Raw genomic sequence first — 110,053 nt, forward strand, 5'->3', positions numbered from 1 at the left:
GGTGCTCACTGACCACACTGTTTCTGATTCTGCTTTGCCAGTAATACCACACCTGTGAATTCCACTGAATTCCACCCGTGAACTCCACTAAATAAAGCTTCGCAATGATAAATTCCACCCATTGTCTTCAAGTGAGTCCCAAACAGAATCACATGTGTATGTGCGCGTGTGAAATTGCATAATACTATAATTCATCAAAAATTTCATTCCAGCTTTTGTTTTTGTCAAATTTGTTTACCTGTAGGAGTATCACAACATATTTTTTCATGCAGTGAACTAACAGTATGCTGCATACAAAATTAAATGTCAGTCATTGTTTGAGAGAGGCAGCTGCTATGTTTTCACGAGACAATACCATGCACACAATTTCTGTAAATGGAAAAATGTCAAATGACTTGTCCAGCTGTTATTTTAGCAGCTGATCTGTTGAGTATACATTAAGTAAAAACCCAGTTAATCTTTCCTAAATATGTATGTAGGGCTAGCTCCAGATTTAAGAGTGTAATCCTTTGTCTACTCAGAAGTAAGTTCTGTCAAATTCAGAGGTTTACTGTCAGGTAGGTGGAGTCAGGAATGCAGCTTAAGCCACACTTTAAAGGTAAAGGGACCCCTGACCATTAAGTCCAGTCGCAGACGACTCGGGGGTTGTGGCGCTCATCTTGCTTTACTGGCCGAGCGAGCCGGCGTTTGTCCGCAGGCAGCTTCCAGGTCATGTGGTTAACATGACTAAGCCGCTTCTGGCAAAACCAGAGCAGCGCATGGAAACGGCGTTTACCTTCCCGCCGGAGCGGTACCTATTTATCTACTGGCACTTTGATGTGCTTTCAAACTGCTAGGTGGGCAGGAGCTGGGACCGAACGACGGGAGCTCACCCCGTCGCAGGGATTCAAACCGCCAACCTTCTGATCAGCAAGCCCTAGGCTCTGTGGTTGCACAATTTACTATTACCTCTTTATATCCCACTGAAATCATTGAAACTTCAGTTATTCGTGACTAAATGTTTCACTTCCTTTTCAATGGAGCATAAGTGTAACTAACTTAGTCCTACATCTAACCCATTTCTTCTGATGAAAGTTATATTGAAAGTATAAAAGTGAATTTCAGTAAATTGTATAAAATTGCAGGGTTGGTCCATTTAAAATTAGAATTTATACATCAGTAGTAGAAGAATTGTACCTATTGATTCATTTAATAAGTAGCCACTATGCTCCCAGAAATCTTACGTTCTTGCTTTGACTCCAGCAGTAGCTACTTCATCATTCTTGAATGATATGAAAAGTACACTCAGCCTGGCTAAGCACACATACTAGATCACTGACATTTTGGGATGTGATCCTGCTTTTATTTTAAATCAGTGGACATTTTCCCATTGCTTAAAGGGTATGTTAATAAATGAAAGTGACTTTCTATTTGTATCTAGCAGATATTTCATAGGAATTTGTTTTCATAGGCATATGCACTGGCCTGATTTTTCTGAAACAATCTTTTAAATGAATTCAATGATTCAGTTATGAATGGCTGTCGTAGTTCCACCTGCTGGCTTCCAACTTTTCCCATCAGGCTTGAGCATTTTAAAGACCTGCTTCATAGTGACTGCCTTGGTCCTAATTCTGTACCTTTGCTGACTGCGGGTGCTAACTATATTCTGCAAGTAATCTTGGTGATTCAGTGTGTGTAACCAAGTAAAAGTGGTTCCCTAGTGACTAAAAGCAACAGTTGCTTCTTTCGACCCATGACAGCTGCAAGCTCCACTCTTCTTTCCACACCATCCACCCTAAATTCCAGCTTGTGAAAGTCTGTACCTATATTTAGCTGGCGAGATTAAATTACAGAAGCTTCAGGCCGGGCAGAGCACATTGATCTGCCTTTTTCAGGCAGACCTAGGTACCAGCAAGAGGGCTCTCACTCCTACCTCCTTGCCTAGTCGTTCCACAAAATGGATTCCCGAAGAGAACTTGCGGAAGAGCTTCGGCTTTATCAATCCACTCTTCTTCAAGATGGCCTTAGGGAACTTTTGGAAGAGAAAAAGTTTGTTGATTGTTCCCTAAAAGCTGGGGATAAAAGTCTCCCTTGCCACAGACTGATTCTGTCAGCCTGTAGCCCTTATTTCCGTGAGTACTTCTTATCGGAGCAAAGCGAGGAGAAAAAGAAAGAGGTGGTCCTGGACAATGTGGATCCTGTCATCCTAGATATGATTCTTAAGTACCTTTATTCTGCAAGCATTGACCTCAACGATTCTAACGTGCAAGATATTTTTGCTTTGGCAAGCCGCTTTCAAATCCCTTCCGTTTTCACTGTCTGTGTTTCTTACCTCCAGAAGAGACTTGCTGTTGGCAATTGCCTAGCCATCCTGAGATTAGGTCTCCTCCTCGACTGCCCGAGACTTGCCCTGTCCGCCCGTGATTTTGTGTCAGACCACTTTGTGAAGATTTGCAAGGAAGAGGACTTCAGGCAGCTCGCCTATCACGAATTGATCTCTGTGATTTCGCCAGACAGCTTGAACATCGAAAAGGAGGAAGTGGTTTTTGAGGCTGTGATGAGATGGGTGCAAGCGGATAAAGAGAATCGAGCAAAGAACCTCGGAGAAGTGTTTGACTGCATCCGCTTTCGCCTGATGGACGAGAAATATTTCAAGGAGCATGTTGAGAAGGATGAAATTATCAAAAGCAACCCAGATCTTTCAAAAAAGATTAAGGTTATTAAAGATGCCTTTGCTGGGAAACTGCCTGAGCCAACCAAAGGTGCAGGGAAATCGGGCAAAGGAGAGGTTAATGGTGACGTGGGGGACGAAGATTTGCTTCCTGGTTACCTAAATGATATTCCGAGGCATGGAATGTTTACTAAAGACCTTATTCTTCTCATAAACGATACTGCTTCTGTGGCGTATGACCCCACAGAGAATGAATGTTACCTGGCAGCGCTGTCGGAACAGATTCCCAGAAATCATTCCAGCATAGTCACTAAACAGAAGCAGGTTTATGTAGTGGGAGGACTGTATGTGGACGAAGAGAACAAGGAGCAGCCTTTCCAGTCATACTTTTTCCAGGTATAAATCTCTGGTTTGTTTGGTAAGGGAAAAAATAATTGAACTCCACATGCTAAAAACATAGCTTTGGTGTGGCTCCTTTGGGGTGCAACTTTTTTTTGGTGTATCATCTATCTGTCTCTAGGAACTGTACATCCTGTATTGTCTTTCTAGTCCAAGGTCATAAGAGTTTAGAAATCCAAAGGTGCATAAATAATTTATCCTGTAATTTTACCATTGATCCATTAATTTCACCACTCTTTCCAGATTACCCTCGATCCTCTTTCGCTTTCTAAACTGTCTAATTTCCTCTATAATATTAGAATATTCTCCTCTAAAAGCTTCTTTTTTTAACATTTGACAACAGCACTAACTGTGTTGGTCTACAAAATGTTATTGACGTGAAACTGAAATTGTATAATAGAACCTGTGGCACCATGCGTTCTCTGACTCAGAATCACAGCTCTATCCTGGTGAAATGTCTGAAGGAACCTACTCACATGCAGTTCATAATTGCATAAATGTGAGCAGAGAGTGGGGGCAGAGTCAGCAGGAACAGGCGCAATCCCACTCCCCTTGCATGTCTGCTCAGATGAACATCTGAACATGTGTAAAGTGGGTTTTTAATGTGGGCCTCAGCGTCTCGTCCATATTTATACGTTTTCTAGTTTGCTTTTGTTTCTTCCCTGTTTTATGTCATATACATTTTAAAAACCATACATTTAAAGTCTATTTAAAGCACATGGCTTCTCCCAAAGAATCCTGGGAACTGTATTTTCTCCCTCACAAAGCTACAATTCCCAGCATCCTTCACAAACCACAGCCCCCAGGATTGTTTGGGGGATCTGCCCAAAGTTAGACATTCTAATACAGTGAGTCCACACACACGAGAGAGAGAGAGAGAGAGAGAGAGAGAGAGAGAGAGAGAGAGAGAGAGATGGAGTTTCATCGCTTCCAAGGGCCTCCCCATTCATTTCAGCAGCAGCACTTCATATTTATGGACATTGCTTCTGCAGGCTGTGTGCATTCTGGGTACATGTAGGCTTCTAGGTCAAAACATGCTACATTGCTCACCTCGTTGCTGTTCTTTATTAAGTTCATCACAGTGTAAACTTTCCCCTGTCAATACAAAGCCCAAATATCTTAAGCCATTGATGGAGTGAGCAAGATGGCTCATTTTGTCTGCGGTACTAAACTATAGCTTTGCGTTACCTGCACAAGCAGCAGCTAGACCCCACATACTTTACCTTCCCATCTCTTCTGCCACAGCTGCAAAGAAGAGATTAGAAGCATCTGGGTTCACTTTTAAACCAACTGGAGTTCCTTGTTGCATCGGAACACTGATTAGTTTAAGCAATTGTTAACCTGTATTTTCTAGCAAGCCAAAATCGTAAGCCTGTTAGAACAGGCCATAGTTTAAAATATCTATAGTGTTTCCACAAGTTCAGGCATAACATGCAACTGATAAATGGAGGGTTCTATTTGCCCTGCAACATGATATTAGAAGGTAGTTTGTATGTTTCGAGCCGCCGTCCTACAATAATCCACAGGACGTGATGCCATCCAAAGGGTTTCCCTGATGACCTGGGTGGTTGGACAGGCTTCTACAGAAGGTGGTGGTCATTCAGGTAACTGCCATGTTTGGTCTTTATTAGTCCAGCTATCTGCTTTTCTTCTATTTCTATTTACTCTTTATTCCTTCTACTTTTTATTTTTTCAGTCCCCCATCGTACCCTCAGTATAGCCTCCGAGTGACTGGGGCATATTGTAAAGGTAAAGGTACCCCTGACCATTAGGTCCAGGTGTGGATGACTGGGGTTGCGGCGCTCATCCCATTCTATATAACAAGGGAGCCAGTGTTTGTCCACAGACAGCTTCTGGGTCATGTGGCCAGCATGACTAAGCCGCTTCTGGCGAACCAGAGCAGCACACGGAAATGCCGTTTACCTTCCCTCCTGAAGTGGTTCCTATTTATCTACTTGCACTTGGACGTGCTTTCGAACCGCTAGGTGGGCAGGAGCTGGGACCAAACAACGGGAGCTAACCCCGTCACGGGGATTCAAATCGCCGACCTTTTGATTGGCAAGCCCTAGGCTCAGTGGTTTAGACCACAGCACCACCTGTGTCCCTGGGGCATATTGTAGCTGCTCACTTAGCCAAGGCTCTGTCTTGGCCCATCTTTACACAAGCTATATTTAAATTTAAATACTCATCCATTCACCCCACCTGCCTTTTTCACATTTCTTTCTCTCCTGCTCTCACTCAACAGCCAAATAATTCAGTTCTGGTCGCTTTAAAGGTAGCGTACATTTTCATCCCCGTTCATGTTCACCACAAATGATTGCCATAATAATGGACCTCCTTTTTGCAATTGGCAAAACATTTTGCAAAAAAAAAAAGAAGAGCCCCCTGTTTAGCTCATCCCAGGGTGAGGTGCTACAATCCAGAGATAAATTCCCCACCTCTGTGAAAAACATGTCCAGGTAAGTAGAGGAATTGGTGGGTGGGCGGGCGGGGGAGATAAAATAGTTCTTGGAAAGTTTGAATGTGAAACAGTCATAAAGAAGGAAGAAAAATGTATAGCCATAAAAACATAGCAAGCATTATTAGGGCAGGGCATAGTTTATTAATTTTCAAAAGGTGCATTGGGCCTCGCAAGTTTGGTACAGAGGTCTGGTGGGGTGGAGGACGGTATAATCAAGATACAAGTTGGGAAAGCTTGTGGGATGGGACTAAAGAAGACACACAATGAATAAAGGTTTTTAAAACGGGGAGGAGGGGAATGCTGTCATGGATCAGATCTGCTTATTTGTAATCTCTATACAAGCCTACAGATGGTATCTCTGCTAGCAGAGTCCCATATGGGAAACATTGAAAGATAGGCTAGAGTTTTGGTAGGTTAGCCCTCCCCCAGATCATGTGCACACACCCAAAGGGTGTAGCTCCCACCTTCTGAGTTCTCTTTCCAGAAGTACATTCAGAGTCTTCACTGTGTGTGGTTAAAAGTCAGGATGGGAGGAATGGATTCTGTACTGTTTCTTTTCTTCACTTGCTTAATCTACCTTTTATCTTACAATGTTCCCAACCCCTTTTCAGTTTTCCTTCCTTCCTTTGCACAGTTTACTATTACCTCTTTGAGCACTCTTGTTTTACCATCTTTCAGGCCTATGTACTCTTTTGTATGTCTTCTTTTTGTATGTCTTCGCTAATACTTCTTATTTTGAATTTTGGAAAAAAATATATAGTTGGATACCATCACTTCTGAATGGGTTGGTCTTCCACCGCTGCCATCAGCCAGGTGCCTGTTTGGATTAGGTGAACTGGAGAACAAAATCTATGTAATTGCAGGCAAAGACCTCCAAACTGAGGAGTCTCTGGATTCAGTACTGTGCTATGATCCCACGTAGGTGCCTTCATATTGTGTTTATTGGAGCTTCTCGTTGAATTTTCTGTTGCCTTACTGGGTCCTCTTCCATTCCAGATCACTCAAATGGAATGAGGTCAAAAAGCTCCCCCTCAAAGTCTATGGCCATGCTACTACTTCACACAATGGAGTTGTATATTGTCTTGGAGGAAAGACTGATGATAAGTGAGTACCTCAAAAGTGTCCCAATGGTGGTGGGGGGGGGCATGGTAAAATGTTTCTACTTGTGCCCTGTTTCAACCCCTGATTAACCTTGATTAAAGTTGGTGCCCATGTAACCATAACTTAAGTTAAAGGCAGTGGGGAAACTGCTGCAGAGAGGAAAAGGGCTGGAGCCCAGGATCCTATGAATTAGGATTGATTGATTGATTGATTGAAAATATATACCACCTTATACCCACAGGTCTCAGGGAGGTTCACAATTGCATGTCCCATTGCATGTGTCCAGTGTCACCATACTGGAGGGGTGAAACATCAGCCTATAGTTTTAGAAATATCCAGCATTGGTTTTTGGCTGTGTGTATATTATGCAACATTCTGGAAGAATATGTTGATTTGCTCTTGAACTACAGGTATACTGTAGCAACAAATTGGCTGAGGATGGCAGAATTAATAGGAAACTTGTAACATATACAGAAGAGACCATGGCAAGTTAATGGAATGAGCCACTGCTTAAAAGAAGAATGGGTATTCCATTAGTTAAATACCATGGAAGCTGAACATCATCCTCTTTGTATGCCGTCTTTCCATAGTTAAAACCGTGCTCAAGGCAGCTTATCACATAAAAAGATTTGCATAAATGTAGTCAAAAAGAATAAAAAGGATGTCAAAATGTACATGACCAAACAGAACAATTTTCATTTAAATCATAAGTTCTAAATTTAAAGATACAAAAAATTAGTATCAACAACAGCAACAAAAACCCATAAACAGTACCCAACCCAAGAGTGTTCAGCAGCCTCAACATTTGTAGCTGGAGTCAGTCCGGGCCCTGCCCTCCCATGCCAGGTGGGAAGAGGACTGCAATGCAGGGAGCAGGTTTCTATCCCAAGATGCTGTGAGATGTTTTCTCTGGGGACATTTGATCCAGACCACATAAGCCAAGGCAGCAATTCTAAGAAAGGATAGAGAAAAATATTAGGAAGTTGACATCTGCAGTATAAATAAAAGAAAGAACTAAGGACACAAATTAATGCATATCTTGCCATTTAAAGTCATGGGATGTTAAGGTGTTTGGCATATCTATCTAGAAGTTCTTTCTTGGTCCCAATGTGTTACGCTTGGATTGGATTTGAAACTATTTTGTTGTCTTCGAAGTGGAAATGTCTTGCAAGATGTTCACACCTTTTCGTTGTGATCGACGGCCAAGTTGTGATTTCTGAGAACAATTCATGTTGTTTCTTTCTCTCCACAGAAAATGCACTAACAGAGTGTTTTCATACAATTCCAAGAGGGGAGACTGGCGTGATCTTCCCCCCATGAAAGTGGCTCGCTCTATGTTTGGCATCGCTGTCCATAAAGGCAAAATTGTGATTGCAGGGGGGGTTACCGAAGAGGGCCTCTCAGCTTCCGTTGAAGCATTTGATCTCACCACTAACAAGTGAGTGTGATATCTAGTCTCATTCTCATTGGCCACACCCATGCTGGAGGTTTCCCTGCTACAGATATGCAGAAACCTACTACCAAATTTACACGATCTTTCTTGAAAGGGGGTGATTGTGTTTAGAATGACAGTACCATATGTCTCCCATTAGCAGAGGCAGCCAATGCAGCAGTGATTTAGGGGTGGGCAGTTGAAGGAGTGGCAATATCTTAACAGTGGCATTGCGCTCATCGAGATGGGATGAGGTGACATGGCAAGGCTGGTAGAGCTCTGGGTTAGCAGCAATGGTCCAATAGATGCGTGTACACCTGCAAGGTGACCGCCACCCAGTGTTAGAAACTGGGATAGAAAAACTAGGAGCCAAATGGCTTCTGGGACCTGGATTGTGGGTGCCAAAACAAAATGTCTAGTTGCCACCAGGGTGGGTGGGTCGGCAACACTTTTTATTTATTATTTAAATAAGCATGAATTCACATAAGTGACACATTTGTTAATACATGTTTAATTTGGTGTTAGCAATTAAAATATTGGTACCGTACTTCAGTTTTCAAAATGTTCTACTCTTAATTGTTAAACTCCTTATTGTCCGTCGTTAGCGTATACTTCAAGGCTTCAAAGCACATACATTTCAGAAATCCTCAAGTGCCAGCCAGGCACAAAAAAGGCACCCAGACTTTTTGAGGTGCTTGCAAATAGAGAATCTTTAGGTGCAAAAGGTGTCTGGCGCCCTGATAATTTCGAGTCCTGCTGCCACCCCAGAATTTCCCCCAGCGGAAACAATAGGATACAATATATCCCCCACTGTTATACCAAAGTTATGTTTTAAAACTGAGCGTTATCTAATATTTGTTAAATTACAGATGGGAGGTTATGCCAGAGTTTCCACAAGAGAGAAGCTCCATCTCTTTAGTTGAACTGTCTGGCTCCTTGTATGCCATTGGGGGCTTTGCTATGATTCAGCTTGAAACGAAGGAATTTGCACCTAATGAGGTGAACGATATCTGGAAGTAAGTTGTGTTTGAATATTACTCTTTTTGCTAATCAAAGACGGTAACTGCGTACATGTTGGCCGGCACTCCCGCTGAACTTAATGGGATCTGCTTCTGAGTAGACATGTATAGGATTGCTGTATGAGAGACTTAAAATATTTCGTATTCATACTGTGCAAGGTCATCTCCAGAGTCCAGTGAAGAACTGCTGCTTTTGTAAATGTTCTAATGTTAGCTTATTTTTTATTGTCAATCTTTTGTCATAGTATATTAGCCCCTCATCTGAAGCCTGTTAATTCCACCTTTTTTTTTTTTTTTGCTACGTAATATTATTCACTTCAGAGCACTAAATAATCTTAACTTCAGGGTAATAAAAAAATTGTCAAAATGCTTTACAGATCTGAGGAGTAACCTCTTTACCCACAAACAGGCCAGATTCTTTGCTTGAGTACTGTGTAGGTGTTTGCGGAGACAGGTCTGTACCAAGGAGTGGTGGATGGATTTGTCTTTTATGCAAGGATTTATGATAGACTGCCTTTCAAAGGTGGTGTTTGGCTACAGTTTTGCGCTGGCGCAAGGGATTTTCTCTCCACACGTGCCCCACACTGTCCCTGTATCTGCTCTGTGGGAAAAAACATATTTAGGGACCGCATGGGCAGAGAAGGGGACATCATTCCAAAATGATCTGCATAGCGCGGTGTTGAAAGTACCCCTATGATTTTTGGCTTTACATGTTCAAAATAAAAATATACCATATAAACTGATGCAGATAACTGATTCAGTTAAGAGTTGACAGTATTACTTGAGTCGTGAAATTTTAAAGCAAGGATCAGGAACCACCGGCCTCCCTGGGTCATTGGATTCCTACTCCCTCCCATCGTCCCCTTTCAGCATGGCCAACGGTCACGGATAATAGGAGTTGCCCAGTAACAGCTGGAGGACCACAAGGAAAAAGAACAAACAGTTCCAGAGCTGTGAAATGAGTCACTAAATCAATGATGTACTATGGGGAATAAAGCCTTATCGTCTTAACTGGCCTTTCATGTTGGGATCCTAATGCATGGTTGGTATTTGTAAACATAGAAAGGGATTCATTGCTCAATGATCTCAGGTGCCTACTTATAGCAACTTTTGTCCATGCAGGTATGACGACGAGAAGAAGGAGTGGTGTGGGATGCTGAAAGAAATTCGCTATGCTTCTGGTGCCTCTTGCCTTTCTGTTGGCCTGAATCTCTTTAAGCTCTCAAAGCTGTAAAGTGAAAGGAAGATTGACTAATGATGATTTTTTATTTTTTATTGGCCCCCTCTGGTTTTGTTGTGCAAGCTTACCCTGTACAGAGATTGAGAACTACCTTTATTCATTAAAGTGTTAATGTATCCGTCTTATACGTATTAACTTCTGTAGGTGCCCAATGCCCCCCATCCTCAGTTTTTACTAACAGTTTGAATTTGAAGTAAATTCTGCTGTAACACTGAATAAAATTGAATTTGACTAAAAATGAGTCTGGGAGATTTCACCTAGAAGTGGTTTCTACCCGTGCAATTTTTGCTGTAGATTCGTATACAAAATACGCTTATTGCCCCAATCTTCCAGGCTGCTTTGCTGGCTGAAGCACCTTGAATTGTTATACATTTCAAAACTATTTTTCACATAAAATGGACTTGGAGCTTCTGCAACAGGATATGGCTCAGGGAGTTGCAATAGGAAGGGACAATTGCTAAAAAAAATCAGGGAAACTCCCCTCTCCTGCATAAGCAGAAATTTCCTCTGCCTGGTATTCATTTAACTGTATAGCTGTAAGGTCCTTGGATGGTTGCTCATGAGAAACCAGGATAACTCCAGCTGTTTCTTTAGTAGTTTTATTGTGCATACTATGTACAGTGCAGAGCTAAAAAGTTCATGTCTGTATCAACCATCTGCAGAATCTGGGAGTGGCCCCTTCCGGTTCTGACCCCAACATAAGAGTTTCGGTATACGAAATCTCCGCCTCCCCTTTTCGTTTCACCCCTGTGTACTTGGGGTGACGGAAATAGCGAAATAGCATGTCGCCCGCTGAGCTAGAGGAGTGCAGGGTCTCTCCAACATCCCCAGAGCCTCGGCTCTCCAGCTCCTGAGCTGCCTGCCCCTCCCCACTGGAGACTTCGCTGCTCCCTCCGCTGGACGAGGAGGTGCTACTGGTCAGGTGGAGCTGAGGCTCTCTGTAGCATCCCCAGAGCCCTTCCACCACCCTGTGCTGAGCCAGGGACAGTTCCCTGACAATAGCCAATTCCTGTGCTTGCATTCTGAGAATCAGTTTATGGAAGCCACCTCCATTTTTTAAAGATCAGCTTGGCTTCCCCTTAAAATGTGGGGCTGATATTTGCTGAGTTCTGCAGGTTTAAAGCATGGGCCAGCCCTGAAATAGGAGGGGGACATCATGAAAGAAATTCCAACTATTTGGAGGAGTGGTTTTGCCTCTCTGCAACGGACAAGCAACCTGTGGTTGTCACTCAAAATGCCTGGCAGACTTAAGCGCTTGTGCTATTGTTGTATGTCTCCTGTTCCTTCAATGGCTGCGGCAGCAGACCCAAGGGGAGATTCACACTGGGAAGGAAACATTACTACAATTCACCAGCTCTTAGCAGAGGAAGATAGTTTTTAAATAGCAACATGACAAATTTACTAGCTGGAACCAATTCAAAAATCACAGAGTGTGGTAGCTTTCTAGTTCACCAGGCTAGAAGTAGCTCTGCAGGAGGAAGAAGCAGGTATAAAGGTATCATAAACTGAGAGGAACTGGTAAGTGTGGTTTACTTTCGCTTACTTTGACCTAAAGTGAAATTTCAAGGTGCAGAGATACATTCCATCCTTATGACTTCCAGTAGGCTTTTTGTTCCATCGTCTTTTATTGCCCATTTGTATGCATATGAGAAACACAAATGTGTCAGAGCTAAGATTCTGAGAGGTCAGTGTATGTATGATTGCAGGCGGTGGGCCTGATATTTTCCTATGGGTGGAAGAGGCAGCTCTTTGTGCCTCAAGGGGAGCAGCTCTGAAAGATCTCCAACCCTCCGAGGGGGGCATGTTCAGAAAGGAGGGTTACAGATGGGGAAATGCATTCTCATCTGCATTGGAAGAATTATCCAGCCATTTCAAAGAGATCTAGCGGAGCATCAAAATCCAGGTCCAAATGTAAATCCAGAGGGCACATCAGCATAGGCAGCAGGTGTGTAAACCTGCTTCTGCATGTGGGTCACCCTTGTGGAACTAGAGCCTAGTGTGCGTTTTGATGATTTCATTTTTAAAAAGGGATTTCAGTAAAGCCACCATCAGGCTGAAAATATTTAATGTTCCATAGTCTATATAAAATAACTTCATGATTGTGTGTCTTCTTCACATGGTCGTATCAAACCTTTTCATATATTTTATTCTTTAGATACTCTATCCATGCCTCCTTTGATGACAGCTCCATGGAATTCCATTCAAAATGAGGGATCTGAAATAAAATAAAGTTTACTGTAGAAATATAGCAAGGGAAACCTATCAAGATACTTGTTTTCAACAAGAATCTCTGTTGTATTGGCATAGTTACATGGCTACTTCTAGATTTGGTTGTAAACTGATTTGGAGGGGAACATGGTAAGTGAAAACATTTTCAGACATAACACTCGTCATACTTGGTTTCCTGTTACAGAGCAATTGGTCACCTAAGTTTAGAAAACTGGACAGTATTCCATCTGCACTGAGGCTAAAGGATAAGATCATCCCAATAAGGTGACTGCTTTCAATGGGAAGATGCATATTCACTCAAAAGGAAGTTCTACTTACTCATTGAGTAAGCTGACACAGCACTGCAGCCTTGGTCATAGCTAACTATATCAATACTAAGGTGTTGCTAGGAAGATACCCATCTCTCCAGACCTCAATTGAATTCATACAGAGCAGGAAGTTATTTAAATGTCTGCCCATGTTTTGCATATCCCTAAAGCCAGAAGGGGGAGCACCATTGCGCAAACAGAAGTCCTTGTGATAGGGAACTCATCTGAAAAAGGTGCCTCCCTTTCTTTTTGGCTACAATAGGCTGTAAATACTATACTATAAAGAATATTGGTAAATGTGGTAAGATATGAAAACAAAGTAGGTTGCTGCCAGGCAGATGCTCTCATTCGTCCACTTAACGTAAGGAAAGATTATTCATATTGGGTAGGAAAAACATATTGAAAAGAATACTTTGACAGTTTCAGCAGGTATGAAATGGTATTCACTATAGCAGCCTTGGTCCCCAGATGTTGTTGGAAGCCCTAGGCAGCTTAGCCAAAGAGGAAGGATGATATGAATTGCTGTAGAAAAACATATGGAGGTCCACAGGTTGTGAGATGAACTTGATGACACATCTTCCAACTGTGTAATTATTTTCAATGTTGTTTTTTAAAACTCATTGTAACTTCTCTACTTTTTATTCAATTGTATAAGTTTAAATAACCTCTCTTACTTCCCTCAAACCAAAGCCCATCTTTTTGCCGTAGCCTTTGGAATAACTGGCATCTTCTTCCTCTTTTTATTCCTGCCTCTGTTTCCATCTTTTCCCCTTTGCTGTCTCTCCCCCCCCCGCCTGTTTTTAGAGTGTAAGGCCATTTGGGAAGGGGTGGTGGTGGAAATAATAATATTCAGCTGAGAACAACTTGAGAAGAAGAGAAAGCAACCTTTGGAAGAAGGGTAGAGGATTGAATCCAACTAACTTTCAATGGGTCTACCCTGAGTAAAAGTTAGCGGAACACAGCCCTGAATATTTATGATAAAAAGCTTTCAGACAAAGAATATTGACATATTGTCAGATAACTCTGCAATTATGTGCAATATTGGTACAAAATACAAAGGATAACATACCTGAACAACGTGGTATCCTAGAATCTCCAAATGTCGCTTTTTCATAGCAGCTTCTCCTTTCAGGTGATTCAAGTTCTTACAAAAGGCTTTTGAATCCAGAAAATCCACTGCAATTCTGAATACAATACAATCATACATGCATGATTATAGGTTCAACAATCTGAAAACAGAATCTATTCAGAATCGAAAGTGAGCCATTTAGATAACAGGGGCAGAAAACTCCTGAAACTGTATGCATGTCTCACTACAGAAGTGAAAAGAGCCAAGGTTTTTTCAGTGGTTTTTTCATATTAAAACATGTATTGCAATGTTAAACTGCAAATGCATCAGTCTCTTCTGAGCAAGGGGCCTCTGAAGGCTGATATCTCCAGTTTCCCTGCCAAGGAGAACTTTCCTAGTTCCTTTCAGTAGAGGGAGACAACCTATGTTTATTCCTTTGCACACTTATTATACCTCGCTCCACTGAAATGGAATGGTTAACCCTGCACAAGAGATATCTGTCACATCTCAATGTGCATCAGACTCTGCAAATATGTGGCATATGTGCAGAACAACAATAAAATCTAACATGGTTTCTTCAGAGCAATTAAAGTTCAAGGAATACTGAATCGGACGCTCTTTAACAACACAGCCAGCTAGAAATTAACTTTCCATTGAGCAAATATAGGTTGCCCTATCAATAAGGAAGGGAGTTTCTACATTAGGAATGGTGTAGACTCAATGAAGGTGTCTACCCAGAATAAATTGCAGTAAATTAATGGAGGAAATGAAATATCCTTCTGAATGCCCTTTTTTATTTCAACTCAGCTTGCCTTGGTCCGAGAACCCTAAGGGCTTTGTAATAAAGCTTAGTGCATTTCACAATGTAGCATTTTATTCCAAGTAAAAAAATATTCACGGCTGAAGAGCACACGCAGATGCGAAGACATGCTTCCCAGTTTAAATGGCAGCAGAAGTTGGCACTCACGTTCAGGCCAAAGGAAGAAGCAACTTACTTTAAATGCTGTTATTTTAAATGTTGTTGTTAGCGACTAAAGCTGTAAGTGCAACTTGCCTCTCACTTACTCTTTAGGAGCAAGTGGAGTCAGAAACATACAGTGGGACAGATCAGCCTTCCCTGAATTTGTACTTGGCATGCAACAGTATGAAGGAAGATGGACTATTGACCATAGAAGCACACAGAAAATATGTAACCACCTCTGAGCTCCGGGCGGCAGCCCTTTCCTTCCCAACAACAGGCCATCTTGCTCCCAGTGCAATCCCTTCAAGTCAGCCATGACAACAATCTGTTCGGTATGTGGAAGGGGCTTCTTGCTTTTGTCAAGAATACACTCAAAGTCTGAAATAAAAATTATCATCTCAGGACTTGTCACAATAGGAAGTTAATGTCTACAGTGGGGCGTGACTCCTCCCACCAGTGTAATATTGCAAACCACAATGTTACTCAAGCACTACTACTGTATATTCAGACACATGTATATGCTTAAGAGCTGTATACTTAAGAGCAGGCTCTTAAGTAAAGCATGGAACAGCTTACATGGGGCTCCAGCGATCTACAATCCAGGCACTCACCAGGCTCATACTTGGCTTCAACAATACTATAGCTCCCAGGGCACTCACTCACTATTTAAGGTTAGGGTAATAGTTACACAGGCCACCACTTACAAGAAAAGAAAAGAAAACCTATAAGCAAAACTTCTCTGTTTCACACTGGCTGACTATTTACTGCTTATGTCACTCCAGTCCCACTGATTTCAGTAGTACAACTTTTCACACCAAGATCCTGAGCACAATCCTACTTGGAAGGACGTGCTACTGGTTTCAATTAAATATGCTCGTCACTGGGGCTTATTATCCAGAAGACGCAAAGCATCACCCAACCGCATTTTTTTTCCATGGCCCAACAGTTTCTACAAGTTTCATGCAAATGCAGTAGCTATTTTAGAAGGAAAGTTAGGGCGTAGCCTAGTTGTGAGGAATTCTGCTGGGGGGGGGGGGAATCAGGGGAGGAATTTTCATAGCTGCACTCAAACGGCTGAGGTGAAGTACAATTTAAACTTTAAAACAACATGAAATGCTACGGAGGTGGGTGGGGAGCACAGTTGTCAAGACTCTCATACTACCACATTGCATCCAGCAACTGCAAGAGCCTGGCCACTGTATCCTGTACATTGGTAACTCAAGAGGCTGGATTAATGCAATGCGCTCTATGTAGCTGTATTGTGTGATTTTAAGTAGAATTGCTGTAAACTGCTGTTTTGTTTTTTGAATAGCATATAAATAAAAGTATATAAGTACTACTACTACTACTACTACTACTACTAATAAATTTATCATTTATACCCCACTCATCTGGCTGGGTTGCCCCAGCACAAGAACTGGCCCTGATGGCATCCTTCTTTGGTATCCCTGCATCAAACCACTCGCATGGGCCCCCCTTTGGGCCAGTGGATCAGGACATGCCTTCAGTAAGGAAAAACAAATAACGCTGCATTCCGATAACTATAAATAGATTGTCTGGAAAGCCTTTGGGATAGCCAGGACTTGCTTTGAATAGCCAGGACTTGCTTCTGTACATTTGAGAAATGTTTTGAGAGAGTTTCTCATGAAATGCTGAACCACAGAGGATTTCCCATTAATTAAACACCCACCGATTCCATAGTAGTATGGGGTGAGAACAGACACCATGGCAAAGTGGCTTCCTCCCAAAATTTGTCCCAGCAGTCTGTGAATCTGCTGTTGCAACGCGCTAAGGCTACCACTGCCTGTGGGTGGAAACAAAAACAAAGCATGAAAACCAGTTCAGAAGCAAAGGGAAGACAGAACAAAATATCACGTATCACTTTACAAGAACGACGCGTGTTACATTATCGGAAGGTGGAATCCAGGTGATGCTCCTTGAGCTTTTGCTCCAGCAGAGGCATCTGCTAAAGGAAGAAGGGAGGCGATCTTTGTCAAGTTGTCTCCCCGCCCCATGCCATCTCCCAACCCATCCTGGAAATGATTCCCCAACCCTCCAGAGCAGATTTTCAGGGGGTGCTATGGGCTTCAGTGGGGAGAGGAAAGAGGAAATGGGGGGGGGGAATCACCTCCTGCATTCTTCCATTAGCAGATACGTTATGCAAGGGTACCAAATGGATATTACCCTGAGACTGTCAGCATCTTTTCTGCTTTTTTGTTTTTTTAAAAGAACTTCATATAGCACTTCAAAGCAGGCTGACAAGGACATAACTGAACTATAAGCCATTTTTTAAATGTTCTGAGTTTTAATAAATATGACTCTGTAAAGGTTTTTTTTTTTTAATGGACTGAGGCACCCATAATGCAACCGTATTCACCTTTTCGCTGTAGATGCTGAAAGTAGCGCTCATGAAACCACGGAATTTGAAGCTCTGGGCACTCCAGACAGACCGCTCGGTTCAGTTCCATCAGCCGTAAGCGGACCTTCCGGTTTAAGGAACTTGGTAGCGCTATTAAAAAAAAACAAAAAAAAAACGGAGGGAAAATACCATTTTTACATGTGGAGGATATGGTCACGCCCGCATATCCCATTAAACAATATTCTAGGCAAGCCTCAGGCTCAACCATGGTTTGCTGTTTCTCAACTGGCAAACCGTGGTTTGTTGAAAACAACCTAACTCAAACATAGGAATATTATTCCAAGGTAGATTATTGGAAACCAAGAAGACAGTAGTATCAAAAAATGCAGTTGGCTATTCCTGTTCTGAGCAAAAGAAAACACATACACACAATCTCTTACAAAATGCAAGAGTCTTGTTAAAATTTGTAATTATTTCTTACTTTCAAGCTGGGCATCTAGTTTGGCCAGAAATTCGATGTTAAATATAGCCTTTATCACATTCTCTGGAAAATACTCAGCAACAGCCAAAGCAAAACCAAGCAGCACAAGGAGATGCGGTTCAAAACTACCTGTATAAAACAAATATATTAGTGTATCCTTTAACTGACAGTATCTCTGAAGAAGTGGAGAAACAGATAGGAAACTAGAACTCTCCACACCCATACAATCACACAGAGCCCCTTCCTCGCCACAGGAACTTATCATGGGTGGGGATAAAAGTGCATCCCTGTTTCTTGGTCTACAGCTACACCCGACACACAAGTGACACATGAACAAGGCTAAAATTGTTGAGTGTTTTTACATACATTTGCTTATTTATTCTGCTTCTGGAAACTGAGGTTCGGATTTTGTAATGGTCCGGAGGAACAGAAGGAGAAGGTGTATAGAGAATGGGAACAGGGCGGGTGGAAAACAGTTGGGAAACCATCACAGAAGGAAGAACGTGATGGCAAATGCCACAGTCCTAAAAACGACCCGATTAACTGTACACTGATAGAGCTTGTTTTCATGCTGTTGGCCTTGACGTTAACTTGGATAGAATAATAGATCCCTCGCCCACGTCCTCTCCAGCATGGTTTATGTAAGAAAATCACTGCTAGTACTCCCACACTTGTATTCACCCAGCCCTTGTCTGCCAGCCCCTTCTCCATACATTGCTGGGCCTGCTAGGGCTGTGTAACTTGGTCCTCCCACATTGCGAGAGGCACATTTGCAGCAGCAGCTTCAGAAGCACCCTTTACGGGAAATAACCAAATGAATCTTTGTCTTAAAATCTGTGGGGGGATTTGTGTAACAGCAAGCACAAATCGCTTAAAATGTGCTCCTGCTTAGTGCTGTGGTCATTTTGAAAGATGCTAAAAAGAAGAGCTGCCACATCACTGCTCACCAATTTAAATTCATTCCACCTACAGATGTTTAGAATAGTTAACACACCATCAATGTCCCCCCCCCCAAAAAACAACAACAGAAGGTTCTGAATTGTATCAGTTTTCTTTGTTTCAAAAAGAGATTTTATTTGGCCTTGTGCGCTCATCACACTGCTGATTGGCACCTTGGGGAAAATGTCACCCGGCTAGCATTCCTCTCTGATGAACTTACCCAAGCAAGAGCTCAAGCGCTGAAGGCAAGCCTCAAAAAACTTTTCACTCTGGGGAGGATCGTAATTTAGAGTAGTAAAGGGAAGGAGAAGAGAGTAAATCCCAGAACTGTGAACCTAGAAAAGAAAGCAGGAGGTGGGGGAGAAAAGGACAATTAGCATTTACCATGTATGTCTGCCAGATTTTAATAATTCCTCCAGTATACATGAAGCAGTGTCTCCACCCCCATTGTTCACCCCGGACACTGAGGTCCAGCTCTGAGGGCCTTCTGGTGGTTCCCTCACTGCGAGAAGTGAGGTAATGGGGAACCAGGCAGAGGGCCTTCTCGGTAGTAGCACCCTCCCACCAGATGTCAAGGAAATAAACAACTATCTCCGCAAAAAAGAGAAAAGCGCCCCGACACCCGCGCCAAGGAGGCATTTCGTCGGAAGCAAAGCCGCTTTACTCGAAAGTAAGCCCCTCTCTGCGTTTCAGCAAGCGGCAGCTTCTGCTCGCCTCACTGCCTCCTTCGGTGCGAGGAAAGCCTCTGCCGGGCTGCCTGGCACTGTCATTGGCGTTCTCGCCGCCACCGCATCCCCTCAGGCGGCGGGGCGGGAAAGGTGCCGCTGCATCCTGACTGGGCTCAGGCTCCGTCTCCAGCCTGGGAAGGGGGAGCAGGAGGGAGGGAGGGAGGGAAGGGTGGCAGAGCTGTGCCTGAGGGAGCAGCGCCTGGCCACACCGCCGCCGGCGGCGGCAGCAGCAGCAGCAGCAGCAACTCCCAGCTCCGCAAAAAAGAGAAAAGCACCCTGACATCTGTGCCAAGGACTGAGCGAGGCATTTCGTCGGAAGCAAAGCCGCTTTACTCGAAAGTAAGCCCCTCTCTGCGTTTCAGCAAGCGGCAGCTTCTGCTCGCCTCACTGCCTCCTTCGGCGCGAGGAAAGCCTCCTCAGCTGCCGCCGCTGCATCCCCTCAGGCCGCATCCCCTCAGGCTCCCTCCGAGAGCCGCGCTTCGGCTTACAGTGGTACTGCACAAGACGAATGCCTCATTTTGCGAGTCACGGCCATAGAAATTTTCGTTTTGCGAGTCATCTAAAAAATTGCAAAACCCTTTCGTCTAGCGAGTTTTTCGTCTTGCGAGGTACCACTGTACATGTTCCCGGAGTAGCAATCAATCAAATCACTCAGTGTAGTGTGCAATGCAGACCCAATACATTGGGGGGGGGGGAATAGCTCTAATAAACTATGTCCAAATAAGAATACACATGAAACGTAACACTGCATGCTGTTTGTACTATCACTTTCAAGGGAGATGAAATGATCATGTATCGTTAGTACCTTATCTATATGCTGAATGGTAAAGGCAGCTATTCTATCAAGTAATGGAACGCAGAGATAGGAAGTTCTGACCAAAAAAGATGAAACCTCTGTCACATTTGTCCATGTAATCTGGTCCGCCAAGCGCTGAAGAGCAACCATGGTTTCCTCAAGGAGCATTTCATCAAACCAGTCTCCATGTATGTATTTCAGTTCGTCTAACAGAAGATCCAGATCACTGGCTTTCTGTAGTCTCTCAAGTGCACAGTTATTGACTTTTTGCAAAAGTTTTCCGTACTGCACCGAAGGGCTTTGCTGATGGGGCTGATCGCGTCGAATCCATTTCGTAACAGCTGTGGCGAAGGAACTCAAATCACTCAGGCTGCACTGAGGCATCACAGCCTCCATTCGAGTGACTATGAATTCATCCATGTAGGAATTAGGAAGCAAGGAAATAACACGAATGAGCATGGAAATATCTGTCGGTACGACATTAGTGTGTAAACAGCTGGAATGCAAAACAGATATATACATCTGTCAGTGATGAAGAGTAACAATCGGCGGGCCACAAATATTTTTTAGTGCATTTTACACCGTCAATTGCATATTTGCTTGAAAAGAAATCCGACCGATCAGGAGCGAGCAGCGGGTATGGGAGGCAGTGGCATCGTTGTGGCTTACCAGAAGGAAGATGTGGAGCAGTGTGGCCAGCTCCTGCTGGTGTGGCCAGCACCAAGCTCCCTGCCACCTCACCCCCAACCCTGGTAAGCTACGGTGACACCAGTGCTGGGAGGCAACCCCCCTCCCCACACCAGCTGCTCTTGCCACAGATATCATTGCAAGCTACTTAAATCCCTAGTCCCACACTCTAAAAATGTGGAAATAGGAACAAATACAGCAAACTAGGTCAGACTGAGCTTATTCCCTGATTTAACTCACTTATAATTCCTTAGCAAGAAGTTTAACTACTCCACTGTATCAAATCTTAAAAGGGTATGAAAATTAGGGAAGTACCCTGATCAAAGACATTTTCAATTGATGAATATATCAATTAAATGGAGATTTGCACAAAAATGATACTTCTAAAGCCAGGAGTGTGCTTCGTTTAGAAGCGAGACATTCTTCCCATGCACAAGAGGAAGAATGCCTTCTTAAGATGATCATTGCCAACCGCAATTTTGATAAGTACTTCCTTGAATTCTGCTAAGGAAGAAGGGAAGGATTCAAATGTAACAAATTAATAAAGAAAGCAATCATCAGAATACATTTGCTGATAAAATGTGCTTTCTTACCTGGTGAGCAATCTCTGTAATTTGGAATAAATATCAGGATTGGAGCAATGAAATAGGAGGAGGGCGTAGGTCAATTTGGCCAACTCTACTGGTTTGTAGAGATCCATATGTTTGTAAAGCAGAGACACAATCCTGAAAACCAAAAGCAGATGAGGCTAAATTTCAGGGTGAAATTAAAATCCTTTCAAATATCAGTGAAGATGTCTTTTACAAACTGTCCTGGCCCTGAGATGTACACACATTAAATTACAAGACGGATCATAAATCTTTTTTGAATGGAGTATCTGTAACAACGGCACAGCAGCAAAACCAGGCTGCTTGGGATCTGGCAATGCATTATGATGGTGTTGTTATGCCAGGGGTCACCACCATGATGTCGGTGGGTGCCATTGTGCCTGCCAGTACCTCTTTGCAGTGCCCACGAAAAGTCACGGCAAATGTCCCTTCAAAAATCCACAATGCATGATAGAATGTTTACTCTTCCTGCTCTGCTTCTGTCTGCAGTGGCTCAGCTTATTTTACAATGAGCTCACGCCCTTAAACATGCCCACATTTCACTAGATCCCAGAATTGTACATTTTGTATTATGCCACATCCTCCATGGCAGCTATTTTGCAGCTGGTACCCTGTGGCACTCCCTCAAATTCCAGAAGTGACCATCCCTTTGCTCTGAAAGGCTGGCGATCACTGGGTTATACCCAGAAACTTGAACAAAGTTGGGATACCCATACACTGCTGCAAATAGATATATTGTCTTATTCCAGTGATAAAATGGTATAATCTGAAAATCATGTCAATATTGGCCTTGCCTTCACTGGCAGAAATCTGGACTCCTGTCCTTAATTAAAGAACACAGTTAATAAATAGATGATTGGATCCAATGGTGCCCTTCCATTTGTGGATGTTTCTTTGGAGTAGAGGCTAATATTAATGGAAATGGGGAAGCAATTTGTATTTATCCCCCTTTCTCCTGCAGCCCCTTGCAACCTGAAATGTCTGCTCTGGAGGCAGAGGATTTGACCAAAACAAGTCAAACACGCATGTTGTTTACCTAAGTGCCAGCTGAATAACAGAGCCTTCTGTGAATGGAAGGAGTCAAGCTGGGTATACCATAGAATTCTATAAACTAAATTAACTTTTTCAGAGAGGAAGGGAAGAAAGTGTTACCTGCTTTCCAAGACAGTGGACCCTATCCAACACACACAAACAATGTATGAGTGAAAAGCACATCTACTCATATATGGCAGGAGGAGGCCCTCATAATTTAAGGGAGTCTAAAAGTTTATGCTGGTCTTCATCCTGGTCACTGTATTTGCAGCAATTTCAGGGCACCATATAGAGAAAGAGAAAACACCAAGTAGATGCAGGAGGGGGGTTGTCTCTCTGCTCTTAAATTTTCACTCCAACCCACCCTAACAGGGAAACAAGATGGGATGTTAAATACCTTCCTATATTTAATATGCCTCCTTAAAATTGTAAACAGCTGCTGTGAGAGGGATCTGAAATTAGGAATGCAACAGGTGGGTGGGATTTAAGCATTTTCTCTCCTGCTGCCATTCTGACGAAAACCTCTTCCCTAAAGCTGCTTATTTGCATTGTAAGAAAACCTCCTCTTGGCACTATGGGATTCTTTCTTGCCATGCAAGAAGCAGTTTCAGGGGAGAGATTTCCCCTTTTAAAAGCAGGTACATTAAGTGTAAAGATGCATTTAATGTTTTGCCTAGTTTGGCCTCAGGCACAAAGTGAGACAAAATAACTTCGCTGCTTTTGTTCACCTGCTTCTTTGAGGTTTACTAACACCCATTGTGTCAGGACATGTGCACATTCCAGCATACATTTCCACAAAAAAAACTCTTAAAAGTCAAATGACCTTAATGTCAACCAAACAGTGATGAGTTACACCATAATCCTAGGCACGCTTACCTGGATGCAAGTTCTGCTAAAATCAATGGGACTTGCTTCCAATAGATGTGTTTAGGACTGTGGTGTAAGGCAAGTCAACAGCATATCATATAGTGCAAGCATATTCCGCGTTCTGTATCAGCCATTCTTAAACTAAATGGAAGTTACAGATTTTTCACTTGCTGCATTCTGAACAGTCAGAAAAGGGGAGTTACAGAAACTGAGAACATTTTGAGTTGCCATTTTGTACTGAAGGTTTACTTTTGAATCAGTTGCGGCTGTCTGAACTCTGTTTCTTGCATACTGTCCGCCACTGCTAATGTTTGCTGATGGTCAAATTCATCTGCCATTAGTAGAGCAGTTTCAGTTAACCTAAAAATAAACATACAAAATATTACATCTTTCCAGCAGTTTAAGAGGTCACAGAGTTGTGTATATCACTCTTATTTCGAGAAGGGAAAGAGGCGTGCTTGGGGAAATGGAAACAGACTCCACAAAGTGAAGCTTTTAATGTATCTTGAAAGAAAGATAACCTTAAAACACACACAGCTCCAGTAAATGTTTAGGATTAGAGGTTCCCCATAAGGGAACATTTTAACTTAGGGTCACATTGAATGAGTAATATCTTCAGGAGCAGGAGAATGGTGTGGTTCCTTTACTGATAACTATACAGCTACAAATACAGTGGTACCTCTAGATGCGAATGGGATCCGTTCCGGAGCCCCATTCGCATCCTGAGCAGTCCACAACCCGCAGCGCCGCTTCTGCGCACGCGTGGGTCACGATTTGGCGCGTTTGCGCATGCACGTGATGTCATTTGACGCATCTGTGCGACCCGCTGAACCCGGAAGTAACCCGTTCCGTTACTTCCGGTCTGGTGCGTTCGTAACCAGTGCCGTTCGCAACCTGCAGTGAACACAACATGAGGTACAACTGTACAGCATGTTTCCTAAGTCCCAGATTCAGTAATATGCTCTTCCACCATCACAAGGGCTACATATGAGACAATGCAGGAAAAGCATGTGGCTGATCCAAGGCAAATAAATACAGTGGCACCTCGGGTTAAGAACTTAATTCGTTTTGGAGGTCCGTTCTGAATGTGAAACTGTTCGTAACCTGAGGTACCACTTTAGCTAATGGGGCCTCCCGCTGCCGCACAATTTCTGTTCACATCCTAAAGCAAAGTTCTTAACCCGAGGTACTATTTCTGGGTTAGCGGAGTCTGTAACCTGAAGCGTCTGTACCCAAGGCACCACTGTAATACACTCTTGGTTCTGGATTGGTGAAGGGTGAAATTTGGAGCCTTAGCTTCTGTTCTTTCTTTCTGTAGGGAACAGTGACCTCAGCCCCCTCATCTCTTGTGCCATTGTGAGCAAAGAAAAACGGCAACACAAAACACATGATTTTGTATGGAAACACTTTTGGAACAAGCAATTATTGTTGGCTATTGGTATCAATATTGAGATGAAAGAGCAGTCCAAATAATGAACATGCAACAAAATGCCAAAACTGTTCAAATGGACCAAGAGAATAGAGAGTGCTCTGTTCTAGTTCTATGCTATTGGTGGTACCCATGGAACTTCAAATTTCTGAAGACATTTTCAGGGTAACAGGGACTCTGTGCACATCTCTTTGGATTTGGGCCTGTGACTAATTCTGCAATCTCCATTACTCTTGAGGAAGGAGTTAAGTGTGCTTAACAAGGCCATTGTTGTGTTGCCTTTCCTCAGCACAACATGAGAATTTGTCACAGATTGAGCGAAAAAGAACACAACGGCAAGATGTGTGTGTGCATATATGCAACCTGAAATCTATTTTGTCAATTTGGGTCAACAATAGTAACAAAGCAAGTCCACAGAAGGGTGTTTCACCATTAACAGCATAAGCCGAGCACAACTCCATTACATTTGTAGTTTCCCTTTGTTGAACTGCAGCCTATTCAATGGTCTTCAGATAAAGCATGGAAAAATTCACTACCTTTTCTAAGGAAAAATGTATTCACATGCACACCAAGTAAGCCAGAAGTGAAACTTACCGTTCTCTGACCTCTGGTCCTGCCATGGGTGCAAGGGCAACAAACAGTCGAGGAAACCTTGAAGGATTATTGCAGTCATCCATTGCTTCCATCAGTTTCTGTTTAGCAACTAATTTTAACTCAAAGTTGTTGAATTGTAAAGCCTGGTAAAGTCCAAGGATGATAACCACACCGTCAACACCTAGCTTGTTCACATTCTGAAGAAAAACTTTGTTACACTTGTCCAGCAATGGTCGATGTGGTAGTCTGACATTCCGGAGAAACTGTACATATCGCCTGGCATTATTCAAGGGGGCAGATCCCGGGTTTTCCAGAAGAAACTCTGCCTTCTGTATTAACCGATCTCTAAAATGCTGTGAGATAACACCAGATATGCCGACCATCAAAATTGACAAGACCCTAAAAACATTCCAAAAAACAGTATGCAGTGATTGAACGAACCCAACAATATTTAAGAACATTACATTAAAAATGGAAAGGACTGGAGGAGGAGGGGGTAAGGTTTGGAGGCAGAATGAGACTGGGTATCTTTTCTTTTTTTAAAAAAAACAAACCTCTATTTGAAAGAGGGAAAAATTAAAGGAAAAAGCATTTTGCTTTCAAGGCAAAGCTGTTCTTGAGTCTTTTCTTAATGCTATGCAAACTGGAGTGTTTTCAAGCAAAATAATGGAAATATTTCCATATCAGAAGGGCAGATCTTTCTCTGCCAATGAAGAGAGATCTGGAATATCCTAGGGTCCCTGCAATGCCATCCTAGGGACTGTAGGATTGCAGCAGAAGAGGATTTAAATCCACAGGCACAATAAAACAGTAAAAATGATATCCACAATGAACCTACCCACATATGGGGTGTCCTAACAGTTCCACCTTCATTAGAATTGTGTTCAGCTAACTTAAACAACAAGAGAGGCCTAAACAGGTATGCTATAGTAGTGCTGTATATGCATGAGAACGATAACAAAAATACTCTCAATTATTCTGACACATTTATTAAATTAAGATTACCTTCCATCTTGTATGGAATCCAAGTTCCTATTCACAATATCAGCTATATCACCAGTGAGAGGACTATAGTACATTTGTTGGTCATGTAGGCACATTGAAAATTTAGATAGCAGAGGCATGCTGAGTCTGTGAGGATATAAAAGGAAAAGCCTGCTTTACAAAAGCTTTAAAACATTTACCTATATACAAAATTTAAGAGATTCTTGAAAAGCAGTTCACTGCTTACTTACATTATTGATTTAAAAATAACAAACAAACCTGCAACTGTCCCTAATAAAGCTTAGATATTAGCCCAGATTCTTAAGTTTATTGTTCTGGTACACGTTAACTTCCTCAGGGAAGGGCAGAGTGGAGCAGAGGTTATTTTCTCCCATAAATCTTTATAGACTCTTCTATAAACTGGTTTAAAACCAAGTGTTCCACTGCTTTCATTTAGGAATCTTAACAGTGCAATCTTATACCGAAATAAATCCCACTGAGCTCAGTTGGCCTTACTCAGTTGGACATAGCTATCAAATTTAAGCCTAAAGTCACCTTTCAAAATCTATACAGGAGTGTTACATTCTTAAATCTGTAGCTGCCTTTATTGGTGTAATGGTCCTCAGTGCAAATTTATCTTAACCCACAACTACTTCAGCTTTGAAGAGAAAGGGGCCTACCATACCTTTAATAAATTAAGGTTGCCAGTACTAACCTTGCGATGGTTTTTATAAGCATGAGCTCTCAAGCTTTCAATTTATAGGATTTTAATTTTAATGTGTACTTGCCCATTTAATCTTCTCCAGCATTCTATGACAAGCTCTTCAATCAGCGAATCATGAGCCTCAATTCCAAACCTTCACAAGGACCAAAAGACAAGTCAAATGCTCTGCATAGATATTTTAACAGAGAGATGGGGGGAAAACCTGTGCGATTTTATATGTATTACAAATAGCAGGTTGCTAGAGTTTTGTACTTACCGAACGCTTTCCCTGCACATTCTGGGAAACCTCTTACAACTGTGAACAGATCAGTGCTTGGAACTGTGCAGCTAGGATGCCACCTCTTTTCCCTTTAAACCCCACATTTTCTTCAAGGCCTTTTACTTAACCACTTAAATCCCTGGGCCAGGTTCAGCTTACTAGTTCCACTAGTAGGAGCCAGTTCAAGGGCTCCCGCTGGCGCAATGGGGTCTCCCCCCACCTCCCATTGCACCCCCAAACAGGCAGTTCCACTGTAGTAGGAGAGGGGAGGTTGTTATGTCAGGCAGGCAGAAAGGCTTGCGCCGATGGAACATTTTACGGAGAGGCTGAATTTCCTCCCATCTCCACTGCAACCAACCATAAATATGCATAACTGCATTTGCTCACATTCAGCCCTTAACACTTGGCTCTCCTTCTGTTGGCTTCTCTATTGCTCTGCCTGCTTGGGTCAGAAAGTCAGCCACAGCTGGAACTTTGTATTTTGCTTTTCAAACTTTTTGGATTCTAACTCCTATCAACCCCAGTCTGCATTGGCCAATGACCATGGGTGATGAAAGCTGTGGTCCAACAACATCTGGAGGGCAACAGATTCCCCATCCCTGCAGTAACCAATAGTGAGAACCCTCTGGTAGTTGTTGTCACCTCCGCAATGATTGTCTAGTTTCCCTTTGAGCTGCCTAACTAATGGCAGAAAATACTGGCAGCCAAGCTACCTTTGCTTTGGCTTGATTGTGCCTGTAACTGTCAGTCCCTACACTGCCTTTTACAGCTAACATTTGCTACATGAGAGTAATCTTATATATTTTTATGGAGGTCAGACACAGGTATTGTCACTCATTAGATCATACATTGTTTAGATAGATAGATAGATAGATAGATGATAGAGAAATATGAGCAAATTTTAAATGGGCATTGTACCAGTGAGCTGTGCTTTTGCAGGAATCAGGATGCTTCAGTTTAAGCATATATTCTTTTTAAAAACACAATTACGTTTTTATCACAGATTAAATTTACCCCCATTACATTTCGGCATCATACTATATGGCTTACCTGAGTAAACTATACAGAATATCCACTAATGCTTCATTATCCATCTGTTCAATCTTGTTTTCTGCTAAAATGCGAAGTATAAGAAACTGGGAGTGATTTTTTACATAATCAGTAAGCCTCAGAGGCTCAGGCTTCTTTTTTTGAAAACCCCAAAGTATATTAATTGCCTTTCCCACATGTTTCTCAGAAAGTTTGGTTTTGTTCTTTCCAACAAGGTCAAACACTTGATCTTCATTTATGCAGTTATTTAGCTGGCTTAACAAGGGATCACTACTCCAAGTTTGACACTGGCGGCATCTCAGTGCAAATAAATAAAAACGTCTTACAGACAGCATTTTTGTGATTTTTTTGTTTTTCGAAACATGTCCAGAATGAGGCTACTCTTCTTCACTTCCAATCAGATGCAAACCACAAGCTAGCAGAAAGGTAAAGCATTTAGATATATAATATTGCTTTTCCCTTATTCTTTGTAGTTATTGTTGAAGAAGCGGAAATAATTCTGAAGAACCTGCAAAAGCAGCATTAAAAATAATTAGTCTTGCAAATAAGTTATTAAACCACAAAATTTGATTGTGCTGTCTGCCTGTGCATGCCTGTATCAATATTGTAGCCTATCAATAGTCCAAACAATATTTGGCATTCAAACTTCACACAAAATCATGGTTTAGTGTTACATGATGAATTGCAGTGAGTCTTAGGTTCAATACTCCTCCCCTCCTCCGGTGTGGCTGTAGAGGAATTTGGAAGCTCTCACTTCCGTTTTCGTTTCAGCTTCCATTTTTTATTTTGCTGCTCACCGGGAAAACTGAACTCAAACAAAGCGTAGATCATCTTAACAATGATTTGTTGAAACTTGCCAACTTCAAAGCACAGGTTTTATGAAGTTAGCTTGTTTCAACAAACCATACTTGAGAAATCTGTCCACATAGCACTAAGCTGTAATATAGCAATATGTGTGAATCAAGCCACTGCATCCAAACTAGGTTTCTGTATTGTCAAGTGTGTTAGGTTTTGCAGGTTAATGGAACTAGTGTATAATAAAGAGGGTTGATGTATGGGCATAGCTGGGGGGGTGCAGTTCCCCCCCATCAAGTAAATGAATAGAAATATTTAACTAACTGACCAATTACAGTATGTCGCAGATAACTTGGTTCTGCCTCCCCCTGGGATAAGTGGATTTCCTGAATCAGCGGAGGGCTGAACTAAATCACATTTAAGGTTCCACCCAACTCTAGGATTATATGCACATGTATTCCCACAGGTGTTCTGAGGTAATAAGGATATTGTACTTCCTTCCTGATTTCAAGATGGATCTGAACCAAAACCTTTCCAACAAATCCAAACTCACTATCTTGTCTATTTTTTATTTTTAAAAACAATGTGTCTTGACATCCACTCATTTTCATACAGAAAGGTGAAGCTCCTTCTCAATTTTTTTTTAAAAACAAAACAAAACAAAACAAAACCCCCACACCTCTGTAGAAGCCACGTGAGAATAAGTCCACCCCTGTACACATAAACCTAGTACAACCTCTAACGTATCGACGTTATCACCTTTCTGCAGCTGTGAAGGTCACAGTTTGAACCCCCGTGAACAGCCTGGATCCTTGCGTCCCTTGCGCTGCTTAGGAAGTCTCAGTCCATCTCTTTCACCAGGAGCATGTCGCACGCAGGAAAGGGTGACTTCCTATAGATCACACGACCATGCTGCCTATTGGCAAAGCAGGCTCCTCCTAGAATCCACATGGCGGGAGATCACCACCTCTGCTCCAGCAGCAAAATCCCCGCAGAGAGACGACTGGATAACATGAAATCAATGTCCATACCGGCCGCAAAAAATACATACTTACCAGCTACTCTGCAGCTTCTGTCCTATATAGTACAACAATCGGGTCTGAGTCTTGGTTGAAGAATCTGCTACTACATTTCCCAGCATGCTCCACCGATAGCCTCCTTGCCTGTCGGGAGTTGTAGTCTTTCCATTGTGCAACATTGCTTGTGGCGAATCTAGGCTGCAACTATTTGGTGACGTGAAGAAGTGTGATGGCAAGCTGCTTTAAAAAGTGTACTCCCAAGACGACTCCTACCAGCCTTAAGCTGATTTATTAGACATTGCCTCTCCCTAGGAATCTGCGAATTTATTTTTGGCCAAGGGTTACTGATAATACATGCAAGATCGCGAATAGTTTAATCCCAACCTTGGGGGCCCCAGATGTTGACTACAACCCCCATCATCTCCACCCACCATGGTCAGTACTGTAAGTTGTAGCCCAACATCTGGAGACCCAGGGTTGGGAAGGGATGCAACCTTACCAGACCCTTTTGTTTCATTTTCTAACACATTACAAATTAAAGTCTGCGCTATGTTGGAGAAAATTAAGACCCTTCCAGGCAATAGCTATTCCTGGAAAAATATATGCCACCAGTGATTCCCCCCCCCCCTTTTGGACAGTAGTAAACCCTAAGAAAGGTTAAACGCAGCAAAAGTGCACGTTTAACACAAAAGTAGACTCCCTCCTAGAAAATGTAGCCTTGCAGCCTGAACCCCTCGACAACATTTAGAACCATTTCCCCTCCTTCAGTTTGCGGTGTGGGAAGATGATGCTCCCCTCTCCCGAAGCAGGGGGCCTGACCTTCCTGCAAGTTTACTTTAAAAATTTCCCCCCAATAAATAATAATAAATACACGTACAAATACATTATGTATGTATGTCAAATACAACGTGCCCCTACCAATGTGTGCGGCATGCGTTTGTCTACCACCCTTAAGCGCTTCCTGGATCGCAAAGCGGTGCAGCCGAAGTACAATGACGCGGCGCGCCAGCGATGCTGCGCGAGAGGCGTCAAGAGGACTGGAAACTTGAATCCCAGGGCGTTTTGAGGAAAGAGAGTGCAAGCAAGCCTAAAACCTAAGGGCATCGTTTGGGTTGAGGTGCGACGGCTGGAAACACACACACACACCCCTCTCCGTTTGGTTGCCTCTTCCCTTCCTTCTCTATATCCCCAGAGAAGAGGGGCAGGCGCTGGAGCTCCGGCCTGGACGCTGGAGGGGAATTGGGCGTGCGCGCCAAAAGGGGCGGCGAGTCGGACAGATCTGATCTTCCTCCCATCTTCGCCCCCCCCCTCTGTTTCTGGAGAGGCCGAGAGAGGGCCGTGGCGCCCGAGGGCTCCCCTCCAGCCCGCTCTCCTCGGCAGACATCCTCGCTCGCTCGAGCCCCGTCCCGCCCTCGCCGCTCCAGGCTTCCCCGCTTCCCTCCCCTCCTCCACTGACGCAGTCCGTGCTGCACCAGATCCTAACATGGCGGCGGCGAGGTGGTGAAGAGCGCGGCGGCGGCGAGAGGAGACTCCGGGCCGAGCGGGCGAGCGCGGCTGCGGGCGGGCGGGTGAGTGAGTGGCTTGAGCGGGGCTCCCCTCCGCCCGAGGGGCCGCGGCGTCGCCGCCGGCGAATATTTAAGGGCCTCGTGTGTGAGGGGGGAAAGGGGAGCAATGGCGCGGGAGGCGAGAGGGCTCGGTCCTCTCTCTCCATTTGAATCTGCCTCGCGAGGGGCGGGCAGGCGGTCGGGCTCCCTCACGGCCGACTCCGCAGAGGGCTCGGCCTGCCCGAGTGTCATCCCCTCAACAAGTCCCCGGGTGGGCCTTTGGGGAAGGCGGGGGGAAGTGGGGAGGCGAGAGGTAGTTTCTCGGCGGGGAATGACTTGAGGGAGAAGCGCGAGGCCTTGAATGTGGAGGGTCCTTTTCCCGCGATTCAATCTCCGGGAGATGCGGAACGGGTTCGGGTGGGAAAACTTGGCAGGCCGCGCGGGAGGCGGTTTCGAGAACCGTTGCAAATAGTAATGAATGAAAGCGGGCGCTCACGTCCCTGTAATTAAGGGGAGGGGGGGCGGAAAGGAAGGTGGCCTGGCCGTTGGCTTTAAAAATAATACCTTAACTAGGGGCAAGAAGTCGCGGGATAAACGTGCACAGGAGCGGGGAGGGATAGGCGAGTAAACTCATGGCCCAAAGGAAGCATTTTGTACACTCCGAAGTGTGATAGAAAGCTACGTAATATTGTTGTACCTGTACTGATTTCTCCCCGCCCCCGCCCCAAAATGTTGTATTCAGGTTGATAGCAGACGGGCTCCAGTAGAAAGCACAAAGTTTAAAAACGAAAAGCAAAAACACCATATGCTATTTGTTGGTGTAGGGGGTCTTTTATTCGAGAACTGTATCACTTTGCTCGTCTGTGTTTGGAAAGAAGTTATGTGCAGCATGACATGTATGCAATGGTAAAATAAAGGAGCAGATTAATGTGCTTTGCTTTCTGAAACTGCATTATGAGATGTTAGGGGAATGGGTCTTTCCAGAAACATCTGTAAGGCTTGCTTTCTCACCAAGTTCCTTTATCAATGGAAGGAAGAAGTGCCCCCCCCCAAATCTTTGTTTGGACTGATGCATTTCAAGTCATTTAAAAGGATCCACAGCCAAGTTTGCAGGTGACTCCCAAATTATAGGATGGTGAAGGCCACAGTAGACTCTCCATATGTGGTGAAGGGGCAGCAAAATGGCAAATGAGTTTCAATGTAAGTGTAAAATCATGCACACTGAGGCAAAAAGGCCTTACTTGAGATATAAGCTGGTGGATGGGATCTTACCGGTAAATGGTTGTGACTAACTGCTATAAGAGATCTTGGGGTAGTGGTGGACAGCTCACTGTAACAGGAAGCAGTGAAAAAAGGTAGGCTGTTGGACATTGTTAGGAAAGGGACTAAAAAATAAAATTTTGTTGCCATAGTGCAGGGGTCGGCAACCTAAGGCCCATGGGCCACAAGCAGCCCACGGGGGTCGTTTAACCGGCCCACGAACTGCCCACTTGGCGAGTCCCGGCACGCTGCGCTAAACTAGCATGGCGCAGGGACTTGCTTCTGCGGTGCCGAAAATCGTGTCTGCACAGATGCCGGAAAATGCACTTGTGCGCGATCCAGCCCACGGAGGGATCTCCGCTGGAGTGAACCGGCCCAGGCAAGGTAAACCTTGCCGACCCCTGCCATAGTGCATATTCCAGCCATAACTGGCATACCATATGCAGTTCTGATTGTACTGTCTCAAAAAGGATGCAATAGCACTGGAACAGATAAAAAAGAGCCATTAAAGGGTCAGAGCATATTCCAATGAGGAAAGGTGTATTTGCACTTTGTTTTTAAGCAACTAAGGGACTGCGATTATATGTCAGTGTCATGCCTTGAAATATTTGGAAGTATTTTAATTGAAATAATTTTCAAGTATAGCTATGCTTTTGTTTGAATAGAAAATATAAGCCTCACTAAATGCATGTTATTTATCTCCCTCCCAGTAAATATTTCAGTTCAACTATTTTTAGCTATTAGAAAAACCTTTCAGATATTTATATCACATGTAAAGTTATCATGACACACTTTTACAATTGTCAACTAACCATGTTAAATCAAGTTTCTCTCAATTTATGGCAATGGAAAACTTTTCAGGAAATTTCTAGGAATATTGTCCAATTCAAAATTTTCTACGAAAACCACATGTCTGCTTGTATAGCTCTGAATATTATGTGCTAAAGATACCTTTCTCCCTTTTTATGCCATATTTCTTGGCTTTCCAGAAGCATCTAGCTGACCACTGTTAAAATCTAGATGGGCTCTCAGTCTGATTCAACAGAGCACTTCTTAAATATTGAAAAATGATGGCTAGCTGCTGAGATTGCCATAGCTCAACAGTAGAAGACTAAAAAATTTCCACCTAACCTAATGATAAAAGAACTTATAGAACTTGGCCATAGCGGGAAAAATAACACAAAATTTGTGTCTTTAAAGATGCAGAGAATCGAGAAAAAAACGCAGCATGCTGGGAGCTTATATCCTATACCTCCAACTCGGATGTACAAAAAGAGATTTGGTTATCCTTATATTTTTGTTTTTAAACAATTATACTGTAACTTACTGGTGATGTTCTGCTCTTGTGTTGTTTGAGGAGCTATTGTTTATTGTGTTACATTGATTACACACACACACACACATATATATATATATGGTGACCTGTGGGAAATCCATTGTTTACAAACTTACCTATCCAAGCCATGTTTACTAGGGAAAGAATCCCACTGATTGCACTGAATACACACTTAGCAACTTAACAACCCAGTCCTATGCATATTCCCTTCTGTGATGTAAGGTAGATTTTGAATGAATACTTTCCTCTCCCCATACTCTTTTCTATAAGCTTATTGACAGGTTCAGTTACAGGTGGGTAGCCGTGTTGGTCTGCCATAGTCAAAACAAAATAAAAAATTATTTCCAGTAGCACCTTAGAGACCAACTAAGTTTGTTCTTGGTATGAGCTTTCGTGTGCATGCACACGAAAGCTCATACCAAGAACAAACTTAGTTGGTCTCTAAGGTGCTACTGGAAATAATTTCTTATTGACAGGTGTGGCACAACTGAAGTCCATGCTGTGAGATGGTGTGATTTATAATACAAACTCCTCTCCCCAGCCCAACAGGATTTATGGAGTGGTGAGGCTACTGCTAAATCAGAGCTTTCCATGTTGGCGACACACTTGTTAGACATGCATCATTTCGCAACTATAATTCAGTTTTACTAGCAAACCAGAGGTTAAACAAACCCCTTTCCAGCCCTGGGAGCGCAGGGTTCATTCACGCGACACACTGCAGCCAACACACTAACATGCTGTCACACACACTTTGGAAAGTTCTGTGCTAAATGTACAGCCCAACAACTACAATGACCAGGGCACAAGGTGGATTGGACAAGCAGATTCCTGGGCCAGATTAGAGCTGGTGCAGTGATTGGTCTCAGTGTGGGACTTTCCTCTAGTTGCTGTTTCAGGGCTTTCCACCTGCTGTCAGTGGCACTGCACACTTGGTGGACAAAGGGGGAGCTCTATGCCTCTGGTGGGCAGCAGGGGGCTGACAGAGGGGCACCTCTGCCCAGTCCAAACCTCCCCACCACCACCACCACTCAGCACAGCTCTGCCTTGATAAGGTTTTCCATTTCACCTCTAGGGAAAAGGTAGGAGTGCCACATGCTGCAACTCCTTGCTGCTGATCATCCTATAGGCTTCTCAGAGATGGGAGTGTTAGTCCGAAAGACAAAACAGTTTGTTGAAGCAACATCTGCCTTGTGCTTTCAAATGGTTGTTAAAGTAGTAGACATATTTCTGCAAGAACATCCTTTCGTCTAAGTTCCTTCCATCTGTCACTCTTAGCAAAGTTGCTAGCAATGCTTAGGTTAGTATTTCTGAATGGGGAACTCATAGTCATGACTGCTTTTCTTTATTGTGAAGAACACTGAGAACATCTGGAATCCCTTGCAGAATTTGACTTCTCAGCATGTTGGATCCATTTATGCAAACACAAATATGCAAACATGAATAATAAATTACAGCTATCATGAGATTGGTGCGTTTTGTTTCCCACAGTGAACAATCAACTACCAAGGGGCGTTAGTTCGTATTTGTTCCCTTATCTACAATAAAACATTGAGACAACAATCCCTAATAGCAAAGTCATAACATCTTCCATATAATAGTCTCATAAAACAAAAACTCACTGTATGAAAACCAGTCCATGGCTTTCAGTTTCAAAGGAACAAACTTTCTAGCACTCCTGGCTAAGGGATAAATTTTGAAAATGTAGTATCTAATTGTTTGGCTCTAATCAATCCTTTGGTAATCAGAGAGGAAGAGATATGAGTGTTCTACACACTTCTCTGTCCTCCCCTGGCTTATACTGTCCCTTGTCTGCTCAGTACCACAATTTACAAAAAAGAAATTTCAGTGTGGCAGTTGGATTCAGTTGTGTATATCAAGTAAATTGTCTGAAAATGTCAGTTGCAAAATTTATTCTAGACCTTGGATTTCCTTCATACAATATTTGTGTATTTCATGGAGAGGGCTCCTAGGTTCAAGGTTTTTAGAGAAATCTAAATTTGAACATTAATCCTTTAAAAAGCAACAACACTGAGCAGTGTTTTCAGAGAATGCTTGTATCTTAAGATCATGTAGTTAACTGTAATTGTCTAGAAATTACTGTATTGTTAAAGAAGGGTCACAGTTTTCCCTATGTCTTGGAGGAACTTTGAGGGTACTATGCTACTAGGGCTTAGTAAGGCGGTGTAAGTGGTGATTTTTCTAATGCTAGTTGTATACACACCAAAGCAGAAAAAAGTGGTTTGTAATTCTGAGATAAAGTGGAGAGCCTGCAAAGTTGGCATTGTGCAACTGCCATGTGATCAGCCTAGGAAGTGAGAGAAAGAGGAACAAGGAATGTAGATGGCATGAACCACTGCACTCTGGCAGTAATATAATTCTTAAGAGACTGCCATTTTCCTTATTCTGGCAACCCTTGTATTATTTGTCCTGTGTATCGTTTATTAAATTTGTATACTGCCCTATAAGCGTAGTTCTCAGCAGTTCACAACATAAAATTACAATATAAGAAACACAAAATACATAATAAAAATAAGAACAGAAACAAACCAATAATCCCCCCTTCGACAACACATTTAAAAGGGCATTGGATATCAATCAGCCAAAGGCCTGGTTAAAGAGGAATGTTTTCGCCTGGTGCCTATAGGTGTATAATGAAGGTGTCAGTTGAATGTTCCTAGGGAGAGCATTCCACAAATGGGAAGCCACTGCAGAAAAGGCCCATGCTCGTTTTGCTACCCTCTGGACCATCTCTGTCATGCATTTTAGTAGTGGAAAGTGGCTGGTATACCTACTCTTAGATGCTTCTATCAAGGTGTCAAGACCAATTTTTCTCCTAATTTCTGGTTTCCTTGCATTATAACTTTAAAAAGTAAAAATCTTCAGGAAGTGTAAATTGATGAACGGACTAATGAAAAACCAAAATAAAATGTAAGAAGGGCACATTTGTGTTCATGGTCTGTAGCTAGTTTGTATTTCAAATTCCCGTACAGTAACCTGCTTTTAAAAACTTTTCCTGTTTTGCATTTTCCAAAGGACATATAAGCATCAATGTTCAGCCAGTATCAAGTTACTTGTCCACACTGGAAATTCCTTAGCTTCTGTGTTCTTCTGCCCTCAGATATTTTGGCAAATAATACTATGCCAAATAGAGCTTGTCATGCCATATGGTGACATAAAAACAGTTAAAGGAGGGGCATGACACCTATATTGGGCAGGTAATCTTTGGTCTTTTCATATTTAAGTGTCCTGAGAAACTGGGTTTGCAAACCAGGATGTGCTCTCTAACACCAGTTAAATGAGGGAGGAGGAGCATTCAAGCCTGTTGCTTGTTCCTGTTCCAGAAAAACCTATAATTTGTAGGACCAGAACCACTGACATCTGAACCAGCCCATAGTTTTATAGACCTTAATTTAAGTAAGGTCTTTGTGCTTAATACTGTTTAATAAGATGGCTGACATCATCATGATATGACATGTTATATTGTTTTATGTTCCATTATCAGTTTCCCTTTTGCATTATACCTGAGTTAAGTAGTAAATAACTTTCTGAACATTACTGTGAGTCTGCAGTATGAAGCCTATGCTGGACCCACCTCTGCAAGGATGGACCCTTCCAAATAGCATAGGCAAGCTAGGAAGTTTGGTAGGGTCTCAGTCTTTGTGGCTGGATTCTGAATCATAGATCCTAATGCCTTCTCCTGCACCTGCTTTGCATTGCATAATTTTATCAACTCTTGAGAGCTATGAATGCAGGCAAGAGAAAGAAGGGAAGACCAAATTACGGGAGATCACGGGCTATGAGGCTGGCCTTGTAGCATCTATCGCTAGTTTAATAACTATAGTTAAAACTTTGTAGTTGCTCCAGTGGTTTGAAGGTGCAGCTGTTCACATTGGGTGTAGACTCGGATTGTATTGATAATGATGTGGGGTAGAAGTTTCAAATGTTATATTGATTTAAAAACTATCCTCTATTTATGAAAGTGCATTGTTTCATAACAGTAATTACCGTAGTATGATAAAGAACAGCCAAATTGGGCGTTTTCAACACAGTATTGCAATTTTTCAGATGTATATACATATATAATAAAGCACTTTAACATGCTTTATTGAATCCCCCCCAAACAAAATATTTCCAATAAACCGGAAAACATTGGTATATTTATACAGCATGTAAAACTTAAGATGGTTTACTAATATTTTTTGTTTACTAAGTAAACATACAAACATAGTAACTCAGATCCCAGTCAGTTCAGGCTATTGGAAACATTTAATGGAAAATCAAATTGCTAGAAACAGATGGCTACTCTCTCTCATTCTGTCTCCCATCTATTAGAATACTGTATCTGCCATGCAGTGTTTCTGATCGCATTGGTGCTGGCTTGGTGGAGAGGGATACATTTCTGCAATAAGTAGCTAAGAATGACTTGGAGGAGACAAGGAGGCACCAAGTGTTTATTTGCTGCCCCATCCCTACTCTTTTCCTTCATCCTTCTACTTGTAAATTATCCCCAGCATGAACTTTGGAGTTGAGAGCCACTTGGTTTCAGCTTGCCCTATGTTGTCATGTCTGCCATATTCCGTAGCCTACCATTCCAAAGTCCTTGAGAGCAATCACAGTACATATACTTGTGTTCATCACTGTCATTGTTTGCATAGCTTTATCTCTACATGGAAAAGGGAGGGGACTACTTTCTTCCCTATTTTTTTTATCGTTGGTTAGAGTTTCATATTTGAAGTTTTTGTTTTAAAAGTCTTCAAATTTAATAAAACTCGCTTCTTTGTTAACAGTCTTCAAAATTTGAAGCCATGGGAGTGAAAAGCCAGAGACCTCGTTGCTTTTTTGACATAGCCATCAACAACACACCTGGTAAGTGAGATGCTTCTGGCCTAAACCCTATAACACACAGCTATGTCCAGTTGAAACAAGTGTGTCTTAAGCACAATGACATTACTTTATTGATGACTTATTCATTCATTCTTTCTTTTTCTTTTAGCTGGCTGAGTTGTCTTTGAGCTGTTTTCAGATGTTTGCCCAAAGACATGTGAGAACTTTCGCTGCCTTTGTACAGGTTTGTATATTTCCTCACTTGAATAATTTGTTATGTAGCCCAAATTGAATTGTTATTGGTTCCTCCAAATGGTATACCAAGAAAATCCTGGTTAAAAAATATGACATGAATGACTTTGATGTTCGTCTCTTTGTGTACTAAAAAGGAAGATACATTTTCATACACAATTTTGTATATTTTGGTATAAATTCATATATGCAGAATTAATTAATCCATCATAGTTCTACAAATTTTGGCTGGCTTTCATAGCCAGCCCAAATTTATGATCACTACTGACTTGGCTCATAATCATGCACTGAGCTTTGGAGGCACTGAAAAATCAGTGAAACTTCCCAGTGCTTTCTAAGTGCTTCTCAAGCTTAGTGCCAGGATAGGGAGAATTGCTGCCTTCTTCCAAGCCTAAAGATGGGCAGGGGTTATATGTGTCAGTCTTCACTTTATGATTTATTGACTCTTGCCATCCATGAACTTGAGTGTAAAGTAACACAGCCTGACATAGTACATTGATGAGGATGGTGAAGTTGGAATTGAAGACTGTTTTCTACCTTTGGGGGTTTGAACTGCTGCACTGGACACACAAGTAGATCATACTCAAGGTACCACCAGATACAGAAATGGACAGGGCTCCTATAGCTTCAGCAGTTGTATAGAAGAGGGGATTTTGTCAGGTGTGGTTTATGCAAGGATGCAAAAAAGTACCTACCACAATTCCCCACATTGCACAGTCGTTAAAGCTTGTGAGGAGCAGGTGGAAGTCCTGTTGCAAAAGCAGACATCCTTATGCTGACAGGACCATGACATAGTGCTACTTTGGATGCAACCCATAGTATTTATTTTCAGTGTCCTTATGATTTGAGTTAAATGTAGTAAATAAGGGGGTTCCTGTTTGTTGGTACTATATTGCAACATTTTTTTCTTTTATACTCTTCAACAAGTAGAAAGTCCAAGTCAGATAGATCAAGAGCTGATTTCCAGTTGTACTTCTGTTGTACCTGAGGGGTTCTCCATTAAAAGCTAATCGGTTAACTTTCCTCCCCCCCCCCCCCCCCGCAGGTGAAAAAGGTACAGGAAAATCAACTCAGAAGCCATTACATTACAAGAGTTGTTTGTTTCACAGAGTTGTAAAAGATTTTATGATCCAAGGAGGTGACTTCAGTGAAGGTATGGCATTGGCTAAATGATATCAAATAGTAGTTTGCTGAGTATACAAATGTGTATGAAGTTATTATTTGAATGGTCATGCTCTCTTCCTCCTGAATAAAACACTTGATATTGCAGCTTCTGTGTCAGGAAAGAATCTGGTTTGCATGTCACTTAGCTTGTCTTCAGCTATGATTTAATGGTTAATGTGTCCTATCTCCCCTGCTGGCACATGGCCCCCTCCCCCATGTTTCGTCCAGGCTGTGGTTTGTGTTTTTCAGATGAACCACAGTCTGTGTTCAGATGACACAGCAATACTTAGCATGACTTGTTTGATTTATTTGGATGTCATACATAGGTTGGGTATGGGGAGGAAGAAGCCACAAGAGGGCCACATTCACGAATAAATCATGGTTTTAAGATAAGCTGTGGCTGTCAGTGAGATGCACATGCATCTGACAGGACTATTAAATGGAAATGTGTTTTCCATTCACATTTTCGTAATTTCTTGAATCCAAGTGCTTTTATAATGAACATGACTAAAATAATAATGCGAATTCATTTTCTTAAAAACAACTACATTTACTAACAGAAATATAAAGAAAATGTGGAATAGCCTCATTCTGCTTCATGAAAGTCTAAAGATATGTGTAGCTCCATCAAAATTTAGGTTCCCTTTAGTAACAATTTTTTTCCTGTGATAGCTTTAACTTTGAACTTATATGATATGCAATTGTTATTTTTCTGATTGGCTCTGGAGCCAGTCACAGACCTACCCTATACCTGTGATGAATCTGTTTTAACTGTTTCTTAATTCTGAATTTTAAATGGTTATAACCCACCCTGGAACCTGATGGGTCTTGTAGGACAGGTAGTTGTTGATATTGTTGTTATTAAATTTAAAGGAAACTCAAGACACACTTGAAATGGGAGAAGATAGTATGCAAATTTGCAATAGAGTTTTCTTGTCTCAACTAGTAGGATATGATGTAACCCTCTTTGACTGGCTCCAATCACTCATCAGTAAAGAATCCCTAATGGTAAGATCCCATCGTCCCATTCTCATTTGTAATAACATTTTTCTTTTAATACAAGGAAATGGGAGAGGAGGAGAATCAATTTATGGTGGCTTTTTTGAAGGTAAGCATAGTCTTTTATCAGGTTAGCCTGCAACTCCCAGTCATAATCATTGGTTTAAGATATGTATATTGGGCAAATTACATTTTTTGGCCCCAAAACTGCTGGCAAATTTATTTATTACAGGTCACAGAGTGCCCTATCCTAGGGATTCAGAGTGCTGTTGTAACATTTTCAGGAATTATAATTATTATTACAATTCCCTGTCTTACATCTCCTCTTCTACCCAAATTGATCTCCTCTTATTTCTATTGAGGTGGTAGTTCTCTTATTAAGAAGCTTGATAACTCTGTATCTCATATTCATCTAATTTCTCTTCCCCTTTACCCACCCTTCACCATCTCATTGATGGTGACTAATGAAAACAAACCTCCGTTCAATCTTACTTACACTTCATTATCCTAAAAGAGAAAATAGAACATCATCCCAGTCATCAGACTGATCTTTAAGATGACTGGACAGTCTGGCTGAGAGATTAATGCTAAGTAGCAGTTGGCCCAAGCAGGCTAGTGAATGGGGTCTTACACTTTGCCTTTGCAAGGTAGCTGTTTGTTGATGCTTACTGGCCAACCAGTTCAATTTATGATTTAGAAAACTTGAATTGTGTGGACAATGAAAATACTTTTATTTCAAGTTTTCACGAGGATCAAGCTATTATGGTTCAGAGCTCTTATAAGCAAGTCTATTGCACAAGACTGCATTTGCACAAATAAATAGAATTTCTGTGACGTTTAGTTTTTAATTTCAAAATTGCCCACCTTGTACATAGGTGTTTTTAAGTTTGTTTTTGTCTGTTTATTACAAGCTTTCTTTCCCCACATTGTTGCTGTCACTTTTTACACTTTTATAAATGACATGCAGTCAGCTCTTTTGCACAATAACACACTGGTTTGCTGGTGCTAATTGGAATGAATTTAAAATGCACTGGTCTTACTAAGCAGCTGTACTGAATATCAAGAGACAGCTTCACTTATACATTTATATCTTATATAATGGTATTGACTCGACATATAGTTGAGTCTAAATGTAAATAGTATTTACATTTTTGTGCATTAGACTGAGAATTATACTGTATACCTCTGTCTTTATTTTTATCTATTTGAATGCTGTTTGGCACTACAATGATGCATTTGTGCAGTTTGACAATCCTAATTTAAAATTCTAAAGAAATGCCAATGCAAGGTCATACTTGGAATTTTGAAGTAATTGGAACGCTTTCTCTAGATGAAAGCTTTGCTGTAAAGCACAACAAAGAATTTCTCCTTTCAATGGCCAACAGAGGGAAAGATACAAATGGTTCACAGTTTTTTATGTAAGTATCATGCAGCTCCACTGTGTTTCTTCAGCATTGGGATGATAGTCCTTACAGTTTACATTTCAGAACTTGGAACAGGTGAAACAGCCAACTCCTTTTCCATTTAGAAAGCATGACTACTTTTTAAAGATATCAAACTTAACTTGCTCTTAAATGTTTATTGGAGATAGCAAATAAAAGATTATATGGGATAACTTTGACTATTTAGCCCTGCTATGTTTAGAATCAGGATTAACTTGGGAGTAGTTATCACTATCTCCTAACATATGGGAACACCTGGTACTTTACCAATATATAAGCTAAGAGGTGTGGGCCTAATCATTGCCTGGATGGTAGACTATTGGCAGTTGGAATGTACTCTGCCGTGTGCTTTCTTGATGAAAAGCCGAACATGAGTTTATAGTCATGACTTCTGTATGTATCCAGTGGCTGTTGCAGAATATATGTAGGCTGTAAGTGGTAGTATTTGTTTAGTACGAGGTTTTTAAATCTGTCAGAGCAAGCTATGTTTTAGTTACACCAAGCCTTACTGAAGAGTAATAAAGGGCCAGTTCATATGCTACTCTTAACACCAAGGTGCTGTATGTGGTTGAATAAGAAACAGGCTTGTGATTTGTATGCTCTATTCTCTGCCTCTCTGTGTGGATAGAAGGTAGCATATCCCTGATTTACACATCAGTGTCTGCCCATAGTGTGGAGGAAGGAAGGGTGCATGTAGACTTGAGCCCTACACTCTCCTCAGTCCAGGAGTGAAATAGTTTCTGCACAGAATTGCTCAGACAGCAGAAAGAGACAAGTCTTTGCAGTGAAAATATTAAATATTTTTTTCTTCGATAAACTTCCATCAGAGTCAACCTCGGGTTTACCAGATTCAGTTAAATGGAGTTGTAGGTAGGGTGACATATTGGGGACTGTACCTTCAGAAATGTTGTCTTTCTCTGCCCTCCTCTGCCTGCCTGCAGTTCCTTGTTTTTCCTTTTTGCCTTGTCATCCTTTTTCTGTGCCACCTTATTTGGCCAGATACTTGCTTTTAGAGGAATAGTTATAAACATTGACTTATTAGTATAGTTCTTATAAACTAAGTTACCTTTACTGAAATAAATGTATACTCAAAACATTCATTTGTTTGATCATAAATAAAATTTATGTATTAGGGGTATAATTTCAACAACACACCTGGAGGATCATACTTCTGAAGGTTGGCAGCATGTCCTCTCGGGGTTGTTGTTGTTTTGGTGGGAGGAGGCTAAATTTTAAGCAAGGTGATGAACTTGTGTGTAAACTGTATGACTTCTGGCTACAAGTGAGGGCTCACATCACTGGATGTTTCTCCTTGCAAAATATTCCTTTCAAAAAGAAAACTAGATGATAAACAAAAGGGTTCTAGTTAGCTATTTTCCTGACATATAATTTTGTATGTGGGGAGATTTGTTTTTTATGCAGGAACATCTGGGCATATTTTTGTTTTGTTTTTTATTTCACAACATTTATATACTGCTCGTTTGTAATAAAACCTCAGTGTTCCCATCTTTGGTATCACACTACAGTGGTATCTTGATTTACAACCTTAATCCGTTCCGGAAGTCCAGTCTTAAACCAAAGCATGCTTTCCCATAGAAAGTAATGGAAAATGGATTAATCCGTTCCAGACGATGAAAAGCAACCTCTAAAATAGCAATTTCGCATGAATTTTACTATCTAACGAGACCATTGATCCATAAAATGAAACAATAATCAATGTACTGTACTAGACAGTATTGTAGATGATAAAAATGAAAAATAAATTTTTTTCTTACCTGCACTGACGGTAGTCATTGTTTGGATGAGGGGCTTTTATCCATTTCCTCAGTCAAGTCAATCAATCAATCAATCATACAACGAGAAACAATCCACAGACACAAAAATGAAAAAGCCACACAAAGAAAAACGCAAAAAATAGCAAAAACAAAAGCACCAAGTATCACCTCAAAACACTGCAATCGGAAACGGAAAGCTTTAATTACCATGGGGGGGGGGCTCAGATAAGAGGTGCAAGGGCAGAAGTGGGAGGAGAAAGGCTTAAATTACAATCGGGGGACTCAGATGAACGGCAAAAGGGAAGACGTGGGAGGAAAAAAGGCCTGATCCGGGCAGCGCCAGCAGTGAGGCCTAGCCCCGCAGTATGGCGCCGCTTAGAGAGGCAGCCTCCCGCAGCCGGGACCCGTCGTATACCAAAAGAAAAAAAATTGCAACCCAGAGCACTCATTTCCGGGATGTAATTGGTCGTAATCCAAAATGGTTGTATACTAGGCTGTTCGTAAACCGAGGTACCACTGTAGTGAGAATTGGCCGAAACATGAAGTGAAAGTTTGCAACTTCGTAATGCATCGATATTTGAACTACAGTTTAATGCCTCCTGAATCTGCTTATATCTTCTCATATATGGCTTAATACAACAAGTTTACCTCCATAATACTAATACTATATTTTGTCATTCTTTCCCTTGATGTAATCAAAAGAACAACCAAACCTACCCCTCATCTCGATGGGTAAGTGCCCTTGTATCTTACTTGTATTTGGAAAAGTTAATTGGATAGCTACTTATAAATTTCAGTGTGACATAGATCTCAGTCAGCTTTTAAAATTAAGCTTTAATCATTTAGGCTTCATGTTGTGTTTGGACAAGTAATCTCGGGTCAAGATGTTGTAAGAGAAATAGAAAACCAGAAAACAGATGCATCTAGTAAACCTTATGCTGAAGTACGAATACTAAGTTGTGGTGAATTAATCCAAAAATCCAAAGGTAAGAGTGAAATGTTTTTAAAGATTGTCTCTTTTTTATGTAAGATCTAACTCATATGATTGGTAAATGAAAATCTCAGTTCTGTAAATTGTTGTCATTGAAGTAGTAGTAACAAAGAGCATATTAAATAAATAACAAGTGGAGCTTGAAGCAAAATGTTGCAGTCGGCCTCCATGCCCAAAGATGCATGTTCTTCATCAGAGCTGCATATAACAAGCTATGCCCTCTTTCAGAATGCTTAGGTTGTTAAAAACTAAAGAAGGCGAAACATTCCCCCCCCCTTTCCCAAGCATTCGGAATTCTGCGGCTCCTGGAGATCACTGAACATGTTAGGAGCTTTTTTTCTTTGCTTTTTATGTGAATTTGCTAACATCTATATATTTCTGAACACCTACAGAGCCCCTTCTGTACGTAGAAGCCACCATCATCTGTGTGCAGCTCTGGTTTGCTTCAAAACTGATAGGCACCTATTTTGCTGTTGGAGGGAGCAAATGGGACCTGCAACAAAATTTGTCTCCCCATGAAGGAAAAAATGCCTTCCCAGGGGATTATAGCTCTGATTTCCTCTTGAGAGTTAGAAGGTTTTCTTAGGAGATCTTCCTTATTGTCTTCTTCCCTCGTCCACGCCTCTCACTTGGCTCTCACTTCTCCATCATTGGCTTTTCACCACTTGTTCTCTTGCCCAGCTCCATTACAGAGTAGAAGTTTGGTTTTCTGTGGCCAACTCTGTTCCATCCTTACAGAGATTTATGCACATTAGGAAATAGGGGCCTTGAAATCACCTATCCAAACAACGGGATGGTTATTTGTGCCCTCCTTACGTATGTGTTCTCTTGCTCCAATTCCTCTATCTTCCTCCTTCCCCTACTGTGCTCCTTTCCCACTCTTAGCAAGTCACTTCTGATGCTTTCAGGCTGATAGATGACATTTTGAAGCCTTCAGCCTGCTTCTTTCAATATATCCAGCCAACTCTATTCTCTTTTCCCTTGCTTTTCCAACCATGGCGCCTGAGTAGGCTTAGTCCTCATTTGGCTGGTTTGTTTACTCAGCAGAATTGGAGGAGTTCCTCCAAGCATTCAGATAGCTCCCTCTTTTTCCGCTGTGATAATTGTGAGCTGAGCGAGTTCCTGCTCCTCACCCAGCTTCTATGCTTTAGTGGGCCTCTTGCTTGGTGACCCCAGGGAAGACCAAGAACAAAGACCAAAAAATGTTGCCTGAATAAAGTTGGGGAGACTCTTCTCACTGTGCCACCTGCGAGTGTAGCTCATTCTGTAACAACATGGGATAGTCCCTTCTTTATAATGGTACCCCAGCTGTGGCCTTCCCTCCTGCTGGATGTGTGGGTAGTCACAACATAAATGGAATTCTAACCCACAGTGAAAACATACCTGTTCTCCTAAGCTTTTGAAGGTTTTGTTTGGTAACTGCTTGTGTATTGCTTTAATTTAAAGCCAAGAAAGAAGAGAAGAAAAGACGCAAGTCATCATCCTCATCCAGCGATTCTGAAAGTTCAAGTGATTCAAAATCTTCTTCTGATTCATCATCTGACTCTGAAAGTGCTTCTGGGGAAAAAACAAAGAAAAAGAAAAAGAAGCACAAAAAAAATTCCAAGAAGCATAAGAAAGAGAAAAAGAAGAAGAAGAAGAGCAAGAAGAGGTACATGCAGGCGGGTTTGGGGGAGAGATTTATTTTTGAGACTTGAAAAAACAACAACACCTACCTTCCTATGCTACAGTTAGATGAAAATGGCTCAGAAGAATCAGTAGTGCATTCTTCCATGTCATTTTCATGTCTTACAAAAATAATATAGTTCTTTGTTAATCTCCAGCATGCTCTCCATCAAAATAAAAATTCTTGCATATCTGTACAGGTGCAGTTTAGAATGAAATCTGAAATAATTTAGTTTTAATGGGTTTATGAATTTTTTTACAGTGGAACGAATCTGCCCAACATTAGCTCACCCCATACGATGTTTGTTGACACAACATTGGATTACAAACAACAGGCAACCAGGATGTTTTATTTTGTTCGTTTATTCTTTTCGAGAACTTTAACTTTTTATTGTTTATATAGTCCTGTCAAAAATACTTATACATTTATCCAGCACTTCCTTTAGAAAGCTCAGAGCCTATCTTGCCTACAGTTTCATGTGCTCTCTAATCCAGGCACTAATATCCATGTTTCCTTAGCTTCATCATTGCTACAGAATTAAGTATTTCCAGGAAACAATAATCTTTTCCCTTTGTAAGCAGTTTTTTCCCTTTGGTGGTGGGGTATTTTTTCTATCTGGCATGCCAGATTCTTACCTCTGCACCATGTTTTTAATAATACTAATAATTTATTATTTATACCCCACCCATCTTGCTGGGTTTCCCCAACCACTCTGGGAGGCTTCCAACAAAGTATTAAAAATACAATAAAACAAGCCTTTAGCCTGCTTCTTTCAATATAGGTGGTGTTGTGCTATGAAGCCCTGACTGAGGAATTCAAAGAGCAGCACGAGGCTGTTTGAAAGCCCTTTTGCAAACAACCCCACACTGCTATTTATACCTCCGATTTTTGGAGATTTAAAGCAGGGCAGGACTGTTTGCAAAAGGGCTTGTAGGGAACAACTGGTGAACAGAGAGCACAGTCTTGCTGGCTGCAGGGGTATGCTCTGGGAGCACAGAGAACATGTTGGCAAAACAGATCCCAGCAGGATTGAATCCCACCCATCACCTGACAGAACCTATTCATGTCAGCTGATGGACAGGTGGACATGGTTTGAGGAAGCTAGCTTTGTGGGCCAACCTCCTGGGGGGGGGGGGGTCAGACTTGGCCTGTAGGCCAGAGGTTCCCTACCTCTGCTGTAGCTTAGGTTCAACCATGCAGGCATGGCTAGATGGGTGAGGTGCTGCCACAGAGTCAGTCTCCTGACTGTGACATTTCCTTTTCTTTGTTTTGCTACAGGTATTTGGGGAAGGGATTTAGCTTAAAGAAGCGATATATTTTGAATATAAACCTGGTGCAAAAAGATTTTTGCCTTTGAAGTCTCAACTTTATTTTATTTTGGCAAAACACATATTAAAATATTAAATATCTTTGTTTCATCTTCCAACAATAGTTTCTTAAAAATAGTGCATTTGAAGTTCCTGTTTTGGCATGTGCGAATTACAAAAGAAACATATGTAACATTTAAAATAGATGCATATAATTTTTGTTATCTTGTCAATGAAGCTCAGCCAGTGAAAGTGAAACAGAAAATCCTGAATCACAGCCACTTTCCACAGTCCGTCCTGAAGAGATTCCTCCTGTACCAGAAAACAGATTCCTTATGAGAAAAAGTCCTCCTAAAGTGGATGAAAAGGAAAAAGAGACCAAGAGCAGAGAGAAGGAAAGGGAGAGGTAAAGTTGTACTTGATCATAACTGCAGACTTATGAGTAAGCCCCAAGCTGTGGTCCATGTGAATTACCTTGATGTTGACTTCGGTTATTTACTACGTGCTGGCACTTTTACACATGCTTAACTGCAATGGGATGTATTACTGGGTAAATGAATTCTGCAAGAAAAAAAGACAGTAATCTTCCCAGGCCTACTACCAATGATTTCGGTGAGATTTCCTTAGGATGGAGGTGTTTTGAAATAATTATTGGTAAGGTTTGGGTGGTGCAGGAAGAGTAATCTGTTACACCATGTCTCTTCAATTGGTAGATTACCTCAGTTGGCTTTTACCCACTGTCTTCAAAATCCTCACTGTTGAGCCTTTGAATCTTTTGGCATGAAGCAAATATTTAGCAGACTGTTTGTGCAAACGTACAGTTTGATAGAGCTTCAGAAATACACAATAATAGGAGAAATGATGAATCATCTTTAGAACCATCCCAGAACTACAGTGAAGTCTTTTTCCTCCTTTCTAGTAACCCATCAAACTGTCAATCAACATATCAGAGAAGGCTATTAGTGACTAGATCTGGACGAAAAATTAAAGGAAGAGGACCACGGGTATGTCCTTTGTTGTGATTTATTCTGTGCATTTTGACAGCTTTTACCCTGTAATACAGTGATCTTGTTCCATAATAACATTTGAGTAACTGTTCCTTTTTATGGATGCACTGAAGAGGTTTTGGAGAGAGTCATTTCGGGGGTGAATGGCAGAGTTGTGTAGGATATCTATCACTATGTCTCCCACAAACACTAGATTCTACCAACCCTGAATGCTGCTACTAGTTATTTAATGAAAGAGTGAGTTTTTGCAAGCTTTTGTTTTGAATTCCAGTCAGCTGCCCACCAGCTCAACAGCATTTTAAGACGAGCAGGTCTTAGACACATAGAGTACAGTGTCTTTTGTCAGTTTTGACTTAGATATATTACTTAAGGGCTCCTCTGCTTTCTTTTATCTGAAAGAATTACTCTTGCATTCCTTTGCTCCTCTCTATGCAGTATTCATTTTCTGAGGTTATTTGCACCTATGTGGGTAACAGCAGATCTGTTCCACTGAATAGTGTAGGCTATTCTAGTAAGCACAGGCCTAAATTTGCTCCAGGCCTGGCTTAAGAACATTTACAATCTCATGATTTATTGTTGGGATTGAATGATAGAAGCCTGGTGTAGCCAAAATTATGTAATTCTCAGAGTGACTGTTTTGCTTTTAGATATTTAAACTTTTTCTTTTGGTAAAGTAATTTGTTTTTAGCATACCGGTACACATTTTTTATCTAATTTTTTTCTGTTTTTAAAGCGCTACCGAACACCTTCAAGATCCAGGTCACGAGATCGTTTTAGGCGCAGTGAGACTCCACCACACTGGAGACAAGAAATGCAAAGAGCTCAAAGAATGAGAATATCAAGCGGAGAAAGATGGATAAAGGGAGATAAGTAAGAAGTAGTCATAGAATTTGCATTACTTTTTTACTTTTACATACATCTTTTCCAGTTTCAGTGTGTATACAATAGAGCATATACTAAGTACAAGCCACTCCCTGTTTATTCAGGGGTTGTGCTCCAAGGCATGCGAGTGGGACATGCATAAGCCCGCCCATTCCGCCCCACCCCTTTTTGTTGCCGAAAACGGTAATGGACATGCATGACTTGAACATGCACAAATTACAGTAAGTTACTTTTTCACCTTGAATTTCCTTCAGTTTGTAGCCAGCAGATATATGTGCAACAACTATAAAGAATAATTGTGTTTGTAACGCAGATTCAGCTTCAGTCACTGATTTGGCATTTCCTCCTTTTACTTTTCTAGTTCTCACCTTTTCATATCAAAATGCAGAAATATATTTGGTATGTTTTCCCTAGGGGTGAAGTTAATGAGAACAAGAAGGATGCTGCAAATCAGAAAAGCCCAGGAAGAGGAAAAGAAAGGAAAGCATCTGACCACAGGCAAATTTCTGAGAGCCCTAATAGGAGGGGAGGAAAAGAAAAGAAACCAAAAGACCACAAATCTAGTAGTAAAGACAGAGAGACAAGGAGGAATTCTGAGGAGGACAAAGACAAGCATAACAAAAGCAAAGCCAAAAAAAGGGCTCGATCCAAAAGTCAGAGCAAAAGCAAAGAGGTGTCAAAAAGTAAGGAGAGGGACTCAAAACACAGCAAACATGAAGAAAAGAAAGTGAAGTCAGGAAGCAAAGAGAGGGAGTATGAGAAAGAGAAAGACAAAGAGAAAGAGAAATCCAATGATTTTCGAGGAAGAGAAAGGAGCAGAAGTAAAGATAAAAATAAAAGGGGTGGGTCTAAAACTAATGGTCAGAATCATACTAAAAGTAAAGATACGGAAAAGCATACAAGGTCAAAGAGCAGAGAACGTGAACCATCTAAAAGCAAACGCAGCTCAAATAGTAAGACCAGAGAGCGAAGCAAAAGTGGAGACAGAGGGAAAAGAACCAGGTCCCGAAGTAAAGAACGGGACCGCAGCAGAAGTAAAGATTATTCAAAACACAAAGATAGAGAAGTAAAAAGAAGGGGAAGATCAAGAAGTAGAGACAGAAAAGGCACACCAGAAAGATCTAAAGGCAAAGAAAACAAAAGGAGGAAGGAGTCGCAGAGCTCTGAAAGGGAGAAAAGTCGAAGTAAGGACCGGCATAGGAATCAAGAGCACAGAAGTTCTCACAAAAAAGATGGTGCTGAAAAAAGAAGGCGTTCTAAAAGCCGTGACAGTAGTAGCTCAGAGACCAATAAGAGCAAAAAGTCCAGTAGAGATCAGGATAGGAGTCCTGATTCAAAGAAAAGACGAAGCAGCAAGGACAGGGAATCGAAAAGATCATCTTCGCGCAGGAGTAAGGAAAAGGAAAAAGACAGGTCCCGGTCCTCAAAAGAAAAAGAGGTCAACCAAAAATCTAAGAATCAGGAGCGAGATCGTGCCCGTGGTAAAGATAAAAAATCTGATCATGAATCAAGTGCTGGGACTGATGAAGACAGACATGGATAATTTGATGAACTTGATGTTTCCATTCTGCCTCCAGGTTCTAGAGACATGTTGGGGAACATTTTTTTTTTTTTAATGTGGACTTCTGTTTGGTCTTTTGATAATCCACAGCCTGGATCATTTGTACTGCTAAAGTTTTAATAAACTTGAAATGGAAAAACAAGTTTTATGTGTAATATGGTGTGCTGTGTTTTAATATTTCAGAGTTTATGTATCCTGCTTCTGTGTTATCAGAAGGAAACATTGTATTGCATTTACATTTTAATTTAGATGACTCACTACAAAGAAACTGGTTGGGCTGAAAATAAATTAAATTTATTTTAACCAGTAGAAATCTGCCTACTCATGTCTCAGAGAATTGCTGTTACGTTCATGTTAATAAATAATATTATGTTAACATTACAGGACTATAATAAGGAGACAGCTAGTGTATAATAGAGATGTGGAAGGAGGAAGGATATTCTGCAATTTGAAATGAAGGTATTGGTTTGCCCAAAATGTTATATTGCTGTTGCCATTAAGAAAAAACCCCACCATAAATCCCTTTGGTCTTTGGAACAACCATTTATTATGGATGAAATATTTTCAGCAGAAGCAGTTCTTTCCGAAATGGTAATCTTTATATGCTTCTGGGTAACCTTCATTTACTTCTGATTCAGACTTCCCTGTAGCAGTGCATTTTGTATGCTGTGTTACTGTATTATGTCTCTTGTAGAAGATTGAATTCTGCATGCTTTGTCTGAAGGGGAAAACATTCTTCTAGATAGGAAGTCACGAGTGCAACTGTATTTATAAGTACGATTCCCAGTTTTCTAACTCTCCAGTAGCCATTTTGTCCTGTTAATGATAGTTTGTTGGGACCCAGCATTTGTTCTGGACGTTGTGTATAGTACATCCTCAGTAGCTTGGATGTGTAAGTTTAAAATGTGCACTGTATGTCTTAACTTTTCTTCTGCCTGAAGAAATGAAAATGATGAGGGGGAAGCTGTCCTTTTCCTACAGCTTGTGCTGCAACTGCTGTTTCTGCTTCCATTTTTCTAGCAGATGTTGAAAAGTGCAACAAAGAGTAGAGAAGATGGGGCTGAAGGTAGCGAGGGATGCAGTAATCAGATTCAGGCATCTGTCAGAGAAACTTAGGTCTACAATGATTCATAAAAGATTTAAGACTGGGTCTCCACTCAGTCTTGGGATAGGACCATCAGCTTGTCATCTACTTGAGAAATGAAGGGCACATGGGAATACATACACAGCACACATGCATAACATCACCATTAAAAACAAGCAAAGAACAAATGCACATCCAATGTAATGAAGTTGTGAGTGTAAGGAATTAAATTTTGTTCGTCATTTCTCCGCAGTACATCTATACTGGGCAATCATTTCAGTTATTTTAAGTTTAAACACTATGCAAGCTATTAGACTATTCTGTAAGTTTAGAAAGTTCCCTCTGGATCCATGGGAAAATTAGTGCTTAGGGTAAAATACTTTCAATTGTTGCTTAAGTAAAATGGAAGAGGAATGTATTATAGTTTACTGTGTTCTTCCTTTAAGAAATTAAAAACTTCAGGCTATAAAGCATGGATGCATACAGAATTATTTTTTGTCTGCTATGTCATCAAACTGCAGTTAATTTTGATGACAGAATTTTTTTTCACTTGCTAAATTTGTTTCCCATAATACCAGGATTGCTGTGAATCAGTTAAACCTGAGTTTGGTGGCATTTTGAAAAGCTTTTGGGATCAGGCATATTTGGTGACCTCAATGGCAGTGTGAAAACCTGACTTTTAGTCACAGAAATAGAAAGCTGACACACATTAAAAGGTAATTAGCATCCAAAGTACATGATGTATGCCACAAATACTTTTGTCATGTGTCTTTGTCCATATTATTCCACATTATGATGAAATTACGATAAATCAAAAGCACCTTAAAGATTAACGTATTTGTTAATTTGTTAAGAAATTGCTACTATGTCACAGACCATAGGGTATGTGAAATGTAATCTTCAATAAGTCTGCCAATTAAGGGACACTTCGTACACATAATGAATTGGACTATGGTCCACAAAAACATACACAATGTTTCTTCATTGTTTTTTACTGCAACAAACCAACATAGCTGCCCTTCTGAAAATTATGATAACTCAAGTAGTAATACTTAGCATTTACCGTTAAGAGTGTGATATGCTGTTGTGGGTTAAAGAACATGGCAGATGGTAACAGCCACATAGTTGTGTCCCACTTAGGAAAGTCCTGACATTCCCTTTAGTATATTGTAGCCTCATTAACTGTTTTAGTTGTTCCATACTGGGCCTGAAGAAAGTGTGTTGGTGCACTGATAACAAATGGTTATCTTGAGTTCCTGTCTCCACTGTTGTGAAACCCTAATTCTGTGAGCTGCTTCATTAAAGTATAAACCCACAACTTTGATCTTTTAGGGATTTGATACTATGTCATTTCGTAAAGAGCCTTGAACCTGCAATATACCCTTCTTTAGTGTTCTTTAGTTCTTGAAATTAAAGTATGTTTGAATCACTCTTCCTTAAAGTATTTAATACAGGAAGAGGAATAGTATGTGATACTACAGCTCCATTATAAGTTGTAATGAAAAACTATACCTGTTAATAATACAGTAAAATCTTTAGGATGTACGACAAAACTCTTATACTGTACTATTACCTTTCTAGATTGTCCCATGCTTTGTATATTTTTGGAAGAGTGTGATGTTTCAAGAGGGAGATTCGTTCTGTGTTTTGGTTTTTTGTTTTGCATGCATCAAATTATTGATTGATCTGTTTTTCAGGAAACTAACTAGCAAAAGAAGCAAACTTTTTTTGTAATTCCCAAAGTCATTTTAGATGTGGATATTTAAATGTATTCACTAGTCCTGTGCAAATATTAAATCTGGATCCATGATGAGGAACTGGGATTACACTGGTGTGACCTAGCCCTTTTGGGATACCTGCCCTATCTCTTCCTGACAATTGCATGTTGAATGTTTGCATAGCGACTCACATTCCTAGACTCAGTGCATATAAGACAATCCATATGATCTGCACACCTCAAAATAAAGGTGCCAGGGTTGCAAAGATCAGCTCTGCACATTGGCCTCTGTGTGCAATGTGCAAAGATCAGGTGGGAGCATGGGTGGGACATTGTAATCCTGATCCTCCTCTTGTATATATGGACTTTATATCTATCCAGGGATACTGGAATATTTTGAGTATGATGTGATAATTTAGTCTTTAATTTGTGAATTGCCATGGCCTCAATCCAAAGAAAGTTGATCAATGTGAAATGTTGGTGATGAAAGCCCATTGATTTCCACTGAACCTAACTGACTAAGGCTGTAATTCTGGGAGTAAATCCCATTAAAGTCTGAGGCTTACGTCCATGTAGGATTTTACTGTAACTTGTCCTGAACTGAGTCCTATGTGTGCTTGGAAAGCATGCTACCCAGGTAAGTCAGTTTGGTATTCTCTTGTACGTGGGACTACACAGAAACAACAGAGATTGCTTACCTGTACTGTTTTTCTTGGAGTTGCCATCTGCAGTCTTCTTTCTTGCTGCAGGTGCTGTTGTTGGCCTGCCCTTGCTCTGGTGCTTCCCTATACAGTATAGCCACTTTGGTTATTCTGTGGAACTGAGCAGAAAAGTGGGAACCATGTCCCTTTTTGCATACTGAGGGTTGGGAATAGGCTTCCCAGCAAAACCTAACTCTAAAATGTTCTGAATGTTGCTCTGTGGAGTTGGCAGAACCCGTATGTATAACTGCACAGATAACCATTCAAATTATCACAGTTCCAGGCAAGCAACCCATCTTTCACCTCATCAGATAATGGGAAACACATGGTTAATTAACAGGGAATTTTGGGCCACAGCACACATAAAATGGAGGAAAGGGTAGCAGATGAAATGTGTTGGCACAAAGCTCATATGTATCTTGGATTAATAAACTGATACATTTATCCAAACCAATGAGAACCTGATTTGGAGGTGGATTTTTTTTTTTTTTGGGCATATAATTACCGGTAATTGAGCCAGTGAAAAAAGGTAAGCCCCTCTGCTGTATCTCATAAAATAATTCCTACCTCCAGCTCAAGCAAATAGAGTGTCAAATTGTATGTTAAGATTATTCCATTGGAAGGCAAGCAGCCTGATGACACGAATCTGGTTGCTCTATCTTCTCCAGTCTGTTTATTTACACTCCAAAAACTGAGAGATGGCCACTGGAACCGGTGGTTGGTTGCAGCATTGGCTCTTCAGATACGCCATGTCTATGTGTGTCTGTATCTCACAGTATAAAATGTTTTGTGTTAATCAGCGTTCTAAAAATACATAAAACATGCTGTCCTAAACCTTTGCACTAATATATTGCAATAGTTGAGAAAAGAATTGCTCAGTTTAAAATTTTGCAACATTCAGAGCATGTTTGTAGCAGAACTTGGAATGGTTTTCAGTTAGTATATATAGCCCCTTTTGCATATACCTCTGTAAAGTTGTATAGAAAAGGAAATATATGTTCATTTTGGTATGTTCTCTTAAATGTATTTTTAAAAATATGATTAACTTACAGCAGCCTTTACTGACTCTTGTGTCTTCCACATGTTTTGGACTACAGCTCCCATTAGCTCCACCAGTGTGACGGTGCTGCTTGGGGTTGGTGGGAGTTGCAAGTCCAAAATAACTGGAGGGCTCCAGGTTGGCATAGACTAACAAACAGTATCCTGAATTGGAGTACCTGGTCAATATTGTAATGACTGTTAACCTTCATAGGGTTACATAGTCACTGATGTGTTGAAACAGATGGATTTGGGGGTAACAAAATAGCTCTGTGTTGCCTGAAGTGAGCATTGAAAACTCATTGTTTTGGAAATTTTTGTAGTTTGTAATTCTCACCTAGGAAGGACACATGGAAATGTGAGTGCTTGGTATGGAACATGCAACTTGTATATTAAAAGTATTTTGAGAAGCTAAATGCTGTTTTCATATTTTATTAAGTGACTGTTTCACTGTTGTCATATTACATTACTTAATGTCTTTAATATTCTTGAAGACAAAGCTAGAATTACATATTTGGCCAGGCAGTGAGCTTTTATATGTAATGTGGCACATAATATGTGGATCCGGCCTTGCCTTCATGTACAATTCAACTATCCTCTCCAGCTTTGATGCGCGTTTCTTTCCATCCACTCTGTAAAAGAGTTGGCATTTCTGTGCTTTTGATTCCTTGTTCTCAAGTGTGGTTTTCCCTGTCAATATCTGATGCCTTGCAAAATGCAGCTATAATATAATAACCATTTACCTGGGAACAGGTCCAATTGAACTCATTGAAACTTATTGTAGGCATGCATAAGATTGATATTCTGGGTGCCTCCTGACTGCTATATTGGATTAGTTGGCAGAAACATAAAACGCATTAAGCATCATATAGCTATCAGAGCTAAAAAAAATAAAAAAGATTGTAGAAGGTTTTACTTCCTTCCTGAGAAGTAGTTATAAAGCAGTGCACATAGAACAATTTAAAACAATTATAAAATTCAGATTGTGCAATTAAAGCTGATTTGGAGCTCTTGCACAACACACTTCTCTGAAAGATCACACTTTTGCAATGAGGAAAGTGATGATAAAATGCAATAGAACATATGGGATGACACTTCGTGGTTTGTGTGCAAAGTACCAGTAGCTGCACTAAGGGAGAGGGAAGGAGGTATAGACATGGGGCGACAGTGAACACAGGTGGAGAGTGGGGCTGCAGAATAGAAGCGAGAAGTTGCTTCAGAATTGGGTCAGGAAAGAGCTTAGTAGTTGCATGAGGTGGCAAGGGGAAGCTCTAGGGGGTAACATGAGGGAGAATGGCGGGCAGGTTGGCGAGCAGAGGAAGCTGGGCTACACCCTAAGTAAGTGTCATACAGTGCACCTCGGGTTACAAACTCCGCTAACCTGGAAGTAGTACCTCGGGTTAAGAACTTTGCCCCAGGATGAGAACAGAAATTGTGCGGCGGCAGTGGGAGGCCCCATCAGCTGAAGTGGTACCTCAGGTTAAGAACGGACCTCCGGAATGAATTACGGTAAGTTCATAACCCAAGGTACCACTGTATTAGCAATCAAATGTTACAAGCACCATTGCTTATGAAAATGGAAACACCTGAACACAAGGGGGTAGTATCAGCAGACGGGAACCATTGTTTCCAGAAGTACAAACAACTTTTAAAAAATTATATGGATGTAAAGGGAGAAACCTCAGAAATTGCCAAAGAGGACCAAGCATGCTCACTGAGTACAAAATGCTGCCTGACTTGAGGGCGAAGGGGGAATGGAATGAAGTATCCTGAACAGGAGCATTCCACACTGCAACTGTTTTGCTGCAGATCCTGCTTGTCATGCCTAATAGCCATTCATTGATAGACCTATCGTCCCATTAATTTGTCTAATCCTATTTTAAAGATGCCTAATCCAGTGGTCATTGCCAGATCTTTGGGGAGTGATTTGCATAAATCAGTTATTCTTTGTGGGCTGGTGTACTTTCCTCAATTTACAGCTACTCTATTTTACGAATGATTTCTAGGTGGAATAATATGAGAGTGGCAGAAAAACGTCTTTTTCTACATAATACACACTTTCAAAAATCTGTCATGTCCCTGTCTCCCCACTTTAGGCTGTAATCTTACGACAGTTACCTGGGAGTTTCATTGAGCTCAATGCTACTTACTTCTGAGCATATCTCAAACATAACCCAAGGAGAACCAAGAATGTAAGGGGTAATGGACAGTAGAGTTCAGAAATTAGTACTACAACAGCTGGTGTACTTGTGTAAGTCAATATACTCTCTTCATTTATAATTCTACACAGCTCAATACAGTGTGTTGAGATGGTTATTTGCATCTGTAGCTGAACAAGATTTAAAAAACAAAAGTTTATGTATTTGAAACCTTTTGAGACATGTTTATTTGTGAAGTGACTGCTCAATTATACAAATTATTTTGAAAGAAAACTCGTGTTACATAGTTAGTAACAAGCTTCCAGTTACAGTTTGTAAAAGTAATATTTATTGATTTTAAGGCAAGAACAGCGTGAAAGTTTGTGTTGGGTAAAAATGGAAACTCACCCCAAGTCCCATTAATTAGCACATCTGAAATATGAAACTACGTGAGGGATTCGATTTTGATTGGGGGTGCTCAGTTTTTAGCTTCGTCAGGCGAAATAAAATTCTAATAGTTTTAGCAAACGTTCCCAAATAACCCTTTGATTTCCACTTTAGCCCCCATAGCTTTATTTGCTGCGTTTAAATTTCTGAAGTGCTGAATCTCCTTAAACACGAAGATTAGAATGCACTGAACTAAAGGAGCAACTAGGCCGTTTCTCTTTGCGCTGCCTGGGCTTCTCGACAGCAGCGTGATGGAAATCTGTAATGTGCTTTCTTAAAGGAAAACCACACATATCCGAATCTATGTATTTTATATATATACATATGTGTGTGTATTTTTTATTATATGTGTGTATTATATATATATATATATATATATATATATATATATATATATATATATATATATATATATATATATATATATATATATACACACACACACACACACACACACACACACACACACACACGTTATATGTGTATTATAAAATACTTGAAGGGAGTGAGTGAAGATCTACATCGGGAACAAGGGAGGAATAAAACGGTACCATCGGGATCTGCTACCCCTTCGGATTCCACCGCCTCGGGCACCTGCCTCGTGGGTTGGCCGGCCCTGGTACAGCAAGCCTCCCTTGGGAGGACAGGGCGGGGCCGCCAAAGCTTTCCTTCCCACCCGCCTCCGTGGGAACCACCCGCGTGCCTCCTTGCTTCCAAATGAGGACTCCTTTTCCCTCTCGGTTCGCGGGCGCAATGCGGACGGCCAAAGAAAGGTCGAAGGGAGGAGGCGGGTGGTACCTGGTTTCCTATCACTCCACACACCGCCCAGCCAGCAGACGCGTTAACGGCGCAGGCGCGAGAGGCGCGCTGCTCCTTCCCGTCTCCATGGGAACCAGCCTGAGGCGGCCGGCCGTTGACGGTTTTTTGTTTTTTTAAAAAAGGGGCGGTTGGGCTCGACGCCACCCATGTCGCGGAGGCGTCTCTCGGTCCCCCCGGAGCTGAGCCGGCGGCAGGACCAGGCGCTGAGCGGAACCATGCGCCTGGTGAGGGAGCTGGGGCCCACCGCTTTCGTCCTGCAGGAGGAAGAGCCGCGGGCGGCGGAGCAAAGGGTAGGGCGGCTGAGGAAGAGGGAAGCCGTTCCTCACCTCCCCACCCCTCACCTAAGGGCGAGGGAAATGGGAGAGCAGAAGCCTGTCTTGTGAAGATCTCCGGCTAGACCAGGTCGCCTGTGCCACTCCCCCGCCACCGCCCCCTTCTCCATCCCATAATTTCTCCCAACCACAGCATCTATGTAAAGCACATTTTAACTTCTTTTAACAGTCCCGACTTATTATGGGAATTCTAGAGGGGGTGCCATTAGGTTGTTGTTTTTATCTTTATTATGTATTTTGTGGTTTTATATCTTCATTTCATTCTGTGAACCGCCCTGAGGGACCCCCCCCCCGGGTATAGGGCGGTATATAAATTAAATAAACAAACTGTCTGGCCCTCACCCAGCTATAATGCCAAACAACATAGCTCATACGTTCCAACATTTCTCCAGTGAAAATAACGGATGCCCTGTTATTCCATAGTAATAATTTTATTATTTATAGCCTGCCCATCTGACTGAGTTGCCCCAGCCACTCTGGGCGGCTTCCAACATAGACAAAAACATAACATTTAAATAACTTCCCTATACAGGGCTGCCTTTGGATTTCTTCTAAAGGTTGTAGAGTTACCTATTTCCTTGGGGGGGGGGTGTCACATAACTCCTTAACCTCCATTCTTTTTCTGATGAAAATAGCGACGTCCTAAGGAAAAGCGGGACATTCTGGGATGAAATCAGAAACCAGTATGGCTTCTGTAAATCTGGGACTGTCCCTGGAAAATGGGGAGACTTGGAGGGTCTGATAGCTCAGCTGGTTAGAGCATGGTTCTGATAATGCTAAGGTTGCAATTTTGGTCCCCATATGAGCCAAATGCATATTCCTGTATTACAGGGGGTTGGACTAGAATCTCTCTAGACGATCCTCAGTTTCCCTTCCAAGTGTGCTATTCTATGATTCTATGAAACTTTTACCATCTGCACCTAGGTTTCTGAACATAACTCTTAAAAGATCAGGTTATAATTCTGTCTCAAGGCTATTTCTGCTCTGCAGGCCCTTTTTCCACTTCAGTAGCTAGACACACTGTTCAGGCACAATATCAATCTCTCCATACCCACAGTAGGGCAAAGGCACAAATCTTATATTGTGAACTCTAGTCCTGAATCAGATTTCTCAAGTGCAGACATATGAGTGACTTAAAGAGCTCATAAAATAGAAATAGCATTTACATTTCCCCAATTAATCATATTCTGGTTTCCTAGCACTTGAGTAAGCTCAAGCCCCCCTTTTTTAAGCTTTTCAAGAATTAGATAAAAGCTTAGCTACAAAGCACCAAATAAATCCCATTACAGAATTACAAGATGTAATGCTAGCAAGAAATGAGACATGATTTCACAGCTACCTCTTCAGTGCTGACAGAGCAAAGATCAGCATAAACTTGCCCCAATCTAAAAATGGAAGTCTGCATGTGAGAAACCACATAGGGAAAATATTTCTGGATATGCTTCACTTGTACAAAAGCAGTAAAACCTATGTGTCCACCATCAAAAATGTTTTAAGCTGTGCTTTTAAAAGCACCCCCCAATACAGTATAATTTTTGCATCCATTCCAGTGCTCTAATTGCCTAAAGAATCCAATTCCAATTTTCTTACTCCTGTTTGAGTAAGCACAAACTGCAAATCCTGAAGGTTCACATTCAGAGAGTCATCAACACAACTAGTTAGTTTGTAAACTAAGAGCTATTTTTAAAGATGTGTAAATAAAGTACAGGAAAAATAGCAAGATTTTAATAAATACTCAGCTATAGCATCACCCCACCTTTGCCTTTATCTTCATTGTATCATTTTTGTGTTACAATTTCTAAACGTGTTCTTTGTTGCTTTGCTGTAAGGTTTTTCTGGGGAATCCTCACTCGTGCAGCTGCTCAATATTTGTGAAAGAAAAGGATCTTTGTAAACATCTCTGCTGGTAAATTGGTTTTTAAAACGAAGTTGTACAAATGATGTTATGATAGATTTGGTTTACACAATTGCACAAGGACAATTATTTGGCTTTTAAAAAACCAGGTACATGTATCTTATTCTGACAGAACGAGACTGGAAGAAAGCAGAAAGGCCTCAAAAAAAGGAGGGAAAGGGGGTTATGAAATGTAGCAAGGACCAAAACGTTAATGAAGAGGAAGCAATGCAGAAGGATGGCAGTGTTGCTGTTAGGTCAGGTTGTGACCCACCATGGGTTGTTGCAGTCCATCAGTCAATGACCAATGCTGCAGTGACTATAAGATACAGTAGCTAAATCATGAGTTTGAATTTTTTCTCTATCATAAACTCATTAAAACCTTAGGCAAGACACTTGCATTCAGCCTCACCTCTACCATCCCTGCATCTGCAATACAAGGATAATACTCCATTGTCTTATAATATTTTTTTGAAGTATTAAATGGTATATAAAAGATCTTATGTATTTCTGTGAGGATTATAAGACAACGTGAAGTATTTTAAATATGTGAAAGCTCTATACCAGGAATGGGGAAGCTTTGGCCCTCCAGATTCCAGCTCCCATCAGTCCCATCCAGTATGGTCAATGGTCAGGGATGATGGAAGTGAGTAGAACAATATCTGAATAGCCAAAAGCTCAATGTCCTTGCCTATGTTGATGTAATTATTAATTAAACATATTAATATTTGAGAATTATTAATTAAGAGGTAGAAAAAGAAGAGCAAATGATAGCAAACCATAATTGTACAGAGGCCTGGTTTGCACATCATGGTAAGCCAAATTATGGCTTACTGGGGACTGCTAACCGTGAGCCCAGGTTCAGATGACACACTAATGCGTTGCAGGAGTAAAGAACTCCCTGGGGCCCTGGGTCCTCAAGGACCCACAAAATTTCCCATGAAGGGACCAGGCATCCACAAATGTAAGTGCCAGAGCCATACACACTGCATAGCACCCACGGCCCTGGGCACCCATGGTTCTGGGGACGAGCTGGCACTTCTGCTTTACTGCGATCTGTAAACCAGGCTACTGTCATAGTCAAATTTGGTAAAGATGGGCTGCATCTTAAGGATTATTACACCTCTAAATTAAAATTTGATTAGGGAACTTTTGTTAGTGTCAGGTTACTGAATAGCTGTGTCCTTTTTTGCTTTTTTATTTTTAGGTTATTGTTGAAAAAATTCAAACTTCCCAGAGACCATGAATGTAAGTACTAACTAACCTCCTATTTTTATTCCCCTGTTGTAGATCAGTACATAAAATGCTAATATTTCATTTTTCATTAGTTCACTTTTTGGTGGTCAGTTTATGGCAGAAATCACAGCATGGACCCTGATCTTCTGATTGACTCACCATATGCATCACAAGCAGTAGTTCCAAAATAACTTCATTCCTTCATTCAACCCCACACCATTTTTTTCATGTTCTTAGTGTGTGGGAATCTGATTACTAATGAGAGACCATTTATTTTTTATAAAAGGATATGGAGTTACTACTTCGTTGACTACATCTGATTCACTTGGAAAACAACCAGAATTATATTTTATCAGACATTTTCATTGTTGAACTTTTCTACAGATGCTCTACAGTTGGGTCTTGTGGAAAGAGAAATTAACCAAGTGCTTCATGGTCCACAAGTTGCTCCCCAACCAAAGGTATCTGCTAATTCCACCAAGGAGCTGCAGACAGCTGATGATGGGTACATTAAACAAAAGCAAATTGATGATGAGGATGTGTGCCCTATTTGCCAGGACAGACTGCTGAAGAGAATGCTTCCTGTCACTTACTGCAGGTGAGTCACCCCTGCTATTTAAGAAGGCTAAATAATTAGGACACAGTATCTCCATAAATGTTTTGCTTGGACTACATTATCGGAAGGCTATAAAGTCTAGAATAATTGTGTTGTTAGTATTTGTTTGGTAGTGTTTTCTTTAATACTTTGGAGTCACATCTTGAGCTTATTATTATTATTTTATTTATTATTTTTATTATTGAGTTATTATTATTATTATTATTATTATTATTATTATTTAGGTTGGTTTTCATGTAATGCTTTAGGTGCAAAAGCTAGAAAAAGCTTTGGGGTCACATCTCTTTCCTCATCTCCTTCTGTTATGTGACTTTGAGAAAAAATTCACTAGCATTTACCGGTAGCTTTGCTTTCAAGAATCTTGGCTTATTGCTTCATATACACCAGAGTTTGTGGTTTTAAAGAAGCTCTGTTTAGTTAAACATATCAGCTTCAAAACACAGCCAGGGAGGTGGAGAGGAAGGGAAGGGAAACAAGGGTTGTGACAACCAACAAGATCACCCCCAGCAGCAAGCAGACATAATTATTTAACATGAAAACAAACAGTGGAAGTGACTCATTTTTTTATAAGCAATCTATTTGTAAATTTCCATCTTTGTACCTGGATTTCAAACATTTAGCTCTTTTTTCAATTTAGCTGCACTAAGAGCATTTTTAATATTGTAAACTCAGCTGTCAATAAATGAACCAGATTCCTCTCAATCTTTGTGATAGCCCTATGTCATTTCTTCCCGTTACAGGTAGGTAGCCGTGTTGGTCTGCCATAGTCAAAATAAAATAAAATAAAAAATTCCTTCCAGTAGCACCTTAGAGACCAACTAAGTTTGTTCTTGGTATGAGCTTTCGTGTGCACACGAAAGCTCATACCAAGAACAAACTTAGTTGGTCTCTAAGGTGCTACTGGAAGGAATTTTTTATTTTATTTTGTTTCATTTCTTCCCTTCCATGCAAGATAAACTAGGTTTAAAATAAACATAGCTGTCAACTTTTCCCTTTTCTTGCTAGGAATCCTATTCGGAATAAGGGAATTTCCCTTTAAAAAAGGGAAAAGTTGACAGCTATGAAAATAAACCACTTTAAACCTTTTATGATGATCATAGATAATTATGTTAGAACATGTTACACAATTTTGTCAGAGACAGCAGGGTATGTACTATTAAGCTGTGAGACATTTCCTTGTTATTATGCTTATGAATCTAGACTACTGTATATTTGTAACAGCTTTCATAGTTTCATAGAACTTTTTGTATGTGAGTTTTCTTGAGAAGGATACATAATATAGTTAATTTTCTATAGGTTTGGTTGTGGCAACAACATACACATAGTATGTATGAAGATCTGGGCTGATCATCAGATAGAGTTAGAGAAAGATTCTTTGGTGAAGTGTCCCCTGTGTAGGGAAGATTTTGCACCGTTGAAACTTATACTGGAAGAATTCAGAAACAGCAAAAGACTCATCACTGTAGCAGAGAAGCAGCATCTTGACAGACATCTTGGAATCCCTTGCAATAATTGCAGGGTATGTCCCATTGAAGGCAATTGTTACAAGTAAGCATTTTCTAGTACAGTATTTTAGTACAGCCCTACATCCTCATTTTGTGAGCTTGTGGTACTTGTAACTTTTCCTTAGTCAGAAATGAAAGAAAATTTATACAAACAGGCACACCCTTTAAGATTAATATTTTGTAGGGATATAGCTGTTATTTTTATGATTATTAACCCTTTGATTTTCTACTAAATTATGTCAGTAGGTGTTTCTGCTCACCATTTTTGCCAAGGCATCCAGGGCAGTTTACAATGTTAAAATACTAAAATAAATACATTATATAAAATGTAAAAAGATAAGAGGCCACTCAGGCCAGTGGGGAGCTGATGGTAAAGTTCCCTGGCTTGGGCCCCGTTGCTTTTTCCTTCCTTCAGATCACATAGAAAACATATTTTGTTAGTAACACACTAAGGTATATATTCCATTGAACAAAGCAGACACATTCATACATAATGGTAAGTCATGGTTTGTTTATCCTAATTGTAGCTTGTTTGAATATTTGAGCCCACCTTGGTTGTGGGGAAGCAACAAACCATGATTTGAAACCATGTTTTGCTTTTGAATCTTGGCTTGTTTTAACCATGGTGTATTGTTACATCTGAACTCAGGATCCTGGCTTATTCTTGTTTGTAATGGTGCCCTACCTACTAGCAAGTGTGAAGCAAAAGCTACTGTAAAAAAGGCCCATGCACTATGCTAAGCAACTTCTGGCACCTTTCCAGAATAACCCTCTCCTCATTCTGCTTGGCAGCAGATTCCTTTCCCTGCCCTAGCATCTAGCTATCAATTTCAAGCTAGTACACCCAGCTTTGCACAAAAAGTAAATTTAAAGAATACATTGCTACTTTACTAACAGCTATGCAGGACTGTGAAAAAAAACACCTTAAATTTTAGCTGGCTACCGTGATTTTCTACCTACTTAAAGTAGCAAAACAATAATGTCCTTTTCTACTTGACAGTTCAAAATTTTCCATGGCAAAACAAGCCATGATTTTTTTGCTTGTCTGTAAGACTGATCATGGCTTATTCAACAAACCATGGTTAAAACAAGCTATAGTTTAGTGTTATGTGCATACATGGCAAGTAAGACTTGTTTTCCAGTAAACATGTATAGGATAGTGCTGTTAACAAAGGAAAAATACTGTATCATTGAAGTAAAGGTCATAGTTACTTGTATGTATCTTGGGTTATATTTCAATACAATAAAACCTTACTCGCATTGGTAACTGTTCTTACATGAGAGATTTTATTTGATTGCAGCCGCTTTCCCTCCAGTCTCTTATATAGTAGAAACTGACTTGAATGCATAATTAAAAACATTTATATACAAGTATTCAAATAAAAACAGGTAATATCCAAATTCAAGAAAGGTTTTCTCCAATAAATCAAGAGTAAATAAATAAATGCAAACATGGCATTTAAAAATACTATGAGGAAAAAAAGACTTTTGCCCCCCTAGTGTCCATTGAGGAGAATGATATCTTGATTTGCTCTGCATATGTAAATATAGACAAGCTGCATTTTCTTTCACATGTTTATGTTGCTAAGGTGGTCTAATGTGCTACCTTAGACAGCGCTATATTTTGAAATAGGAGTCTTTTTAGAGGTTTTAATTCTGACATTTCCAGGCTTTGTGGTACAGTATAGGCCAGTATTTCTTCACCCGACCTGCTCAACTCTTTAGGGACAGGCAGTTTTTATCAAATGAAGCCTGATATATGTGCTTTGAAAGGTTAATTTTGAACACTAAAATAGAAAGCAAGGGTTCTTCAGCTTTCAAAAAGACATGTGCTCTCACATTTTATAGATAAGATTCAGAACCATCAAAATACTTCCAGCTAGCTTAAATTATTTTACTTTTTCACCTACAAAAGTAAATGTAATGCAGGCTTGTATGTAGCATACAGCTTGGGTTTTAGTAGAGTGTTCCATACAAAAGCGCTGATAAATTCAACATCAATCAATTTTATTTTAAGATATGCTTATTTGTGAAATAAGGAAGCTGCTGACAATTTTGTTTGCCTCATTGCTTCAAGGTGCACCGAGTGTAGTGAATATCACCTATGCCATGGGTGTTTTAGAAGATTTTGTCATCCTTCACATAACTTTGCTTTTCGTGAGGTACAGTACAACCCCTTTCAATTTTATCTTAATTCAGGAATTGAATCAGCAAACATTTTACAGGGAACTGGTAACTGTTTGTATATAAATAATCTCTGTGGAACAAAAATGAGCATTTCTGAAGGTCTTTTGACCCAAGGATCAAAATAAAGAGTAAGGATGCAATTCTAAAACATTTATTAAGGTTAAGGGAATAAGGGTATGTTTACAATACTGCTTACTCTGCACCCGGTGTGCTCCCACTGCTAATTTTTGAAGCCACATTCACACTATGCTCGCTACAGTCCATACTGAGCAGGTAGTTTCTTGACAAATACTGCTGTTTGAAGCTGGTTTGAGAAAAAAGCTTCAGTCTGATTAGAAAAATGGATGCAGAATAAGTAAGCAGTAATCCGAACATACCCTAACAAAGGACCTTGATGCATTTCAAGCCGCTAATGTGTCCATACACTTCACCTCATTGAGCATAGCAGGATTTACTTGCATGCATATGGAATTGTGCAAGTGTGATTTGACTCTCAATTGCTTTTCTATCCTATCCAATATTGCTGGGGGAATCTGTAACCCTTCAGCTATTGTTGGACTACAGCTTCCATCATCTCTGATCATTGACCATGCTGGGTGTGAGTTACAGTCCAACAACATCTGGAGGGCCACATGTTCACCAAGCCTACTATATTTTTCCTTTGAATAAAGCCTTTGACTACGTGCTGCTGTGATGCACAATCTAATTTCAATGAATTTCTTGTAGGATATCTGTTGAAAAAAACTGTGCTTCCATAGTCCTTAAGACTGAAGGGGTGTGTGCTGTGTGCCATTTTTTCTGCTGTCAGGTGACTTTGAAGTAATGAATTACTGCTTAGCTTTCATTAGCTCTTTACCCATTCTCTAGAAAAGGAATCAGAGATGGAGGTCAGTTGAACCAGTAACACAACTATCAACTTCAGAAAATCTGCAGAGCTTTAATCCAGAGAACTCTAAAGAGGAAAAACACAGGGATAAGTAAGATGTATCTGATGTGAATCATTTTAAATTAAAATAAATGAAACTTAAGCAGCTGGCAAGAACCATGGCCAATCCAAGCTGCTACTGCTGAGAAGGTGTGTCTGGTGGGAGAGGGCTCAGCCAGTACTGGCAGGATGCAGGAGTGGCGGCAGTGGCAGTAGTTACACTCCAGGCAAAAGGCTGTGCCTACCTGCAGTAAAGAACATGAGCTGCCTAAGTGGAAAAGCTTGGGCAGCTTTTTAGGGCCCTGGCTAGACTGGAAAGTGGTGATCCTGATGAATCTTGGCTATATGCAGTTTTGTGTATGTGCACTCTTCAAGTTACAACACTGATTTTTTCGCTTAATTTCTAAGACTTAGTGTAATTAAAGATAAATGTTTGGGTGTTGTTGTTGTTGTTTTTTTTTGGTACAGCTGCATACCAGAGGGTATAATAAACTCATTACCTACTGTGCTGGTTGGAAAATGCAGCAGTTTACTTGATTCAGGATTGCAGTGTAGACTCTGCTTGAAGAACTTTCACCTTGGCCAAATGACAAGATTCTTGCCGTGTAATCACAAGGTAAATAAAAGATACAGCTGCCCAGCTTTCCCGACCCAAAACTCTTATTGTCATATGCCACCCAATGTTACTCCAGATACAATGCGTTTAAGCAGAGACACATTCAGGCATTCACACACACATTCCTGCATTGCAGGAGGTTGAACTAGATGTCTCTCAGGGTCCCTTCCAACTCTACAATTCTAGGTGCGAGTCAAGAAGTGTTTACTAAGGTTGTGAAACAAACTAAAGACTTGGTGGAGACTTCATGTTTGGTTGCCAAATTCAGCCCCCCGTCCAGTCCTCGACACATTCCTTAGTCAATGTTCCTCACTATTCCTGCCTTCCACCTCCCTTCCACCTCCTGTCCTTGAACTGTGATAATGTCTCCTGCTTGTTGGAATGGAGTATGTGTGTATGTGCAGATATGTCTGACGTTTGCATGGCTGGAGTATAGTCTGCTGTACAAAGGGAAGAATCATATCGCTCCACCCACTTTTTCTGCTGGCCTTGCCCACACTGGCATGCTGTTCCTGGAAAGTTGCTTATGAGGGGCTGTGGCTCTCAGACTAAAATTTTTTTCTCGAATAGAACTAAAGACCAGCAGCTGTCATACCATAGCCATTTCTCCTGTTTTTAGGAACCAAGCTTTCCCCATTGGTATATAATTTGCTAACTGGAGTGTTGTAACAGGCTACATTATTGTTCTACTTGTTGTGTTTTTTAAGATTAGAAATATGATGCAGTAATTGAAACTTGTTTTGGCACATAATATGGTTGTAGTTCCTCTACCTGTACACCTTCTGAGTGGATCGGAGAAACCACCGCAGCAGATTTAGCAGGGTACACAGTGGTATGTGGGGATAGGAGAGGGTGGGGAAGCTATATTATGCAGCTGAAAGTCATTGTGCTAGCGTAACTTAGTTCAAAACCATCCATTGCTATGTTTATAATAAATACGCTCTATAGATTTCTTGAAAGAATGGAAAACAGAGTAACTGGAGAGCACTAGCATGTAATCGAAGAAATGTTAGCAATGGATTTCAGAGAGCATTGGTTCAGTCATTGAATTTGTCTCAGTTAAGAGCACCATGGCTATTTTATTGATTTACAACAATTTATACCATTTGAGCAAATGCATTTCCCACAGTATATTAGTATGCTTGGCCTAATGCTCCCAAGATAAGTAGGTTTGGATCAGTATTATTCTAATGAAACCTTTTAAGTTGCTTCCGATTTTCTCTAAACTGGAAGGAGAATCTGACCTCTTTGCAAATAATTTGTTGATGCTAAATACCCTTTTTGTCAGTGAATAGTATTTTGGTGGATAAGTACTGATATATATTATGTGTTTGTTTGTTTTTTAGTTCCATAGGAAATGCATTGACCATTGGTTGCACAAAGAAAATGCCTGCCCTATTGACGGACACATTGTGTATAATCCATTAACCTGGGAGAATGTACGAAGGAAAGGCGAAGTAACCCCAATTATGTCTCAAGCAAAGAATAAGTTTACAAAGCAGGATGAGCAGGAGCTTTTTATACCAGGGACGGGATTGCTTGTGAAGCAAATGAAAGCTGGCCACGTTCTTGAGAAGTCTCAAAGTCGTATTCAAGTGTTTTGCAAGAAGAAAAATAATTCAGAATGTGAACAGAGTCTAACACGGAATGGCTTCAGCTATACGTGTACAAGAAGCTCTGCTTCTAGCCAGCACAGAACTCAGACAATCAGAAATTTGAAGTTTTCTAGATATGCTAAGGGTTTGTCTCTTATTCCAAAGCCTCATGCTGATGTGTTTACACAGGAGGCAATTGGCACTGCCTTGAGAGGTTTATCTGTAACTGGAAATGCCTTTTAAATTTCCATTCTGTGCACATTTACTTGGGAGAAAGCCCCATTGAACTCAGGAGGACTTAATTCTGAGTAAATGTTTATAGGATCAGGATGCAAGTTTAATATATTTCAAAAGAACTATTTGAATTTATTGTATTTTTCACTCCTATCTTGTATTAGGAGGAATCTGTAAATAGCCAACTTGGCTTAAAACAGTACTTCATCTTATAGCAAATTATGTCTGGCAACATTATGCCTGCAAAAGTCATAAACATCCATATTGTTTCCATTAAACATGAGGAAAAAAAACTGTTAATGTATAAAGCAATAAAACATAAATTTGCCATTTAAATTTTGACTAACACAAAATATTTTCATTTGATCCTGCGTATCAAAAATTAGAGAGGAAGTCATGTGCACAAATGACTGCTGTGCATGTTTTCCCTCCTGATTTAGCAGCTGGAACTGCAGATATGTGCCATTTTAAAAAGTTTTGAAACGTCATATAGCAGCTGCTCATGGGGGCAAAACAGAGAGTTGAGGTTTTTCCCTCCCTTAGGTTTTTACTTTTAAAAAGTTTACATGTGTGCTGTGTTGAATTGGAGCCACTACTTCTATAGCACTTCATTTTACGTAAGTACTCAGAAACATGTATAGTGGATGAATGAACTACACCATGTAGAACCAGGAAGTTTCAAGCACAGGTTCAGAGGATATCATAAGGAGCCTGAAATTGCAAGAGAAGAGGTATTAATGAAGAATTCCTTAATTTTGATCCCCTTGCCTTGGTTTGTGTCAGGTGAGATTGTTTTGCAAAATTTTAGGAATGTTGTGAGTAGCTGCTAGATAACATTCCTAGGAATGGAAGCCAAGCTTAGCATATCTGCTGCTTTGTTAATTTATATCTGTTTTTATTAATACAGCTCATTTATTGGGCAATGCTTATTTCAAGCAAGTATACACAGAACCTAATGTGTATCCTTTAAATTTGTACCTATGCATGAATTCCCTGAAGTGATATAAAATCAGTTGATAAGAACATGAATCTTCTTTGTTCATAGAAGTGGAAAAATGAATTAAAATATTATCTTCCACAATGAAATAACATCCAACTTTATCTTGTTACATCAAGGAATTTTTTTTAACATGTCTCAAATGCCTCTTTTGGTTTTCATTTAAAAAAAACAACAAAAAAACCATAAGGTTCCAGTTCTGTGTACGGCTACTTCAGAGCAAGTGCCACTGACTTCTGTATAAGCATGTTTGTAGGGGGAAAATAGCTTTACATGAGAAATTAGCTTTTTCGTGAGAAGAGTGCATTGCTAGTGAAATAATGATGCATTATCATGCAAGTCCAGGAATTGTTTTTAAAAGGACCAAGAATCACAAAGGCTATCTTTGCAAGTTTTTAAAATATTTTTATTATATTGCATGAACTCTTTTAACATCTTATAAATTTTAAGATACACTGTAGCAATAGATCATTAGTACCATAGCAGTTACACAAACATGATATGCCACCCCTGACAGAATAGAAAAATGGAGAAACCTTTTTTTTAAAAAAAAAAGATTTGAGCTACAGGTCATGAAATTGAAATGAGAATTAAATAGAATTCTAACTGTCTCAAAGACTTAACAAGTGGCAGTGGACTGCTTGTTCTCAGTATTTACAGCTTATAAGTGATGACCAGTATTGTATTGGGAACACTCAGGCTGGAACTAGTCTTCTGAGATGCTGTGTGGCTCAATGCTGAAAACCGCTCTGCATGTTGAGTCCTTCTTTTCTCCCATGTTACATCCACTAAATGCTAGTTCATGCAGTTGCTGAGAGTGGAGGAAACAATACAAGGCAGTTACCGGTACTTTTGAAGAGCAGCTGAGAAAAGGGGCACTTGCTCTTACTGGTGAGGCAAAAAAAGCAAGGACAGCTGGAGCTACAGTAGGCAGGTGAAAGATTTCTAAGATCAGTACTCCTGTATCAAGGACTCCTTTCAGTGGCAGCCATACAACTCTCATGTCTGGTTTCAGACTCTGTTCCCAATAATTGTAGCTCACAGAACTGGGTTCCTGATTCAATTTGTCTCTTAGGCAACCATCTTATGTACAGTTACCTAAGTGTAAGTTTTCTTGAACTAAATAGGACTTACTACTGAGGAACCATGTGTACGGCTGCAGTCTTGGCATACCAAGAACAGAAAAACTTCCCAACAGAACAGCTTATATGTAAAAATACTCATTTTTTACAAAGACACTGCATTTGTTGAAGTACAATAAACTGTTGTGCTTTAAAGTAGAAGAACAGTGTATTAGCAAGTGGAAAATGTACAAATATTTGACAAGTCTTTTATTATCTGCAAAGTTACTTTAAATTTCAGTTGGTAAAACGAATTGATATAAAATTTCAAAAATGCTAAGAATTATCAGAATTGCTTCAGAAATCTTAATTATGAAATGCTTTATTTGAAAGGGGTGGGATGGCTTCAGATGCTTACCAGCAATAATGCTTTTAATGTTTTTCAAAATATAAAAAAGTGTTTAGGAAGTTCAGTACAACTAAACCCAACAAGTGTAAATGTCATAGAATTTGAGGGGAAACATTAATATTTTATAAGGCTGTAATCCTAACATTACTTGGATATAAATTCCATTTAAGTTACTTTGAATAATTTTTCTAAGAAAATGTGCTTAGGATAAGGTTGACATTATCTTGCTATTAATTTTTTTTGTGCATACTCCAAAATCAGTGACAGAGTTAACTGATATATAAGTGGTAGCTTTTTCTGAACGGTGCCAACAGAGTGCAGGTTGTGTGGTGGTCACATGTTTGGGTATTCCATGTGCGTAGAAAACTTAAGAAATCTGAAAATGTTCAGCCTATCCTCTCTGACATGCATTTTTTCTATGTACAGAGAATATTTCTATGTACTTCTTTCCTGTATATATTTTCTTAGTTACATTTCATGCAATCATTTCTTTTTGTAACTCCCCCCCCCCAACTCTACAATAAATTCTACTCCAAGGATGGCTGTTGTCCTATAGGCCAGAGCTACAGCTTACCTTCTTCATATTCAGAAACACCAACAGGTAGTGCTGAAATGTGTTCCTAGTACACAAATTAGGTTAGGATACACTTAGGGTGCTTACAGACAAATATACTGTGAATGGTGAGCTAGGAGTGAGCTCAGGAGAATGCTGATCAGTTAGTTCCTGTGGTATCACCCGCTCTGGCTTCCCAGAACCATTTTTAAAAATAATAAAACACACATTGATTTTAAAATACACCAAGAGAAGGAACTTTCATGCTATGTTTTAAGAAACACAGCCCATCTGAAATATGGGAGAATAAAAGTCATACCAGCTTCTACATAAGTACACTGGCATATTGTTTGCACTGCATAAGTGGAAGGAAGCCAGCCTCACTATACAAGGAGAATGCTTGCTTTCACTCCTGATCTCATGAGTCTTAACACCTTTAGGCCTTGAACCTGGACATTTCTACTTGGAAGTAAGTTCCGCAGAAATTAACTGGATTTACTAGATAAATGTGTTTAGGGCTGCAGTGTTTGTTATTTTTCACAGAAACAGAGCAGAACCAAACAAGTTCAATACAGGTTCTCTTCCGATCTGTTTTCTGGAATAAGAGAACTCTCAATCATAGGAGGCTGCCTTACAGAGACAGATCATTGGGCCATTGAACTCATTGCCGTCTATGCTGGTTGGCCCTGGCCCTCCAGGACTTTAGAAAGGAGTATTACCCAATTTTAAGAACTCACTGCACCATATGGTCCTTTCCCTTCACTTTGTCATTTTGACAGGTTTGCTATCAGGCTGGAGAATTTGCTTAATACAAAGACAGTTCTGGACTGGCCCAACAAGGCCAATTTTCCCATGCAAGAAATACATTGGCTAAATATATGGATAAGTTTATTCAGATAGGAAATCCAAGAGATTTCAAATGGCTCTTTTCAAGTGGCACAATGGACTTGCAAGACTGGGACCACAGCAAAAAAGAAAAAAAAGAGGCACATCATCAAATTGCTTAAGTACTACTCTGTCTTTATCTCTTTTAAGGCTATTCAGTAGCACAGGGTTGTTTCTGGAAGAAATGTCTTCTACAAAGCCATCATTTTGGCTAAGTTCGAAATAATATTTATCTTGGACACTGAGGGGCACATTCTGCCCTAATGTACAAACCTAGTTATTCTAAAAATGGAGCACAATTTGGCTCAATACATACTGGAGCAGCACATGAAAAGCAGAAGTCCGCATACTTGAAATACCATATGGATAACAAGTCCCTGAATTATTATTTTTGCCCCAAGTATATACAGAGAACAATGCAGTGGAATGTTATACAAGGTATCAAAAAAGGTTCTGATCCTGCATTTTAGATGAAAAATGGCAGCTTTTATCTCGCTGCCTTGCAGGACATCTACATCAAACATTGTATGGTAAAATATCCACATCAGACACTGATTGTTAAAATCTTGTTCACTCACTGTGTGCCTCTTCCCTATCACGATGCAACCCAGCAGTGCTTCTTCCTTGTCAAATGTCCAATTCCAGAGCACACAAGGTTGCATTCAGGCTTCTTCTGCAGCATGTGTGCGCACCCCAACTGATGTATCCCAGCACATTTTAAAAATCAGAAGCTTTGTTCAAGTAATTGCTGAAAAGCAAGAAGAGCTGGTTTGCACTCTTAGGAAGGTGTAACCCTCTCTACGAATTGAGAAATGGAATGTTACCGGATTCTGGTTGTCTCTTATAAACTGAACATTTAAGTTTACAAATAAGACGCAAAGAGCCAAGGGGACACCAGACAGACCAAAATGCAGACATAACTGTAATTTTAATTTATTGGAATAAGTGGCTTCTCTTCTCTCTTCTTCCAGATATTGGTCTTGCTGTCTCTTTTAGTTAGAGGTGGCCTTCCCCGTTTCTTAGCTGGAGGAGGGCTAGCCTCATGGTCTTCTGTTTCTTTCTTCTTGGGCACCTCTTGTGTCTGCTGCTCTATGACTGGATCAGTCCCCCCATCTGGCATGTGCTTCACAGTCTGATCTTCGGGGGTACAAACTGTGGTTCCACTTTCACTACTACTGAGATCCAAGTCTTCCAGGTAAAGGACCTTAGAATGTTGCATGCTTTTGATGAAGGTTTTCTCCCTCTCCAGTTTCCGACTGGTATTATGCTCATTCATGTCCACCCCAGAGTCCAAGCTAGTATCGTTACTCTCAGTCTTCCTGCCCTTCTTGAGGTCTATGAATGAATGCCTCACCTGAGCTATTGGCTTGCCATCCAATGAAACAAACCATGCCCGTGGATGCGGAGATTGTTTTCCTTTTGAAAGCTCCAGCAAGGTTTGCTCTGAAATGCCTTGAAGTTCGGATGAAAATGGTGTCATGACCACAGCTTCGTTTAGCGTCCCTGGAACAGAAACTGACTCCAGCAAGCTATTGGTGTAGCGCCCCCAATTTGCAGCTTGAGGAGATGAGCCTTGTTGGCTATCTAATGCAGCTGATTCATCTCTGGAGGTTGGCACCTGGAGGTGAGAGTGCATGGGCATCTTGGGTAATGTCTGGGTATAACTTTCCCGACTCATTGGCTCCATCATTGGGCTATAGACTAATTGCCCTTTCCTTGGCAAAGTGGCAGACTTGGCAGCATGCAGCTGCTCTGGAGAATGGAAAAGGTCAGATGTTTGAAGGATGGCAACAGGTTGGCTATAAAGATGCACCAATTGCTCTGGGAGGGGAGTGAGACCATACATTTCCTCATTCATCGAGAGGTAGTGGTTCCGTTCTTGCAAGTCTCTAGCAGGAGAAATGCTGCCACCAATATGTTTCGCTGGCTGTAAATGCCTCACACCTATGCTAGGTTCCAAGGACTGGGGTGAGCTACAGTGAGAATTTTTGCTGGAGAACTGGTATGTAATACCTTCTGTGTAGATTTTGAAACTGTCGTGGCCTTTCCTCTCCTCCCCTTCAGCTGAAGCCCCTCTCTGGGGACTGTAAGAAGATAATGTGGCTGAATACAACTGAGACTTGTCATCTGGCTTCACTGATCCCTTGGAAATGCCAAGGTGATTTATGTGAGTTGTTGATGTCGTCTGGTCCTTTCTGGAGATGTCCCGTTTTGTCGTATTTCTCCTCCTCTTTTTTGACTGACCACATGTATCCCTAAGAAAAAAAAGTGGGGAACCAATAATGTTAAAGCTCTACCTTGCCCACCAGCTGAAATCCTGACTGCAGTTAGGCTGACATCAATGGGATTTAAGCTACCTGTTCAGGAGAGCAGCCTAGATATGTAACACATCCATTTTGTGTCAAATGACACAAGTATTACACACCCTTATAGGTTATCTGCATACTTTTATTCTATTTATAAATGTTGCTTAGAAAACAGGGAAGAGTAGTACAGAGTCCTAGAGCTAGAATCTTCTACACATATGACTGCATGAACATAAGAACATAAAAATAGCTGGATCAGGCCAATGTCCCATCTAGTCCAGCAGGCTGTTCTCAGAGTGGCTGAACAGTGGACTGCAGAGGCCATACCTCAAATATCTTTTCCAAACAAGACTGAACCATCATTCCAAGATGTTTGTTACTTACCTGCAGTAGCAAAGGAGAACTGCAAAGAACCCAATGATAATGATGATGGTGCCTCCCAATATGGCTGTCAGGAACACTGCGTGGTATGTAGTTATATCCTTAGTGACCGAGGCAATGATGGAGTCTAAATTTATAACCATTAAAAAGGGAGAGAAAAAGAAGGTAATTTCTTGTGCAAAACTGGATCCAACAATATATGGTGTCTTCCCATCTCTTGTTTACTCTGTTTTTCCTTAACATTGTGTCACTCGATGTGCTGCTGATTTTTCCAATCCTCATGAACACAGGGGTGGCTCACATGGGCAGGGATGATGTCCACAGTTTAGACCCATGTTTCGGCATTAAGCAGTGCCTATGTATACATATATGCACACACATTCAAACAATATTGATTGGAAACCTGCCTCATTTGAGACACCTGAAATGCTGGGCGGGGATGCCTTTTTTCTTATGAGTATTTTTCATGCCTTAAATAATATAGCCCTGTTTGCATATTGTTTGTGTGTATGGCTTCAGTATGAGGCCTTGTTTTAGCCTTGTTCTCTAAATCTATTTCTGTAATCACGTTACATGTGATTGTGGGAGAAGAAAACCCCAGTGGGCAAGCTCATGCTCCCAAGTAGGGGATGGAGTGTGGTTAAGGCACTTTATTGCATGGGGCCCTTTTGCAGGGAGGAGCTTGTATGCTGGTCCTTTTTCTCATACAACCACACAGTTACTGGATGACAAAGGTGCAAGGTTTGAGTGCAGGGCTAAAAGGTCCAGCTACACAGAGATGCCCTGCATTCAAGTAACCTGTGAATCGTACTTATATTTCCACTTGACCAGGGAACTAAGCCTATGATTCCTATTAAAGTTGGGAGGGTGGCATTCTTCCCTATCCCATGTTCTGACTGCCAACTTGCACATAATTATTCTCCTGCAAACTACAACAGCTAAGTTCCATTCAGTGATTTCACATTTCCATGGGATACCTCTAGTTCCAGGTAGTGGAGCTGCTATCCAGTAACCAAGACTTGGAGCAGTGTATGTCCATACAAGATGATCCTGTGCATCCTTCACCATGCCCAACCCGCGATTCACCCAGGCACCTGGGAGGAAAAAAATGCTTTCTTTTAGAAGGGCAAGATGCCTTTAAATCAAAGCACAGTAAGCCCCGTCCAAAACTCTAGAGGTCAGATGTGCCCGTGGTGTTTCCAGCTGCATGAATGGGGAATCTGTGGCCCTCTTGTATTGCCGGACTGCAGCTCCTATCATTCATGTGGAGCTGTCTTCAAAAACTAAAACAAACAGTTAAGACCTTTTCTGTTCAAAAGTTCCAAGTGCACATCAAAGATCTCCATGTAAACGAACAAGATGTCAGAGTGGAGAAACAGCATGTACTATGAGTTATGCCAATTTGCATTTTTCAGGTACTCTTAAAGACATACTTAATTAAAAAAACAACAACACAAAAAACCGTCATGGTTAATCCAAGCTCTCATGTGCCTAGTCATTAGGTTCCTGCTATGTATGAGTAGGACCTGACAGAGAAAGTCAAGCTACTTTAGTCTCCAGATGGGGTAGGTAAGCTAATTGTTAACTCCGCTTCCCGCTTTTAAGTATTTGGATCCCTGGAAAGGACACCCACCTGAGGTTCAACAGGGTGTGATGGCAGCCTACTTGTTAGCTTCTGGCAAGGCCCAATGACCATGTGGTGCTCTTTGTCTTTAACTAAGTGAAAATCTTAAAGCTACACAGCTTCAGCCCTGTGCTAATGCAGAACAGAGAACAAACTCACCAGTTTTCATGTCAAAGGTCCATGCTGGGATAGGATCTCCTGCTTTGACAGCACTAGTAGGTAGGAGAGGCAATGTTATCTGAATGGGACCATCTACGTTCAGTTCTTTCCCAGCCGAAAACAGGTTTACACATATTGCAGCAAAGGGAGTTAATTCAATACTTTTGAAACCTAAACATTTAAACAAGGAGATTATTTTATTTCATTTTCAGTGTGGGTGTGGGTGTTCCAAATTAGTCATCTGGAACCACAAACGTTATGCAGTCATAACATTCTTGGAATTTCCTATATGCAAACCAAAGGCTTATTCTACATATATGTACAGCTGCTTAAAATGTCTGCTTTTTATTATTAAAATGGAGAAAGATAGATATTAATGCATTTCCAAATTAATATATATTGGTCCTCTAAAAAATAACATTTCACAATAATTTATTGGGAAGAATATTTCAGTGAACATTCTAGCTAGCATCTCCAAAATCTCAAAATCGTTTTAAAAGGAGCAAATCAGTATTCCACCAAGCAGCCATACTAGTTTGCAGAAGCAAACACTTCCTTCTTCTCCATTATACTTTTTGATTATCTGGCTACAGATACAGAATAGACCTAGACCCATCACAACCACAGTAATAAAAAAATAATTAGGAAAATATGTCTACACATGCTCAATTTCAATAGCCATTAGTAGTGGAGGCAGTACAGAAATAAACCACTAGATGGTGATAAAAGGCATCAAAATAAGCTTCTATATTTAATCTTAATTATTTAATAGTATGACAACACTTAAATAGTATAGAGCATCACTTATTAAGAAACTGCCAGATTATTGGTTCATCTAACTCAGGCTTCCTCAACCTCGGCCCTCCTGATGTTTGTGGCCTACAACTCCCATGATCCCTAGCTAGCAGGATCAGTGGTTAGGGATGATGGGAATTGTAGTCTCAAAACATCTGGAGGGCCAAGGTTCAGGAAGCCTGATCTAGCTCATGTTGCTGAACTACAACTCCCATCAGTCCAGTAAATATAGCCAATGGCCAGGCATGATGGGAGTTGAAGTTCCGCAACATCTGGAGAGCCAAATGTTTCCTACACCTGATCTATTTTGATGGGCAACTGTGATTCAGGATTGCAAACAAAGATATAAAGCAGGGGTCAGCAAACTTTTTCAGCAGAGGGCCAGTCCACTGTCCCTCACACCTTGTGGGGGGCCCTGATCTAAGGCAAAAAAATCGATATTGCAGGTGACAGAATTGTCACCATCCTTTTACAAAATGCAGTATGGTATCTGTACTATGGTTTTTTGTATTTGAGCACATAGATTAGGGTAAGTGTACAATCAGTGGCAGGGCAAACAAAATTCAGAAGTAAATCCACTAAGCATGATACTCAGTGGCCTACAAACGATCAGTTCAAAATGAATTTCGAAGATGTGTGGATAGTAAAGTGCTTTTCCACTTTGGCAAACAACAGCAACCGTGGAATGGATGAATCAATGTAACTCGGTTAGCTCAGAACAAACACACACTAATCTGAGAGGCTGAGCATTAACCAACCCTTTTTTCTAATCTAAGTCGGCTTTCTGACATTCAGTTTATAAACATGGGGTCTACTTATAAACATGCAGGGGGAAACTGAATCAGAACACTATCATGTAAAAGAAAGAAAGAAAGAAAAACAGCAATTAATTAATATGCATGTTCCCCTGCAGCATCTGAATACTTAGACATCTTAAAATATTAACTGTATCAACTAAAATATTCATTAGCTTAATATGTATATCCAAGACTTCTGCATTTAACCGTAAGAATTCTAATTTCTATGCCCAGTCAAAATGTTGTGAAAACTTTCCAGATGCATGGTGTAATATTACACATTGTCACATTTGTCACTCTCCATTTCTACAAGCTAACAGACCTGTGCACAAATGACTCATCTTGGCACAGATTGCAGAGGGAGAGAGAAAGGCTCAAGAACAGAATTAAGTATCCGAATCCTTCTCGAAATGTGCACACTGTTAGATTTGGGTCACAAGAAAACTGTCAAATATCATGTATCAATTAACTTCCACCTGCCCCTAGGATAAAAGCTGTTTTTTTTTTTTGCAGGACCACATAAATAATTTAAAAAGAAAAACATCAGAGAGATTTCAGGAGGATCAAGGGGAAAAAATGAAAGCTGCTTTATTTGCTGATTCGTCAGCTGCAAAAGGTGTAGGCATACATTATTAATCCCTGTGTGTCTCAGTGTGTTCAAATACCCTTTGAAAGTGTAGGGATCAGTGGCAGAAATGAAAAAAACTAGGCAGCCATTTATTGTTTGTTTGTTTATTTATTTTAATTTGTACAATGGCATTGTTGCCAATATAAATGGAGATTTAAAAATTTCTATAGTTATTGGCCAGTCAAAGAAGGTGGAGACAAATTTATCTTCCCAATATCTCTTGCAACAAGCTGGGGATGACAAATCTCTGCCAGCAACAAATGCAGGGCTGTGTGCTGGCTCTGAGAGTACCCCAAATTACAAGATGAATCAGGATGATTCAGGGAACGTTCTCGCGAGTTGGATCACACAATAACAAGGTGTTTTGAGAAAAATCAGAGACTCTTTACACTTCCAAGGTGGATAAATTGTTATTCAGCTGCAATATTACATTTCAAGTCCTAACCTGTGGGTCTAAAACCTATGCCGATAATGTTTTAAAGGGATAGTCTTCAGATCCCTGCTGTATATCTTCAAAAGCTAGCAGAAAATCTGACATACCTGACTTATTTAAAAGAATTCCAGTTGTATAAAGAAAATGGTCCACTTTCAAAAACTGCTGGGGCACTGTAAGGTAGGCTGTAACATTTGTGATATGGTGGTTCATAGGAAGTTTTATTAAATATTTTGGAAACTGAACACTTGGTTGAGATTTGGCATCTGAAAAAGAGGAAGAATTCAAAGCCAGCAATTTCACAGTGCTTCTTTCAAACAGTTAACACTTTTGATTGGCAAAACTTTTAACTGACATTCAAAAATTAATGTTCAAGCATGAACCACTCAGAGCCGTCTCATTCATAGGGGCAGGTGGCGCGGTGCACCAGGGCGCCAGGCCCCCCAGGGGCGCCCCCGCGAGCCCGCCGGCATACCGGGCGCCCCCTCACCAACCTGCCCCCGCCCCTATGGGGCGGGGGATGAGGGGCCTGGCACTGCAAGCCAGCCACCCTCCGGAGCCCCAGCTGGAGCGCTGGGAAGGGCGCGCAAAGCCCCGCGCTGCTCCAGCGCCACGTCCATCATCCCCCGAGGGGCGGCCAGCGCGGGAGTGAGGTGGGCGAGTGGGGGATGAGGGGCGTGGCGCTGCAAGCCGGCCACCCTCCAGAGCCCCAGCTGGAGTGCTGGGAAGGGCGCGCAAAGCTCCGCGCCGCTCCAGCGCCACGCCCCTCATCCCCCGCTCGCCCGCCTCCCTCCCGCGCTGGCCGCCCCTCGGGGGATGATGGACGTGGCGTTGGAGCAGCGCGGGGCTTTGCGCGCCCTTCCCAGCGCTCCAGCTGGGGCTCCGGAGGGTGGCCGGCTTGCAGCGCCACGCCCCTCATCCCCCGCTCGCCCACCTCACTCCCGCGCTGGCCGCCCCTCGGGGGATGATGGACGTGGCGCTGGAGCAGCGTGGGGCTTTGCGCGCCCTTCCCAGCGCTCCAGCTGGGGCGCCGGAGGGTGGCCGGCTTGCAGCGCCACGCCCCCATCCCCCGCTCGCCCACCCTCCCCCTCCCGAGGGGCGGCCAGCGCGGGAGGGAGGTGGGCGGAGAGGCGGCCCACCGGGGGCGCCGAGGGATCGTCGCGCCAGGGCGCACGATCCCTTTGAGACGGCCCTGGAACCACTTGCACCTCTTATCAACGTGCATTCAGGTAATATGCTACATTTGGGTGTTGAGATCCATAAGATTATCTTCGTATAGAACCTAGGCTTCTATCTGTTCCAGACTCTCAATACAGTATGTCTAACAAAATGATTTTTAAACTCCCTAACTATAACTTTGTCATGCCACAGATACCCATGCCATCCAAACCTTAAATTGTAACCTTCTAATTCCAAAATTCTTTTATTTCTCAAGGTCACCCACTCCTTCATCCAAACTAGGCAACAGGTTACAAAGTACAGTTTCAAGTCAGACACTCCCAATCCTCCGCTTTCCTTTGGCTCTTACTGTACTTTCAGTTTAACTCGGGGTTGTTGTTTTTTTACCTTGCCATAAAAACTTAGATAAATCTTTTGTACCGCTGTTACTTACCAGATAGTTTCCCAGTAATTAAAACTGTATCATCAAACAACCATATATTTGCCTGGCTTTGGGGGAACAGTGAGAGTGTGACTGATGAATATACTGTGGGAAGACAAAATAATAGGAATATATTACTACAAAGGTTTATGTACTGGAAAAGAAAGCTAGAAAAAAGACTTACAGTTCTGCAGAGTGGTAAAATTTAGGACACCAGAGTGATGGATACAAAAGAGGACTGGTATTTCACAAGGAAACCAGGAAATCAGAAGCCTTTCTTTCCTGCTGTAAATTTGCAAGAGTTTCTTGCTATGTGCAAACTGGGTTTATGACCCTTACAGAAGCCTTTCTTTCCTGCTGTAAATTTGCAAGAGTTTCTTGCTATGTGCAAACTGGGTTTATGACCCTTACTTTAAACAAAACTAAACTAAGTAGAGTTTTTTTCCACTAAGGAAATCTGATTAGTTTATGAGGCAATCTGATTAGTTTAAAGTAATCAATTTCAAAACTATATGCCTACGCACAAGCTGTTTATTTTTGTGCATTAGTTAATGTTGGGAATTTGTTTCAGCCTTTCTGCTTTGGTATTTTTTTTTTGGGGGGGTAATAATATGTCAAAACAGAAGAGGCATTAAAAAAGGATGCTTTGGTTGAGATGGGGTTGGACTAAATGACCCTTAAGGGTCCCTTCCAACTCTATAATTCTATGACCTATAAGAAAATAATAGAAAAGGTACTGCTGCAAAGCTTCTAAGCTGAACCACAGAGTAAGAATTGTGCCATTCCCAACCCATCAGGAAAACACGATTATCATTTAAGAAAATATGCTCCAGTTTCACAAACTGTTCAGCCTCCTTCAATATAATCTGTATTCAATATTTGGGGCAGACCTGCAATAATTACATTATTTTCATGGAAGCATTTGATATATATTTCATCTCTCAAGACGGCGGCATTGACCTTTGCAGTTGCATTCAGCACAACTTACTTTGGGTGACATCATTAAGTCACATTCATTTGATGACAATTAGATGGATGACCAAAAAGAAGGAAGAAAGTTCAAGTGCATTCAGTTTAATAATAGGATTTTAAAAGGGGCTTACTCACTTGGCATTCTTCCAGTCTTCCAAGGCAAAGGTGTTAACATATAACCATCTTTATAAGATGCAATAGTTAAACTTAAACCTAGCTGATAGGGAACTTGTATCAATACTGCTCCATTATTTCCAGTCAGCGTCGAATTTGTTTTTGTGTAGTTGACAAACACTTCCACAACCGCTTGGCTTAAATATTGATGGCTGATGATGTCGTTGACTTGCACTTTCAGTGTAAACATAGATCCTAAATGAGACAAAGGGGAAAAAGACAGTCATCAACGTTACATGTCCTTTGAAAGGATGAGACTTTAGTTTGCTAGGGATGGGCTTTCCTAGTTCAAGAAGATGCTTATTTTCTTCACTCCAGAAGAAAATGGTCCAACTAAGATAAAAGAGCTGGAGACTTTAAATCTGAATGCTTGAGGAAATACACTAATGTAGTTCACACAATGGTAACTTGATTTGGAATAAGTGCACACATCTGCTTAAAAGAGGTCAGGATCAGACCGAGAAGAATGCACAGTTCATACATTACTGGGTTGTGGATTCTATTCCTACAAATAAACTTGCATTTCACCACATACCTCCAGTAAGTGATGCACTGGTTTTGCACATATCACCATATACACAGGACCGGTTCATACAACTTTCAAAAAAGGAAGAAAAAGGAGAAGATATGGTCTGGGCACAGTGCATTCAGCTATGTTGCACATTGCAAGAGGTGCATAGTGGAGGGCAAGGACAAGCATCTAATACACCCCCAAGCAAGGTAGACTAAATTTAATCAAGTTTCCCATTTCTAAGCTCAAACATTTCCTGAACAAGTATACAGTCTCACTGGTTGCTGTAACAATGAAAAGATGTTGGTTTACGTCCAAATAGAGCCTTTATACAATTTAGGATCTTAATCTAAAACCGTTGATCATATAGGTAGAGTGCTATCTGCTTAGAGATGAGCCTTCTGCTTGGTTCTTTCCACCAAAAGAGCTCTAAGGTCCTGAGCATTCATTTGCCATGGGATAGATTCTCCTAGATTTGTTTAGAAATAGCAGCTACAGGGACCCCCTCTACACTTTCCCCACTGGACATCCTTGCCTCCTGGAGGCGCCATCTGCTGCAGTGTCTAATGCTGAAATCCTACACCTACTTACAGGTGAAACTCGAAAAATTAGAATATCGTGGAAAGGTTCATTTCTTTCAGTAAATTCAACTTAAAAGGTGAAACTAATATATGAGATATCTCACTTTGCATGTCATGAGTCTATGTCAAGCCTTTATTTATTATAATTGTGATGATTATGGCATACAGCTGATGAGAACCCCAAATTAACAATTTCAACTTTGGGGTTTTCATCAGCTGTACGCTATAATCATCACAATTATAACAAGCAAAGGCTTGACATATCTCACTTTGCATGTCATGAGTCTATCTCATATATTAAACTCCAGTAGCTAATGAAAACAATTGCTTACATAAATGGACTTTTCCACGATATTCTAATTTTTCGAGTTTCACCTGTATGTTGCACCACGCATCGAGGCTAAGTCCTCGGAATTTGCAGTGCCGAAATTTGAACCCAAGAAAGCTGCTAAGTAAGTGTATTATTGCTGGGAGTATAACAAAGGCTCCTGCCAGAGGCAGGCTTGCAAATACGCCCATTCTTGTGACAAATGCGCAGGAAACCACCCAGCCGTATCCTGTGGTGTGAAGCAGCCCTTTTGTGGCCAGAGGAGGGGTGTTTCACCTGTATATAGGAGCGATCCTGACTATTCTATAAATATGGCCTGGTAGGAAGTGGGCAAAATAGCGTTTCGCTACAAGACAGAAAGGAAATACCCATATTTTCTGCATGTTAAGAGCCATATACATCCATAACTTGAAAACTAAAGCAACTACCATGCTTTAGTAACAACAGGGCAAAAAAGAGGAGTGCAAGATCATTCTGTGGATTATCCTGTGAGATCCGGAATGGCATCTCCTAGATACTAGAATCTGTGATCGTTTGATAGTCTATGGACCTATTTTTATTGCTATATAAGGTGGCTTATAAATACAGAAAATGAGCACACACACGAATAAATAAGTGGACAAATATATTTATGCTTAAACAGTTAAATTAACTTTCAAACTGGGTCACATTCCTGATGCCCTTGTTTCCCGAGCTTCCCACACGACCTTTTGCTATTCTTTTAATAGGCCATTTGGCAACCCCAAGAGATGTCAGCCTCTGTGGTGGCAGCCATCTAATGTGGCTGAGGAAGGTATCTTCACACCCTTTTCAAAGGCTAAGTCTAATTAGCCACAGCAGAGCACCAACTGCCATAAATCTGCATGTCCCCCACAGGACTTTGTCCCAGTACACAGAGTAGCCAATGGCCAAGTGGGTCTCTAAAAAAATAAAAATAGAAGTTGCATTGTAACCCTGGTGTGCCTGTTACCTGAGGTGGTTGAAAAAGCACAAGTTTGCATAAAAACACAACAATAGCCAGCTGCTTTGATTCATTTTTGCCCCCTTAGGATTTGTTTTTAAAGATTACCTTTTATACTCCTGCTGATAAACTCCCTCTTGATTGATTGTGAGTGGTGCCATTTTGACTCCCTAAGAATAGTCAATATTTATGCAATAAGCAGTGCTATTTTTCTAGAAAAAGAGGTGTCAGAACTCACCATGAACGCTGCCCTTGTTCTCTTAGAATGGCAATGGCGCCCACCTGAGAGGTGCCAGAACTGAGTTCTGAGTGTTAAGTCACTATTTATGTGATAACTGCTCTTTACTTATTTGTGAAATGCTCATCAATAAGGGTCAAATTACATTTATACTGAAGGGATACATATTTTGTGACTCCGGTGGAGGACGGTAAAACCAATGGACCTCTGGAGATGTTGTGCTCAGATGTAGAATGACCCTAACCATACCATCCCTGTTAGTGGAGGCCAGGTCATTTGCTCCATATCCACGCCTGGTTCCATCCCCTCAGAGGACAGGAATAAGCTCATGATTTTTTGGCCTACAAACAAGTTAAAAATCTAGAGATTCCTCCATAATGTGAAAAGCCCACATTGGTTTCTTTCTAGCCCCTGCTCCAGTCCCCACTGACTTACAACAGAGCAATCCTGGCTCTGGCAGAAAGCAGAGTGGAAGGCAGAAGACACCATGCACCATACTAAGCCCTAATACTCAAACCAGTTAGACTGGAAGTTGGGTGGGCAGTACATATGCTGCATCCTTACCCACACCAGTACCATGGATTGAGGGGTAGAACCGCAGCCTGTATTTACCACCTAATAGCACAATGCTATATTAGATATATTTGAATTGAATAGGGCTTACTTCCCAGTTTGCACAGGATTACAGCTTAAAGCTGTTTACCTGTCCTGGACCCATTTTTCACTTGTGTCTTTGGAAATTTACGGTTTGTTTGTTTGTTCAAGATCTAAAACACTATCTTACTGAGCAGTGAAAACAAGTTATTGTACCAATATATTCCAAAAGGGGATGGTATTAGTGAGTTTTCTTTTTATTCATGACTGGCTGAATAAACCAGTTGTGTAGGAGTGAAAACATTTATGGAGAGTGTGCCGTCTCTGCTTCCGAGAATGCTTTAATCATGAAAGCAGAAAGGGGAAACGGGTGGGGGAAGAACAATGGAGCAAAGCAATTTTAAAAGCAGTTTAAAAGTTGTTCTGTTTGTTTGTTTGTTTGTTTACAGCCTGCCAATAATCCTTCGACAGAGTGACTCGATTAGAAACAGAGTGAAACGGCTCACTCTGTACCTTTTCCTTGGATGTTAACTCATCAAGTAAACCTTATATGCAATGCTGTCTACAAGCATTCATCATTATAATCACTGCAAGCAAAGTGATGAACACTGAAGCAGCAACACCAACAATGGATGATTTTCCTGTTAATTTTTAATGGATATATTTTGTGCCACGTTATACATTACACACAAGTGCATTTATTAACCCAACAGCTACTCTTCTACAGAAAAATGGCTTCAGGAAGGGCAATTTGGGGGGAGGGGGAAATAAATAGGGGGCAGAGAGGTGAAGAGGGGTGCATCAGTCTTTCCCCATTTCCTCTCACCCCTTCTCCATTCCAAACCTCTGCACCTGAAACTGCTTGTTCCTAGGACAGGCAGCCTTTTGCATGTAATGTTTGATTTGGCTTTTTTTATCTTACCTCCCCCTTCTCTGCATGAAAGGTCTGACATAAAATCAGTGTGGTGATCTTTCCTTCCTTCTGAAATCTCCCCTATTTTGAAAATGCCAGGCATACGCTTACGATTTACTTCCCGAAGGCTGCCTCCAACATGCATTACCATCTCACAAGCGAAGCAGCTGTGAGCCCCCACACTGGGTGATTTGTTTGGTCTTAGCTGAATGAACAACCATGTCTCACTCTTGCTTTTGTAGAACATGCTATTTCCTGATTGGCCTTATTAGAGATACGAAAGGTGCATTGACCTATAAAGAAGAAGTCAGTTATTCCGAAGATAATCAGGCCCTGTAAACCCAGCATGCACAGTGTCATTGTAGGGCCAACAAGAAGGGAGTTTATACTCTGTCTATACGGAGGAAGAAGAAGAAGAAGAAGAAGAAGAAGAAGAAGAAGAAGAAGAAGAAGAAGAAGAGTTTGGATTTGATATCCTGCTTTATCACTACCCTAAGGAGTCTCAAAGCGGCTAACATTCTCCTTTCCCTTCCTCCCCCACAACAAACACTCTGAGGTGAGTGGGGCGGAGAGACTTCAGAGAAGTGTGACTAGCCCAAGGTCACCCAGCAGCTGCATGTGGAGGAGCGGAGACACGAACCCGGTTCCCCAGATTACGAGTCTACTGCTCTTAACCACTACACCACACTGGCTCTGGAGTCAACATACAATATGTGTGGGGTTTCTTTGTGGGGAGGGGGGTTCCACTCCAGTGGTTTTCCTGAACCAATGGTACCACATTGCCACCACTTAATATCACTTATACGTTTTCTGTCTTTAACTTACCGTACCAATAACCCTGGTAAATAACTGAGGGATAAAGGAGTGGTAAGAGGCCAGGCAGATATAGTTACTATATTTAACAAATATATTGATGTTTATTAATTATGAGATTTTGTAGGGTACAGGCTGATGTGGTTACTTTATGATGTGGATTCTCCTTCCTTGGAGGTTTTCAAGCAGTGGTTTGGATGCTTAAATCCGTCATGGATGCTTTAACCGAGATTCCTGCTTTGGAGGGGGTTGAACTAGATGACCCCCTGGGTCCCTTCCAACTCTATGATCCTCCGTCTCTCAACAGAACAAATGAGTTTACTCGACAAGTCACAGAATTTAGGAAAAAATTATCTATAAATTGGTAGAAGGGCAATGTGTTAAGGTTGCTTTTGTTTGTTAAATTGCCAGTTGCATAGAAGTGTGCTTTACACAGCCTTTCTGCATCATACATTCATTTGAATGCGATTTGCAAATCTCGGATATATGGGGCTGCTTTGAACTTTATAATGCATACAACTTATTTTAAATCAAGAGGAGAAGACAGGTTTGTCAAAGCTTGTTCCTCCCCACGAAAAAAGCAGGTCACAAGCCACCACGCATCGGAAAAGAATCTTGAGATCCGTCTTCAGTCAAATACACCCCAAAGGCTATATTTAGCATACCCTTGCATCAAATTATTTAATTCAGCATTTAGAGCAGGCACTCTCATATTCTTATTCTACTTGAGGCCCCTGAAGGGGGTGGGGGGAGGGAGTCAAGCCTCATCACAATTAGTGAAAACACAAAACGATGGGAGACAGCTGGTACATATTCACTTAATTACTGCTACTGTTCAGTGCTTATTGAGCAGAATGTAAGCTAGGTGTTATACAAATGTGTCACAAAGTCCCTACCAGGAGGGTTTACCACTGAAGCTATCACCATTTTGGTGGCAGTTTGGTCCCACTCAAAAAATGCTTTTGTTATGTCGTCAGAAACGCAAGTTCAAATGTTACATCTGCAGACCAGTACAATATTGTCCAGTGTCGTAATCTCTGTTTGGGGCTGTTTTGCTTCTCGTGCTAATTATGCTAATTAGGACCAGAAGTCTGCCATATGGAATGCTAGGAATCAGCACAGTCCCTGTGTGACTTGCAGGGCAGAGGTGGCTCACCTGAGGCCCTCCAGATGTTGCTGGACTTAAAACTCTCATCATCCCTGACCACGGCCAAAGCTGGCTGGGGCTGAGGGGGAATCCATCCTCATTTGCAGGGCTACGGGTTCCCTCTCTCTGAAGTAGTACTGGACACCTGAATCTCCATGCATCACAGACTCAACCAATCCTTTGTCTCAAGCAGCTGGAGTAAACTTCTATTGCAAAGCAAACAGAAAATGATTTCCCCTCCACTCCCCAGCAGAAGGCATATGCAAAGTATACAATACTAGCAGTATGATGTAAATAAAAAACAGTAAATGGTGTCCTTTTTAAAGGTAATTTTTTTTTGGTCAAAGAGGGTAGAAGGTAGAAGAATATATATTTTTAAATGAATGCTTTACATAAACCACATAAGAGGTTTAGCTGATTGTTATTTAAATTCTGTTGAATAAAAAAACACACTATGTCTCATAAACTGTTTTAATACTGTATACAGGAGAGAATAATTTTCAATTCTCCTTTAACTCCAAGGCAAATGCTTTATTTATTTATAGAAAGATCTTTTATCCAGCCTTTCCATTTTAGCAAAAGCACACAAGGCAGATAACATTCATTAATTATAGAGGCCAATCAATAACGAATTAAGAATGAATGTTAATTAAAATAATGTATTAACAAATTAACAGGGGGGAAGGTAAAAAAACATTTCTGATAGAAGGCAGCTGGAAGTGATCAAAAGTTAAAAATAATGCCTGCTACCATAAAAATGTTTTTCAAAGGACATTAAGTGAAGTCACCAAACAAATCATAGAACCGTAGAGTTGGAAGGGACCACGAGGATCATCTAGTCTAACCCCCTGCAATGCAAAAATCTTTCACCCAAAGCAGGGCTTGAATCTACAACCCTGAGATTAAGAGTCTCATGCTCTACTGAAATCGCTCAAGGGGCAACTGTTCTACAACCCGGGAACTGCTACGGAGACTCCTCCCTTTTGACTCATCATGGTCAACTGCATCTCAGGACAAAAAGGCCTTCTGGGTGATCTTATTGGTTGGGGAGGATCACACAGAAGGAGCTAATCCTTTTGAGTACCTTGGTCCCAAACCATTTGGGTTTTTTTTAAAGATAATGAACAGCAGTTTGATATGAATGGTAAAAATTTGTAGTACCACCACTTCCAAATTTGCATGGGAAACCTGTGGCCCTCCACATACTGTTGGACGACAGCTCCAATCATACTTGACCATTGGCCATGTTGGCTGGGGTTGATAGGAACTGGAGTCCATCAACATCTGGAAGGCCAGAGGTTCCCCATTCCTGCTTTGCCCAACTATCTGTGCTTTGCCCAACTATATAGCAAGGGTAGAGGGAGAACACAACCAAGGAACAAACCCAACTCTAGTTGTAAGTATTGTTTTGCCAGGACTGTGATAAGAAAAGGGTTAAACTGACCCACTGGCACTTCTGAAGGGTTTTTTGTCTCAACAACAGCTAATGAGTTTTCATAATATATACTGCAGTAATTTATTCAGGAGAAATAAAACAGCTTGGAAGCCTTCCAAAGTTTAAGAATTACCCTGAATATATATATGTGTGGGTACCGTGAATGCTGCACTAACACAAAAATGGTATTGAACATCTTGATATATACCCAGGACAGATTCAATCATGGCCACATAAAGGAGCTTTTTATCTCCTGACTTCATTTTAATGACCTAAAAAGCTAGTGAATCTCTCTATTTTCTAAAGCAGCATTATCACAAGCTTTAACGGCTAGCGCAGAAGAAAAAGCCTACAGTAGAAATAAAACAAACATTCCTTCACAACCCAGAAGCAACAACTTTTAACAATTAAGTAAAATGTGCTACACAAGCACAGGTTTCTGGAACTGTGTGGTTCCCTACTGTGTAGTAAGAAAATGTGCATACTCAAGAACTACTGTGGTAATAGGAAAGGCATAAATAACCTGTGCTAAGTGATCCTGCGCTGGCATTCTTGGGTGAGAGCAAAAGAACTACTTTGCTGGATCAGCTCACAGTCCAACCAATTCCAGCACCCTTTGCAAAATTCTCAGCAACTAGCAAGTTGGAGATGGTACATTAGAAACTAGACAGCAGTTCCCCAAAGGACCACAGCTGACCTTTTGCAGGGGTGAGGAACCTGCACCAGGCATGCAAGCTGAATACACTGTCATAGCTGAAAAATGCAGCAGTCCTTAATGACTTTATTATCAACAAAATAAAAGGAACCCATCACAAAAACTACCTTTGCACTCCTATTACATTTCGGGGGGAAAAATCAGCCTTGCAAATAAAACCACAAAATCCCGCCCCCTGAAAATTAATGACCTGCTGGGGTTTCCATCATTTTTTTAGTCGCCTATTCCATTCCTCTGATGGGGGTAGGGGCTGGTACGTCCTCTGGCAGCCCACTAGGTTTCTTTGCTGTGCAAAGAAGGCAGGCAGAGCATGCCATCCCTCCCCCACCATGCACTTCGTCGTTCAGTCATTCAGTCGTGTCCGACTCTTCGTGACCCCATGGACCAGAGCACGCCAGGCACGCCTATCCTTCACTGCCTCTCGCAGTTTGGCCAAACTCATGTTAGTAGCTTCGAGAACACTGACCATGCACTTGGCTGCATGCAAATACTTACCACCTGTGTCCACCAGGCGAGTGCTTAAATGCAAGGCTAGCAGAACTAAGCATTACATGCATCTCAGTGTAAGGAAAGCTCAGTGTCTCAGTTTTCTTTAGGAACAGAAAATGGACTGTGTGTGCATGTGTACGCTGAATGCTTTTCTAGGAGAAGCAGCTGACAGGGCTTTCTTGCACACATCTGTGTGCAATATGGTAGAAGGAATATGCTCTTAGAAGGGGGAAGGCATAGCTCAGTGGCAGAGCACATGCTTTGCAGCACACAAGAGTCTCAGCTTTAATCCTGGCACTTCCAGTTTAAAGATTTCAGTGAAGGAGGCCTGGGGAAAGATCTCTGCTGCCAGTCAAAGTTGGAAGTACTGTACTGGGCTACGGGGGACCAATGGTCAGACTCGGTTTAAGACAGCTTCATATATGAATCCTGGAGGGGTGGAGTGGGGAGAGAAACATAATTTTTGTCAATATAACTTTCCAGTGAAGGCTATGGGCTATTTAAAGGTAAAGGGACCCCTGACCATTAGGTCCAGTCGTGTCCGACTCTGGGGTTGCGGCGCTCATCTCGCTCTATAGGCCGAGGGAGCCGGCGTTTGTCCGCAGACAGCTTCCGGGTCATGTGGCCAGCATGACAAAGCCGCTTCTGGCGAACCAGAGCAGCGCACGGAAACACCGTTTACCTTCCCGCCGGAGCGGTCCCTATTTATCTACTTGCACTTTGACGTGCTTTCGAACTGCTAGGTGGGCAGGAGCTGGGACCGAGCAACGGGAGCTCACCCCGTGGCAGGGATTCGAACCGCCGACCTTCTGATCAGCAAGCCCTAGACTCTGTGGTTTAACCCACAGCGCCACCTGGGTCCCTATGGGCTATTTACAAGCAAGTAAATAGAGGAGACTGCTTCCTCCCACCAACACCAGAAAAAGAAAATCCATCAAGGCTAATGCCTTAAATTCTAAGTTTTGGCTGAAAAATCATTCCAATACTAATCTAAAGATACCAGAAACTAAAGGGCAGAACCCCTTATCACATTTTTCATGGCAAACTGGCTATCTATCTGTTAATGTACTAAAACAAATGTATGGCCAGGACCTACTAACAGCTGGCGTACTTAAGGCAAGAACCACCATATGGGGCACGATGTCCACAAGTATCCCTGGAGGTTAACTGAAGCTGAAGCACTAATCAGCAACAATTAGGTATGAAATATATAATGGAGTACAAGCTCTTCCTTTCAGTGACAAAGCATGGAAACAAGTCGCAGCAGACAAATAAGGGTACAGACCAGCTTCCAGATCCAGCTTACTATCAGAAATGCTTGTGTGATTTTGCCAACGCATCTGGACATTTATTGATTGTGAATATTATGCAGCAAACATCACCTTACATTGTGCTATTCGAATCAGGCGGTGGCATGCACAAAGCTGGACATCTCTAAAAAGATATGCTATTTCCCAACATCCCCTTTTCCGTTTCACAAATGTTATGTATGAGATACCCACTGCCAAATTAATTCAGGCTCTGCCCATGAAACTTAAAAGCTACATCCACTATAATAAATAATATATGCCCAATAAAATATTTAAAGGCCAAAGTTGATATTTACATGAAAGCAGGCTGATTTGTGGAAACAGTGTTTTCTCTCAACATTGTTCACTAAATTTTTCATAGGAGAATAATCAATGGAGACAAATATATAGAGGCGCGAATAAAGAAGAGGGTAGGCAAACAATGAGCTTCTCAAAAGAACTATAATACAATGTGTTGGCTCGACTCCTTACATACAATCGTCGTGAAACAGACTTTATGATTCAAGAGGAATTACAGTATAAACTCAACATTTCAAGGCTGCCTTAAATGCCAAGAAGGTCTGCATACTGTCATGACAAAAACAAAGCGATTAAGGGAAAAAAATCTTAACAAAAGATCAAGACTTCAGATAAATAATCAAGAAGCCAAGAGCTTTCCCCCAACAATCATTTATTTTCAACACAATGAAGACATAATGGCTGCTCATTTGTTCTGGAAGATTCAGTTATGGTCCATCAATGTAGCATAGCACCTTGGTTGTGGAGGGCTGGAGGAAAATGTGAGAGCCAGTGGGGTGGGGTACAGGGGTGAGGAAACTGTGGTCCTCCAGCTGTGATTGAACTCCTACTCCAACCAGCTGCAGCCACCATGGCCAATGATCAAGGGTGATAGGACATTCAAGTCCTAACAACATCTGGAGAGCCACAAGTTAACCACCCCTAGTGTAGTAGATAATGTCAGACTTTTTATCAGAGATCTGGGTTGTGCGGCATTGGGCCCTTTCTCTCAGGATTAAGAGAATAAAATGGGCATATGTTCTAAACTCCTTGCAAGAATGGCTGCCCACAAATGCAAGATTAATATTATTCACAGATATAGCACTGCCATGGCCCCTGCAGCACTTTTTTTTCCTGATCCTACGTGCTGCATTGCCACATGGGTTATAAGAACCCTGAGGACCTTCTTGGCAGGAATCCACAAATGCCATTGCTATTGGCAACCAGGATTCTCTTCCTGGTAACAGCTTTGTGGACAAGCATAAGACAAGAAACTCCTGAATTAGTCACATAACACAGAACTCACAAGGGGTGGGGGGAGAGGGGCTCTCACTTTGCAGGAGACAGACTCCCTGCCCCAAGTCCAAGACACATTTTAAATGCAAAGAGTGAACTTTTAAAAATTCATGTTGCTTCTCCCTGTACATCAATTCAGAATTTTCCCATTCCTCTGCCCTTGGCTAAAGTCCTGGTCCATACTCTAGTAATCTCCTACCTTGACTACTGCAACCTTCTACCTTGCTATTCCCATCACAGCCTTCTCACATCTATCAAAAACTCCCACCAATGTTTTCCTGCACTGACTCCACAAGACACCCCTTCCTCAAATTCTGTTGCTTGGCTTCCAGCATGGACTCCATGCCCTTACTTTTAAAGGTTAGCATGGACCTACCCACTCTAGTTTTGGTTTTTATTCCTGTTACATACCTGTTCATTAAAAAAAACAAAAACAAATTTACTTCCACTCCCCCATTTCCACCCTCAGCTGCCTAAATGTATCTTGCTTGCTAATAGGATTTCAACCATCCTCCCCGATTGCCTTATACGCTAAAAGTATCTGCTTGAATATTCATTCAGTGCTACCTTTCCTCTTCACTTCTCAAAACCCACCTTGTTTTGAAACCTTTGGTTTCAAATCAGCTGTAACTAAAGTTAGGTATGTATAACACCATTTGCTCATGTTCAGCTCTTCCTACCTTTGTCTCTCCCTTTCCACCCACCTGTCTTGTTTTAGAATGTGAGCTCCTTGCTGGCAGAAATAGGTCTGATGTTTTGTTTATGAAATCATGCAATGCACAACCCAAAATAATAAAATTAGGGTGGAGACACAAGAGTGTGCGATCTTGTTAAATTCTAGGTGGGAATTCTAGACAAGGGGGAATTATTCCCCTAATATCCTAACTGGCATAACTACTTTTGATACGATTCTAAAGTGCAACCATTCCATGGGCAGATGAATGATGTTTTGGTTATGACAGAAGATTAATCCTGAGAACAAAGGACAAAAATGAAAGGACAAGACTGGGACATCAATTCAGAAACATAAAGCTCTGCCGTAGGAATAATTTCTTTAGCCCAGAAGAGCACTGACTTCACATTTCTGATGCAAGCAATTTATAGTATTTCATTAATTCTAGCGGTAACAGAACTGTAGTGTGCAAGGTTTGGTATTAGAATATGCGAAATATCTGGAAAGAAAATTTAGCGGAACATGAAATGCACGTTTTTAAAGAGATATAGGCACAATGATATTCTATTTTGTCTAATCAGAAGGAAATTCCACTGACTGCAGTGAGACTTACGTGACATAAGTGTGCACAAGATTGCAGCTTCATTTTATTTACTCTCTTATATGCTGGCGGTATAAGTGTATTCTTAGTTAAATAAACGGATGCCAACTTCAATAAAGTATTAGTCAAGCTTGGCAATTTCAAAGTTTTAGCACTCTTCACTTAACAAGAGTATAAACATGTTAAAGCAGATCACTCTCTAGGATAGGGCATCTTTTTTTTTTTTAAAAAAAAAAGCAAACTAAATATTTCCCAGTGCAAATTACCCTAGGAAATCTACCCTAATTTGAATCGGAACATTTTCAAAGGCAAAATTTCCCAGAAAACCCACATTCATGCCTAGAGGAGGGCTGCCTTGCTGCTTCCCAGCTATAGTATCTGAAATATCTTTTAAGACAGTTCCCATGAACACTTTCCAGCAGACATGAAATGTCCCAGCCAGGCCAAGTTCATTGCAGAGGCATTGTTTGTATATACTGGCTTTTTATTTATCATGATTGTGCATACCGCTGCCATCGTTTGCATCACCACAGCCCCATTTTCCCCCCAGTCTGCCACGATCATGCTAATTCCAGGGGTCACAAACACTGTGCAGCACCCACAAAAAGGTGAATCCTGCTTGGCCAACAATGTAGCAGAATTCCTGTAGATGCCCAAGGTACTTGAATGGGGGTCTCTGGGGAGTGAGAATAATAAATAATAACAGCAACCATAATATTATACCCCACCCATCTGGCTGGGTTTCCCCAGTCGTTAGTATAGTGTCAAGGTTTCAACAATGTGAATAGAGGGTGCCAGCTCAGAATCCAAAATAATGTGTCATATGATGGTTCAACAGGTAGACGTAGAGACCTTAGGTCCAATTAAAGTACCGGTATTACCATATTTTCCGGCATATAAGACGACCCCCAACTTTTCCAGTTAAAATATAGAGTTCGAGATATACTCGACCACAGATTCTCCACCTGGCGTATAAGACGACCCCCGACTTTTGAGAAGATTTTCCTGTATTAAAAAGTAGTCTTATATGCCAGAATATATATGTTTGGAAATATGTGGACACAACACTGCACCAGCTAGTTTTCCGGGTCACAGCAGTTCATCTTGACAGTGATAACACAGCTGATGGCACTGCTGTTATATCTGTCAAAAGGCAGCTGAACTTGTGAAAATACTGTCATTTAATAATGTCCCAATTGTATATTTTGGGGGCAGTGTTAGAAACTGGGATAGAAAAGCTAGGAGCCAAATGGTTCCTGGGACCTGGGTTGTGGGCGCCAAAACAGAATGTCTAGTCGCCATTTGGGGGAGGGCAACACTTTTTATTTATTCTTTTCATAAGCATAAACTAATATGTGATTCACATAAGTGACACACTGTTAATATCATATTTTTAACAGAAATTGTTAAAACATGTTTAATTTGGTGTTTACAATAAAATATACTTCAGTTTTCAAAACACTACTCTTTATTGTTAAACTCCTTAACATATTGTCTATCCTTAACATATACTTCAAGGCTTCAAAGCACAAACATTTCAATAATCCTTGAGTGTCAGCCAGGTGCGGAATATGGCATCCAGACCTTTTGAGCTGAACCTTACCATCCATTTCTGATACTGTTTAGAGTACAGAATGTAAATTCTGCTGCCTTCCAGTAGACCAGATCCAGCTGACATGATATCCATCCCACAGGACAAAAGCGGCTCCTGACCCCTGCTCTATATCATTTATGAATAAATTAAATAATACCAATACCAATACAGAACCTTAGTGGATCCTACGTCTTACTTTCCTCTGTTTTGCAAACTGCCCATCAACTGTTTCCTGTTATTCAACCAGTTACCAATCTGCAAGAGTTGCCCTCTTTTTGCAATGCTAAGTATATTTATGAGAAGTTTTAACAAAAGCTTTCTGTTAACTCCCTTTTTGACTAACTCCAAAAGGCTGGCAGAGCAGAACTTCCCTTTGTAGAAGCCATGTTCATTCATTCTCTGCAAGGCTTATTCTTTAATGTTTTTAATTACTGTAGCTTCAAACATCTTTCCAACATTTTACTTGGGGCAGATGTCAGGCTAGTAGATCTGTAATTTCTTGGATCCACCCGAGATCCCCCATTAAAAGCTGGTGACAATATTGGTTATCTTTCACTCCTCTGATAAGGAAGTTGGTTTCAAGAACAAGTTGTCTAATTTTTTGCTAGAAGAGCCAACAGTTTCACATTTGAATCCTTTGAAAAAGCTCGGGGGTTTGCCATCTACACTTGATAATTTACTAATTTTAATGTACTGACGAATAGAATTTCATCTAGTCATTTCTATTTCACTTTTGTTTTATGGTGCCTTTCTTCAGAAAATTGGGTTGAGAACTATTTAACATCTTCCACAGTGAAGACAGATGCAAATAATTCAATTTCCCTGCAATTTTTCCTAATTCATTCACCCATTTGTTGCATAATGGTCTAACTGCTTGTCTGATTATCAATACATTGAAATAAATTATCATTCTTAATGTGTTCAGCAACAAGTTCCTTATATTGCATAAGTCTTAGTGTTGGTTGACTCTCCCTGTCAAGTTCTGTGCTCCTTTCTATTCTCTTCATTTGGCTAACATTCAGTCTTGCATCTATGCATTCTAGCTGAGATTCCTGCACTGCAGAGGGTTGGACTAGATGACCCTCAGGGTCTCTTCCAACTTTACAATTCTGTGATTCCATGATATGATTCTGTTACTGTGATTTTAATTAATCACAAGAGCATCATTTTGTCCACCCAGAGCTTGGAACCAACATGTTTAAATTGAAAAAAACAACAACAACACAAGTCATAATATGATTTAGGAGGTGTGTAAACAAAGCACAACCACTACAAAGACATTTTAAAAACCACTGTTTGTTGTCCATGGTCATGTATTTGGCATCCAAATGTGATTATCATGAGTAAACATGTTTGCTCCCCTCCTCTTATTTTAGCCACATTTAGCCACACCACAACATTAAAAGCAACAATTATTTTGCTCAAGCTAAATGTAACTTAAACTGCTCTGTTTATTCTCCATGGAATAAAATGGGGAACATTTTGGAGCCAAAGCATCTTAACTATAATGGTTTAGCCATATGATTATATGTTTCACAGGAATGCCAGCTTCCTTAAGCACGTAAAGGAAGTGCCATGGCTTCATTATGTAACAAGCATCTCATTGAACCTGCAGCTATGGATCTCCAGTTGCCCTTTGACTACAACTCCCATCATCCCTGCCCACTGGAAATGGTGGCTAAGGCTAATGGGAGCTGGAGTACAACACAATATGGAGGGCCATCAGTTGGCCATCCCTGCTGTGAGGAGTTATGACTCTAGTTAAGGCTTAAATAACAAGCATCTGAAGGAAGTCCAAATCTACAGGCATCTTAGTTACAAACAAGGTTTCTCAACAAAGCTTTAATCACCAATTGCTATGGTACAGGAGAGGAGCATTTGCAATGCAAGGCTGATTGAGAAACAAGCCAGAAACATCACATTTCTGCATACGCTACTGCCAGAAGGGGAGGGAAATGACACATTTTCTTGCTCAGCAGAGTATTCTGAAAAACAAGTGAGCTCATAGATTTTGCCAGTCATCGAAGACGTTTTTTAACATACACTAGCCATTTCGCGCCAGCACAAATTGACTGAGCTAGGCTTATCAAACAGTATTACCTTGCAAGCTAAAGACTAAGCTAGCACATCCTTTTGGATCTTGACCTATTTCCCTTAAAAACAACAACAACAAAACAACAACAACAACAACAACACTGCTGTATCCAAAGAGTAAAAAACAAGGGAGAGAAATCCAACAAGGGGGAAGGGAGAGAAGAATTCTGATTAGAAAATAAAAAATACCATTATTTGGCATTAGAAAATGCAGACAGGAACATCAGCAGCCAGTGTTTCGTTTTTGCAAATTAGATCACCACTGATGTATCACAAATCACCAGAAACATTCATTGTTGGATGTGTCATACTCTGCACATATATTTGAACTCACGCCAAGTAAGAGCACAAGATCCATTAAAACAAAAAACAAAAAAATATATAAAATGGTGAATTCAAACTCCAACATTTTCCTCAATATACAGGTAAGAAAGCTCATTTTGAGCTGCAAGAAATCCCAAGACACTTTCATCTCCCTTCTAGTTAAACAACATCTCTCCATCCTTTTTTCTTTTTTTAAGGAGTCTTCCGTGAGTAATACGAAATATTTCCCTTTCTGCAGATAGAAGGGAATGGTTGAAGGAATATCACGTCTCAATACACCAATGGAGCTGCTTTCAGAATCAGCTTTAAAGTACGGCATAGCAGCAGCTGCTCCAGGTCAGCTATTAAATCCCCATAGAGGGAAAGGAACAGCAACTGGAGGGCTAATTCACATCCCCAAGAGGCAAGGATGCTGCTTCATTAAGCACACAGTGCCAAGACCCCATCCTCAGCAACACTATCCATAAATAACAAGCAGCACATGCATGGTCTAGGCTAGGGCCAGTCTTCTGGGGAAAGGAAGGGAGACTGCGGGATTTAAAGGGGAAGCAGAGGCAAAAGGACTAGAGAGAAATAAGGGAGTCCACCCAAATAACGAAAGCAGAGGGGAGCCATGGTGTCAGTGTATAGGTGCAGCTTTAGAGGGGAAAGGGGAGGGGATGATGCAACCCATGGACAGGGCACATACAAACAAGGCAATATGATGAAATTAATGGTGTGAATAAAGAAATAGATTGCATTATGGGGGAGGGGGGAAGCATGAGGGAATATTGGGAGGGGAGAGGGCTTGTGCATTAGATGCATCCCACTCAGTGCTGTGGGTGGGGGGAGCAGAGGGGGTTTGCCCCAGGTGAAGCCTCCAAAGGGGAGCCACTGAAGCTCCCATCCTGGGGGAGGGGTGTGTGCCAAATTGGGTCTTTGACCCGGGTGAAATAAAGCCTAGTTTCACCCCTGATCCTCCCACTGAAACTGCACCCTCCTGTTCCTGGGGAAAACAGACTGTCCTGTTCTTTCTATGTAGCCTTTAAAAAAAAAAAGAATATCCGCACTTCCTGTTTATGTAAATACATTTTACCATCCTGATCGCAGTCATCCATCTGCATGGAAGAAAAGAGACGGGTATAGTGGCAAAAGTGAAAAACGTCGGGGGTGGGGAGGGGAGAGAGAGATGGATGGATGGATGGATGGATGGATGGGGATGAGAGGAAGCCGGTCTGGGCTTGCCATGTACCGGGTAAACTCTGCGAGAAAGCAAGGAGGCCGTCTATAAAATTGGGCAACCTCTCCAAGAAACTTGCCAGCCTCTCCAGAGAACCCGCTATGTTCAGGCAAACCCCATACAAAACGAAACGAAACAACCCGATGCGACATTCCCTCCCCAGATCTTAAAACAGGGGTGATGCTGTGGCAAGCTAGCGATGGCAGATCTACCACCGCAAGCCCTCCATGCTAAAGAGGCGAATGCACGTTCCCCAGGCGGGCTACTTACTACGGATGAACGGAATGAGGCGAGAGCAGAGCAGCACGCTGCTAAATAATCATCATCATCATCATAACAACAATCCAGACCAGAAGGTTAAAGGGAATGAATAGGTCTTTCCGTCCACTCAGAAGGGAAAGTGTGTGCATGCATTGCAACCGGGGGGGGGGGGGGGTGAGGGGCACGAAACGGTGCAACGCGACGGAAAGAAATGGGGTGCGACGCAATACGGGGGGGGGTTATTTTTTTTCAAGCGGGAGCCTCTGGGTGCAAAATGCTCGCATGTTGCGCGGTCAGAGTGCGGGGAGACGTACCTGGAGCAGCCGCGGAGGAAGATGCCTCCGCCAGGGCGGCTCGCTGCGGCTGCTGCTTCGGAGGGCGCCTGGCGAGGTCGGCGGCGGAGCCCGGGCGGCCCTTCAGCAGCAGCAGCAGCAGCATAAGCAGAAACCCCGACGCGGCAGCCAGCCCCCGGAGCGAGAAGGACGGCGAGCTCCCGCGAATGCCCGGCATATTGGCGACCACCAGCCAGCGGGCAGCGGAGGCATATTGCGGGCCGAGGGAGGGCGGCCAGAAAGGGAAGGAGCGCGGACGCCCGGGCCGGCAGCTGAGCCGCGCGCGGCCACAGGGTCTCCCGCTCTCTGCCGGTCCTCCTCACGCGCGCACACTCCCGCCCGCGCTGGGGCAGGAGGCGGCCCCCTCACGCCCACGTGACGGCGAGGAGGAGGAAGGCGAGGCGGCCGTCGAAGAGGCGCCTCAACCCGCCTCCCCGCTCACTCGCCTCGCCTGGGCTTCACTTTGGAGAGCAGGCTCCCAGTCCGCACAAGCACAGGTTCCCTTCTCTCCCTGCCCCACCCATAGCTGTCAAGTTTCGGATTTGAAAATAAGGGATCAGCACCCTCACCTGTCCCGGGGACACTCTACGGTTCTCAGGGACAGTCCACGCCGTGGTAAACCCCCCCCCCGCCCCCAGGCTACAAATTAATTTACACCAGGCTACACACCATCATCTTTCCCGACATTCATATATGGGATTTGACTGCAGTAACACATGACTGGAAAGGTTTGCAGTTCCACAAACATAGGTGTGCACTGCCTCGAAATAAAAAGAAGTGAACAAAAGAAGGCTCACTAGGGGGGCATTGCTAAAAAAATGTCAACTTTGTAACCAGAGGTTCAACTGAATAGAATCTGAATCATATGCACCACAAGGCCTATGCAGCCTCAACTTAAGGTGGCTCCCGGCCTGGCTTTTTACAGGCCCCAGCTGACTGCATAACCTGGCCTTTGGAAAGGCCATATAGACAGATACCTTTAGCTTCTGCACCCCTCCTTTGAACACCTGTCAACACAACCACATAGGTGTTTTCCACAACAGCTCCGCAGCACAAATCCCTTCTGCAGGCAGGCACCCGTGCACAAGAAATGCGCTCCGCTCCCCACGTGCAGCATTTGCACGACCCCCTCCTGACAGCACCACACACGGAGGGATAATTCCCACACACAGCTTGATGGGCACATGTGCACCCCCCTACATATATATATATATATATATATATATATATATATATATATATATATATATATATATATATATATATGATCTGCATCAGAGGGAATGGCTAAAAAAGCTAAAAAAACTTTGGCTCCCCTAAAAAAAGCTCAACATCTTTGCCCTGCACCCTAAAATGACTTAAACCACCAAAAATAGGGCTTTCATTCCTAAAAAAAAAAAAGCTCAATGTTGCTTTCCTCTTCCCTAAAGAAGCTCAACAGCTTTTACGTGAACCCCCCAAAACAGGGCTTTCCTTCCTTAAAAAAAAGCTCAACAAAAAGGGGGTAGAACACTGCCAGTTTTTAACTCTGTGAGTAGATCGCAGTCTCTTGGAAGTTGGCCACCCCTGCAATATACTGTAGTTTTACTGTAGGGTAGGAGGAGGAGGAGGTGGTGGTGAGTTTTAATTCAGATGTTTTTCAAGCAACCTCTGCACATAGCAGCTGTAATAAAATTCACAAATAACAAGCAAATATGGGCCCGCCATTCAACAGACTGGAAGCACTGCTGAGGGAGTGCAATTGTCTGCTAAAAAGCATGATCATCTCAAACAATTCTGAGGGAATGTTAGTTCAGTATCATTAGTATTGTAGGTATTGTAGTATTGTAGGGAGCTGTGACAATGGACAGCAACACACCTAACGCCAATCAAGAGCAAGACAGTGGTCAATATCGGAGTGTTTAGTAGGTCTGTACCAGAATCTACTTGACAACTATGGACTGATGGCATAAACACTTAGGTTGTTCAATCCTTTTTGTTTACCACTTAGAGGTTTAGGATGCTCTGGGCATAAGGCTGAGTCCTTTAAACAATCTGGCTGTTAGCCACTAATGGCCCTATCACTCAGGCATTTGCTGAAGTATTTTGAGTACAGTAATGTGTCCCCACCCAATCTAATTCTCAGAGCTTCTCAAAATGCAGCTTTAAGGAGGCAGCAAAATTCTCCCTCAAAGCAAGCAGTGTTATTTTAAGCCCTGAAGCAGACAGAAAAGGAAGATATAACATAGGACAATAGGATTTGGAGGGGGGAAATGAAAACGTGTGCGCACAGCCTAGAGATTCTCACATTGGCATGATCCTGACAGTGAGCTAAGCTGACCCTATTTCCCAACCTAATAAAGTTCGCTACTGCATTTGTAATAGTAAATATAGCCAGTGCAGGAGAGAAATCCTGCCACACGATCCCTTCTGCACTGCTCCATAAACTACCGGTAATCAGAAGATAAGTGAAATGATGTGATGCTCAGAAGTAAGTACTACTGTATTTGGTAGGATTCAGTCTTAAGCAAGGGTGTACACTGTACAGGATTGGAGGATGGCTCAGTTAGTATAGCATGAGGCTTAATCTCAGGGTTGTGGTTGGACAAAAGATTCCTGCACTGCAGGGGGTTGGACTAGATTACTCTTGTGGTCCCTTCCAACCCTACAATTCTATTTTAAGTCTTCTTTGGCCAATGAAGTTTTCACTGAGGAGGAGTAGCTCCAATTTTTTCCTTGCCCTAGCCTAGCAGATAATTTGGTTAAACAACTGAGTTACCTTCCAGCAGAAAAGGCTGAAGGATTTCAAGGTGAAACAATACCTGTGAAATTGTGAATCTTGTCTCCTTTCCCCTTACTAAAATCAAAACGCTGCTGACTCCCGAGCAAACGGGCAACTGGGCATGTGCAGAAAAAAAGGGCACCAGGACAGCTCCTAGCCAAGGAACTAGTGTAAAATGGATACAGATAGGCTTGGTTTACAGTGAAGGCGGAGGGGGCTGTGCTTTTGAAGGAAGGGACTTTACTTGCCTACAGTGCTGCTGGGTTAATGACAAAGCAGATAGAGACTGACTATAAAGAGGTCAGCCAGGATTTTGTACAAGATCTTGGGGCCCGTAAAGTGTGGGGCCTTGGGGTCGTTGCCTGGTTTGCTACTGCCCCCCCAATACGGATCCTACCAACCAAAGTGTTGGTATGCTTACTTCAGCCAGTTCCCTGCAACTTCATATTCTTACATAATGTTCTCTTTGCATGCCTTATTAGAGCTGGTCCACTGTAATGTTCAGAGTCTATAGGCCTGCATTATAATAGCACAGTGAGCATTCTTTCCCCCCAACCACTTAACTAACACCCATGCACCAGTTTGACAAGCTTTTGCTACATTAATGTCATGCATTAGTCCTGGGCAGTCCCAGCTAGTTTTATATCAGGCGAAAATGCAAAGCGATTTTGCGAATGTGAAGTCGTACATATCCTGATATTTGTGTTTTGCAAATAAATCCAAAGGACAGAGTGAAATAAGTATTTTATTCATCAATGAACAAAGAAAATTAGTTATCCTATTATTTACATTAAAGATTTATTTGATTGATTTATGTGAACAATTTAAAAATATATCTGACTTTCTTTTCCAAGAGTTTTAACATCAGTGGATTTGTGGATTAAGGGATGGGCAATGTAGTAATACAGCTAATGTATCTCCTATAGGCTATCTTTACAGCTGCTGTGAGTGACAACAATGATTTGTTTTATTTGTTTTCAACATTTAAAATACTATTAATTCACAGAACTTTTATAAGGCTTAAAGTGTAAGTGCTGGTGGGTTTTATTTATTGCTTTGCTAAATGCATTTTTTTTTTAAATTCCTGAGCATTAACAGTGTGACCATCCTGTTCATGCACAGTCAAACCCAGTTACACATCTGATGTTTCAATGTATTGTTATTTTATTTAAGGAAACATATACTCATATTTCTAAGAGAAATAAAGTCTAAAGTGCATTGAAGACTTCAGCCAAATAAATACACAGAAAATATTTTAGGATGCATCTACAACAGCACCTACAGTTCCCAGGATTCTTTGGGGGAAGGAATGACGGTGAAATTGGAGTAACAGATGCAGGTTTATGGCATAACATATATTATTTCAGCCTATATCCTATGGAATCACACGCAGTAAATTGAAGTGGGTTGTGAGACATCTGAAAAGAAATGCTTGGGTGAGATGTTTAGATAGAACAGACTGATGGGTTGAATAGCACTGCAGCGTCCTGAGACAAGAGGGCACATTGTAACCAGAAATTCGTATTAGCAAAGTGCATTTATGATATAATTAAGAAAAGGTCTCAATTGTGTGGTAGTTACATTGCCAATCATTGGTTTGTTTAGAAAATGACGCACATGTTTCACAAACAATAAATCACTACATATATATATATATATAAAATTAGGAAAGGGTGAAATAAAATACACATTCTAAACACCAAGACCACAAACGTAGGCTGGAATCCAAAGATTTATGTTAGACCTGCTGAAAGTCTTGTGCTCACCCCATTGGGGTGTTTTACTTTTATTTCTGCATAATAACCTCCCCACCCCATGAGAGATCATAAATTGCTTTTGCCTCTCCTTTGTCATATTAGCCAGATGTTACAGACAACTCCCTGTCTCCTACCCCCAGTTCCCTGTAATGTCTAGGCCAAAGATGGAGAACCCATGGCCCTCCAGATGTTGTGGGTCTCCAAGCAACGTAGCTCTAGCATAGCTAACGGTCATGGACGATGGGAGTTGTAGTCCAACAACATCTGGAGTGCTATAGGTGCCCCGCCTGTGGTATAGATAGAAACACAGTACAGTGATGTGACATAATTGCACTGTGTTGTGCCTCACCTAATTCACCGTTGGCCAGCTGGGGCAAAGCAGAGCACAGTATAATAATATAATACCATGTGTGTCTTCAGACACTGCAAGGAAGCTCTGGCAATGCTGTTCTTATAATGTCTAGCTAATCCCCGAATTTGAAAACTCAGCTGTGCAGCATGAAGGACTGTCTAAAGAAACAAACAAATTAAGCACCCTTAGATGAATGGATATTTGAATTCAGGCCATTGTCTCTCACTGGTTACTATTAGTGTTAAGTAAAATGTGTGTTACTGTTTTTAATGGTGGGTTAATTTATATTGAATTGACATGGAACATTATTGCAAGGTCAGTATATTTAGATGAATAAATGTTTGACACAATAGTTGCACTGCACTATCAGTTCAGCAACAGCACAGGCATTATTTTACTTGCAGAAGTTATAAAAAACTAAATAAGAGTTTGCAACTAGCAAACCTTGCTAACATACATACGTGGTGTGTCGCCCAATGTGGGCAATCATATTTCTAGAGCAATTATATAGACAAGGAGGCTGCAAACCTAGGTATTCTTACCAGTGAATATGTTCTGCTGAAAGCAATGGAGCTTACTTCTGATTAATCCTGTGGGTGTTCGTAATACTATCTAGAGCAGTTACATAGTCACTGAGGTTGCACACCTAAGCAGTATTATTAGTGCACAGGTTCTACTAAAAGCAATGGGGGGGGGGTTAGCTATGAGTAAACCTACTTAAACATGCAAGGTCATTTTAGTATATTTGCTCTCTGCCCTGCTGACCTCTGGGAGACAATATATGCTACATTCATCTCAGGCCAACATGTGTGTGCCACATATTATGCTTGTCCTGGGTTTGGCTTTGGTACTACAGTGGTACCTCTGGTTACGAACTTAATTCGTTCCGGAGGTCCGTTCTTAACCTGAAACTGTTCATAACCTGAGGTACCACTTTAGCTAATGGGGTCTCCTGCTGCCGCCGCCCTGTAATTTCTGTTCCCATCCTGAGGTAAAGTTCTTATTCCGAGGTACTACTTCTGGGTTAGCGGTGCCTGTAATCCGAAGTGTTTGTAACCCTAGGTGTTTGTAACCCGAGGTACCACTGTAATTCTGTAGCAAGGAGACAATGGGAAAAGACAAATGGAAGAGTCTGACTTTCAATCTGAAGTGTTTGTACTAATATAAAGTTTGACCAAACTGCGGGAGGCAGTGGAAAACAGGAGTGCCTGGCGTGTTCTGATCCATGGGGTCACGAAGAGTCGGACACGACTAAACAACTAAACAACAACAAAAGTCTTCAGAGAGCCCATAAGAGGCACTAAAGTACTTCCTCTCTTGTTGTTGTTCAGTCGTTCAGTCGTGTCCAACTCTTTGTGACCCCATGGACCAGAGCACGCCAGGCACACCTATCTTTCACTGCCTCCCACAGTTTGGCCCAACTCATGCTAGTCGCTTCGAGAACACTGTCCAACCATCTCATCTAGGACCCTTGAATTCTTTATGCAAGAAAAGCCCTAAGTGGAATGAGTAAATAAATGCATGTTCAACATCAGTGATGACTTGCATAACTATAAGAGATATCATGTATGAAACGGAAAGTGGAGTTTTCTGCCAGAAAGTGTTTTGGCTCCCCCCCCCCCAACCTCTGCAAATATTTTCAACTGAGGCAGTTCATACATACTGGGTT

At 41.4% G+C, this 110,053-nt stretch overlaps 5 protein-coding genes and 1 long non-coding RNA gene across 8 annotated transcripts; 3 read left to right on the forward strand and 3 right to left on the reverse strand.

Moving 5' to 3' along the window:
• The first annotated feature begins 1,835 nt into the window (after window positions 1–1,835).
• On the forward strand, window positions 1,836–10,543 carry KLHL41 (kelch like family member 41). Its single transcript, XM_033166675.1, has 6 exons — window positions 1,836–3,046; window positions 6,271–6,428; window positions 6,507–6,614; window positions 7,864–8,049; window positions 8,913–9,059; window positions 10,185–10,543. Exons 1-6 carry the CDS (start codon window positions 1,937–1,939, stop codon window positions 10,294–10,296), a joined length of 1,821 nt encoding a protein of 606 aa, XP_033022566.1. The 5' UTR covers window positions 1,836–1,936; the 3' UTR covers window positions 10,297–10,543.
• Window positions 10,544–12,348: 1,805 nt separating this feature from the next.
• Window positions 12,349–31,324, reverse strand: FASTKD1 (FAST kinase domains 1). Its single transcript, XM_033149483.1, has 15 exons — window positions 31,139–31,324; window positions 28,407–28,783; window positions 27,162–27,230; window positions 26,395–26,520; window positions 25,390–25,788; window positions 23,616–23,726; window positions 21,453–21,584; window positions 20,182–20,668; window positions 18,869–18,983; window positions 17,710–17,838; window positions 17,247–17,378; window positions 16,560–16,673; window positions 15,106–15,247; window positions 13,909–14,023; window positions 12,349–12,517 (listed from the first exon to the last, which is right to left on the reverse strand). Exons 1-15 carry the CDS (start codon window positions 31,322–31,324, stop codon window positions 12,428–12,430), a joined length of 2,724 nt encoding a protein of 907 aa, XP_033005374.1. The 3' UTR covers window positions 12,349–12,427.
• Window positions 31,325–31,527: 203 nt separating this feature from the next.
• On the forward strand, window positions 31,528–52,385 carry PPIG (peptidylprolyl isomerase G). Of its 2 annotated transcripts, none has more exons than XM_033166712.1 (13): window positions 31,528–31,788; window positions 39,148–39,226; window positions 39,354–39,428; window positions 40,482–40,589; window positions 41,664–41,708; window positions 42,930–43,017; window positions 45,519–45,548; window positions 45,663–45,802; window positions 47,254–47,458; window positions 49,019–49,186; window positions 49,700–49,784; window positions 50,521–50,657; window positions 51,084–52,385. In XM_033166712.1, exons 4-13 carry the CDS (start codon window positions 40,562–40,564, stop codon window positions 52,210–52,212), a joined length of 2,055 nt encoding a protein of 684 aa, XP_033022603.1. In that variant the 5' UTR covers window positions 31,528–31,788; window positions 39,148–39,226; window positions 39,354–39,428; window positions 40,482–40,561; the 3' UTR covers window positions 52,213–52,385. The 2 variants fall into 2 exon arrangements, with proteins under 2 accessions (XP_033022603.1, XP_033022611.1); XM_033166720.1 differs by lacking the exon at window positions 31,528–31,788 and adding an exon at window positions 35,581–35,657.
• A 5,093-nt stretch (window positions 52,386–57,478) lies between these two features.
• On the reverse strand, window positions 57,479–59,946 carry LOC117061266. Its single transcript, XR_004428057.1, has 3 exons — window positions 59,907–59,946; window positions 59,171–59,172; window positions 57,479–57,592 (listed from the first exon to the last, which is right to left on the reverse strand). It is a non-coding gene; the product is annotated as an uncharacterized LOC117061266 (long non-coding RNA).
• Window positions 59,947–60,291: 345 nt separating this feature from the next.
• Window positions 60,292–71,657, forward strand: ZSWIM2 (zinc finger SWIM-type containing 2). Its single transcript, XM_033166752.1, has 9 exons — window positions 60,292–60,464; window positions 62,336–62,412; window positions 63,608–63,648; window positions 64,021–64,234; window positions 65,549–65,800; window positions 67,835–67,919; window positions 68,812–68,921; window positions 69,338–69,485; window positions 70,832–71,657. The coding sequence occupies exons 1-9, from the start codon at window positions 60,321–60,323 to the stop codon at window positions 71,321–71,323; spliced, it is 1,563 nt and encodes a 520-aa protein (XP_033022643.1). The 5' UTR covers window positions 60,292–60,320; the 3' UTR covers window positions 71,324–71,657.
• Window positions 71,658–76,128: 4,471 nt separating this feature from the next.
• Window positions 76,129–103,584, reverse strand: FAM171B (family with sequence similarity 171 member B). 2 transcript variants are annotated; one of them, XM_033166734.1, is made up of 8 exons: window positions 103,497–103,584; window positions 85,050–85,283; window positions 83,955–84,047; window positions 82,450–82,608; window positions 79,690–79,860; window positions 78,884–79,000; window positions 77,910–78,033; window positions 76,129–77,474 (listed from the first exon to the last, which is right to left on the reverse strand). In XM_033166734.1, exons 2-8 carry the CDS (start codon window positions 85,276–85,278, stop codon window positions 76,148–76,150), a joined length of 2,220 nt encoding a protein of 739 aa, XP_033022625.1. In that variant the 5' UTR covers window positions 85,279–85,283; window positions 103,497–103,584; the 3' UTR covers window positions 76,129–76,147. The 2 variants fall into 2 exon arrangements, with proteins under 2 accessions (XP_033022625.1, XP_033022632.1); XM_033166741.1 differs by lacking the exon at window positions 78,884–79,000.
• Between the last annotated feature and the right edge of the window lie 6,469 nt (window positions 103,585–110,053).

The sequence above is a fragment of the Lacerta agilis genome, chromosome 1 (assembly GCF_009819535.1).
Source record: "Lacerta agilis isolate rLacAgi1 chromosome 1, rLacAgi1.pri, whole genome shotgun sequence".
NCBI lineage: Eukaryota > Metazoa > Chordata > Lepidosauria > Squamata > Lacertidae > Lacerta > Lacerta agilis.

What these genes read in the sequence shown, in the direction of transcription:
- ZSWIM2 (XM_033166752.1), top strand. Translation starts at nt 60,321, where the DNA reads ATGTCGCGGAGGCGTCTCTCGGTCCCCCCGGAGCTGAGCCGGCGGCAG. An exon ending in ATTGAAGGCAATTGTTACAA is followed by an intron (nt 65,801 to 67,834) that starts GTAAGCATTTTC and finishes CATTGCTTCAAG; the next exon opens with GTGCACCGAGTGTAGTGAAT. An exon ending in GAGGAAAAACACAGGGATAA is followed by an intron (nt 68,922 to 69,337) that starts GTAAGATGTATC and finishes TTTTTGGTACAG; the next exon opens with CTGCATACCAGAGGGTATAA.
- PPIG (XM_033166712.1), top strand. Translation starts at nt 40,562, where the DNA reads ATGATCCAAGGAGGTGACTTCAGTGAAG. An exon ending in AATGGTTCACAGTTTTTTAT is followed by an intron (nt 43,018 to 45,518) that starts GTAAGTATCATG and finishes TGTAATCAAAAG; the next exon opens with AACAACCAAACCTACCCCTC. An exon ending in AGAGAGAAGGAAAGGGAGAG is followed by an intron (nt 49,187 to 49,699) that starts GTAAAGTTGTAC and finishes CCTCCTTTCTAG; the next exon opens with TAACCCATCAAACTGTCAAT.
- KLHL41 (XM_033166675.1), top strand. Translation starts at nt 1,937, where the DNA reads ATGGATTCCCGAAGAGAACTTGCGGAAGAGCTTCGGCTTTATCAATCC. An exon ending in GTACTGTGCTATGATCCCAC is followed by an intron (nt 6,429 to 6,506) that starts GTAGGTGCCTTC and finishes CTTCCATTCCAG; the next exon opens with ATCACTCAAATGGAATGAGG. An exon ending in TTTGATCTCACCACTAACAA is followed by an intron (nt 8,050 to 8,912) that starts GTGAGTGTGATA and finishes GTTAAATTACAG; the next exon opens with ATGGGAGGTTATGCCAGAGT.
- FAM171B (XM_033166734.1), bottom strand. Translation starts at nt 85,278, where the DNA reads ATGTTTACACTGAAAGTGCAAGTCAACGACATCATCAGCCATCAATAT. An exon ending in GAAGACTGGAAGAATGCCAA is followed by an intron (nt 84,048 to 85,049) that starts GTGAGTAAGCCC and finishes GTCTTCCCACAG; the next exon opens with TATATTCATCAGTCACACTC. An exon ending in GTTCTCCTTTGCTACTGCAG is followed by an intron (nt 77,475 to 77,909) that starts GTAAGTAACAAA and finishes TTTTTTTCTTAG; the next exon opens with GGATACATGTGGTCAGTCAA.
- FASTKD1 (XM_033149483.1), bottom strand. Translation starts at nt 31,324, where the DNA reads ATGCCCTTAGGTTTTAGGCTTGCTTGCACTCTCTTTCCTCAAAACGCC. An exon ending in GGACCAGAGGTCAGAGAACG is followed by an intron (nt 23,727 to 25,389) that starts GTAAGTTTCACT and finishes GTTTATTTTTAG; the next exon opens with GTTAACTGAAACTGCTCTAC. An exon ending in TAGGATACCACGTTGTTCAG is followed by an intron (nt 12,518 to 13,908) that starts GTATGTTATCCT and finishes ATTTTATTTCAG; the next exon opens with ATCCCTCATTTTGAATGGAA.